Source organism: Ixodes scapularis, unplaced genomic scaffold, assembly GCF_016920785.2.
Source record: "Ixodes scapularis isolate PalLabHiFi unplaced genomic scaffold, ASM1692078v2 PGA_scaffold1__304_contigs__length_218370807, whole genome shotgun sequence".
NCBI lineage: Eukaryota > Metazoa > Arthropoda > Arachnida > Ixodida > Ixodidae > Ixodes > Ixodes scapularis.
Genome location: NW_024609846.1, coordinates 88,704,325 through 88,848,503, shown reverse-complemented (window position 1 = coordinate 88,848,503; position 144,179 = coordinate 88,704,325). Strand labels below are relative to the sequence as shown.

Here is a 144,179-nt window from a genome sequence, read left to right as displayed (position 1 = left end):
GCTACGGGCCCGTGTATCTTCAAAGTTCGGGGTGGTGGCAGTATAAAAAAAAGACGCATCAGCGCCCCACACCAGTGTTCACGAATAACACCGGTCACAAACTCCCAAGCCCCACCGCTCTTCTCGACACCGACACGACATACGAAAACAAACTGCATCAAAACGCCCCAAAAGTGAAGGCGTCTGCTCCCGTACTGCAACTGCTGCAACTAGCGGAAGTGAAGTGTTGGGCGGATGTCCGGATGTCCTTCACAAAAATATATAAAAAATGCTTTGCGCAAGGATCATTTTCATTTAATATTGTATACGTAATGACAAAATCCCAATAATTTGTTTTTCTATCTGCTTCATGCTAGTCGGACTGCTCATAACACTGGTCAAGCAAGAAAATAACAAAAATTTGAACTATTTCATGACCGGTTTAAGATTTATTGTTAACATATCATTATTTATTGCAACGGACTAGCATTATAGATTTTGCCTCCATACTTCTTAAATGCAAACAGTTCTAACACACGGCTGTCCATTGCGCCGTGTTTTGTGTATTCTTCTATAAATCTGTAATGGTCAGTGACCAAGGAGCTCACCCGCACATGTCAAGCTTATATGCGCCAAAGTTGAGGCTTGGGCGAGTTGGTACATACTTCGGAAATTAAAAACAGCGCGGAAAGACGAGGACCAGACAAAGAAGTGACACGGACGTAGCGCTTCTTTGTCTGGTCCTCGTCTTTCCGCGCTGTTTTTAATTTCCGAATTATATGCGCCGCGGGGAGAAATGGATATCGAGTAGGAAGTGTCGGGCGTTGTGTCGGTTGTTGTGTTTGTGTATATGTCGGTGCCGTGTAGCTGTGTGCTGTGTTGCCTGCGTTGTATGTAGGGTTGCTGTGTGGCCGTGGTCGTTCCCAGCGTTAACAGACTCGTCTTTTTTTAAAAAACAGGCTGCTAGAAATCTCGATAGGTGGCGCAAGTTACCGCCCGATTCTAAATAGTTTGCTCAAGTTATTTATCCATGTGAGTTCGGCATTCGTTTTTTTCTTTTTTTGTCTAGCGGCTCGTTGAAGCTATTGACGCCGCCGACAACACAAGTACGTACCTTTGCAAGTAGCTACGTCCGCCGCTTGGAGACTTTACTGTGTATAAAAGACATCGAACGAGAACTAACGCGCCCTGTGTGCTTTCAATTCGGCTGAAAGGCGCGCGGCTCGCTGGGCTCGTCTCTCGCCTGTTCTCGGCCGCTGGCCGCCATGCTTCATAAGGAACACGCTCGAAAAGGTTTTGCGGAAGGCAGACACGGTGTAGCGTGTTAAGTTTACACAGCAACTCATGTGTAGACGAAAAACACAGATGGCCTCGTGTAAAACGAACACGTTTCGACGTCTCCGCTATGGGACAACGGTTTACACGTCTGGGCGTGTTATTTTTGCTAACAGTGTGAGCAGTCATGCCTGTCGGCATCTCACTCGCTGGCGTCACGGGCGATAATATCAGGCACAAAGGGGCACACCAACCGGCAGCATTATCCCCAAATACTCGAGCCTCGCGTAAATACATAGAGTGTAAACGCTGTCGCCATGTTATCGTAGTAAGACCGCCCCCCCATTCCCCCAACGGGGGACTGCAGTACGCGACGGCGTACTAACACAACGGCGACGATATCGACATTGCGGGCTCCGAATTTTCCCATAGTTCTACTCCACGGGCATTTCTCGAAACGCTTGATATTGTGTACGCCCGCCTGGAAGGATTTCAGGCGCGTAGTTAAGATAAGGCGGTTCTCCGCGGCAAAAGAAAGCAATTTCACAAAAGCTTAAAAGCGGCGGCGACGCGTGTGCGGTGAACGCTTGTAGTTTTGGTGTAGACAGGGTGTGTGTGTTCTCGTTGTTGACACCAGCCGGCGATAAGGCACTGCAGGCGGTAGCTCAGTACAGCAAGGGCTAATCTGAGTGACCATCAACGTAACCCCACCGCCAACCCCTCGCGAACCGGTCGCCGACATGGCTCAGGCTGTGTCATGAACCACGTGGTAGAAGCTGGGATGCTTTCATATCAGCGCGTGGAGGGACGACAGTGCGATTCCGGAAAGTCTTTTTCGAAGGCCGCTGACCACAATTTTTTGTCTGGAGACTTTCCCTCTTTCTTCCTTTGACGTGGATCAAGCTTTGCCGACAGCCTCAGTTGCGACCTCTCTTTTCAAATGTACGTTTGCAGTGAGTGAGCTCCTCAGCCTCGGACTTGTCACTTGTGCACCCAGTAGTTCTTTCACTTGGCAATTATATGCCATCAGTTGGGGTTTAATTTCTATTATTTATGTATACATTATGAAGACGTCCTGGAGCTCCGAACGAGTGTTTTGTGCAGATTACTTTTGCAAACACAAAAAGACTATACCAAAGCAGCGGAATTTTCGAAGTGTTGGCGAGTTGGACCTAAACTCGTTGAAGCAAATTCTTCCGCCTGACTGTTCCACCAAAGTGAGTGCGACGGACTACCTGTGCTACCATTGCTTCATGCACATCACTAAGGAGATCTCGATGCGAAGCTCAGAGCAGTGCCCTGACATATTTGTGCCAGCTGAAGAAGCAATTGAAGATCTAAATCGCAGCATACTACCTACAGATGTGTCGCCGCTGAGACAACCAAGCGTCGTAAGAAGTCGGGACAAGCCTGCCTCTGTCAAGAGAAAGCAGACAGAACTGGAGCAGGTTGCTGTCAAGAATATACGCTCAAGGCTGCGTATTGCGTACGACAGGGACGCACCATCGGGGTCGTCCGAACCAACATGCTCCACATGCACTGAGTGGGTGGACAACTTTCGGCAGGCCTTTGAAACCGCCACCTCTCTCCGGGAACGTTGTCAACTGCTTACACTCCTGCCGTCAACACTGACGAAGAATGAGGTTCAAAAGATGATTCCACAGGCCTCAATGTACCTCATCAGTAAATCCCGAAAACTCAAGGAAAAGCATGGCGTGTGGTATGAGCCGGATCCTTACACGAGGTGCAAGGTGAGCCCTGAGAACCTGTCTGCTGCCCTAGAGTACTTCACGAAAGACGAGCTACAATGTTCGCGCCAAAGTCCCAACCAGAAGGACGTCATCTCTGTCATGCTCAACGGAGAAAAAACGTTCGTGCCAAAGCGCTTCATGACACGCTCAATACGAGAGGCCTTCCGTATATACAAAGACAAGCATCCCGATTCCGGCGTTGGGCTAACGAAATTTTATTCGTTGCGCCCTAGATGGGTCCAATGCATTCCACACCAGGAAGTGTGCGTTTGTGTGCGCTGCGCCAATTATTATCTTTGTATTGCCGCTCTAGAGAACGTTACAGGCTCAACATTCAACACTGGTGAAATGAACTCGCATTTCTGTGCGACCCAGCAACAGAACTGTGCCTTCAAGGAGACTGTGATCACTGCCCAAAAGGCCAGTTTCTTACACTCCAGGAACTTAATATCCCGGAGGATGAAGAGATTGTGCTTGCAACATGGGAGTCCGGCGACCTTGTGAAAAAAACTTTGGAACCTGAGACTTTCCTAAAAGTCATCCAAGTGACGGTTGGAAGTTGGTTACTTCACAACCATATCCGGCAAACGCAAGGTAAAGCGATCTACGATGAAAAACAGTGCATGCAACGCGGGAGCATTGTCTTTCGTTTTGACTTTGCTGAAAACTGGACCATCGTGCTTCCTGACGAAGTGCAAGCATATCACTGGAAAAAAAAAACAAGTTTCGATATTTACATGTGTAGTGACGACAAGAAATTCTACAAACAGCTTTGCCATCATCAGTGAGGACCTGTGTCACGACGCCGCTCACGCTTGCTTGGCTCTAGAAAAAGTGAAGGAGTGGGTTGAAGACAACGTTGCGGTATACTCGTACGTGACGTACGTAAGTGACGGCGCCGCCAGTCATTTCAAGAATCGCTACCAGCTTCACCAATTTGCAAAGGACGATTGCCCACAAGCCCAGTGGTTATTTTCTGCATCTGGACATGGGAAAAATGCATGTGACGGAGTTGGCAGACTCGTGAAGCACCAGGCCACGCTGAACAACCTGAGAGAACGTTCAGTAAGCGCAATTCAGACGGCCAGGACAATGGTGAGCGTTCTATCAAAGAAACTGAAAGGCGTGCATCTTGTATATCTGGACGAAAATGAGGTTGTTCGGTATCGTGAACAAAAAAAAGAAGAGTTGCTGACGGTGCGCGCCTTCCCTGGCATTCAGTCTTGGCACGCGTGGCGGCTCAGCAAGTCATCAACAGAAGGGACCTGTGACGTATATGTAGCACGGACAGTCGGATCTGCTTGGAAGCAACTTTATTAAATGGGTACAGCGAGGAAAACCTTAGCGTAAAGTGCCGAATTTGATTTCCCAAGGACTGCTCATTTTGAATGCAGGGACATCTTATTTATCACATTTTTCTTCACGGGGTATTTAACCTACTGTTTTTGTTGGTGGTTACTAATAATTTTTATCTCATCATTATAAAAAAAAAGTCCCAAAATGTTATCCTCGAGCAGGATAAAATATATCGGCTTGCCACGATTCATTCATACACCGAGAGCATCGAGGCTGCTCCAGTTAGGCATTATGGCATCCGTCCCCTGAAATTGTTTGTAATCGTAAATACACAGCCAACCTAAATATCTTACTATTATATCTTTGTTTTTGTGTGTGGAAGTAAAGTTATTTATTTTACTCTAGATGTAAAATATACCGGAAGGTACAACTTCACACTGCATCATCTTTTCTCAAATTATTAGTCTCTAATATGATACCACTTTGTACGCTTATGTAAAATGCTGTATATAGTTTCTCCTCCCTTTTACTGTGTGACCGATCGCTCTTTTTATCAATGACCTCATCTGAATAAATGTATATAAAAGATTTCTGCAAGTTTCATGAAACTGGAACTCAGAGTCACTTCTTGTATAGGACACTGCTAAGTGTAGGCTTTCAAAAAGGACCCTACTTTGGGGAGTTGTTTCTTCTTTCACAGTGCAATGATGCAACATGTTTTTAATAGAAATGAATGCCGAAATAGAGTATAACAGGGTACCCAAATTTTAAAAAAAAAATCGAAGGTGGTGTTTTTTTTTATTCGCATTGGAATTTTTCTTTGTTTGATTTTTTTCCCATGTTTGCCTAAATATATTGTAACTATTGTGTCACTCAGATACCTTATTTATTTTTTCAATAATAGCCATATATTAGTAAAATAATGTCTGCAAGTTATGTAATAATGATTAAATTATTTCATGAGATACAGATTTCCAAAGTTTGCCATTTGTCGTTCGAGCAGGCATGTTTGGCAATTTTTAGAAAACTAAATAAATTTTTAATAAATATTATTACTTTATATTACAAGCAAGTTGTACCCATAGTTTGTTTGTAAAAAGTTTTAAAATTCTTCTAATTTTATTGTTTTAATTATTCACTTTCAAACTTGCCCCCTCCATCAGTGCGCGTTATCGCAACTGTCCACCTCTCCCTGCCTTACGATTTTTCTTGTCTCCAAATTTTTTTTTGGTCAAAACTAAGTGTGGATTCGTTTATACCAGACACTAGACAATGTCATATAAAAACATCAGTTGATTTAAAAATGTCGACCAGCCACCCTTTGGTCGATCTTATCTGAAATCACCCTGATATTAAAAAATTTCAAGATGTTTAGCACTTATATTTTTAAGTGTACTTTAGGACCACGTGTTTCTTTTAATTTACAGCTCCCATTAAACAGTAGATATATCGGTAGGCGATTACTAATTGCTTCGTCAACTACTCGCACTGAATGTTTTACAAAGTATGCCTGTTTTACAAAATTTATCATCTAACACCTCACTAAAGGACAAGCTCTTTCTCAGCCCATTTTTTTATTTCTGCGCGCGTCAATCATCAGTCGGCATACCTCACTGCAAAACCTCAGCCTACATTTACTCCTTCATTCCTCGAACGCCCTCTGATTGGAACCACCTTCCCGCATCTTTAGTAAACATACCATTCATTGATTTTTTTTAGAGCTGCATTAGTTAATTCTTTATGTAGGATGACAGATCTTTTTCGTAAGGCCCCTTCTGGCTGCGCGGTGAAACACAGAGATCCCTTCGTTGAATGTGCGGAGGGAGTAGTATATCAGATTCCCTTATCATGCGGAAACAAGTATATAGGTCAGGCAGGTAGGTGTGTTAATGATAGGCTGAGGGAACACAATCTTAAAGTAGGAAATTATCGGGACGGTCATCTGTCTCATCATTGTCAAAGTTGCAAGTGTGTGCCGTTGTTTTCCGAGAGCAAGATTCTGGCACGGCACAAGAAAAAAACTGTGAGGGAGATAGTCGAGGCAGATGAGATTAAGAAGGGTGGTGCAGCATGTGTCAGCGTGGCCTCAATTGATTGACTGGACAGGGAGCGTGCGTTCCTCAATGACGCGGCCTGGCACCGGGTTGGCTAGTGGTGGAGCAAAATCAGAAACTCGGATGGTATAAAAGTGTCGTTTCATGTAATAAAATCAGTTGTTCGTAGCGCACTGTGCTGTCTGTTTCTCGCCTCTTTGTTCCTGTTTTTTAGTGCTAAAATGTATTCCAAATTCCAAAACCAACTAGCCCAACAATCTACTCTACTTTCTGATGACCTTGGAGGCCCACACCCCTCTCCACTATCCTCTTTGTGAACTACAGAATAAAAAACCAAGCCATTCTCGCAGCTCGCAGGGCCGGGAAGGGGGGGGGGGGGGGGGGGGGGGAGTAGGAGGATTTTATTGTCAAGCCGTTCGCTGATAACCGAAACAAAGAAGACAAGCTTTTTCTTTATTTTTATTTGGAAATATCACTATATCCCGTAAACAAATGAGTAGAAAGGCTCCTCCCCAGTGCCGTTTGGATTTTGGATAAGTTCCTACCGCAGATGAAATTCTACTGCGATATCCTCTTCAACGATCTGCAAATTTCCAAGGCCGATTTGGTCAGCATGCCTGCTTCCCATTTTTCCCCCTCAGTTTCTTTAACCTAACGCCACTCGCCACAGCCAACGGTGCTGTGGCGCCATCCCATGGCGACGTTACGACCTTTATATACGTGCGCCCCAAACCAGTCTAAGGTCAGCGCATGTACCAGGCCACTAATGCGAACGCATTAAAAGAGAAGATGGAAATTTAGGACCACGAAATCAAGGTAATAAACGGTAGGCAGCCCAAACCAAAACCAGAACCAGCCTGGACCCATTCACACAGGTGCAACACGTGTGGCCATTTGCTGAATCCAGACCTCCAACATGCTCCCCCCCCCCCCCCCCCCCTATACCTCCGAGATTGCCAGTGCGTCACCATTACACAGCTTCGTGCTTGAACCATAAGCTGCCGCAACATTTTTTAGCACTGCTTTGAATCAGCGCGGGATTCTCGCCGCCAAACAGATCCACATTTCGACTGCCGCCCGCTCAGTTCGCGACACGGAGAGGCGGAAAAACGTTAGCACAAGGAGAGGAGAAGACGAGAGCGCGTGGGGACGCCAGAACGCCGGGGCTCTTAATGGAATGCTTAGTGAGTAGACCTAAAGCTAGCTGCTTTTATCTCCACTGCACTCTTCAAACGCGTTAGGGCGGTATAACACTTTCGCCCCATATCCCAGGGGAAAACCAAACAGCCGTCGGATAGCCAAAATAACATGATATTTTTGTACGGTTCGTCAAAATATTAGGCGCTGGAGAAAATCGGCCATCTCCATTTAAACCCTATTTGGCGCTCTTTTTTTTTTTTTTTTTTTTTCACTTTCGTCTATTGAGAAACAAGGCGAAAGTGCCTAAGAACGCACCTGATCTTGATGCAGAGCAGTCTCCTTCCGCACAATAAAGTCTGGATGGAAGGATGAATGTCTAATAATGGCTATATATACCCTTTGTAACGATCGGCTGCTTGCGCCACCTAGCTTAACATTTCGTCATTCCTTCTTTTTTGGAATTTTATTAATTTTGTTCTAACACAAACCCCCGCCCTCCCTAGATTCCCATTGCTTATTTTAGCAAAGTAGAAATTTGGGCTAGTTGGTTCATGATCAGTATATACAGCGCCAAAAAACGACAGGACGAAGACGAGAGTAAACAGGACGAGGCGCACTCGCAACTAAAGTTTATTTAGGAAAAAACACATAATATATAGGCCGTTAAAAATGCCTATTCATCCCATCACTCCAGAAGACCTCTTGATAAAATCAAACTCTTTCCCTGAGAGGGCAAGGGAAGGCTCGCTAACGCATTCATCTCCCTTTGCTCTAATCTCAAACGCCTCGTGCACTTCTCGGCATATTTTATCTTTGTATTTCGCCAGAACCTTCACATCATGCAGAACTGGTGAGCACGGGCAGCGACTACAATGAACAGGGAGATGAATGCGTTAGCGAGCCTTCCCTTGCCCTCTCAGGGAAAGAGTTTGATTTTATCAAGAGGTCTTCTGGATTGATGGGATGAATAGGCATTTTTAACGGCCTATATATTATGTGTTTTTTCCTAAACAAGCTTATTTTAGAACGCGGCTCTTAGGCGTCCGTCTCCGGCTTCAACGGCGTCGCCGTCGGCGTAACCGCGCGGTGCATTATGGGTAAATTTCCCGCTAAATTTATCGGAAAAATTTTCCCGTTAAATCTAGCAAAAAATTTTCCCAACAAATTTAGCGGAAAAAATTCCCCCGCTAAATAATTCCCAGCTAAAATTAGCCAAAATATTCAAACGCTAAATTTAGCGGAAAAGTTTTTTACTAAATTTAGCGGAAAAAATTCTTCGCTAAGTTTAGCGGGAAAATTTTCCCGCTAAATTTAGCGGAAGTTTTTCCCCTAAACGGGAGGAAAGGAGATGGGGCATAGCCTCCTCTCCGTACCTTCCCATCCTCCTCCTCAAGAGCTGCGCTCTAATTCGGCGTTACAGGGAGTTGTAGACATCTTTCATTTTTATTTGTATGTTCCCCCTCCCTAGATCTTTGCCACCAATCTTCCAATCTTTTAGTAACGCAATTCTTTCCCTTTCCATTCATCCATTCATGTCTGCAAATCCCAGTGCCCCCTTCAAATCCGTAAAGCCCCTCTATCCTGGGAAAAGTGGCGCCATTCTTTGAACTAGCCGCCGCGCACATTATTGGCCAGTCATCACGTGACATCTGGCTTTCGGTTTTGGACATCGGAACGCCATGAATTTCCCAAGATGTTGCTACGCCGCAGCTGACGGGCTGCTGTGCATGTAGAAAAGTCGGCCGGAAAGCTTTTCAGTGTTCCCTCTGGAACGGAAAATGAACCTTGGAGGAAAATCTTGCTTCACCGAATCGGTCGAAAAGATTTCAACCCGACGGGAACCGCAAAGTTATGCGAAGTGAGTGCTCTGTATAAAGCTCACCAGCATGCAAAAAGACAACATGTTTAGAGCGAGTTATGCACCCCATATTCCAAGGTAAACGCCAGCGATGTAATAGCGAGCACACCATATTGCCAACTTGGCATGCACGAATGCCCGTGCCGTGGAAGTAAAGGCCCCTACGCACTGTTGCGTTTGAGAGCGTTTAACTGCGTTGCGTCGAAAAACGAAAGTGAGTCACCGGCACATCTGTGCTTCGTATGAAGCGTAGAATCCAATTCACAGAATTGCTGGGCATGCGACAAAGGAAGTATGGATGTCCTGCGTTCTCGCAGTCGCAACGCAGTGAAACGTTCTCAAACGCAACTGTGCGTAGGGGCCTTAAGTCGTTCAAAATGGCCTGCTCCTGCTCGTGCTTGTGGCATCGGCGTCGCTCCCAATTATGGGTGCGTGCGGAGTACGCGCTCTCGTCAAGTGTTGCGTGCGTTTTTGCGTGCCATACTTTGTTTCACACGCATAGCTGGCAACGCTGCCGCGGCTCCGGAGCCGTGCATGTGGATGTATCTATACCAGACTTGTGCCTATCTCAAATACTCTACTCAAGATACTGTATATTAAACACTTTTTGAAGCACCTTGGTATCTTGCAAATACCTTTCATAGAGAGTATTTAATACTCTATTTTAATTACAATTCCGAGTATCTTGTACTCATTACCTTAAATACATTTTTGACATTCCGCCATTTTCCGAGTTTGCCGGTACGAAGTGGGGTCGGCGTGGCACGAGCAAACGTGAACATTCTTTCGAGCAACCGAATCCTGTTGCTAGCTCCGATTAGCTACGGTGACTTTAACTGAGCTCGTAAAAATATCGCTTTTTTGCCGACTGTGACTCCTATTTCAGCCAAAAGTTCGTACAATGAAAGTTCTCCCCTCGACCTTCCCAAAGGCGCCTTTTGTTTCTATAGAGTTTCCCCCCCCCCCCCCTAAAAAACAAATCGTCAAACCAAAGGTGTGGTTTTACGTAAGTAAAGATGCCACCCGGAGGCGCAGGCAGACCGGGAAACGACCTACGAGAACAATGGAGACTTAAGTTTCAAGAAATAACAAATAGAAGAAAATGAGAAGTGGACACGCACAAAAAAGTAGACATTTTTGTTTTGCTTTTTGTATATTTGACCCCACTAAAGCAAAATGTCGAGGTTTTTTTTGTGTGTGTTGTTAGTTCGGCACTTATTGCTCTCGCGAACACTGTCTGCAAGAGAACATTGATAAGCAGAGAGCAGTTCAGGAAACGAACTGCGGGCTGGATGACCTCTCAAAATCCCAACAAAGCGCCCCCCAACGCTGAGTGCCTTTCTGAACGCAACCTACTTGAAGAAGGTGCAGCCACTGCCGTGGCTATTATGTGGGTTTTCTTTGTTATCCATTTACTCATATCCGTGTTTCAAATTCGTTTATTGTGAACTCCCCGTATAGGAAATATGGATTGTATAGTAAAACGATGCATCTAAGGTGCGCCGCAGGATGTGATATTCGGCGATGTCACTATCGGCAAAGCGCTCTGACCCGTTCGTCACCCCCACACCTCGGTGCTTACCCAGCGCAAAGCCTATGCACATGCCCACAGGCCTTGTGGGCATGTTCTTTAATAGAGCGCGGGGCATAGTGTAATGAAAAAAAGACCAACAATTAGTGAAGTGACGTTAAGTGCCGGATCTCCCCCGAAAGCAGTCGTCAGAGGATGCGAACTTGACCCACTTGGGTTTTTGTGCTGAGCTGGGCAGGGTGCATGCTGCATTGCTCATGCAGGCCGGAGTGGTAACAAAAGAGCCCCTCCTCCCGCTCACCGGAGTACACGAACTCCAGCCGAACGCTGACGCCGCGTTCGGTTAAGTTAGCCGAGCGCTGAGCCATTGTATTTGTTGTCCCCATTCATTTAGTTCTAAAGTTAACCGCTTGGGGCGCCACGGTCTGATCTTCTCCCCGATAGCTAAAGCGACCTCTTTCTTGTTGTCCCAGAAATGTTTTGTAACATCTATCAGTGATATTGCCGCGTGCGTTGCCCAGCGTAGCCAAATGGTTACCGTGCTTGGTTGTCGCGCGGAGGCTCCGGGTTCAATACCAGAAAGCGGACTTTTCTTTTATTTATTCCTTCAACTTGACATTCTAGTAAGTTCTAGAATTTCGTCGTCTGATTGAGTTACGAATGTTCTATGCGCCGAACTTTCTACGCCGAATGTCCCAGAAACCCACGCGGGTACAGAAGGTGCTCCGAGTGGCGGTCCGGAGTCAGTCTCGTCCCAGCGGTCGATTCTGCTGTTTCTCCGACATCGACGCCTGCGACGCTATAGCCTTTCTCTCTTTTGTTTTGGGAACAAGTTCGCCCCATTAAACGTTTAGTTTCTTCAGTTATTCGCAGTCTCATCATTTATCATTCGTGACAATATTTTGCTCTTTATAGTCGGACTGCATAAAATAGCCCTACGATACTTTTTTCCCGTTTTGTGTTGTTGCGTGCATGCTAATAAACCATTCTGGTAACCCAGATTTGCGTAGCTGCATAAGTGTCGTTGTCAATAACGTCGATACAAATTAAGCAATGCGGAAGTATCTTTAAAAGTAACTGAAATACATTTCTAAGTATTTGTACTCTACTCAAAATACTTTACAGTGAAAATAACTTGAGTAGTATTTTAAATACTTTATGACGCAGGTATTTAGTAACTTAACTTAAATAATTTTATCAAGTATTTTGTCCAAAACTGATCTATACTCCATTTCAATATAAGTGCGAGTGCAGCCAGTGCGACAAGCACGAGTATGTTTTCTCTGACGGCGCTCTTACTGGGCGAGCGTGTGTGCTCAGACCGCTCAAAGTGCGTTCGCTCTCGTAGTGTCAATAGGGTCTCCTTTGCTCGCAGTCTTATTGAAACAAAAACGCAAGCAAATAAAGCATTTGAGATCAACCCCACACTTGTGCGAGCAGCTTTGACAGCGCAAACTTTGCGTGCAGGTCTTTAGCAGGCTAACCTGGGATCTACAGAAACGGGCGTTTCAGGTGGCGTTCATGGTGTGCTCTCGACTAAAATCAGATCTCTTCAATCTATTACAGGACCACTTCAGTATCGACCCATTCAAAACACTAATCATGCTAAACAAAGGAGAGCAAAACATTGAGGAAAGATCCTCTCCCAAGCATTTTTTTTTGTTACCTTCAATTAAGAGAGTAAACCACCACTGCAAGAAAACTGGAAATGTAAGGGTATGTACAACATCTCACAAACCATATAGTTTTTTTTTTCAGTATGACACATTATCTGTTTTACAATACGAATTCGATGCAGAAACTGATGATTTTGGATAGCTCCTTTACAAAATGCAGTTCCATTTATTTGTTTTGGTTGGCTCCCTAAAGTCCCCGAGGCACCCCCAGCAAAACCTGAATAGTACACCACAAGGCAATGGCCACAATACTGAAACACCCCAGAACAGACTGCTGCAGCAACCGCAACTGCTCTTTAGTTTGGCTGTCCGGTACTGTTCCATGGTCGACCGAGGCACCCCTACCCCTTGTGCCATATCTGTCCATTCTAGGAGTGTGTGTCTTCCCGAGGGCCCCCAGCAAGGTCCAAGCGGAACATTTCCCTCGGGGCAATCTGCCGCAGTGACCGCAGCTGTTGGTGAGTTTGCAGTTCGATACTTTTTCCAGGCCAACTGAGGCTCCCTACCACTAGTGCCGTCTTCGTCGATTCTAGGCGAGTGTGTCCTCCTGAGGCCCCCCAGCAAGTTCCAAGCGGTGCTGTACAAAACCTAACTTTTCCAGCTTCCCTAAAGCAGCCTGGTTCGGCAACCCTCCCCCCCCCCCCCCCCCAAAGCTGCTGGTGAGTTTAGCACAATGATACTCTTTCCAAGTCGACCAAGGCACACCTACAACCACTGTCGCCTCTGTTCATTTATTCATTCTAGAAGTGTGTACCGTCCCATGGTTGCCTGAACAAGGTCAGAGCAGCGCCCTACAGGCCCTTACTTCTCCAGCTTGTTCTGGACAGATTGCCGCAGCAACAGCTGATGAGATTTCATTTTCGACTGCTGTTTATTTCCTGGCAGAGTGCAGGAAGTTACACACTGTTACTTACATCCGATCTTATTGTCTCACTGTTAGCCACTTGGCAAGACTAAATAATAATCTTTTTTTTTTTTCAGACACACTGTTTACACTTGGCATCAGGCAGTACCACCAGAATCTCAGTCTTTCTGGTGTACTGATGAATAACAAAGAGCTATAAAGACAACTATATTCAATGCAGATAAAACTGATATTGGCGCAACGACAGGAGTACCTGTTGCAACGTGAAGAAAACAATGTAAAACTTGGACTTAAGCGCTCTCTCGTTCCAGATCATCTTAAGTGTCTCGAAAAGTCCACTATGAAGAAGACTGCATGGAGTAAAGGCATCCTCGAGAAAGTTTTCAGGGTTCATCTTTCTTGTGGTTCTCATGGCTTTAATGTGGTTACTGGGGAATCGGGGTAGCTTTGGCCTGTAGAACGCACACTTCATTGGCATCTCCTGGACTTCAAGTTCACGTCAGACATGACGCACAAGCTGATGGATTCTTTAGCATAAAAGGTGAGCCAAACTTGCAGCATATAACACACGTGCATCCTTATCTTGAGTATGCATCTAAAGTCTGATACCTGCAGACCCGTCTCATCAAGCAGCTCTATGTTTAACCCCATGTGGTTTGTACAATTTATTGTCTTCCGATGTACCGTACCAGTAACAGCAATAGAAGGTGTAAGGGCTTTCAAGGTATTTTATGATATGTAAAAGTAACTGCACCTGTCAGTAAAGCTACCTGCTCATTTGTGAAGTGTTGAGAAAGCATTTTGATGGTGTCATTTATGTTCGTTTTTCATTCTGTGATCTATTTTGTTATGTACTCGGCATGTGTTCTACTTGTAGTGCATACTCCTGCCGTGGCCTTTTACTTGACTGGCAGTTTTGTGAAATAACTAAAATTGTTACTGAATTTGTTCTTTCTAGCGTCACATCTCCTTGTGTATTTTTATGGATATTTTGATCTCGCATTCGCTTGTTTTGCATTGTTGTCTTGATGAGATTTGGATTATTTTTGCCTCACTCCCTTTTTACTAAAATAACTGCAATCCCTTGACTCTTAGCTTTGATGTAGACTCGAGAGGCTTTATATGCATCTACAAGAATTAATATGTATTAATATTGACATGTTGAATAGAGAACTTTCAGGTCTCCATTAAAATTGTATAAAAGCAAAATTCGTAAGCACTCGATTAGGTGCTGAAACCGAGCGCTGGTTCCGAAGTCTGCACCAGGTTTCTAGTCCTAGGACGCTGGCCCAGGGGTTTAAAAGCAGCGTTAATCGTACTGAAACCTGGATTATTATTATTTCTTTTTTAGTATGAACGAATAACAAAAAAGATACAGACACTGATAAAATTACAGAGTAACAAAACTAAACAAAAACAGAGTTTTCATTTCTGAAAACGGTTTCATCAAATAAAATAACGAAAATATTATTTATTACGCTCGGAAGAGTAGCGGCACCGCGTAGCCCCGTAGCTCGTACGGAGGGGTCCGCGGTATCGCAAATTTTAAGAGCATGTACAGAAAAAACACACACAGAAATACGTAGCGATTTTTATCACTACTAGTACTGCAGTCAGCTTTAAAATGCTAGCTTAGCCTCAACCACATCAACGCTTCCCCGATTAAAAAGAAAATAGCATCTTGCTTTCTAGGCCACTAAATTATTTTTAGCGCCCGTAGGTCAAACCCTCCCGAAAGCTCGCCAAGGACACATATTAAAAATTAGTGAATAATTTGGAATCGTGGAGAATATATTTGCAATTTGGCGGTTCGATATGATGATTAAAAGCGACTTGCAATTCACGTGAAGACGAACACTCACGCACTCACGAGACACTGACCTAATGCAACTCGGCAGGGACGATTATCGAAAGCACTTTCGGGATCCACGGTTAGACGAACATATCTAAAGCGACTTCTGTCTGTCTATGCTAGATCGCAAACTCAACGATGAAGTTAACTCAATCGGTCGCTGATTGGCTGCCCTTTCGTTCACGTGATGTGACGTTGCGATTGAGTTTTTCCCTACGGATTCCGATGGAGTTCGAGCTATGCTGTTGAAATAATGAAGTTCGCGGTGACGTCAAAATGTCGTCACGATTGAGTTTGGCGATGGAGATAACTTTGTAGTAGTCGGGCAGCAAAAGTTGCCAAAGTCAATGAAGATGGCGACGTTCAAGCTCGCGGACGGGGCGGACCAAAGCGGACTATCGCTACGTTTTTATGTGTTCGCCGTTCAAGGTTCGTCAGGGACGTAATCGGGGAATACTGCCCGACACTCGTTGGTGCTGACATTTGCCGTGGAAGCTTTGGCGGCGTCGCGAAGGGCCCCATAAGGTGACCGCCGAGCAGCAAGTGCTCTCTTTGGGCGTTGCTGGCGGCACATTTTGCTGCGACGAAGACGTCACCGTGCGTCGGTGTGCTGCGAGTCGCATTCTTTGGATGCTACAGAGGCGATAATTGATAACCCGGGGCTGAAGGTGGGTGGGCTTCGCGCGCCAAGTGAAGACGGAAGGACGACGACCAAGAAGTTCAGCGATGCGAATTCAGCGGTGTTGTCGGTAATAGCTCAATACACATTTTCTCAATGCGTTTGCACGAGAGCTCTCGGTAGAAAACGGGTGCCTCGTTCACCGTGATGAGTGTGGTGTGAGATAGTCGCACGGGTTCAAGCTTACTCGTGATTGCATGTGTATCATCCAAATGTCTCGGGCCTCAACATCTGGAAATTGTTCTGCTGCAGCACGTTGTGTACGTTTTCATTTTACGATTGCAGGTTCAAACTGGTCCAGTATCTTCTTCTTTGCTTGTGTTGTCTAAAACGTTTCTGCTGCTTTTCTGCCACACCGGGTAGGGCGCCTCGTCAAGCTGCAAGCCATGCAGCTTGACGTTTGACATTATATGCCCCATCTCCCACCTTTGTATATAAAGGAAAATGAAGAGATTATAAACTCAATTGACACCTCTTTGCTCTGAAGGCATAATTTTGGGTATTGTGCAAGACGAGTGGAATATCTCCACTTTTTTTTCAACTTTTTTATTATTACATTTTCAGCCTTTTTGGGATGTTATGCAACTACTATCTCCAAGTAGAGGCTGCATTAGCAAATAGAATTTCTATCTAGTCTTGATGTGCTTTTGGACAACTGAAAAGGATATGAAAAATTCATGTCAGATACCGCCTCACTGTTGTGTGCAGGTGACAGCGACAAAACCCTGAAGCCATGCTTGCACACCAATTCCTCGCAACCCCAATGGATGCTCTGCTGTTCTGAGGCCAAGCTTAACAAAAAGCATTGCTTAGGATTCTGTCGTAGAGCAGTGAATGGGATGCTGAAAAGCAGGTCCCGGTGGTTGCAAAGGTGCTAGGCACACCAACATCATTTGACTTTCTGCACAATGCGGGCTTGTATAGCTCTATTTTGGGGCCTCTCCCTTGAGCCCCAAGAGTCCGACCCCGAGGACGGTGTAAGCTTTGACAGCAGAGGACACCCTGTGCAGTGCTGAAAATCTGAAAGGTGGCCACCTCTGAAAGTATGTGCTGCCTACCAGGGTCTCCCTGCTCAAACTTGAAGCCTGGCAGCTGTTGAGGCTACTACGAGCTTTGTCTCTCGTCACATCTGCGAAATATACTTGTGTGTATCCGCTTGCAATGCTTTGTCATACTTTGTGACTTGCCAAACCAAGTAGACACGGCAAGTCTCTTTGGCTGCAGAGTGGTCTACCTAAAAGACAGTTCAAGCGGAGTTTTGGTATGGCACCTAAAAATGGAAGTTTGTAATAAGGTGATGTTTCTGAAAAAGCTTTTTAACAGAATGTTTTTGGCAGGTTAACCTTGCAAAAATGCAAACCGCATAAGTGAAACGTCGAGGCATTAGAATAAATAAAAGAGGGCCTCCTCATTGTGGCATCTTGTTTCCCATTGACTGCATAAGCATTCTGGCTCTAACGGTATATTGTTCCAAGCATAGAGGAAGAAAAGGTGAAGAATTAACTTTAGTTGCTGGTATCTGGACGATTGAACTTGCACCGCCGTGTCACCGTTAATTGTGAAATTTCTGGTTCCCTGTATATGAAATATACATCGACATCTGAAGTCGAGATATGAGTCCCGGCAGATAAACAATTGCACCGAGATTTCCTGACCCAAAATTCGTATCCGATGTATGACAATGTTGTCGGGTATGACCAAGGTAGTGCTGCAAACCTTTTTTCCATGCTATACTGAAATCATGACAGACGCAAAATGGTGCCTAGGGAGCATGTTTTATTATGCAAGGAAATTCTGCACCCCCATGAGGGGCAGCACGAGTGTGGTCAGTGAAGATGACTGCTGGCTATCTGCAGCTGCTTGTCCCTCCCCAGCCTGCAAACAAAGTACACGAAAAGGGTGAATGTTTATAAAAACAAGCATTTTTAAAGACTATGTTACAGAAATTGCATAGAACAAGAGAATCCCGGGGTGTGGTGAGTAGTAGTGTATGGCATACCACTGCTTTTATCTTCTTTTAGAACTCTTATGCAGTGCTGGAAATATCAAGAATGCGAGACTCCTGAAAGACATTTTGTTTATGCGGGCACCTTCCTAACCAAGAAACTGCTCAGACCAGCAAGCTCATGCTGTGGGTCTTCCAGTACAACACGCAACCTATGAAGCAAGCAGCCTTGAGCAATGTGCACCTAGCATGATCCAATTACTTTGCAGCAGACAGGCCTGCTCTCCATCACATGAAAAATGGAAAGCGAAAAGTTGGAAATCCCTCACTTCGAAACACAACACAAGGTCCGAAAATGAAAAGGAGCGAAAACAGAAGCCCTGCATTCACTTTCCTTTATGCTATAACTGTCTGTCATAATTGATTCCCAATGACAAGTTAACTGTTGTTCCCGTCAATGTTTTTGGTGCTGTGGAAGTCCAGCTCTTCCGCACTACATTGAGCAAACAACAAAGACTGTGAGCCCAAGCTCCTCTGGGTGCAACTCGATAAAGCAAGGACGAAGAAACTTCGCCTGGAATAATTCATTAGTGTCATATGACACAGGTTTTCTTTCGACGGTTCTCCAAACAATGCTTGCCAGCCAATTTTAGACCTTGACTGCACTTCTCTACATCTAGGGCACTCATGCTGTAATGTTGGGTGCTCAGCAGCATGTGCAATGCAACCAGCTGCTCTTGCTGAGTGGGCGAGAGGTCCTAAACAGTGCAGCTGGAGGCAGTTCAGGCCCTCACCATCCAGTGTGGCAGTGTAAAGCTGCAGCTGAAAAAGATTAGCACAAGTGACCGATGACCGGAGTAGCAAAATTGCGACAGGCAGCGCTATTGTTCCCGAGCGTGCCGATAGCAAGTGCCAGTCATGTTCTATGTCTCAACGTTGGTGGCTGCCAGAAAATTGAGGGATAAGATAGCTTTAGGATGGGCTGTTTTGTGCCGCCCACCACCGTGTGTCGCGAGTTTGCTGCTCCGGTCGTTGGTCGCTTGTGCTTACCTTTTTCCGCTGCAGCTCTACCTGATGACTGGTGCACAGCTGACATGACACAGTTTCAGTAGCATGCATACATGGTTTGCAGGTAATGTCATGTCAGTATAAAAGACAAGACCTTTGAGTACTTCCAAGGGCACCGTGTTGGTGACCACCACTTGGTACATGTCAGATGTGGTTAATGGCAGAGGCTGCTCATATTGCCATGCACGTCTCCAAGCAAGCTTGCCCGTGGCCGAATGGTTATTGTGCTTAGCTTGCACACAAAGGGCTGAGGTATGATGCCTGGCCGCACATGCACCTTTTTGTTATTTCTGTAAATGTTGCATTCTGGTTTAATTCAAGAATCCCATTGCTTATCCAAAGTCAGAATGTTCTACGCACCAAACTTTCTATGCCGATTGTTCCAGAAGTCCACGCATATACATGAGGGGCTCTGCGTGGCGATACAGAGAGAGTCTCGCTCTTGCGCTCGATCGTGCTACTCGCCGACCTTCGATGCCTGTGATGCTACCTCGTTGTATTTTTGTTTTCGGCACAAGTTTGCCAAATTAAACGTTTAGTTTCTGTTCATTCGTCACCTGACCATCTGTCATTCGCAAAATTTTGGTGTATGTGCGGGACATTAACAAAAAGGCGCATGCGCGGCCAGAAATCGAACCTTGGCCCTTTGTGTGGGAACCAAGTACGAGAACCATTCGGCCACGGGCGCGCTTGCTCGGAGACGTGCGGGGAAATATGTGCTAGTGCAGGCACTTGGGCTAAGCCTAGGCAGAAGTTTAAACCGTCAAGTGATGATGACAAAGTTTGTCCGTGTTTGTCCAGTTCAGTACGCAGAAAATATTGCTCTGTGTGGTGGCGAGAACCATCTGCTAGTTACTCTCAACTGTGACAGATTGTGATATCTAGCCAAAGGTGGAGGACGTGAATACCTCAGTGCGAAAAAATGAAGAGAAGTATACAAAACTGCACGCCGATGATTTCGCCGAGTTCGACAGGCAATGACCAGCCAGGTGCGTCCTGCTTCCACAGCCCTTTGCAGCAAATAATTTTATAAGTGGACCTTTTATATAAATAGCGGACACCGGTTTTGGAATTGGTGAGCCAGTTTTGTCTTAGTGTCATTCCCTTGTCAATTTCAGGGCAGTGGGTAGATGTGGTGCTGCCGGGAATGTTCGGTGGAAGCAGGTGTCTGTTGGGAAACAGGACCGGAGGCACCGTCTTTTTCCTGACACAGTCTCATTAATTGGATCTGTGTCTTGTCTGACACAAAACTCAAGTAACCATGTGTGGATTGTATCTGCACCATGTGTACACTTAAGTTTTTGGAAGTTTTGCTGAGGTGTCACCTTGCTAGAAACATCAACACGGTTGGACCTACAGTCACCTTGGGAGCTACCGACCAGGCACAATATGTTAATGACAGCATCTTCTACATAGTTATGCACAGTGCAGGTCATGTTCACATTTTTGTGCAATTGCTGAGATGGGTACAAAAGCTGTCACTTTGGGCCACTGGAGCCAGCGCAGTTCACCATGATCACAGTCTAGCGAAGCTGCAACCCCACAGCATCAATGGCGACCAGCATGAGGCTACCGACGGAATTCATGCATAATACATGTCCTGACACAGGCGCAAACCACGTATTATGGAGATGAATCCAGACTGTTTTTTATACCTACCATTTGGTGGTGGTGGAGCTGCCATCTGTGCTGGGTTCGTACTAGCACCTTTGGCCACAGCAGATGAGTCCTGCATCATCCAATCAAGCACAAGATAGCGCACAACAAATGGGCAGCCTTTCTGGTTCCGCGATTGCCTACACTTTAGAATTCAGGTATCGGAGTGCCTCATGCACAGCTCCAGAGAAATTAACTCGTCAGCTTGAGCGTTACGATCCGAGCTTTCAAAGAAACATCACGAGGCAGCACACTCGTGCAAAGTCAATAAGACCAAAAACAACACAGAGTCTGTTTACTACAAGTAGCAAGTTTTAGGAGACCGTTACCGTGTTCTGCGGTGGCCACGGTACGGCTGGTAAGGCTTTAAGCGTGCTGAAAAGCATGCTTTAAAGTTACAACGCGAGCTCCCAGTAGCAATTTCGCTGCGCACGGCAACGGTACGCTAGAACCGCCCATTGAGATGCCATGCACTTACTTTCCGACACTGCAGCCGAGATGCCGTGTGGCGACGGACGAGGCGCGTCCGCCCACGAAATCATGCGCCTTCTTCCGTGAATTAGCGAGGAACCTTTCTCATATGGGCCAAGATTCTGTCCTACTCCTCGAGTTCAGCGAGGACACTTGGTTCACGCCCCCCACCAGACTGCCGAGTGGTAATCGCGACGTGAAAAAGCCCGACTTGACAGCAAAAATTCCAAAAGTGAGGCAAATCTTCGTACAGACACACGAGCGCTTTACGTGCGACATCCACCGTCGGCCATGACGATTCATCACGATCGCGATGCAGCTCACGCATTGCGATCATCTAAATTGTTTCACTTACGTAAAAAGACATGATTCATGCGACCTAGACTTGACACCGGTAATTATATTTAGACTGTACCGCATTATACATTTTCAGAAGTTAAAAATGTTGCTTTTACAAGACCCTTCGATGCGGCGTTGCGCATTTCCCTCTAGGAACATATTTTGGGGACAAATCCCGATGAAGTTTCAACTCAATCGCCACTCTCCGTCGACGTCATCAACGCGCCGCGATGAAGTTCCCTGCCAGTTGAGTTCGCTGCCGATTGAGATTAGGCTCCTCCCAGCGTCGACGTCACGATGAAGTTTCTTCATCGCTTTTTCCAGCATAGACAGACTGGACGGTGTTGGGACCGAGGGGGTTCTCCGGGTAGCGTCACGCAGGGCCAGGCCAGGAAAGGAGCAGCGGGCAGACTCCCGTCCAGGAACATGACGAGACGGGAGGGTCTCTCGCAACGAAACTTTGTTTAATACATATGTACAAAGTATTTACAACGTCCGAGAGCACAGATGCGACATTCTGTTTGCCCCTTTTATAGGGTCGCTCTTCGGTACTCTCGCGGCTGGCAGCCAATGGTGGCCGAGCTGCCAACAAATCATATTCAGGCCCCGCCTCCACTCATCCCCTGAGCACGCACACACCCACATGCACACACTGCAGCTGTGGCCGGACTTCACACTCCGGCGCCGAGGCACCCTTGCCCTCGAAAGCTGCGCCGAGGAGGCGACAGCAAGGGGTCCAGTGTTTGCCCGGGTGACGACGTTGGCCGTGGTAGTGCTGACCCCTCCATCAGACGGCGTTGAGGCACGGGAAAGGGCTTGGCCGGATCATCCGCAGGTGGCGTCCGGGGATAATCCCACCCTCACGGAGGTCCCGCAGCTGGCGCGTCGTTACCCGGAATCCTGGCCCGGTAATCCTCCCGGTTCTTGAGTCGGCTGACCCCGTTTCGGACCAGCGTTAACGCAGCCAGAAAGAAGGGTCCGGCTTAGCTCCGCGCCTAGGTGGGCGACGCCAACACGGTGGTCCCACGGCACCCCCTTGTCGCCTCTCGCCTCGTTTCCGGGCAAGCCGACCGGAGCTATGTGGCGATGCTACTCAATGAGTTCACCGTTGCCGGACGGATTAGATAGGGAGGGTCTGGTCCGGGGCTTTTCCGTTTTCACAACAGCTCCTCCGCCGCTGGGAAGAGTGTCTTGAAGGGGAGCAGTCCACACTGGTCCCTTGAAAGACGCGGTCTCACGGCAAGGCGGGCGACTGAGGTCCAGGCTGGAGTCAACTCTGGGAAGTGACAGTAACGCAACCCACAACACCGAACCAGACTCCGCGCAGCCGAGCGCCCAGCCCTCCATACCTTCAATCCGCCAGACCACTCTCAAACAACAATAAAAAATGCCACTTGAAAGTTCCGTGGTATTCTATGAACGAAAGACACTCAGAAACTTATTTCCTACGACAGGTTGCTTTAGCGAAAGAAACTTTTGTAGACCAATAAAAGCCCTCTAACGCTCAACCCAAAATAAAACGGACTCCCGTGAAAACAAAACCACATTACCAACCGGAACGTAACTCACATAGGGTATATCCCTATTAAATTTTAGCACGCCCTTCAGAACCCAAACTTTACTGAGGAGAAAACCGCTTTAAAGGAACAACGCTAACAAAACAAGCTAATCATAATAACCCTGAGACGAAGGAAAAATAAAAAAACGGACAGTACAACGAAGTCTCTATATTTTTTTATTTTTCCTTCGTCTCAGGGTTATTATGGATACCATTCACCAGCTCGCCTGTGTTTTTTACCTTTCTTCACAAAACAAGCTAAAGTCGAAAGAAACGCAAAACTCGGACTCCCGAAAAAAGAAAAGCTAATAACCTTGCCGAATAACCTAATCGACTCAATTACACTAAACAAAACACGTTTAGCCCTCCCTTTTCCCCTCAAAAGTCCCTCTCTGCATCTAACCTACGCCCAGTTTGTCCTTGGCTTCACTCGAACTGTTCAAGCTTTTCTCCTTGGACTTGCGTACAGACTTGAAGTTGCAGTCTCGGAGATCTCCCTTAGTCTCCGCGTCCGACGTGACGCCAGGCTGAACCACAGGCGATGGGCTGTGACTCCGTCTGGAACCTCGCCGAGTCGTTCCAGGCTCGTTGTTGCCTTCTCCAGGATTCTTGCTCGTACTTGAGCTGTGGGTCCGTGGCTCGTTGGGGTGGGGGTCCTGGAGTTTGCCCCCTCCCAGCCTCGAGAACCGCTTCCTCCTCTTGAAGTGGCGCTCGTCGCGCTTGCCTCGACGTTCTCTGCAGGAAGCGTTGCTGCCAGAACGTACAACGCTAATTCGGCGCCGCCTCTTCTTCTTCGGCCTCGGTCGCTTGCTCCTGACGGCATCCAGGTTCTCGGTCTCGGATCTCCCATGCCGCGAGCACGACGACGTCCTTAGATGCACCTGCGACGGGTCTGCTCTGTCCCGCCCGGGCTCCATCGTGTCCCCGGTGGATCCCTTGCTCGCGCAGCCGCTTCCGGTTGCAGGTACCCTGGGATGGCCGGTTTGGGGTCTCCCGTCCTCCAACCACGACGACTCGCTGCGGGACGCGTACTCGTCGACGTCCTCCTTGCACCTCGACTCCGTGAATGGTCTGGAGTCCGGGCTCCGCAGCCGTACCAGGCAGGTGTGGTTGACCTTGTCGAAGGAAATCCCAATCACCTCCCTCCTGGTCAGCCGCGTGGACTCCTGCGACGGCGCCGTGGGCTTGTCCTCAAAGCCGCACGGGTGCCGATCAGAGCGGTCAGGATCCTGGCTTGTTTGCTGAACCGCTGTTTGTTGCATCTCGGCGCCGCTCTCCATGAGCTGGCTGGACTCCCCCGGCGTCGCTTCTGTCTTGGCATCGCCTTCGTCCTCCGGGAAGTCGCAGCTGGACGCCCGAAGAGCCTTCTCTTCCTTTTCTTGCCGCTCGGGCGTTCGGCAGGTCTTGCGCGGAACGGCGTCGGTCTCGCGTGGAACAGCGTCGGTCGCGTCGGAAGAAACCCGCTGGTTTCCGGTCACCTCGGTGTCCCCAGCTCCAGTTTTCTTCTTTTCCTGACACACCAATTCTGTCGCTGCCTCCACGTCACTTTCGCCGTCCCGCCGCTCGGGGTATGGGTCGGTCTTGCGAAGATCGGTGACGGTCGTGTCGGGAGAAAGACGCTGGTTTTCGGTCATCTCTGTGCCCCCAGCTCCCACTTTCTCCTTTCCCTGACACGCCTTTCGTGTCACCCCTTCAACGCCTGTTGCAGCCCGAGAAAGAGCCTCCAACTCCCGCGCTTTCTTCGCGAGCTCGAGCTGCTCGAACTCGTAGTCGAGCCTCTCGATTTCGCGCTTGTACTCGCGTTTCTCGAGTTCCCATCTCTTACACTCGAGAGCCCACTCGAGTTCTTTTCTAGCCCTCTCGCGAGCCTCCTCGTCGGCCCGCTTTCTGCGTTCCTCCCGCTCCCTTTCGCGAACTTCCTCCAGAGCCTCCGTGAACTCTTCAATGCTGACGTCTTCGGCCTGAAGGAGTTTTATAATATGCGGTTTGCGTTTGGTCTGCCCTAAATCGATTCCCAATTCGGTACAAACCTGCACTAACTCGTGCCAACGGAATGCCTCGAGACTCATGACCTAGCTTGTGATGGCTCTCTCTGTCACAAAATTCTCGCGTCAGAACGGTCACACAGTCCTTCTAACAACGACTATCTCCAACCCCCACAGGCAAAACTTAGAGCCAATGGGTCTGGCAGATTGAGAAAGAGAGGGCCGGGCACTCACCCACACAAGAAGTCATGGTCCGGCGAAGTCGATCCCACCGCTGCCACCAGTTGTTGGGACCGAGGGGGTTCTCCGGGTAGCGTCACGCAGGGCCAGGCCAGGAAAGGAGCAGCGGGCAGACTCCCGTCCAGGAACATGACGAGACGGGAGGGTCTCTCGCAACGAAACTTTGTTTAATACATATGTACAAAGTATCTACAACGTCCGAGAGCACAGATGCGACATTCTGTTTGCCCCTTTTATAGGGTCGCTCTTCGGTACTCTCGCGGCTGGCAGCCAATGGTGGCCGAGCTGCCAACAAATCATATTCAGGCCCCGCCTCCACTCATCCCCTGAGCACGCACACACCCGCATGCACACACTGCAGCTGTGGCCGGACTTCACACTCCGGCGCCGAGGCACCCTTGCCCTCGAAAGCTGCGCCGAGGAGGCGACAGCAAGGGGTCCAGTGTTTGCCCGGGTGACGACGTTGGCCGTGGTAGTGCTGACCCCTCCATCAGACGGCGTTGAGGCGCGGGAAAGGGCTTGGCCGGATCATCCGCAGGTGGCGTCCGGGGATAATCCCACCCTCACGGAGGTCCCGCAGCTGGCGCGTCGTTACCCGGAATCCTGGCCCGGTAATCCTCCCGGTTCTTGAGTCGGCTGACCCCGTTTCGGACCAGCGTTAACGCAGCCAGAAAGAAGGGTCCGGCTTAGCTCCGCGCCTAGGTGGGCGACGCCAACACGGTGGTCCCACGGCACCCCCTTGTCGCCTCTCGCCTCGTTTCCGGGCAAGCCGACCGGAGCTATGTGGCGATGCTACTCAATGAGTTCACCGTTGCCGGACGGATTAGATAGGGAGGGTCTGGTCCGGGGCTTTTCCGTTTTCACAACAACGGTCGGATGCGAATGCGGCCTCTAAATGAGGTCGTTGCCAAACTTATATGACGAGAAAAGTCCACACGATCGGCAACTCGCCCGCTCCAGCTGACCGAAACGTCGAGACGCTTGGGAAATTCCAGAGGGCGCCTCCGTCGCAAACCGGAAGTTACAGGTGGAGTAAGGAGGGCTTTTTGGAGGAGGAGGGAAGAGAATGCGCCACTATTCCCAGATACGGGGACTTTACAAATCCGTAGTCATCCGCGCTCGCTGCGAGAGCGAGTGAACAGCTGAGAACATGGCGGCGGGCAACCTGCGGCGCGGAGAGCGGCCAAGTGTATACGTCGGCCGCAGTTTTCTCCCGAGAAGAAACGCGAGCTTTTATTGCCATCATAAGTGAGCGGAATATAGCTGGGAGCCGCTCGGTGAGGGCGGCCCCCGTCCAAGCCCTGCGAAGTACGACTTGTGCGTCCGAGGGGGTCCCTAAATGCTTCAGCGCAATCCTTTAGGGACCCGCCAAGAGCTCCGAGCACAGCATGGTAGCGCAAAACGAGCAGCTCCTACCTCGGTGACGTTCCTGGCTGCGCCGGAGCCTTTCGGCTTCGGGGTCCGGTCGCGGTCGGCGAGGTTTGGCGAGTCGAAGCGCGGTGGCGTCCTCAGAGCGTTTGGAAACGATCTCGCTCGCCAGGGCGTGCACACACACGCCGCCTCTTGTCCACAGTGGCCCCGCGGCCCGGCCTAGAGCCCTAAACGCTTGGGTTTTCATGTTTCTCCCGTCTCGTAATTTCTTCCACAGCAACGAAGACAGCGGGTACTATCTTTACGCTCGCCGAAAGCGTAAAAAGGGTCATACGTGCGATGCACCGGAAAACGTCGTCAGGTGGTGCGGCTGGTGCCGGAAACGCAGCTTTAAATTTGAGCTTTGACACGGCGTGACGCCACCTTCGCGTAGGGCTTGGTTGGCATTCATGTAAACATTGCCACGCCGGCTTCATTCGAAGAACGATTGAACAGTCGATGCACTAAAGTTGGATTCATGTAAACGCGGCTTAGGTGGTGTTGATCTGCTGCCGGCGGTTCAGCTTGCCAGACTCACTGCAGGCGTTTCAGCTCGCCAAACCGTTCGATGGCTACAACAGGCATCGGTGTGTCCGTAGTGGCGTGACTCACTGTCGCAGCTGAAGCCTTTTTTTTCCTCCGCCATTAGACTTTGTGTGTCAATGGGCACGGAAGGCCAGTCTCTTGAGAATTGTGCCAGCCACATCGGTCCCCTCCACCACCGGTCACAAGTCTCTAGCGAGTCCGGAGAGATACCTCGGGTTAGCAGAGCTGCCGGGTTGTCAACTCCCGGAGGGTGCCTCCAGTTACTGGGTTCCGTCTTCTGTTGGATCTCTATAACACGGTTTGCCACGAAAGGCTTCCACTCAGCAGCAGATAATTTTACAAAGTGAAGACCGATCATGGAGTTTGTGCAGAGCGTCACTGAAGAGAGATTCGTCTCCAGGGCTCCTTTCAAATAGTCGCACATTTGAGAGCCTAATAATGCTCCCATCATTTCCAGTCATGAAATAAACAGGGTCTTAATGTTCAAAACGCGCGTCTTGGCATAACGAACGTCACTGTCGTCTTCGTAGGTATGCAACTGCCCCACAGACCTGGAGATTCGCGTATGTGAAGGTATGCAGCTCCATTCCCATTTTTCCAAATCATAACGACGAGGAATCCAGAAGTTCTTGAGGTGGAGAAGAGAGTCGATCCAGTTATCCTACCTTAGACTCACGCTTTTAGGCAGCGGTGTCCACAGTACTTGAAACAGCATCTTGGTGCTTATCGTCACAGGGCTGAGAAGGCCCAGGGGGTCGAAAATCCTTGCTGAAGCCTGCAGGACGAAGAGGTTTATGTTGCGGTTGATTGTAAGAAGCTCTATAGTGTGGCTCCCAAAGAATACTTGAGCTCGTCCTCCTCTCTGTCTCACTCGAGTCCCCAAAGCCTGTGTCATACCTGCACTTGGTTCAGTGGTCTCCCAGGAAGAACTTTGAAGTCTATCTTCGTCAAATTGCTGTTTCAGCACGTCACTGTTTAAGATCAACTTCTTCAACTTTATGCCCCCTGAGCTCAAAACTTCGTTGGGCTTCTTCGTAAAAGGTCATCGCTCTTTCCACTGTGTCAGCACCGGCAGTCAAGTCATCAACGTAAAGACAGTTCTCCGGTGCACTGGGGGTGTCGAACAAGTCTTCAGAGACGTTTCCGAGGTGGTGCTTGACAGTCAGTGCCAGCATGGAGGGCAGCTCGTAACGCTAAATGGAACGCCGGTCATGCGTCACACTTCAGCCTCGATACATGTCAAGTCCTTTGTTGGCGGACGTGCATACCATAAAAAACGGAGGGCATCCCGATCCTCCTGCTTGACCACACTATGCAAAAAGGCTTTCTTAATATCAGCAGTAAAGGCAATGGAAGTGTGACAGAATTCGAGAATTAGCTGGAGGAGGTCTGGATTGAGACTTGGACCTGTCGACAATGCGTCGTAGACGGTCAGGCAGCCCGGCGCCTTCACAGATGCATCAAACTCGACGCATGTCTTGGTTGTCAATCTATCAGGTCAAAAGGCCGCACGATGGAGCATATGTGGGACCTGGTTCGAAGTGTCGTTGTCTCCAGCTTCTGAAACCCTTTCAGCAGAGCCCACTTTCAGGGTTTTGCTGAAAGTCATAGTTTAAAGGATGTGGGTAAAAAACACGGGGTTCCAGTGCGGTCTCAGCTCCTCAAAAGTCGAGTAGATTATGTGGAAGGGTGTAACGAGGTGATGTATGGGTAGGAGTATGTCGGAAGAAACATGCGACAATAAATGTGAGGTGCAGCGATATCAATGAACCCAAGAGGTTACAGTGTGCACCCGGACGTTCATTGCGGGTCCTGCAATAAGTGCTACACACCAAAAATATTTTGTTTTGTGTTTTATGTAAAATGGGTCATTACCGCTTCCAGTCTATTGTAGCTTTAGACCGTTATGGCCTACAACCGGGAACAAAGAAGAGTGAACCCTAAAGCAGCTAGGTCACCTCACTGTGGACCTCGTCACTGTTTAAGGAACGGGCAAAAAAGTCTAGACCCGCAAAGCTATCTTTTTATATGCTCCGTTTCACCGGAACTTCACAAAGAGCGAAGGCTGCGGCGGAAGACATCGGGGACACTCAAAACATGGTCCGGAAAGATGTTCCTCTATCCACTCGCCTCCAACTGCTTGGGGTGGAGAAGAGGGGAAGGAAAAATACCCCTTCAGATCCTTATTCCTCATTATGAACGACTCATACTATGGACAATTTTTTTCTGGGAACGGAGACGTCCATATTAACGAGACATGACTGTGCATAAGATTGCGTTATCCTGTGGTAGGGTGTACATAGGCCAATCGGGTCACTTTATGAACTATAGACTCAGGGAGCATGCTTTTTCAGTAAGGTCGTCGCCATCGGGTAACCTGGCGGTACACTGCAACCGGTGTAACTGTCTCTCAAAATTCGACGAGACAATCATCCTGGCCTGAAACAAGAACAAGATGACGAGGAGAATATTGGAGGAATCTTTTTATAAGGCAGTGCGATGAGGGCACACGTGTCTGCGTCCCCTCGATAACCTCGCTTGGCTCTAAGGTGGCATGTTTGAAATAGTTTGAGCGATAAGCTTTAATGTGATAAGATGTGGATTGACGTCGCACTTTGCCTAGGTCACGTGTATTTTTGATATCACGGAATATGGTTATTTCTATGAAAAATCTTCAGCGGCAAGTAGCGCTTTGTAGTGTTCGTCGTTCTTTAAATGCTTCGTCATAGTTTTAGCTCTTTTATCTTATACAGTGAATATGAAAACCTCTAGGAATGAGATTTCATCTCACTGATGTCAGCTTAGTTTTTTTTTCTTTTTGCCTCGGGTTTCGTAGTAGCTGTGAACCGTTAACACGAGGATGGATCGGGGGTGATAGGGAGTTTTAGTATATCGTTACGGCCAACTCTAAAAACAGTACTCTGAACTCTGCCGGTGCATTTTACACGTTCATCGTACTGTTACTGGGTATCGTTATGGTAGCTATCGGGACCATCTACTAAAAGTTCGTAACTCGATCTCCCGGAGAGGTGTGTTGAACGGTGACGTCATTCCGTAATCACTGAAAATGATATATTTTACCGTAAAAAAAAGTGTGGATGAACCATTTTTCGAAATTTAAGAAAGTAAACATCGAACACTTTGCACTCTACGGGTTGTATAAACATTCGCGTACACGCATCTCACATGCCGCCGCGGGATGCACCAGCATAATCGACCAAGTCTAGTCATCTGTGCTATACGTATTCACTGCTTGAGAAACGCAGTGCGTGAAGAAAAGCTTTTGGCTTCTGGAAAGGCAAGTCAAAAGTCTTCCCGAGCTGACCCGAGTTCGCGCCGAACACTAACGCAGCTATCGTGTCCAATAGGGACTCAAAGGACGCGCCCAATGGGACATCGCCACCTGCTGCGATTGGTCAGTGCCGCAGTGCTGATCAAGTGCCGCAGGCTGCGTGTCCCGGTCGCCCGATAGCGCTTGGTCCCGCCCTGCGTGCAGCTCACAGCCCCATAGCATCAAATGATCGCTCTTCCGCCAAGAAGGCTGTTTTGTATGAGCCGATAAGAATGCAGAAGAACGAAGAGAGATGCGTGTCATACAATCTAAAAAAAAAGCCATGCGTCTAGTTTCCCGCACAACACTCGAAGAGTCAATCATCGCAACTTACGGAGACATCTCAGCGAATGACGATGCCGAAATGTATGTTTAGACCAAAAAACGCAGTCTGTGTTGGTACATCAAGCAATGCAAAACGTCACGCTTGCATTGCTTAATGTCACAACTAAGGCTGCCTTTTTTGGTCTAAACATACGTTTCGGCATCGTCATTCGCTAAGATGTCTCCGTAAGTTGCGGTGATTGGCTCTCCGAGTGTTGTGCGGAAACGTAGGCGCACGGGCTTTTGTACAGTGTACACTCTAAAACAAGCCCGTGCGTCTCCTTACCCTCACAACACTCGGAGAGCCAATCACCGCAACTTACGGAGACAGCTCAGCGAATGACGATTCCGAAACATATGTTTAGACCAAAAATGCAGCCTTAGTTGTGACATTAAGCAAGTCAAGCGTGACGTTTTGCATTGCTTAATGTCACAACTCAGACTGCGTGTTTTTGGTCTAAACATACGTTTCGGCATCGTCATTCGCTGAGATGTCTCCGTAAGTTGCGGTGATTGGCTCTCCGAGTGTTGTGCGTGAAAGTAGACTTACAGACAATTTTTTGAGTGCAGACCAGTGTCTGCTCTATTCCATGAGCGCCGCCGTGTTTGTTTATGCGGCCATAACACAGTAGGGGGACTGCGCTTTTTGCAAAAGTCTGTTGTTGTTGTTGTTGTTGTTGTTTTTATATATATTTAAACCTTTGTACATATCGTAGTACAAAAACATCGAAAATGCATTGTCAGAAAGCTCCAAGAGCAACACCGATGCCAATTGAGTGCTTTAAAACACGAAAATTTTATTTTATGCTCAGCGCGGCGCGCAGCACTTTTCATCGAGGGACCTCGAGAACGACCATTGGACGCTGCACGCACGTGGACCACTACGTCATCGCTCGGCACCTACTACAAAAAGGGTCTTCAACCAAGGACGAGCTTCACACGCACTCAGCAGCAGTGGCACCACGGTACCGTCACAGGCGTCTAAAAGTATCTTCTGATATTCGCCGGTTGGTTTCTTTATAACATTTTAAGTTCTTCTTTGGAAGCCGCTGCTGCTGAGTGAATGTTTCATTTGTAGTATATAAACACGCGTTACATTGCAGCAATGGAAAACAAATGTATTGCCTGTCATGAACTGCTACCCGAAGATGAAGACGTTATATGCTGTTCAGAGTGTGAATTTAACTATCACATCGGTACTTGTTCCGGAGTAAATGGCAGCACATATAAGAAAAAGACAGAGGCCACAAAAACGTCTTGGAAGTGCGCAACATGCAGGGCGTTGAGGACTCGAAGCAGCCAGAGCGCATCGAAGCCAGGTGACGAAACTGGAGCAGATCTTGCTCGTGAGATCGCTCAGATTCACAGCAAACTTTCAGAAGTGCTTGAAATGAAACTAAAAGTAGATACCTTTGTGGGTATTAAGGAAACTGTTGACAGCATTGAATGCTCAGTGCAGGAATTCTCACTGAAGTATGATGAAGTAATTGCCGAGATGAAGCTACAAAACCAGGAGATATCCGGTCTGAAGAAGCGTGTGGAAAAACTCGAGGTGGAAGTAAGGGGCCAAGAAATTGAGAAACTAAGACAAGAGGTAAACGAACTAGAGCAATACAGCAGGCGGCAAAACTTAGAAATCCACGGGTTGCCCCAGCACGTAAACGAAAATTTGCTTAAAAAACTAAACCTACTGGCGAATGATCTCGACCTTCCACAGCTTTGTGAAACGGATGTCGATGCCATCCATCGACTCCTCTCACGGACCTAACGATCTAACAAGACTGCGCCCATCCTTGTACGTTTCACATCCCGCCTAACAAGAGACACGTGGCTCGAAAAAAAAGGGAGAACTGAGGAAACCTAAGTCAAACATTTTTCTAAATGAAAATCTCACAGCACAAAACAAAAAGCTATTCTGGCAAATGAGGACAAAAGCAGCGGAAATGGAGTATAAATTTGCTTGGCAAAGGAATGGGAAAATGTTCATTCGCCGAGGCGCCGGCGACCGAGTCATCAAGATCAGTGCGGAGAAAGATCTGGAAATGATACGCTAAATAGTTTTTTTTTTTCTGTTACGTAGTTATTCTATCTGTCATCCACCGACATGACAAGCTATGTTGAAAAGGGCAGTTATTACAATTCCATTTTTTTCAAGCACTGTAATGCTTTGCATGACAAGCAGTTTTCTCTTCTGCATCTGAGTGCTCGAATTTTAAAAAATAAACAAGAAGCTGTTGAAACATTTCTAAGTGACCTAGATCACACCTTCGAAATTTTAGCTTTTACTGACACCTGGTTTTCCGATAACTCCGATATTGCTAATTTTTCGGGATACAGATGTACATCGCTATCTCGAGAGATTAGGAGAGGAGGAGGCGTGGCGGTATATGTAAAAGAATGTCTAGATTATGATGTGTCAGCCGAATACACTGTGATAACGCCAGACTTTGACTCCCTAATGATCAAATGTGGCAATACTGTTCTCGTTGTCCTGTACAGGCCTCCTCAAGGCAAAATACCCGTGTTTCTCAAATACCTTGAAGATATGCTATTTGTGCAGACTGGTATACATGTTGTTCTTTGCGGTGACTTCAATATAGATGTGCTATCCCCAGACCCAACTACGCAAAAACTTCTTGATACTTTGCATTCTTTTGGCCTGGAAAATGTAGTGAAAGTAGCTACCAGGGTGACGGACGTGTCTGAAACAATGCTTGACCTGTGTTGCACTTGTACAGTAGCGCCACTAACCTAGAGGGCGCTACGTGTTTGTTAAGTTGGTTATAAATAAAGCCGCCGGGAGCGAGCTGCTTCTTCTTCGTCACCGGCTCTCGGACTCTGCGTGTCGTGTTCCACTACATGGTGTCAGAAGTGGCGGCCCGCTCCATCTTGCGCCTTCCAGCCGACTGCGGCAGTCTCGGTCCTTTCGACGCCGACGGTTCCACTACGGAATGGCCAGTGAGGAGCAGAAACCTACAATGACCGCAGCCAGCAGCTTCGTCGTTCAGCCGCCGCAGCCGTTCGATTTCAAGAATGCAGGTCAATGGCCGCAGTGGATCCTGCGGTTCGAAGACTATTCTTTTGCTTCGGGGCTCTACACGGCAAAGGATGAAGTGCGCACTCGGACGTTGCTGTACTGCATGGGTTCTCAAGCCCGCATCGTCTTGACGTCACTCGGGCTTGGCGAGGACGAGCTCGGAGACTACGCCAAGGTCAAGGAAAAGTTCGAGACCTACTTCGTGCACCCTGTGAACGAACGGTATGAAAGCGCGCGTTTCCACAGACGTACTCAGCAGTCCGGTGAGTCAGCGGATGCTTTTTACACGGCACTTTGCAACATGGCGAAGCGTTGTAACTACCGCCCACCAGAAGTCGAGGACCGTCTGATACGGGACCGCTTTGTTGTCGGGCTGCTCAATACTAAGTTTTCAGACCGACTCTGCCGGAACTCGAAGTTCACGCTCGAGGAAGCTCTAGTTCTAGTGCGTCAGCATGAAGATTCCGAAACAGAACGAAAACTCCGAGAGTCAGCGGTATCATCGGGGACCACTGCGCTGAACATCGATGCGGCTAAGGTGAAAAGACACCACCCGCCGAGAAAAGCGCGCGCACAGGCAGCAAGCGGGTCAAGTCCCTCTCTCTGCGTCTACTGTGGACGGTCTCCTCATCCGCGCACGGAATGTCCCGCGAGCAAGGCTTCGTGCAACCTGTGCCACAAGAAGGGGCATTTTGCAACCGTTTGCCGCTCAAAGAAAGGCAAGTTGGCATCAATTGAACTTGGTGCTGTCAGCACGGCGACCCGCCGCAGAAGCAAGTTCGTCGAGGTCAAGGTCAACGGACTTCCCCTGAGCTTCAAGGTGGACAGTGGTGCTGAGGTGTCCGTCATTCCAAGTACGTTTTCGGGCATCCCAGCACATCTTCAGCGTCCGGAAGGCGAGCTGACAGGCCCTGGTGGGCACGCGCTGGAAGTTCTAGGAACGTTCATGGCCAGCTTGTCATGGAAGGACAAATGCGTGACACAAAGGCTTTACGTCGTCCGTTCTCAGACTGTGCCTCTTTTGGGGTTTCCTGCGATTCAAGCCCTTGGAGTCGTGAAGTTTGTGGATCATATCCCGGAAGTTCCTCTGTGCCAAAACGGGGTAAACGTCCCAGCCGAGCTGTTTCAAAACCTCGGGGAGCTTCACGGTGAATATACCATCAGGCTACAACTTGACGCGGTTCCATTCTCGTTGGTGGTCTCGAGGAGAATTCCGATTCCGCTGCGAGACACCGTCAAAGCAGAACTGGACAAAATGGAGAAGGACGGGGTCATCCGGCGGGTCCTCAACCCAACGCCGTGGTGCGCTGGACTTGTTGTGGTCCCAAAGTCGTCGGGGGGCTACCGGCTATGTGTGGACCTTACCAAGCTAAACAAAGTGGTCCTCCGGGAGCGCCACATTCTCCCTACGGTTGACCAAGTCTTGGGCCTTCTCGGCGACGCAAAGATCTTCTCGAAGCTTCATGCTTCGTCGAGCTTTCATCAAGTCAAGCTGACAGAAAGTTGCCAGAAATTGACAACTTTTATAACACCCTTTGGGCGTTACTGCTTCCGCCGTCTGCCTTTTGGCATCACATCGGCACCGGAGTATTTCCAGCGTGTGATGACTCACATTTTGGAAGGGCAGGCAGGCGTGGTCAATATGATTGATGACATCTTGGTGTTTGGTCGAAACCGTCCTGAGCATGACCAACGCCTATAGAAGGTGCTGCAGCGTCTGAGCAAGGCCGGACTGACGTTGAACAAGTCGAAGTGCAAGTTCGGCGTAACAAGCCTCGACTTCCTTGGTGTCGTCGTGAATGAGCATGGGATTTCACCAGACCCCAAGAAGTGTGAGCGGTTCTACAGATGGAACCACCCGTCGACGTTGGAGGCGTCCGGAGACTTCTGGGAATGGTGAATCACGTGGGCGGGTTCTTGCCACACTTGTCGGACACGACTGCACCTCTTCGAGCTTTGCTGGGCAAGAATAGCGCCTGGACCTGGGGACTCGATCAGCAGTCTGCCTTCCTGAAGCTGAAGAAGATGTTGTCTTCAGAGGTCTGCATGGCAAGGTACCATCCGGCGCTGGCTACTATTGTGTCCGCTGACGCCAGCTCGTTCGGACTTGGTGCTGTGCTCCTGCAGGACCAGTGCTCAGGAGAGCGAAGAGCAGTGGCTTTCGCGTCTCGGTCCTTGACCCCCACAGGGCAACGGTATAGCCAGACCGAAAAGGAGGCCTCGGCGGTCACCTGGGCGGTTCAACGTTTTTATGAGTACGTCCGAGGCTTGCAATTCTTGGTAGAGACGGATCACCTTCCCCTGACGTCTTTGCTTGGCAGCATGGATGTGGATGTCCTCCCGCCAAGGATTCAACGTCTCCGCCTCAAGTTAATGAGGTACCAGTTCAAGATACTCCACGTTCCTGGCAAGCTGCTGGCGACAGCCGATACCCTATCCAGTTCACCGTTGGGACAAGCGTCAGCGGTGGTCGGCACTATGGAACTCTTCGTAGAGAATGTGGTTCGTGGGATCCAAGACACGTCGCCCGTTGGACTCGACAGGCTCTGTCAGGAGCAGGCTAGAGACGGCGAGTGCGTGGCGCTCATGAAGCACTGCAACCATGGTTGGCCCGCAAAACCCAAGGTTGGGAGTCAACCTTCTAAACTACTGGAAGCACCGTGGCGAGTTTACAATGTGCGATGGGCTGCTCCTCAAAGGGAATCGCCTAGTCATCCCGTCGTTGCTTCAAGACGAGGTCCTCCTGATCATCCACGAGGGTCACCAAGGTGTTAACCGCTGCCGCGCTCGAGCGCGTGACTCTGTATGGTGGCCAGGAATCAGCAAGCAGATCAAGTCTATGGTGGAGAACTGCGAGCAGTGTGCGACTACACGAATCCAACGTGCAGAGCCTCTCTTACCATCGCCTTCGCCCGAGCTCCCCTGGCAACAGCTGGGAATTGACTTGTTTCAATTTAACGGCCAGGACTTCCTACTGGTCAATGACTACTTTTCACGATACCCTGAAGTGATCACACTAAGAAGCACAACGTGCTCATCAGTGGTCAAGGCGGTGAAAAGTGTAGTGGCACGCTTTGGCATTCCAGAGCTCATCCGAAGCGACAATGGCCCGCAGTTAGCGGCTCAGGAGTTTGCGGACTTCGCACGTGACTATGGCTTCAAGCACGTGACGAGTGGCCCGCGCTATCCTCAATCCAACGGGGAAGTTGAGCGCGCGGTCCGGACGATCAAGGGCGTCTTCTCCAAGAACGACGACCCTTTTCTGGCGTTACTGGTCTTCAGAGACACCCCCGGGCCGTCTGGGTTCAGCCCCGCGCAGCTGTTGATGGGACGACGGCTGCGGACCAACTTACCGAAGCCGTCGGAGAAGCTGAGGCCCGAGTGGCCATCGACGGAGGTCTTCCTCAAGAAGGACAAGGCAGATAAGCGTCGGCAGGCCACCGACTTCAATCGTCGACATGCGGCGAAAGAACTGCGTCCGCTCGCTACAGGCGAGGATGTCTGGGTCACGGACGTCCAGTGCGGTGCCAAGGTTCTGAGCGAAGCACAGCGACCACGTTCTTACGTGGTGGAGACACCCCGAGGAGTTCTGCAGCGGAACCGGAAGCATCTGGTGCCGTACAAGCCTCTAGTGGCGCCTGTTCCAGAACCTCCTGATCTACGGGAGTCGGACGAGTCACTTGCTTATGGACCTCTTGGTCTGCAGCAGCGGGCTCTCAGCCGTCCAGCAACCCCTGACGTCGTCAGACAGAGATCCTTGGATCCCGAGTCTGAAGTAGTTGAGAGGTCTCGATATGGTCGGGCGACAGTCCGCCCCAAAAGACTTGACCTATAACTACGGTCTGTGTACTGTTTCCAACGTTGTAGTGTTGTTGTGGTGTTGTTGTGGTGTTGGGAAAAGTTGATGGTTTTAGGGTTTTAGGTTTTAGACGTAATTGGTATCTTCGGTCTTTGTTAGACGGAGAGATGTACAGTAGCGCTACTAACCTAGAGGGCGCCACGTGTTTGTTAAGTTGGTTATAAATAAAGCCGCCGGGAGCGAGCTGCTTCTTCTTCGTCACCGGCTCTCGGACTCTGCGTGTCGTGTTCCACTACAGCACTAACTACCAAATGAATGAACTAGAGGCAGGTGTACTAATAACAGGCCTTAGTGACCCTTTACCGATTTTTATGTTTTTCACACCTTACTCGACACAACGCAAAAAATTACCACCATGCACACTGATTACTTTCAGGTTGATAAACGAGAATAAAATTAATTTTTTTCAGATGTTAGTCTTGGAGACAAACTGGAACAACATTTTAGAATTGGTTGACCCCAATATAGCATACGACGTATTTATAACGACTGTGAAGGAACTTTACGAGCGAGCGTTTCCTATAACGGAGTTCAAAAGAAACAAGAAATCAAAGAAACCCTGGATTGACGCCGCACTTCGCAAAAGAATGCAACATCGTGATAAGCTTTACGGCTTATTCATAAAAACGAGGTATCCAAAATTTTATCTGAAGTTAAAAAGGAGAGGAACAAGTTATCTCGCGACGTTAAGCGAGCACGAAGCCATTATTATGAGAACAAATTTGCAGACATCTATAATAATTCTAGGAAAGTCTGGGATACTGTTAACACCCTTATGTCAAAAAACGAAAAATACGGTATTACCGAGCTTACTGTCGACGGCATGTCATTCACTGGGACTATGCTTGCTGACGAAATTAACAAACACTTTTTGGAGTCTGGTGCATCGAGTAGAAATACTTCAAACATTACTGACTACGAACGTTATATCCCTTCTTGCACAGAAAGTTCAATTTTTATGTTTCCAACTACGGAATTAGAAATAAACAACTTATTACAAAAACTAAAGAATAGTAGCGCTTGTGATGAAAACGGCATAAAAGCTAGACCTATAAAATCAGTTGCCAACTTGATTAGCCAACCACTATCACATATATGTAACCTAGTCTTGGGCACAGGTGTATTCCCAAGTAAATTAAAAATTGCTAGGGTATCAGTAATACATAAAGGAGGGGATAAAAAGGATTTAAACAATTATAGACCAATTTCTGTTCTGCCAGTGTTTTCGAAAATTATAGAACAAGTTATCAATGAACGATTTCTAAACTGCTTTAAAAAGACAAATCTTATATCAGAACAACAGTACGGCTTCCACAAGAAAAAGTCGGCGGAAATGGCACTGTTAAGCATAAAAGATAAAATAATTGCTAATTTTGAACACCAACTGTATACAGTAGGCGTATTCATTGACTTAAAAAAAGCGTTCGATTCAATCAAGCGCAATATTTTATTGAGAAAACTTTATAGAAGTGGGATTAGAGGGAATTCGCTTAACCTAATAAACAGTTATCTATTTAATCGGTTGCAATATACAGACGTTAATAACGCAAAGTCAAATATGGGTAAAATAAAGTACGGTGTCCCGCAGGGCTCTATCCTTGGCCCGCTGTTATTTTTAGTGTATATCAATGACATAACTAACGTACCGTTTTCTGGAGATATCATTCTTTACGCTGATGACACTAATATATTTTTTTTGGGAAAACCTACAACAGATTGAGCACCATACTAATACGTGGCTCAGAAATGTATCATTATGGCTCATAGCAAAAAAGCTAGAATTGAATACTAAAAAACTAATTATATTATTTTTAGACCACGCAATAAATGTGTCGAGCAAGAAATCCTCATACAATATCACGGAGAAATAATTGAACGGGTTGTTTCGCACAAATTCTTTGGCGTTTTGTTTCACGAAAACTTAAGCTGGTCTTTTCATGTAGACAAACTAAGAAACGAGATCTCTCGCTCCATTGGTCTTATCTGTAGAGTTAGACATTTATTGACGCGTCGAATAAAGAAACAGTTATACTACGCGTTGGTTCATTCTCGTTTTAACTGCTGCCTACTTGTATGGGGAACAACAACAAAAACAAATATAAACAGCCTATAGACACTGCAAAAGCAAGTCTTGCGTTTAATAGAAAATGCACCGTGCAGGAGTCATACTGCTCCGCTTTTCAGAAAGCACCAGTTATTAACATTGCAAAATGTTATAAAAAAGAAATTATCTTTAATCATCTATAATCAAATAAAGTCCGAGCCAACAGCCTTCTTTCAACAGTACCTTTGGAGAGAACATACTTATAATCTTAGATCCACAAACTACACGAGAGAAAAAGTACGTACAAACTACGGCAACCAAAAACTATCTGACCAAATACCCATCCTTCTAAATGACCATCCTGATCTGATGGCTATAATCGAAGACAGTGTATCAGTTCAGGCCTTAAAAAGAAACATGAATATGTACTTTCTGTCATATCAAGAGTGACTGTGTTTTCTTTTCTTTTTTTTTTTCTTTTTTTAGAGTGTTATGGTAGGTGCTGTGTCATGTTTTATGCTTCTTTTATCAAAGCAAGTTATTTGTTATTTTCTTGACCTTTATGCAGTGCTATCCCATAAGCACTGTTGTGCTTATGGTTTTCAAATGGTTGTTTACGTTTCGCAAGTTTTCATTCAAATAAAGCATTATTATTATTATTATTCTGCCTTCAAGTGTGCCACGCTGAGTGATGTGCGGGGGAGAGGGGGGGGAGGGGAGGGGGTCGACGCCTCGTCAGGCATTTAGTTGCCTTTTGCGACGGCCCCCTAGACAACTCTCTCATGTGTGTTGTCTGAACAAAACATTGAATTGAATTGAATTAAATTTACAAGAGCCTGCGTTTGAGAATATTATTACCAATTTTTTTATAGCGGAGGACTAGCGTTTCGGACACTGGTCTATATACACTCTAAGAAGTCTGAAGCATCTACTTTCTCGCGAAGCACGTGGCAAAGTCAATCGCCGCATTCTGCAGAGTGATAACGAACATATGCTTCGACCTAGAAAAAACGGTGCGCGCTGTGGCACTGAGCATGTCGCTTCACTGAGACGAGGAAGCGAAATCGTCGATCTTCTGAAAGCGTCTCCGAGCAATACTCAGCCCTTTTACCCGCTATTCTGCTCGCCGTGCGTCAACGCACGCGTGGCGAGGAGGATACCTATTCTGCGCAGAGCCAATTTGCTCAGAAGGTATCCGCCATTCAATTGCAAAAAGCTCTCCCTGGTTTTCATTTTCTACGCAGCTCTAGTACGCCTAGATTTTAGAGTGTTTTCAACTGCCCGATGGGGGTCACGTGATTTATGGGCCGCGTATGTGATATGAGTTGCGAGGAGTTGACAAAAGCGTTGATGGACTGCGAGCGTTTCCGTCTCTCCGCCCGCTCTGCGCCTTGCGACCAATCTGGCCGGGAGGCGTCCGCCATTAAATTTCAAACGCGTTCCGAGGTTTGAGTCGCAATTCCTCTCTTAATTCTACGCTCTCTACCGAGCTCCAACGAAGGAAGGTGACGCCATCCAGCTAAAAAGACGCGAAGGAGAGAAGCAAGGAGATACCGCCAGTTCAAGAGTGCATTTAAGACTGGCGTGGCCTGGTGGCCGAAATGTGAAACGAAGGAACGGGTAATAAATGACCGAGGTCGGAGCAGCGTATGTTTTCTCTCGGGAGCTCTCTGCAGCTTTACGTAAGGAATGGGCGCGAGCACGTTCCTTCCTTGTGCGTGCGCTTCTGGTTTATTAGTTAAGCCAGTCGAGGGAAACCGGACGGACCTGAAGTTAAAATAAATCGGCAACCTCTTTGATATGAGTTGCGAGGTTTGCGCAGGTTATGCGAATTAAGTTATGTCGGCTTCTGGAAAATAAAAGCGGCGTCCGAAGCACCTGGCGCGTCAGCGTAGCCCAGGATGTTAAAAGGGTCATGAAAGGATTTTTCGACTTCGTCCTTCTTAGCTTTCCTCCTCAACTCAACTCGCGCATTGTACCAAACAGTTCAGGAAGACGGAAAGGAGGGACTCCCCTCCTGCTCGGGAGCATCTCGCTAAGGCCGATAGTCGCGTCACGGCCGACGGTGCATTAAGGCCGAGAGGAACGAAAGGGCCGGGGGTGACTTTGAGGCCGAATAGGGCATAACGGCCGAGGACTGCATTAAGGCCAATAGTCTCTGAATGAGCTGGTGTGGCCGCCTTCTCGGGGCTCACGTTGTGGTTGACGACTTTAGTTGCCACCAAATAAGATAGATGGCGCCACATTGAGAATGACGGATGAAATTAACATATTTTCAGTCGCGTCAATCACCGTGGTATCTTCTCAGATTACAATGATTGGCGTTCCAAATACTGTATACTACATAATTTTCGAGAGGACCTAACTTTCGCCAATCGCCTACAATTCGCGAAAGATAGGTCCATTGAGATCTTACTGCGTCGCGAAAATTAAAACCCGCAAACTATTCCAAAACTCCAGCATTGACCTAATCGCGAAAAATAAGTCGTTCACAGTATTCTGCGGGAAAGTAAACTTATGACATTTTTAAGAGTGTATCTGTCGGTGACTGCAAATGCTGCGGTTTTGGTTTTGTTTTCACCCTTCACGGCCGGCACCAGTCGGTACGTCTGCCTTGCCTATCCGAATTTTTCATTTATTTATTTGCTTTTCTGCGCTTTATCATTTCTTATTCCTTTGATCAGTAGTTCCTTCATCTGCATATTTGGATTATGTACACACACGCGCACGTATTTCCAAATAAGGTCTATAAATTTAGGGCGCCTTTTTGGAATAACAGTTCCTATATTTTAACCATCGGCTTTTTAAGAGTTCAGAGAAACATTTATTGTGTATTTTCAATTTTTAGCACTTTTAAATTAGTTATGTCTCTGATTCTACCGGGCGGCTACGAAAACGATGAGTGAGGTTGATTTTAAATTTTCATTTACAATTTTTTTACAGCAAAACGTTGATTTAAAATTTTTATTTTCAATCTTTTTTACAGCGAAACGTTGAAGAAAGGACATACTAGGAAATATGAAAAACACATGGGCAATCAGAATGGCAGAACATTACAATTAGCTCACCGTCGGAGTGCACTCTTGCATTGAAGAAGTGTCACGTGCTTCGTTCCGCCTCTCTAATTGGCTCACGAGGGCAAAGCCTTCGCCCTTCGCTAAAAAAATGTTGACACTGAGTGTAGCAAAAAAGAAAGGCTACTCGAAACTGTCAAAGCGCTACAGGCTTAATTAATTGTAAAGGATGAAGCAGTAATACCAAAAACGCAGTATTTGCCGTCGCCGAGAGATACAATGTGCACTGACAAATAAAATAAATATGTGGCGATATCTATTTTATTTTGTGGCAGCTGAAGTTATCAACCACAACGCGAACGCCGAGAAGGCTGCCACACTAGCCCATTCAGAGACTATCGGCCTTAATGCAGCTCTCGGCCGTTATGCCCTATTCGGGCTCAAAGCCACGCCCGGCCTTTTCGCTCTTCTCAGCCGTAATGCACTCTCGGCCGTAATGCGACTATCGGCCGAAATGACAGTGACCCAAATTAGGACGGAGTTGAAACTTTTGCTTATCAACTGATTTCCCATTAAAGAAGCGCGTTTGCGCATGTGACATTTAGGCATTTCGCATGAACCTCCTCATTTTTTTCTCTTGAAGAGAGAAGCATTTTCGCATGCTTTGAAGCGTAGCTTCACATGACGTTACAAACTTGAGCTCATTCGTTCATTAATTCATTTTTTATTCATTTTATATCATTTCATTTTATCACATAATAGATAGATCTATCTATTGTAGATCTTCTAATAACGACAGGTTAAAACTGGCACCTAATATTTGACCTTTTTTTGTTTTGTTTAGAATGTTTGGCGCGTTTCCAGATGAGCTGCCCGGAAGGTTCAATAGACCCTCCCGGAAACTCGTAACGCCCCCTATCGCCTTTTCGATGCACTATGGCAGTCCGATGTACGGTGCGTCAAGGAGTCGCCATGAATAGGAGTGGTTCATGTTGGTTTAATATGTTGCAATTGCAGAACGCAAAAAAAAAAACGAAAAAGCATTCACTACCTGTTGCTCTCTAATTAAGCTATTAGCTGCAGACATAATTGAAAGAGCCAAGGCCGGTCACGTGTCAATTTTCCCGCTAAATATAGCGGGTAAACAGAATTTGTGTGTTGGTCTCATGACATCATTTCCCCGCTAAATTTAGCGGGAAAACTGAATTGGTGTAGGGTCATGGAACATCATCAAGTGACATCATTTGTCCCGCTAAATTTAGCGGGGAAACTGGATTAGTAGGCAGTTTTCGTATACCGTTTTTGCCACCCCGCGACGCTCTCCACAACCCGCTACGATACCCGGAACTCTACAGTCAAGGCCGTCGGCGCGCAGGCGCAGTTGCGCCTTTTTCATTGCGGAGGTCGCTGCGGAGTGGGAGATGCGGTCTACAAATCATGTGACGTAAATTTTCCGGCTAAATCTAGCGGAGATACTTAATTTGTGTATAGTGAACGAGACATCAGGTGACGTCATTTTCTCGTTAAATCAAACGAGGAAACTGAATTTTTGTGTAGGTCACGTGACGTCAATTTTTTTTGCTAAATTTAGCGGGAAAACTAAATTGGTGTATAAGTCACGTGACAAAATTATGTCACATCATATTTCGCTACATTTAGCAGAGAAATTGAATTTGTAGTGAGGTCACGTGACATAGTCTTTTCCCGCTAAATCTGGCGGGAAACTGAATTTGTGAACAGCACGCGTGACATCAAGTCGTGACGTCATTTTCCTCGCTAAATTTAGCGAGGAAAATAAACGGCCAGAAACATACCTCAAAGTGGCTTGAAGATTCTTAGAAAGCTAATCGGCTTCAAAAGTAGGAAAATAAGGACTTTTAGCAAACCGTAACCATGTCCCGCGTACTGTACTACCGAAGCCATGTTTTTTGACGCGCGCCCGGGTGATACCGTAACCGATAGGCGCGCGCTTAAAAGCATGTTTTAAAATGCTGGGGTAGTGCGGTACGCGGGGCATTGTAACGGTTCGCTAAAAGTCCTTAATGGGGACTTTTGGCAAACCGTTATCGTGTCCTGCGTATCGCACTACCGGAGCCTTTGAAGCATGCTTTTTAGCGCGCGCCCCACAGTTACGGCATCTCCAGGGCGCGTGCTTAAAAACATGCTTCAAAGGCTCCGGTGGTTGGGTGCGCAGAACACGGTAACGTTTTGCAAAAAGTCCCCAACAACAAGACAGGGTACGTATCGGCTCCGCGATTTGCTTGCTCCGTTTTATTTGTGTTTTTGTCACGCAGTGGTAAGAGAGAAGCCAATGCGCCGCTTCCAGGAAGTACGGATCTCAAGAGTTGGCCCGAGCGTACATCAAAACGACCCCACAATTTCCCGCGCAGCGTGGTGCAAGTGGGATCAACGAGATGCATTGTAAGATTTTCCGGAAAGGACTATTCGCTCACGTAGGTTTCTGACTTGCGAGAAAGTCGCAACAACGACACCGCGATGTAGATTAGAAGGTAATCTGCAACAAGGAAAAAGGAAGGCGCCAAATTCAAGAGTGGAAGTGACGAAAAAAAGGGGGGCAGCCAACGTCTCGAACTCACATCTAAACTCGGCACACAACTCTTAAGCTGTGCTTAAAATTTGCAAATCTTTCGCGTCCTTGATACTTTTTACTTCGGTCTTGGTTATTTTACGTGGCTGTAAACTCCCGCCACCTCGCTCGCACGAACTGCTGCCTTTTAGCCAAAGCGCCCTGCAAATGTCGCTTTGTTACGGAGATACTTTGACTGAGGGGAAGCTCATTCAACGGAGTTAATAGACTTTTTCCAGGGTGCCCAGATAAGCTCCGAGCGCTTCGCGCTCGCCGGAGGGCAACCTAGCGTGCCCGGATCTCGGAGCGTTTCCAACTTCTCGATCGAGGTCACGTGGTTTAAGAGCCGCGTTTGCGAGGCCAGCTGCGAGGAGGAAGCGAAATCGTCGATCGCCTGCAAACGTCTGCGAACTTGGCTCAGCCTCTCTGTTCGCTTTCCTCCTAGTCCCGAGACAACGCCCGCAAGTGCACATGTAACCTTTTTGCGAAGGAGCCGTCCGCCATTATATTGCAAATGCTCTCCGTTGTTTAGGTTCCTCCCTCTCTCAAATCTTGGCTCTTTATAGCGATGCTGGCAATTGCGCGCCTCCTACCCGCCGCTGTCGCAGTTCGACTTGCTTCCTTCTCCGCTCGTTTTGTTAATACCAGCGTTGTATATTCTTATTTTGTGCGAGGCTTTCACACTTGCCCCCTTCCTAGTGTTCGTGCGGCGTTGTAGTAGTGTCGTGTTCTTAGGGGCAAAGCCGTTATTGCCGAAGTTGCGCAGTGTTGAATGTCACGGGAAGCGCTTCTCGATTAGCCCGGGATCACGGCGTCACGTGGCACTGTCACGTCACGCGAAGCGCTTCCTCGACGAAGTTAGCGGAGAAATTTGTGACGTCGCATAACGTCACGTGACGTAGCGTCACGTGGGAAGTTTACCCCGCTGAATTTAGCGGAGAAATCGGGCCTCCACGTAACGTCACGTGACATTGTGGCGTCAGTCATGTAACGTCACCGTGTCACGTGACACACCACGTCACGTGATGTCACAATGTCCCCGCTATACTTGGCGGGAACCATTTCCCCGCTAAATTTAGCGAAAAAATTGTGACGGCACGTGTCAATGTATTTTTTGCACTTTTTACCATATTTTGAATGGTGGGGAATTTCAAAAGAAGTAGAGTACACGTTCACAGCTTTGATGGGCACTTAAAGGGAAACTCCGCTTCATTTTTGATATTTAGAAAACTATGTAGCCCTCTTCATTATCATATAGGAAGACCCTATGTCAAATATTACGATCTAATTCCGTTTATATATTTAGTAAACTGGCCAGCAAACCTTCAAGCGAGCCAAGTCGCCGAAATCTGCCAACTCTAGCGTGCGGCGCGAGGGGCAATCATCAGCGCAGTCAATGCCACGGAGTTGGAGCAGCCGACATTGAGCCACTACGTCAGAGGCATGACCACGTCATTCTCACGTTTTGTTTGTTTTTACTTTTCAGAGCGAAATTGAACGACGACGTCATGAGTTTCTCCTCCCGGTGTTGGCTGACCGGGCGTTCACGTGATCACCGTAACGCGGATGCGCTAGTTTGCGCTGCCCTGTGCGCTTATCGGTCTGTTTCCTCCGCTCCCCTTCTCCTCTTTCGTCTTCTCCCCTTTCCCCTCTCTCCCGGGCCATCACCGTCCGCGCCATGCGAAGCGATCTGTCCGCGTCGCGTGTCTTGTTTATCGCTCCCTCCCGACCGTTACAAGACCACGTGGTTCGACGTGACGTGGCCATGACTCTGACGACCCGAGACCAATGTTGCCTGACGCAACCGAAGTTTCGGGTTCGGTGTCAGCTGATGTTTAAATTAGGATGACACAAATAATATTCCACATTTCGCGAATCCGAAGACGTAGAGTTGTTTAGTAGTGCTTTGTGAATTTGAATCACATGTAAGCCTAAATTTTTCGGAATTGAGCGGAGTGGCCCTTTAAGGTACACAAGCGCACGTGCGCGCGTGTGCCCATATTTTTGACGGTAACCGGACAAACGCTCACCGGACAAACGCTCACCTTTCTCATTCGGATATCCGGACGAAAGCTCACCGGCTAAAACCCTTGCTATAGGATGTTTTCAGATACGTTCGGCCGACCATGTCCAATGAACATTCTTAATTTTGACAAAAAACAGTTTTGGGGCTTAGTGCCCAGCAAATCAAACCCAACTTTTGATTGGCGATCTTTTATTTATTTTATTTATTTCTTGTGGAAAAGATTTAGATTGCACTTTTAGTCCAGAGCGTTTTCTGCGGATTGCGCAAAGTTGGCATTTCGGGCACCTGCCCAAAACAACTGCCGTGGCTACGGGTCTAGAAATATTTAGTGACAAATTACGTGTAGAGAGGATTGATTAAAACTATTTACCACTGTATATCAACGTCATTGGTCTACAACAACAACAACAACAAAATAATAGCAAACACAAAATATTGAACTGCTCAACCTTGATTTTGTTTTCCCTTTGCATCTATGAATACTAGGATTTTAAAACTGCCAGCGTGTTTCCCTGTATTTTGTTCATGTTTCCGCTAAATGTTGTTGTCCTTGTTAGCGGGACAAATTTACGAGAAACGCTCAATTTACGAGAAACGCCCTTTTACTAAATACGAAATATTTTGAAATATATTTTTAAAAAAACCTTCTTTGATTTTTTTTTTCTTCTAATTTACGCTTATGTACTAAGAGAATCTGCAAAAAAACGTATTGCACTATATGTCTCTGTTTTATGTTTTAAAGCAGTCTTGTGGAGCTGCCAGTCCGGACTTGGAATGATTCCGGAATCATTCGGCACTTTACCGACACCGCAATGGAAAACGAATGGAATGGCGGCATCGCTGGGGGAATGGAATGGGAATGGAATTAAATAAATTTTGCCTGGAATGGAGTGGGAATGAAATGGGCTCGGTTTTTATGCGAGTTGTGTCAATTTTTATTTACGGTATACGGGGTGATGGTGCGATTCGGTAGCGCATGGTACGTGGCTCTTGAAACGGCATCATATCACTAGAGATGGCTGACGGCTTGATTGTCTCATTGCTTATGCCCCCTCGGAAAACTGAATAGTTGTAGAGGGGCAAGGTATCGGTCCTGGCACCGCGAGGGAGACACCGACAAAGCGGCTCTTGCAATCATGCGCGACTAGCATGCTGCTTTTAAGCAGGGTGTCGAACCGAACCCGAACCGAAAACCGGAGCAAAATTGTTATTTTTAGCTGAACCGGAACAAAACTATAAGTGAAATCAATCATTCGATACTGTACTTGAACAGGAAAAGAAATGCAACTTCATGTAGCGGTTACCAGCTCATTAACAACGGTTCAGCGCAAAAAAAAAAAAAAAAAAAGTGATTTGCGTTTTTTTGCTGGTGGCAGCGCGAAGTCAATTAAATATTCGCGACAGTGGCGTCAGTGGCTCCGTTTTTACTAAACAAATATCAGCGACGGCTTGCAGACAGCTCAGTAATAATGAAACAAAACACGTCTATGTGCAGCACGAATTGGTGTCGACGAGTCGGGGTGGGGGCGTACACTTGTATACTTTGTTTCAACCTACGATGGGCCGCAAAGGATGCTACCAGCCCCCGGAGCCAATGGGCCTTTTTTGAGTAACGAGCGCCGTGTGGTGGTTTGTCCGTGACCAACAAATGAAGGGCATCCCAGCAGGACTCCGCTCGTCAAAACACGTTGACATCGTACCGTTCTGTCGGTTTTCATTGCTCTTTTATGTTCCATGCTACCGCTACCCAGAAAAAGAATCGTCAAAAAAAGACGAAATACGCTGAAAGGTAGTCGCTGACAATGTTGGTCGAGCGGGATGGTGCGATCCGAAAATGGAGACAGCGGGAAGAGAGGCCAGGGGAGAGGGTGCGCACATGCGCAGAAGCTTACTGAAAAAAAGGTCCATTCATAGCTCAGAGGGTGTCACGTGGCCTTCCGGCTGGGCGGAGCGACGCGGGGAGCGCGAAGTCACGTGACAAGCTACGAACTATGGATTGGCTCGTGCAGCTCGCCGTCCATCGCGGTACATCGTCAGATGAAACAGAGTATCTGACAATGGAGGAGAGACGAAAGAGCCATTCTTTGTGTTAAACATGATGAAAAAACGGCCTCAGATAAACAGTCACGAAGAACGGGTAAAGAATACGACAGGACAACGGTTGACTCTCAGTCGTTGAATCGGCCCTTGTCCTGTGGTATTTTTTACCCGTTCTTCGTCCCTATTTATCTAAGGCTATTGTTTCATCATGTTTAACTGTTACCAACTGGCCCAAATCACCACCCTACTTCATTCTTTGTGTGTTGTGTGTGTGTGTGTGTGAGTGTGAATTTTTTTTTCTCTTGCTGGCCAAGCAATCTTCCTTAAAGGCACACTTACAAGGTATTGATGCTCGCCAAGGTTTTTATTTGTACATGACATATGAAAGCCCAACTACCCCGAACACAATTTGCGGCTCGAAATTCGTTTTCTTTCCGCCCTAAAACCGCCGATCGAGAATTGGCCGGTTTCAGTCGCGCTCACTTTCTTCTCCGTGGTGACGTGCCGTTTTTTATGGTTTAGACACAACCACCAAAATAATCAAAGTCGTGGGTCATCAAAGGCTCACACTCAATATTAAAAATTAAAAAAAAAAATATATGATACCCACTTTTGATGCCTTCCAAAAAACTCCAAATGCGTCGATTGATAAAAGAAATGGCACAGTCACGTTATTTTCGGCAGTGCTCTCCTCCTCTTTATTTCTTCTTCCTCCCCAGTGCAGTTTCGGTTTTGGTTTCCAGCAGTTGCGTTTTTATACTATACTAAAAATTTATGTTACGCTGCAGTAAAATATTGATTGGGTAGTCGTCCGACACCATGTTAATTCGCGCGGCAATATTTTTTTCCTTTTTTTAAGTTGGGGGGGTCAGTGTCTGCAGTAAGAGAAAAAATATGCACACTCCAACACACACAACACACAAAGAATAGCTTTTTAGCCTCTCCTTCATAGTCAGATATTCTGTTTCACCCAGTGTTGGACAAAATACTCCATAAAAGTGTTTAAGTTGAGTTACTAAATACCCGCTTCGTAAAGTATTTAAAATACTACTCTAGTTACTTTCACTGTAAAGTATCTTGAGTAGAGTACAAACACTTAGAGATGTAATTCAATTACTTTTGAAGATACTTCCGCATTGCGTAATTTCTATCGACGTCATTGACAAACACAATTATACAGTTGCGCAAACCTGGTTTACGAGAATGGTTTATTAGCACGCAACAGCACAAAACAGCGAGAAAGGGGGAAAACATCATAAGGTTATTTTATGCAGTCCAACTATAAGGAGCAGGATATCACTGATACATGTTACAAAATATTTCTGGGACAAAAAAAATTAAATAAAAAGAGGTTATTTCACCTATAGTGACCTCGCTAAATATCACGTCCTGTGGCGCACGTTAGACTATCGTTTAACTACAATCTATATTCTCTATATGAGCAGTTCACTATAAACGAACTTATGATATGAAAATAGGCGAATGAATAAAAAAGAGAGCCCACATAACAGTCAAGGCACTGGTCGCACCCTCTTCAAGTAAGTTGCGTTCAGAAAGGCAATCAACGTTGGGGGACGCTTTGTTGGCATTTTGAGAGGGCATCCTGCTCGAAGATCGTTTTCTGTCCTGTTCTCTGCTTATCAATGTTCGCTTACAAACAGTGTTCGCGAAACCAATAAGCGCCGAACTGAAGACAAAAAAGAACACAATGTTTTGCTGTAGCGGGTTTAAATATACAAGCAAAAAAAAGTCTCTTCTTTCGTTGTGTGTACTTTTCATTTTTTCCTATTTGTTATTTTTTTTACACTAAAGTCTGCATTGTTGTCGTGGGTCGTTTCCAGTTCTGCGTTGCGCCTCAGCGTGGCAATCCTTACTGCCGTAAGACCACCTCTTTGTTTTAGGATTTTTTTGGGGGGGAAACTCTAGGAAACTAAAAGGTGGCTTTGGAAAGGCGAAGGGAAAGCCTTCATTGTACGAACTTTGGGGTGAAACATGAGTTACAATTGGCGCAAAAGCGATGTTTTCACTTTTGCGCCGATTGTGCCACGCCCACGCCACTTCATATAGAAAGCCTCGAAAAATGGAGGAATATCACAAATGTATTTGAGATAATAAGTACAAGATACTCAGAAATGCTATCGAAATACAGTATAAAATACTCTCGATCAAAAAGTTTTTGCAAGATAGGCAAAAACTTTTTGAGATGAAAGTCTGGACTTTCATCTCACAATTGCACCGCGATGGACGACGAGCTACACGAGCCAATCCATATAGTTCGTAGCTTGTCACGTGACCCCGCGTCGCTCCGCCCAACCGGAAGGCTTCGTGACACCCACCGAGCTATGTATGGATAGACTTTTTTTTTTTTTTTATTAAGCTTGTGTGCAAGTGCGCACCCTCTCTGTTGGCCTCACTTCCCGTTGTCTCCATTTTCAGAATGCACCATCCCGCACGACCAACCATTGTCAGCGCCTACCTTTCTGCGTATTTCGTCGTTTTGACGATTATTTTACAGCGAGCTGTTAAGGGCTAGTTTCCCTAGTTTTGCGTCCGTGGACAAATAAATCTAGACACAAACCTCTGGACACCTACCGCCATCTATGAGCGATGGTGGCACACAGTACCACTCCGCTGCTCTTCCTTCTTCACCAGAGTGGAAAGGCTGAAAGATTTTTTTTTTTTTTTTGGGGGTAGCGGTAGCATGGGGCATAAAAAGCAATAAAACCCGACACAACAACACAGTGCCAATGTGTTTTGACGAGCGGAGTCCTTCTGGGGTGCCCTTCATTTGTTGGTCACGGACAGATCGCCACACGGCGCTCGATCGTTACTCGAAAAAGGCCCATTGTCTCCGGTGGCTCGTAGCGTCATTTGCGGTAAATCGTAAATTGAAACAATGTATAGAAGCCTCCACGCTGACTCGCTGAGGTCGATTCCTGCTGCACAACGTGAAATACACTTATTTGTATAATTGTTATTGAGCTGTCTTCGTGTGCTCTCTGTCTTTTGTTTAGTGAAAACTGGGCCGCTCACACCACCGTCGCGAATATTTAATTGACTTCGTGCCGCCACCGGCAAGCAGGCCCGGCTCACATTTTATTACGTTGAACCGTTTTCAATAAACCGGTAAACACGTCCGCATGAAATTACGATTCCGTTCCGGTTCAAGTTCAATATCAAACGATTTATTTCGGTTACATTTCTCCTTGTGGATCGGTTAAAAATAACGCCTTTCGGTTCGTGTTCAGTTCGACACTCTGGCTAAAAGCTACATGCTAATCGTGTATGATTACAACAGACGCGTTGTCGCGTCTCGCAACGCCAGGAACGACACCTTGCCCGTCTACAATTATTCAGCTTTGGTTGCTTCGCTGAGGGCGCGCCATTTTTATGCTCGAAGGAGCATTATCCAGAGAGACATTCAAGGCGCGTCAGTCACCTACAGTGCAATGATGTTGTTTCAAGAGAAACTTTCCTTGCGCTAACGAATTGGGCCATCAGCCCGTAGGCCCCAGATGAAAATTGACACAACTCGCATAAGGACCGAACCCCTTCCATCCCCACTTCATTCCGGGTAAAAGGCACCTAATTCCCTTCCCATTCCATTCCGGGGTCGCGAAAGTGCGAAATGATTCCGGAATCATTCCAACTCCAGAGTAGCAGCTCCGCAACACTGGTCAATATATCGCGGTATCCGTATTAACGGGATGCATATTAACGATGCATGACTCTATAAAGAAATTATGCCACAAAAAACAAAGAGATGAAATTTAAACAAAATGTTCACTTTTCCATTACAAATGTATTCAACATCTCGGTATGTTAGTGACCACAGCACTCCTCGAAAGCTGTTCACGCGAAGCGCGAACTCGAGCTTCGCCCAAACGCAATGCGTGTGCATATGTAAAATCGTACTGCCGAGTCGAAGTTTATAATTCTTGAACTGCATATAACAAGCAATGATAGTTAAGAAGAAAGTTTAGAACGCATAAGCCACACAAAACACATATGTTCCATAGCATCTAAAAACCACTAGCGACATGTGGGTACGGAGCACGTGGAGCGAAATCTCGTGCTGCAGCGAAAGCTCCTGCCCGTTTCGATCTGGATGAGCATCGTACCGGCGTGCGGTCGTGCATCATTACTGCATGATGCACGTTTTGAAGACCTGAAGGTGGCGGTTGTAGTGCAATGGCCAAATTTCTCGTCGACAGTTGAGACACCAGATGTCTATTTAGGCTAACTTCCGGCTGTATAAGCATACACACAACATTATTATTATTACTTTTAACAAGGTTTGTACATGCCCCATTCACGGCACTGCTGTATGTTTTTGCATACCGCGGTACATTATTTATTAAAACATGCCGCACGTTTTTGAAGATTTTGTTAGTACACGTAATTGACTTAGATTGAAAGGTTTTAAAATAGATTGAAGGTGGCTTTTTTAAATTGATTTTTAAAATTAATGCGTATTTAGAAATATGGCCCAATTTGGAGCGTTTCTCGTAAATTTGCTCCGCTAACCATGAACAACAATATTTAGCGCGAACATTAACAAAATACAGGGCAATACGGTGGCCAAGTTTGAAAATCCTAGCATCTATGGATGCGAAAAAAAGAAATCAAAGTTAAGCAGTATTGTGCAATGTACGTGCCTCGGTAAATACTATTCAAGTTGTTAGTATACGGCAGTAGCGTATCCAGGGGGGAGGCTTAAAGGGGCTTCAGCCTTCTCCCCTTTCCCCCCGAAATCCAGCCGACCCTATATTATTCACATGCACTTTGACCCCCCCCCCCCCCTCCCCCTCCGCACCCCCATTCGTGGGCATCCCACCCACCTCAACCTTCCAACCCCCCCAGAAAGAAATCCCTGGCTGCGCCACTTGTATACGTTGTATACTAAGGAAGTCGATGCGCTGTGCTAAATACCTCGGGTCAATCCTCCGTATTCGTAATTTGTCAGTAAATATTTCTAGACCCGAATCCACAGCAGTTGCTTTGAGGGAGGTGCCCGAAACGCCAACTTTGCGCAATCCACAGAAAGCGCTTCGGATTGAGTGTGCTTCTAAATTATTTTCGCAGACTTTTTTTTTCGCAAAACAAAAGTGTGTTAAGTTTTGCTGGGCATTGAGTCAACGAGATATATTTCTTTTTGTCAAAATTAAAAAAAAAAAAAAAATTGGTCACTGGACATGGTCGGCCGAGCTTCTCTGAAAACAGCCTATAAAGAAGATATAATACATATTGCCACGCGCGTCGACGAGCAAGCGCGTGCGTGGCCGAGTGGTTACCGCGCTTGACTGTCGCCGCCAGAGCACTGTCCTTTTATTGATTCTGTCAACTTGGCCTTCTCGTAAGCTCGAGAACATTCTCGTTTGATCGAGTTCTACGCACCGAAAGTTCTACGCCGAATGATCCAGAAGCAGAAACCCACGAGGGCACATATACCCAGCAAGGCGAGCGGAGTCAGTTTCGCCCCAGCGTTCGATCCTGCTCTTACGCCGACTTCGACGCCCGCGATGCTCTGCTGTTATCTTCTGTTTCCTATTTATTTTGGGCACAAGTTCTCCCCATTAAACGTTCAGTTTACTCAGTTATTCGCCGCTTCAGCACTTGTCATTGGTGACAATATAGGTATATACTATATTTTATATTTCGCAGGTTTTGGTACTGCGTGGGTCTCATGAACCAGTCTAACGACCATTTCAGAAAGCTGTGCGAGATGTTGGATGGTCTGGCGTCTCTCTCTCCCCAAATTTTACTCGAAAGACTGACCTACGTCGGGGCTACCAGCAACACTGGGGGCCTGATGGACAGGGGCGGCTCTACAGGGGGGCAAGGGTGGGCAGCCGCCCCCCTTAAATTCCTGCCTGCCCCCCCAAAAATGCTGTCGGGGGGGGGGGGGGGGGGTTCAGTCCGCAAAGCAAAGGTTGTGGTTTCCTAAAAGGAAAGTTAACGTCGCACATTACGGGCACTAGCAATGGACGCGGAGCATCCGTCCTTTCAAGCCAGCCATTCGTCATTGGAAGCCACAGCAGGCAAATAAAATATAAGAATAGAGAAGCGCGACACTATTTTTAGAAGAAACAGCTTTACAAGAGACATACCACTCCCGTCTAGCGTACTTTTCTTGCTTTGATTGACTTCTTTCGGTGGAAGCGGGCCCTGCAGGACCACTTCGTCGAGAATGGGTCTTCAATGACCTACAGTATTGATAAATAAATAAATAAATAAGCTTTCTGGTTTTTGTGAACAATTCCCGAAATCCGGATGCGTCTCCCTCTTTTGGGTGCGTGCCATAGCCGCTTGACCTTCAGCAGCGGCACGGCGCTGATGTTGCTCGCGGATTACACCGCCCCGCGGCGGCCCCATGTGCAGGACTGAGCCGAAAGCAAGGTGGAAAGAGGTAAGAGAGACCTCGCTTGGTAGACGATGCCGGTTCGGCTGTTCGTCTGGAAGGATTTTACTAATGCCTTGGCTTCCACACTCAATAACGCGGCTGCGAGATCCACCAGTTCAACCTTGTAGGTATCATCCTACCGCCCAGCGTAATTTCCTTCCTTCAATTGGATTATCTTGGTGTAAGTGGGCCCTCGATTGTTCCGCTCACTTCCTGGGGAATGTAATCTGTTCTAGGAAACGTGAAGGTTCTTCCTCTTTTGGGTGTGTGCCATTGCCGCGCGACCTATCGGAGGCGACACGGCGGCCATAGTGCTCGCGGAACGCACCGCTTGGCCTGCGGCGGCATCGAGTGCACTGCTGCTCAAAATACGAAAGGACAAAAGCAAGGGGGAAAGAGGTGAGCGGGACTCTAAGCGAGGGCGTAGGAAACAACGCCGGTTTGTCTATTTGTCTGTTGGGATTCCCCAGTAGAATCTTTGGAGAGTATTCAGAAGGATACGAAGACAGTCCCAGGGGCGGGGCCATGAACTATCACCTGGACCAAACTGGCCCTGCCGGTCTCAACATAACAAGCCATTCTCAAGGGCCATTCTTGCTGCTACGCTTTCAGCCTCGGTGCCAAATGTTACCAGGATGACGGACACGAAAAAAGGGCCCCAACAATTATGCTGCTGAACCGAACATGTGCAGCTGAGCCCGATTTCAAGACTCGGAAAGAGACACAAAATTGCAAAAGAGATCAACCGCAGATTTTTTTTTCGTCTCCCAACAAGCGCGTCAAGAAGCAGGACGGCGACCCTTCCGAACCGCCCTCTTCAGGTTCAGAAAACCTGGGGATCGAGCAGCAGAAGAAGGATCATCCCCAGCCGTAGTCTTCCTGATGGCCTTCCCAGCGCTTTTAGCGACGTTCATCATCCTTCGTCGGAACAAGAAACAGTGAAAGCGATAAGTTTTCTTCTTCGTGCGTGAGACGAGACGAAGTTGCACCGTATCGGAGGGAAACGACGATCTTTCAGGTTAGTTGGACATTTCCAAGTATAAGACAAAGTCGCCGCGGCAGCCTGTAGTGAACTCTTTCCCACCGAAAAAAGTAAAGAAAAAAAGACTAAGCTTTCAGTCTGACTGGTATACACTCGGTGCGACGCGACTGGCGCGCCGCCGCGCGGCCGGTAGCGAAGGTAGGCAGTGAGAACCCCGGAGAAAACGAAACCGAAACCACGCCGCGTACGTTGGTACGCGTTGAAGTCGGAGTGGTGCGGTTGCGCTGGGTTCACAGCATGAACTGCTACCTGTGCTGCGTCATTAAGTGCTTCAATAGTTATGCGCCGTATCTCGTGGAGACAAAGTTTCACAGTTTTTCACCTTGCCGATGTTTTCTGGGACAGCGACAATGATAGAGCCGTGCCGTACGACGCGAGAAATTTGGTCTCCCGATCATGTCTGCCACTGTGTCATCACGGCTGGAATAAATATTCTACACTGCCGCTTTGCGCTCTGCGTTTGTTTTCGTACCAGTAACGCCTACATGTGTAAGCGCCGATGGGACGAACTGAAATGCCATCCCACACTCGCGGGTATGAAGTGCCAATTTCGTTGGAGGAATGCCCTCCAAAGAAGTTTCGTCCCCATCGTACGTGTCATTGATATTTCCGGACAAGTATGGCGCGTAATCTGTACTTCATGAAGAAAGATTCGAACGGTAAAAAAAGTGACAAATATAAATCTAAAGAAAACAACAATGAAACTCGGAATCACTGGAGAATCGACGTTTGAGTATGGAAGTTTATGTGGTGTGCTTTCTTTCTGGATCAGCCTCCTTTTGGATGTGAAAACGCTGACACCCTGAGTTCTGTAGACAACAATTTTTTTTTCTCGGCTTTAGAGCCATCTATCGCAAAGTGGTTCGAACTGGAAGTACCGTCCGCTGGTCCCTTTTTACCTGTAAAGTGTGCACCTCCCACGATGAGTGGTATTATCTTGACAGCCTTTGACGGTCAAAACTGGTTCCCATTTAGTTACGCCGCCCAAACTAAATTTGCACCTGGCTTCGCTATGCCAACTCTTTTTGTTATAATAAGTGTTGTGCCAAGTGACGGTCATGTCAAAGTACCTGTGAGCCGAAAATCAGCACCTCGCACAACAGGTTATTACACAACAGCTGACCGCAAAAGCCCTTGGCGGTCAAACCGTGTGTTGGCCGACAGCTTTGTTTTCTCGGCTTTGGAACCACCTTCCGTAAAGTTGCTTCAATTGGAAGTACAGTCCACCAGTCCCTTCCTACCTGTAAAGTCTCCACCTCCCACAATCAGTGGTATTCTCTTGACAGCCTTTTCATGGTAAAAACCGGTTCCCATTGAGTTACGCCGCCCAATCCAAATTTTCACCTGGTTTCCCTGTGCCACCTTTTTCTTTTTGTATAATAAGTGCTGTGTCATACTGTCAAGTCCAAGCACCTGTCTGCCCAAATCTGCACTTTGCACAGCCCGCTATAACACAATATTTTGGGTCCAATATTGGATATCCCGTACAGCTTTATTTCTTTATTCGTTAGAAACATAACTTTCACACGTGCTGTCTTAAAGATGGCACTCTTCGTGCACAAACTTAGTGAACATCTCACTCGCCTCCAAATATCATCGTTCCAGCAGTCCTAGGTTTACAGCGACGAGCGAAATAAATTTCCCACTCAGAGCAATTATGGTGGCGGCCGTCTTGTTTTTCGGAAAATTGTTCTAACTCCTTTTTCGGCTGCAACTAGAGAAATCACCCCTAATAACGACTCAAACTCAATATATAAGAAGTGGAGAACAGCTAAATGCCCTTCTGCCCCAGCACTCATGCAACGTCACCCTCAACTTATCGGCTCAAAAAGCAAAAGTTTCGTCCGTGCGCGCTTCCGCCTCCACAGCGTGGCATGCGAAAAGGCGCCGCAGGCTGCTGAACGCGCCTCACAGTCGAACGCCAGCTCCTCCGCTAGCGGCGCTGCGCGCGTTTTTCAAAGCGCCCCCTATAGTTCCCGCACGGAGTGTATAGGTTATTTCCTTGGCTAGAATACAGCACCCAAGTTGATTCCGTTTTTTGATATCCCAGTAGAATGTTCTCTACCAAAGCGAATAAGAAATCCAAGTTTGGCAGCTGTGGCTACAGTTACCGGAAAAAAGCTCTGGACAAAGAATCTGGTTTTAGAAAGCACGAAACCTCAGTCACGCAGAAGTCATGTCAAGAATCGTGGGTTTCCTACATAGAAATGAAGTCGAGAGGACCAGGCGAGTGAAGCGAACAAGTTTGAGTTTTGAAAACGCAGTGTGATCCTCCTCGTGGTTTTTCCGCTGACGAACTTGCGCACGTCCGAGATAACATTTTTTTTTAATGACACATTCGTTTAGAGTTTGCAATGTTTTTAAAATAATCTGGATATTCACTGCGACAAACTAAACGTCATAAAAATAATGAGGTTCCTATTATACTCAATGGGATTAATTATAGAAGAAACAAAAAAGGGGCATTTTAAGTACGCAAGAGAGAGAATATAGATTAAATGATATCCAATGAAAACGTTTGATCTAAGTTCTATTGGATGATGCCTATATTCAGCGCTAAGCCCTCCACGATTGCGTAAGTATACATTAGGTGATATTTCTGCTCGTCAGCAGAAAGATTATTTATGAAGGTAAACATAAACAACGAAAACAAGACCCCCCCCCCCCCCCCCCCCCCCCCCACCCCCGGAATTCAGTATATTCATGGAGCGCCCCCCCAGAAAAAAATTCTGGAGCCGCCCCTGCTGATGGACTGCTTCGAGTTTACTTGTGTAAACGTCCCGTTGTGGCACCTGCAAGAAACGCACGAGTGACCGCGACGATGCTCGGACGACGACCTGAGTTTTTCCCCAAAACTACGGAATGTACGCGAGGCCACGCTGCTAGACGACGGGCGAACAGCGCCTGCGAAGGCTGGAACGACTGGTTGCAGGAGCTCGTTGGACACACTCATCCAAGCGTCTGGAGGCTGATCGAGTGCTTTCAACAGGACCAGACACTCGTCGCCGCAGCGTGAATCTAGTCACAGAGAGGTGAGACTGCAGTGAAGCGCCTTCGACACACAACCAAAGCGCTTTCAGATTCACAAACGGTTGGAGAAGATTTGTGAGCACCTCCAGCTGCACTAAGATCTTCCAAGACTGCTGGGATTGTATTTGCTTCTATGAAACAGATAAACTTGTGTTCAATCGTATTAACAAACTTCGTGCATGTCATATCCATGCTTTCACTACTTTTGGGGGTCGCACACGTGTGCACCCAAGCTCTATGAGCTCGAGTTAAGTCCCACGTAAAGATTCCACCTGGTGAGCTGTTGTCCGAGTTTGTGAAGAAAGTAGTAAATAATTTTCCAAATCCGAAAAAAAAAAAATAACTGGCCAGTTTTTGTTAGGGCGACCATCCGTCCCGCGACTCGCGGAACTGTCCCGCATTGAGGGCTCGTGTCCCGCGTCCCGCAAGAAATACCAAATCTTTAAAATGTCCCGCATTTCACATTGTCGTAGCATTCACTACGCAAATTATGGCGCTTCTGAAGAGCGGGCCACGGGGTAGCGCGAAGGTCATTAATAAACGTGTGAATCTCGATGGTGTGCCATTTCCTATACGCCTCGCAAGTGGGCTCATTTTCGTCTTCTGCGCATGAGAAAGGAAGTAGCGGTGACGTCAGAACGCCGGGCCCTGATTGGCTGATCGCGACCCCCTATCTGAGCGTCGTCTGCTCCTTCGCAACGTCGTCTGCTCGCAGCATCGTCTGCGTCTGTCTTACCTTTCCTGCGACTTTCAGAAGTGCAGGTTTTTACGAGCGAGCTCGACTTCGCCTTTCAGAGAAGGAAGACGAAATAACTCGAGCGGTACGTTGTTTTTGTCTAACAACTAGCAGACGCGCATCAAGGAGGGAAGTCAAAGGACTCACTGGCGAGGTGTCCCGAGGCGCCGAGGTTTGTTTGCTAAGAACCGAGAGGTGAGCGTGTTAGTGTCCGCAAGTTCCCTTCTAAATACATTTTCCTTCCTTTCGTGTGCGGCGAGACCCCTCATTCTTTAACGGCGTCGGCAGGTTGGCGCAGTTAACGCCGTCTGCTTTACGTCTGCTAGTCAAAGCGATGGCTGCTTTACGTACCTTTCCTGCGTCTGTCGGAGATTCACCGCTTTTTCACCGGCGAGAGTCACCGTTGCCTCGGGAAACAAGGAGATAACAAGAGGAAGAAATTGACCTCTTAATCTAAAATTGAGATAAGCGATCAAAGTATAATACGGGAAGGGTTCACAAGGGTCGCGCGGGCATATTCCATTCAGCACGCCAGCCGGTCGTGGGCAGACGGTCGCCGAGTCGCGGAGTGCCTGCTAGGCCTAACTGCCGTGCTCGCTTGGTCGCGTTCGGTGGAATCGTGGCCGTTGGAGCTTTTACCGGGTGTTTGTGGATCCATCGTTCTTGTTCGTCGTGGTCTGTTTCAAGTACTTTTTACATTTTTCTTGCTGCTTGAAGTGGGACGCGTGAGAAGCGCACGTAGAAAGATAAACGTCCGTGGGTCGCGACGGCGACGCTGTCGGCCATGCTGATTTGATCGTAAGAAGTGCGTAAGACAGCTTCGGAGCAGTCGTAGGATTTCGTCGGAACCTGTGCAAAACTTACGAAAATTTCGTTTCGTGAATACGAATTTGTTCTTAAGTTTTGTCTTACGCATATTTTTGGCGTAAGATCGTTTTGTGATCCTGGCCTCTGGCCTCTGCGCTTCCGAAAGTCGCAGGAAAGGTAAGACAGACGCAAACGACGTTGCGAGCAGACGACGTTCCAAAGGAGCAGACGACGCTCGGATAGGGGGTCGCGATCAGCCAATCAGGGCTCGGCGTTCTGACGTCACCGCTACCCCCCTGCGCAAGAAGCAGACGAACTTGCCCTCCGCATACAAGCACTGCGGAAAGCGATAATCATTCTTGCCGGGGACGGACGCGCATGTGCCGTTGCGCTTCTCCCCTTGATGGCAAAATATTGGGAGCGAAAATTGCTCTCCTAAAGTTGAAAAATAACTATTGTAATTATTTGCAAATCATACTGTGCAATGCAAAAAAGTTGTTCTCGAAAGCTTTTTTTTTTTTTGGTGAACACGGCCACACAAGGCAAAGACCCTGCAATTCACAAAGGTTGAAAAAATAACATAAGGTTCTAATTTTATGCAAGCGCATGTTAGTATAAGAGTAAGTATCGTCAGGAAACAATAAGCCGGAAAATATTTACTGTTTCTTATTTCCCTTTCATGCATTGGGATCTGCTGCAGTCGATTTTTATATTTTCGACTTAGACACTAATGTCTAAGTTGTATGTCTTAGACAGTACGTCTAAGACATACAACTTGGTCTTACAACTTAGACATACAACCGCAATAAAATATTTGCCATTACAATTACACAAAATATATCACTGTGACTGAAAATTTTAGCTTAATTGCCGCCACACAAGTTTAGGTAGTAATATGCTTTCGGACATCACAGGATATCGGGGTGTGCGTGATGGTGAATTTTTTTTATTACGTTTATCTTGAGTCGTGAAAATACCGTCCTCCTCTTATTCCCTCCCTCTCCTTCCCTCCCCTCCCCCCCCCCCCCCCCCCCCCCCCCCCCCCCCCCCGCCCCGCGGTCAGGGTGTCCCGCATTTCGCCTGCATAGAGTTCCTGTGTAGCTCCCCCGAAGGGATCTGTTTTCCCCGCGCCGCCACGCCGCTATTCGCCGAGATCCATCACGTGAGGAGCAAAGCATCCGGCACCGTGCAAGAAAGCCACCTTTACGGTCGCTCCGCCGACGTTTCTCGCGCCCCGGCGTATATTCCCCTGCTTTCGCCCTCCTTCTCCTCCTCTCCTGTTTTCCACGCGCGGCGGCGCGCGCGGCGCCGCTATTCGCCAAGTTTTGTCACGTGAGGAGCAAAGCATCCATGGCGTGCGGGAAAGCCGGCGCTACGGCCACCCGCCGAGGCTGAATGCGCAACTCTGCTACCGTAGGTAGCATATACAGGAACTCTACGCATGCAGGAAGGTGGTTACCCTAGTTTTTGTGCGGTGAGCATTTGCATGGTAAGCTTCTGTCCGGGATTCGCTTTGACTGTGTCCGCGAAATAGTCTCCGCGTGGTAGACAGTGCAGCGACACGACTCTCACCAACGTTGCTTGACGTCAGCTCACTTGCAAAACACACGCACACTCTAAAAAACGGCCTTTCTTGAGTGAGCTCATGCTTGTTTAGAACGAGGGCTACAACGCTTTTGCCAACAGTGTGCACCTAACAGCTGTGCATATATATATATATATATATATACAGCTGTTAGGCGCACACTGTTGGCAAAAGCGATAATAACTGCTGTTCCCCCCTGCTATTAGCGACGCGTTTGACCGAAAAGCGTTGCTATACAAAACGTTCCTGATATAAAGACGCACCACGTGCACGGCACGTCGACGTGGTGTTAATTGAAGCACGAACATAACAGTTGAAATACGGTACACATTTTTCGACTGAAATGTACTACATACGCATCCCGGGATGGGAGGTACTCGATCGAATGACGTTTTAGCGAACACCCAAGTTTCACCGAATGGGGGGTGTTTCATTGTTAGCAGGGTTTGAGTGCCTGTTTCTTGGATTGGAAAGGGGTCAGTTTTTGGTTGGTATGAAAGGAAGGGAGGTAGCATGTGTCATTGGTTCAGTTTGAGATGTCGTTGATGGAGTGGAGAGGAGGTGTGTCGACCTTTGGAGAGGAGGGTTGTTGTGTATATATAAGAGCGGAGGTGTTCAAATAAACTAGAAGCCGTGTTTGAGACTTGTTGTTGTTTTGTCCGTTTTTTTATTTTTCCGTGTCTCCGGTTTACGATGGAAGTTCTTCACCAGCTCGCCTGTGCTTTTACCCTTTCTTCATTAAATTTAGCTTTTTTTTTATTATTGAAACCGATTCACATTGCGCAACACTTACGTAGTAAACCGTTACGATATAAAGGGGCCCTGCAGCAAGTTTACTTTTTTTTTATTTGCACCGAACCTGATGCATTAACGTAGTAAACTGTTTCTTTTCTCCAAATTCGCTTTATTTTAAAAGTTATAGTAGGCATATTAAAATTACAAAAACCAGCAAAAAGTAACCTCCTTCATGACGTCCTCGGCCCTCCGACCTCCTTCTCGCAGGCCGCGGTGACTGACTGAGGAATGTGGAGAGGGAGGGGAAGATGGAGAAAGGAGTTGAGGCCGAGGAGAGACAGCTGACCGGGAACAGGGCAGCCCTCTCCTTGGCTGACCAGGACCAAGAACGTCACGATTTCGTCACGTGCCGCATGCGTTCGACACCACGGGGCGCCCCCGTAGGAGGTTTCCTTGTCGGCCAGTTAAGACATGATGCACCGATATTCAGTTACTCCGTGCCCTAACCACAAGAGACGTGAAAACCGCAAAAAAGGTAGACGCTTAAATAGGATTGCATGGCCACTTTAAGAATCCAATTTACACGGTCCCATCAAAGGGCCAATCCGAAATCGGGTTCACTCGGTAATATGTGCAAATTTGCAATGAGCATCCAAATTTGGGGTACCATAATTTTAAATAAGATCCGATCGACTATATTTCTTTATTTACTCTTTCAAAGTTTTCGAACTCTATCTCAAAAAAAGGTTTTTAAAAATAATTTAATTGAAACAAACCATAACCAAGTACACGTCCACAACATGATCATCTTTTAGTGCCACATCAAACTTGCCATCGAGCTTAGAAAGCTCGCTTCTTTAGGTAGATTTGTTGCTTCCCCACAACTCATACTAAAAGGTGGCAAGAAATTCCCACAGACCACTTTCTTTCAATTAGCAACTACGAATATTTATTTCCGAGAATGAAAAATTCATGCGTCGACCAGGACTAGCCTTACAAGACGTGAAATGGATTTTATCAGGCCAGAACTAGAAAAATCAAACATGTACAGGCAAAGTACGGCGACTGTACCCATCCGCCCTCCCGATTATAGGGCGTTTTCACCGACGTAATTTTGTTGTTTCGAGCTGTCTGGCGTATGCCGAAGGAGGATATTTCAAGGATTTACATGACCCCTCAAATGCGTAGAGCACAGAAGCTTACAAGCATTACCACGCTGACGTCTCCCTAACATATTGCGAGTTAATCCTTCAAATTAGTAAGTTTGTTTGAGAAAACAAACAAAATGGCAGATCGACGCCTTCCTTTTGCACACCCCCATTTTTTATCTGGATCCTGGTTGAGCTTTTCGAGCTCGAAAATAAAGATATGTTGTTAATAACGGTATGGTTGTCTGTGAACGTCCTCCATGTTTTTATTGCTTTTAAATATCCCAATACTTAGCCCCCAAAATTTATTATTTGATATATACATCCTTAACACTTGATTTTCAGACTCTAAGCCATTAATTAAAAACATCAAAGACCACTGTTTGTCCACAAACAGCGACTAGAGGCCAAAGCAAGTCATGTCCAAAGTAGACTACTCAATAATACATAGCATAGGACGATTTGTAGCCCCAGCTGCCAAATCACTTAACACCAAGTCAGACATAAGCCAGGAGTGCCATTCTTCCCATCTCGCTTTCAAAGTTGCAGTGCAAACCTCAAACACGTCATTGAGACACCTTCAAAAGGACTTTGATGCCTCCAATCCTGAAAATCCCAATTCTTCATACGTTCCATTCCAGAAACTATCTAAAAAAAGTTGCAGTTAATCCAAAAATATCAGGGCAGGCTTGCTTGAAATGAAATCAGTCAGTTTTACCCAAGACAGCCTATGGAAAAGAAACACTGCCAAGGCTGGTGCAAGCGAGCAGCCCTGCCTAGTCTCAACGCCTTTTCTCAAGATTGCCCAGTATAAAACTAACAATACTGTCGAAAAAAAAAAATGTTGTAAGGTGCAACGAGGGTCACTGTAGTGAGCAAACCAGCATGCTAAGTGGACCGTAACTGGTGTCATAGGGTTGTACTCTATTTCACCTTCCGATGGACCAACACAAGACGCTACGAGCCATCAAAGACTATCCAACGTATCACTGGACTGGTTGGGACAGCTTGTAGTACCTGCTGCGGTTCATCGTAAGGGAAAAGAAAGCCTGCCCGGAGGGAGGCAGGGTGGAAGGGAGAGAGACTGCACACGCAGAGAGGAGAGAGCCAGCGGAAAGTCCGTTTTATTGCCCTCGAAGTGGCGCCGTCCAGCCCAGCGGCCCTGTGTGTGGGGCCGCCTTCCTTTGGCCGGTGTGGCCGATGTCCCAGCCGTGCTGCCCCCCCCGGGGCGGTTCCAGCGGATGGTCCCCTGTGGGCGTTAGGGGGCTTCCCACGGCACCCCTAGGGCGGGGATGCCCTCCCCGCCGCCTGCTGCCGCCTGCCTGGCACCCTCTGGCATCCCAGCCACCAGGGCAACGCCTCAGTCCGCCTGCACACACGCACCCCAACCAACCTTAAGACAACAGATATCTTACTCGTGGTACAACCCTTTCCACGTTTCCCAATACCCATCCTCTTTCCATTGATGACTCCATGTCAAGTGGCAGATTGTGACATAGTCATCCAGAAACATCAATTTTCCGCAGAAAAAAAAAAAAAAAGGAAACTTAGAAATTTTCTACTAATACGAGGATTCAGATTGAAGCAAATTTTGAATAAAACATTAATTGATTAAATATTCAAAAATATTGAATATTCGCACAAGCCTATGAAAGGTTTACAAGCCAGAAGAGATGCATTCTTTGCCCGTGCCAATGATCAGTGCACAATACTATTCATACCATCATAACATAAAAGATGAATACAAAACGAGAAAACCAATGTGTAACCTGTTAAAGGGGTATTCACACGAGGGAGAAATCCCGGGGATTTCTCCCCGGCACGCGCATCCCACGACGAAAACGTCAGGCTTTGCGATGTGCAAAAGCCTCGCGTTTTCATCTCGTGATACGCGCGTGCCGGGGAGAAATCCCCGGGATTTCTCCCTCGTGTGAATACCCCTTAATGTGTGGCCGCTATACGTCGGCCGTTGTGCCAATAGAAAGCCTTTCATTAGCAGACCGATCCCCCAGGTAGAGATTTCAAGTCCTCGATTTCAAACTTTTTTTTATTCGGGCAAGTTTGTTAAATGAAATTTTGATGCACAACGTGTACCAACTTCAGGCAGCTCCACAATCAATCCAAGCGAGTTACGTCAGGGAACCAATGTAGGCAGTCCCTTCAAACAGCAAACGCCCCTTTCAACTCATCCAGCACTTCTCTGCCTTTTTGCACGTAATGCACCTGCGCACACGCACGTGCGGTTCGTATGTTGGCTCATATCTGTATCTGTGCAGACAGACGTTCCCATCTCTGCGCTACCGAGCTAGCGAGCGTGCCCGCACGCATGTGCACACACACCTGCTGGGGCCTGCTGGGCTCAGTACGGCTGCGAGAAGTGGGGGTTGGCCATGGGGGCCAGGCCCCCTGCCCCGGGGCCCCCGAAGCAGTGCCGGTCTCCCTGGTAGGTCGAGTCCTGCGACAGCATGCCCTCCGCCTGGGACCGCAGCTCCTCGCCGAGGAAGCAGCTTTCCTGCGACAGCTGCGACAGCGCCACTCCCCCCTGGGACAGCACGCCCCCTCCGGGCCCCGGCTGTGTCAGGGGACCCTGCGACGGGGAAGGAGACTGAGAATGATGGAGGTGTAGAAAATCCTAGTTCCTCATCCATAGCACCACCGAAAAGACGAGGCCTGCGCAACACGCCGTCGTTAGCGAATCCCCAACCCGCCCCAAGCAGCAAACGCGCTTGAGATATAGACAGGCTTGGGCAAGCCCCAAATCCCAAACTTGATCCAACTGTTGGGTCAAGCACCCCCGTTCGGGATAGGGCCGTGTGCAGGCCCATTTATTTTTTTGAGCCATGTCGGGTTCGGGTCAGGCGGAATCGGGGTGTCGGGACCCGACCTTGCCAAATCCAGGACAAGGAGAAACCGTGTTCTAGATTGTATTGGCGGAATTATCGAACAATGCCGACTAAAATTTTCTACGAGCTTCTCGTTTACAAATTTTGATGTGAAACATTTTTTGGCTGGGTGTTTGGCATTTCGTGAAGCACAGATAAAAACTTGGCTGCCAGGCTCGACGCTGGTCAAGTGGGAGATGAGTGAGGTGCTCGACGCCGACTGGTTCACGGGGAGGTCATGTGACCGGAAAGGTGGGCGAGGAGGAGCTCGACCACCTGTGCGCACTGAGGAAGAGGAGCTCGAGAGCATGAAAGGCTTTGGAAGATCGCCAGGTTTATCAGCATGATTAGTGGTAGTACAGTCTAACCTCGTTATAACAGACCTTGATTTTGACAAAGGTTTCGGTCTGTTGTAAGAGGAGTATGTTCTATGCAGATATCAAGTTGAGTCATGGTATGTTGAGGAAAACCAACCAAACTTCACATATTGGTATCTTATACCCAAATGTCTGTTGTAACCAGGTATGTTGTAATGAGCTTAGACTGTATCGCTCCATTCCAGGAACAACTTTCAAGTGTACACATGGTAAAGGCCCGTTCACACTCTTGCAACCGAGTACGACTGAGAGAGACAAGACCGGTTTTTAATCCTCTTGCGACTTCTTAGGACCAGCTCCGCAGCAGCGCGCCTGGTCCTAAGAAGTCGCGAGAGGATTAAAAACCGGTCTGGTCTATCTCGGTCGAAGTCAGTCGCAAGAGTGTGAACGGGCCTCAAGCGTTAAACTATCTGATGTACAGCGCCGTGAACCTAGGCATCTGAAAACTCACGAGTATTGCTAACATTTGTGATGCTAGAACGTTGCACGTATAAAAAAAAAAGAATGCCCAGCAATTTGCCATAAATTTTTCCTTCCCTAAAAATTCCCTTACACACAAAATAAATCACTCTGGCTGATTGCATCCCCATTGTTTTATTTGCCAGAATAAGAGGATAAATTATCTGAATCAAGCCAGTTTTCTGATACGTAGACATGGCAATTCCTCAGTGCAAATAAAATATGGCTTTGTTGGCATTTTCATTAAAACAGGTACGAATACAAGCGGAAAAAAAATTCATTTGCCGTGAACCGTGAGAGTGAATCGATGAAAAGGGACTTATGCATCAAAAAGATTCTTGCATAATGTCGAGAATTCTTCATGCAATATCAGTGTGTCATGCGTTGCTCATAAAATCATCCAAGCACCGAATCACGGGTTTGCTCTTGCTCGCACCATAGCCAAACTTTTTTAGAGCACAATCAACTTGCTATTTATTTTCAATATTGTTTATTTCTCATTCAGCATCAAATTCCCAACAAAAAGCTACTTGGTCCAATGCCCAACATTGCAAGCATTTCTTTTTGTTTTCCTTCCTTTATGCAAGTCCATCCCTAACAACAACTCACTTCCATTTCAGAAAATTCTAGGAGCCAGCCAGCCAGTGCAGAAGCATCAGGGTTTGCTAAACCAAAAATGCACAAGGTGGGATCGCAAAGCCGAGTCATTCTTAAGTACTACCATCAAAGGGGGGAGGGGGTCGCCAAACAGCGTTACAAGCGTTTTAGGGGTCACGGGCCAAATAAGTTTGCATACCCTCGCTTCAAAGTACAGTATAGACCGCATATAACGTATGTCGCGGGAGTCGCGAAAATCCGCACTATAAGCGGTACCGCGCTATAACCAAAACATCAATTTTTCAGGCCAAAATACATGTCATGAGACAACTTACCTTTGTAAAAGAATTTATTTTATGCTAGATGAAAAATAAAGCTTACTTAGAGGAGAGTCTTTATTTCACCAGACTAGTACAGTTCTGTCTCAAGTGTGTCACACATTTTGGGAGAAATGTGCGGTTTTTGCCTGGCACAGCCTTCGGCGTCGCGGGTTGCGGACGGACGTAGCCAGCGTTCAGGATTGCTAACCCTAATCACTTTTCTCCGGAGACGAAAACGCGTGAAAATTCGCATCCTTCATACGGTACGCGCCAGTAATACCTTTAACTTGAGCACACGCGCCAAATAAGAAATCCGGGCGATGTTCGAAAACACAAATGCTTAGAAATCACCACTGTAGTCGAAGTAAACAAACACGACGGCCCGGGCGTTCAGGGGTGGAACTCATGAAATGTACTTGGGAGCAGCCACGGGAGCAGCTGAAACAGCTGTTTTGGAGCAGGTTGGGAGCAGCTAAAACTATATTCTGGAGCAGGCTAGGAGCAGCTCAGATCAGTTTGCATTGCACTTCAGCTTGTGTCTTAGACAAGCACTGGAGCAATTTCAATTGTGCTTAGCAGCACAGATAAACATGAGTGGTCAGGGACCTAGGCAGATGGGATAACAGTGTAATAGATGCGAAAACTTGAAACTTTGCGAGCCTTAATGAGAATCAAAAAGCTAGTACCTGATGTTTCTGAAGATAGCGTCCTTAATATTTTCTTAGTGGCTTTCGGCTGCTCAAAATGCAAACCAGCACTACTTATCGCACAACCCGCACGTGATTGACATAGTAATTATATGTGCGAAATACGTGACGAGCGTAAACAACGGACGTGAAGTTGCACGGAGGAGCAGGGCAACAAATTTCGAGTTTATCCTATTGTGCAACTCGATATCGAAGCAGCAGGCTACGATTAACGAAGTTATCGTATTTGAAGCGATAAGCAGGAGCAAGGTTAAAGTACGCCGAGCAGATAAGTAGAGCTGCTGGCCGGCAAGGTTTCGGATCGGACCGCGTTTAAGTTCTATCGAATCACGATTTATCTTGCGAGAATGCGGTTCCAACTCCTAAGGATGAAGTACTAAAAGGAATCTTTTGCTCATTTGCTTTCGACTGGATGACGTCCGGATTCCGGGCCGCAGAGCCTCATGCAATCTGATGCTTAACGACTCGACCTCACCTCGGCCGACTTGCCCTACCGCTTATGGTTGAAGAATAACAATCCAGTCGCAGGTGGTGTAGCGCTTAGAATCCGAGTTTTTTTTCGCGCGCTTCCGACTCGGGATAGACAGGGGGAATAAACAAAACAAAGGATTACAAGGCCGACCAGGCTAAACGCCCTCATTGTTGCCAATCGAGTCGATAGAAACCAAAACTAAGACGAAATAAAAAGTTTTTTGGCGCACGTTTTGCGATTTGGCGCATAATGGCGCGAGGTATTGGCTGTGGCGCAGTTTCTGCAACATGGCGCAGGACGGCGCAGACACATGCGTCTGGCGCAAAATGGCGCAAATGGCGCAGCCGTTCCACCCCTGGGCGTTTCTGCCGTCTTGAGAGCGCCGCCACGACATCGCCGCACGAGTAGGTGGATCTTCCCTTCTAGTAGGTGCTGGGTTATCATAGCGACACACAACGAAAATTCACAGTCAAGGATAGCGCTTTTACGCGAGAGATGAACGCCGTCTACATCGACGATCACAACCGACGCCATGTTCGCGGATAGAATCAGCTGCGCGACCGGCATGCAACGCGCGCGAACACTTCTCCCAACTTCTCCTCGACCTCTGCCTCGACCAACGCAGCGGACGGACGCACGCACGTGAACGATGCGTGCGTGCGTCCCTCCGTCGCTATGGCAACTGAAGTTTCTCTCTTCGCTTCCCCCGCTTCTTCCAGCAACCTCCTTGCCCCGCGTGTGCCGCTTGCGGGCTTGCGGCTCGTCTCGCGCCGTCAGCGCCGTTATCTGGTGTCGCACAGTGAAGCGTGCTCGCTGCTCCGGTCGTCGGCGCGGTCGGCGGGCTGTGCCAGAAACCGCACTATAACCGGTATTTCCCATCGCGCGCCTGCATTTTAAGCGGTATGCAATTACATAGAGTTCTATGGGAGGCGAACCGGTGGTTTAAAAAAACCGCGTTATACCCGGTCCTGCACTATAAGCGGTTACGTTGTAAGTGGTCTATACTGTATATGTCCCATAAAAGGGAGCGATTGGCTCACAGTTATGCATCAGAGGGTGGCTCAGATCTTCTAAAATAGTGCATCAACAAAAAAAAAAAAAAATGTACACAAGGGTGGAGAAGATTAAGAAAATTTGGGAGCTTTAGGAACCCTTGGGTGTACACTGGAGAACCCCTGTGTTCCTAGGAACCCAGTCCGAGAACCTCTGAACAAGAGAAACCTGTCTGGGGGTCTATGCCTGGGGACACAACAGTCGCATCCAGCAGAAAACAGGAGTGCCCATCCACCTTTGGAACTGTTGCGAGACGCCGTGCAGTACAGAGTTTGGAGAGCCTACCTGACTGGCCTGACTGTTGAGGCCCGGTTGGGAGAGCTGCTGGCCGGGCCTGCGGCCACCCACGGGCTGACGGCTTGGCACTCCACGGCGACCCGCACTCTTGCTGCCGCCCCGCTGTCGGGCTGCAAACAGAAAGACGCCTCGTTCTTCAGTCGGTCGCTGCTTTGTCTTCCATTACTTGTGACAAGAGTTCCGCGTTTTTGGTAAATATCACCGAAAATGAACCCGCGGGAAGGTTTCATCAAAATCCGGGAAAGCCGTAATTTCTGAATTCGAGCTGTCCTTGAACGAGAAATACCTAAGCATCACAGGAAGAAAATTTGCATCTAAAACTTCATTTTCTGTTGACCCAGAATACAGCCTCCACTGAACTGTCTGCAAAGCTGCTTCTTTTTTTTCCCAACCAAACGCCTTAGCTTGCTTCCTTTTCTCTTTGTTTTTATTGGTACTGGGATGTTTTACGAGTATGTGGATGATGTGCATGTTGTCTGGAGATTGGGACAATGCGCACGCTAACTGCCTGCATCCCATTTTCTATAACCTAAGCCTGGACGCACTCCAAATTTTTGTTTAGCACCAATCATTGACAAAAAAAAAAAAAAAGCAAAGAATGTGCAGGGGAAAAATAAATTCCGAAAGTCTCAAATGTGTTTTTGAAGTCTGTTCAATCTTTCTATTCGGTGACCAGACAATAAAATCGAGCGGCTTATAGGTGTCAAAGAGCACCCCGGCACGCGCTGCGATACGAACGACTTTCCAAGAAGTCGAATGAATTCGTGAGACGATGTCGGGTGACTCTGTGACACCACTCCGAGTCTATATCTAGTGGCTGTTACACGAGGTTTACGAGGCAACATTGAGCGACTTTGTGACGTGGCTCCGACATTAGGCGAGCCCACGGGAGGACCAAACGCTGCCCCCGTCGGCTCACCCTGGAGTGCCTGCTGGTGCTGGTTGTAGAAGCGTGGCGGCACGTGGGCCATGTTCATGAAGAGACCCACGGGCACGGGGAGCCCCGGGTTGGTGGCCCGATCGGGGGGCCCGATGAAGGCCAGGGGGTCGTGGCTGCGCCCCGTGAAGCCCTCGGGGAAGTTCTCCTTGACGGGGGCCCATGCGGCTCCCAGGCCGGCGCCCCGGGGGGTCACGGGGCCCCGCCAGGTCAGGCCGGAGGGGTCCACGCCGTTGAGCTGCGACGACCGGTCGTACACGCTGCCCGGGATCATTGCCTCCCGGGCGTCAAACACTGTCGTGCTCATGAAGTGACCGCCCTGCGAGAGAAGGAGGGCGGACATTGCAATCGGGAACCGTAGGATGCGTGCAAAGAGCACGGTGTGTCGCAACGAGACTGTGCGTCGACACGGGTCGTGCGCTACGCGACGTCGTCAATGCAGACGAGCCATTGCTGTTTTTCTTTTCTTTTTTTTTCCTTAGCGTCGAAGGTCTTTCGTCAAAGCTACTACCATATAGTGGAGAATAACTCTGTTGGGGAACTAACAACAGTGGTGAACTTTCATGCTCGCCAGTATTCTTTTGAAGTAAAATGCGGTAGCGCGTCGAAGTCGTGTTTGCACTAAGTGTGTCGCGCAATGTAAAATGGGGCTCAACAACCATTATTTGCAAATGTTTACCAGACCATGATCCCGTGCGCTTCGTCACTGATTTAAGGCTGGTTCACATATTTGTGTACGAGTGTGATTGACGGCGCCGTGACAGAAGGTTGTGCAGTTTCTGTGAGATCGAATCTGTGCAGCACCTATGAGGGGTGGTCAGTTACAACATTGGTAGGATTATTTCAAGCACAGAACAGAAAAAGATGCCTAAAATACACACGGGCAAATAGTGTTCCAGCAATACTCAATATGTACATGGCACCAGTCTGTTTGCTAGTCATATATGGTTCCAAGCAGTTGCAATGCAGTTGGTAACACTGAAACTGGAATGTGTGAATGTGCTTTTACGGCTAAATTTGCATTGTACACTAGGAGATCAGCTGATGAATGGAAAGAATGCCAATAACAGTTTAGTCCGATCCAGCTGCACCACCTGCAACAGTTCATGGTCAGTGTATGCTGCCTCGTTTGATTTATATCTTAGAACAATGCACACTGACGTACACTTTCCTCCTGCATTGGCGCAGATAAGTTTGGATAAATGCAATGTAACAACATTACCGTTAAACCCCCTATGAATGCACCCCCCCAAAAGATCGCCAATTCCATTTTTCTCGCTAAATGTCCACTACGTAAAACAATGCGCGACAATCACACGACATGATGTGTTTAGACAGCGACAGCTGTGGTGCTTGTTCGACGATATGACAATGACGATTGAGTGACATTGCGCCAATTGTGCGTCAAACAGTGATCTGATACTGAAATGACGTTCCGCTGATTTAGCGTTGATGCATTGCTGATGAATAAATGCTTCCAAGGACGTGATGTGTTTTCCTGCCAAATTTAGCAGGGAACCTGGATTGGTGCATACGTCACTCCACATAAATCTTTCCGGTAAACTTAGCGGGGAATCAGAATTTGTCTGAAGGTCCTGTGACATCACGTCACGTGACATCAATTTTCCCACCAAATTTAGCGGGGCAACTATTTTGTTTATACTCACGCGCAACACCAAGCGCAACACAAAGTTTTGTGCTTGGTATTTTGGGATCTAGAACGTGGATCTGAATTATTCCTTTTAGGTTTGATAGCTGAGAAATCAGAAAGTGCAAAAACTTCAGAGGAACCTGTATCAAAAGTTTTCAAAATTTGCAATACATATAGACCCTTTCAGGCAACATTTCATGGGCGCCGCCATCTTGGCGTCACGTGACCCTGCCGCCATAGCCGCCCTTCAGTTTCTCGCCGTTCCTCCGCGTTGTGTGCTGCGCCGGCCACTACCGGAGCTTTGTTTTCGCGTTTTTTTTACGTCCCGCGTAGAAATCGTGTGTTTTCTTTAGGTCTTTTCGATATTTCGGGCTTTCATTTAATCATTTGGTATCTATATGTCAACATAGCTCTTGTATTTTCTTATTTATGAAATGGAATCGGACAGTGAATGGATCGGCGATACAAGATTATGGCTTTAGAGGCGATGTAAGTTCATCCCATTCTAACGTTTTTGTTCTAAGGGCAGTCAACACCATTGCGACATATTCAAAGTTCAACTAACGCAGTGAGGCTATCGCAGTCATGCTTCTCGCTGCATGCGAGAAGCATGCAGCGAGAAGTCTGTAAAGCCGACCCGCATGTAGGCGATTTAGCGTGCGACGAGACGAGCGACGGCGACAACGACGAGAGTCGGCGACGAAGATTTCTCACTGTCGCCTGTTGCATCGCTCGGTTTTTTGGGTTTTTAGAAAACATCACTCACCGTCTTGGTCGCTTGCTCCCGTCGCATCCATGCGGTTTGCCTCGTCGCGCGACTGCCCGAGCGGAAGCGGGTCACCGTCGCGTGTCTCGTTGCTCTCCGAATCGCTTGCATGCGGTTTATACTTAATATCGAGGCGCCAATGCTTCAGTGCTGTGTGCATGGAAATTAATTGAGTATAAACCGCATGTAAGCGATTTGGCGAGTGACCAGATAGGCGATAGCTACCCGCTTCGCTGTCGCTCAGTCAGTCGCGCGACGAGGTAAACCGCATGGAAGCGACGGAGCAAGCGACCAAGACGGTGAGCGACGTTTTCTAGAAATCCCAAAACCGAGCAGTGTGACGGGCGACTGTGAGAAATCTCCGTTGCTCGTCTCGTCGCACGCTAAATCGCTTACATGCGGGTCGGTTTTACGGAAACGAGTGCGCACATGCAGCGAGAAGCAAGACTGTGATAGCCTTACTGCGTCAGTTGCAATTTACATATGTCGCAATAGTGTTGACTGCCCTTTATTAGCGACCAAAACGTAAGAATGAGATGAACTTACATGGTCATTGAAGCCTCATTATCTTGTGTCGTCGACCCATTCGCTGTCCGATTCCATTCCACAAATAAGAAAATACAAGAGCTATGTCGAAATATAAATATCAAATGATTAATGAAAGTCCTTAGTAAAAAGAGACCTAAAGAAAATACAAGATTTCAACGCGGAACGTACAAAAAACACGAGAACGAGGCTCCGGTAGTGGCCTGGGCAGCACACAACGCGGAGCAACGGCGAGGAACTGAAGGTCGGCTATGGCGGCCCGGAAAGCGCGCGATGGGCGCGCCGACTGGTGGCAGCTTGGGTAACTGACTCGCTGAAAGCGTCTATAATGATTTATTTCTAATTGTCAGTGAAAAAATTTATTGTTTCATGATTTTTTGTCAGATATTACTAAAATTAATTTTAAAAAATGGTTCTGTTGCACTTTTTCATGTTTATATGACGTATAGACATTTTCTGCAATACAGTGTAGACCGCATATAACGTATGTCTCGGGAGTCGCAAAAATCCGCACTATAACCAAAACATTAATTTTTCAGGCCAAAATACATGCCATGAGACAACTTACCTTTGTAAAAGAATTTATTTTACGTTAGATGAGAAATAAAGCTTAGTTTGAGGAAAGTCTTTATTTCACCAGACTAGTACAGTTCTGTCTCAAGTGTGTCACACATTTTGAAAGAAATGAGCGGCTTTTGCCTGGCGTAGCCTTTTATTGGCGTCGCGGGTTGCGGACGGACGTTGCGAGCGTTCAGGATTGCTAACCCTAATCACTTCTCTCCGGAGATGAAAACGCGTGAAAATTCGCATCCTTCATACGGTACGCGCCAGTAATACCTTGAACTTGATCACACGCATGAAATGCGTCAAATAAGAAATCCGGGCGATGTTCGAGGACACAAATGCTTAGAAATTACCTCTGTAGTCGAAGTAAACAAACACGACGACACGGGCGTTTCTGCCGTCTTGAGAGCGCCGCCACGACATCGCCGCACGAGTATGTGGATCTTCCCTTCTAGTACGTGTTGGGTTATCATAGCGACACACAACGAAAATTCACAGTCAAGGATAGCGCTTTTACGCAGAACGATGAGATGCACGCCGTCTACGACGACGGTCACAACCGACGCCATGTATGCGGAATAGAAGCAGCCAACCCGCGACCGACATGCAACGCGCGCGAACACTTCTCCTCGACCTGCGATTGGTCTGTCGTTGCGGTTGTTTGTTTCTTTGTCTCCAACGCCGCGGAGGGACGGACGCACGTGAACGGACTCGTGCGTGCGCGCACGTGAACGACTTGTGCGTGCGTCCCTCCGTCACTATGGCAACTGAAGCCTCTCTCTTCGCTTCTCCCCGCGTTTTCGAGCAACCTCCTTGCCCCGCGAGCGCAGCTTGTGGCTCGCGCCGTCAGCGCCGTTATCTAGTGTCGCACAAGGAAGCGAGCTCGCTGCCCCGGTCGTCGGCGCGGTCGGCGGGCTGTGCCAAAAACCGCACTATAACCAGTATTTCCCTTCGCGCGCCTGCATTTTAAGCGGTATGTAATTACATGGAGTTCTATGGGAGGTGAACCGGTGGTTTAAAAAAACCGCGTTATACCCGGTCCTGCACTATAAGCGGTTACGTTGTAAGTGGTCTATACTGTATTTGGTTTTATAAAACTATTATAAAAAAAGTTGCACAGAAACATCTGCTATAAATCAGATTTCCTCTCAAAGTATATGAGATAGGCAAATAAAACCCTTAGATTTGTGTTCAGCAGTCAAAGTTACACCAGGGATGGACATTTCATTCTAATTGGATCAGAATCGACTGAGAATCTTCAAAGGGAAGTGAAACCCAAAAACACATGTATCCACTGAATAAGCCTACATACATGCTTCTCAAAATAGCCTTTACGTATATTTTAGACCCTCAGAAATTAGTGCCTAAAGGCACATTCTCAAGTTACAAGCGGCATTAAAAAAAAAAACACTTCACTTTCGTAAGCGAATGCGCTGCAACGGGCAAAAAGATGAATCCCAAATGTCCTCTACGAAGCACACCGAGTACGCTGCCAGGCGGCGGGGCCACTCACGGGGTTGACAGTGTTGATGAGCTTGCGGGGCTTGCTGAACTGGATGAGGCTTTCCTTGAGATTGTTGAGGGGCCCCTCGACCAGCACCCGGTTCTCCTTGTAGAAGCTGAGGAGGTGGTTCCACAAGGGCTGCTTGGACAGCACCTTGGGGTTGCCCACAATGATAATTCCGTAGCGGGCACGGGTCAGGGCCACATTCAGACGCCGGGGGTCGTTCAGGAAGCCGATGCCCTGGTGCTCGTTGGAGCGCACGCACGACATCACAATCAGGTCCTTCTCCCGGCCCTGGAAGGAACGGGCAGCGAGACAATGTCTATCTTATAATATTTGCAGACAGACAACAAAAACTTCATTGCTGAAGCAGCTGACCTTACAGTATAGTGCGGAACCGAATAAAAACAAACAAATAAAAAAAAAAAGACCAAGCGGATGAATGAACCGGACTGGTCGAACAAAACGATCGTCGAGTTGCCGAAAAGCAAAAATCTTTGGCAAAGCCAAGATTCATATTCTGGGTCTCTCAATAACCGGTCGGGTATGCTAACTGCGCTACACCGACCCTCGTAGATGACGATACCCATTTCTAAAGCTGGTAAACGAAAATGTAGGCACGTACATGTGCGTGGCAAGACAAACAGTGAGGGGACCTCTAAAGCACAAGTACGTAGCTCATGCCAGAAAGTGCCATACTGCTTTCCGCGCGGCGGCATGCGCTTCCAGAACCCCTCCGATCAGATACATTCTGTTTGGCGCATTAATAAGGCGGGTAGGAATTGCCAAAAGTATAGGTGGCCTGGTGCAGTGGTTAGCATACCTGACTGACCATTCGAAGACCCGGAGTTTAAATCTCGGGACCGCAAATGATTTGTGTTTTTCGGCGGCTGTGTAACAGTTATTCCATTTAATCGCTAGAGTTCATTAACCTGCATTTTTTTTAAGCTTATTTATTCTTTGAAGACCGCATAGGATAATGAGAATGCCCCGTCATATAAGGCAGAATCTCTTATAGAACTGGTACAACATACCGTTATTACTCGAGTAACGGACGCATTGTTTATGAACAAAGCCTGTGGTCCCCTTTCCTGCAATGCTTGCAGATAGCAAATCCTCGCAACTGACAGAAAGATGTTGGTAATCTGCGGGACTAAGATGACGTCTTCTCGCAAAAATGCTACCTGCACAGATTACATTTTTATGAAAAACCTCATTCTCGACCTGTTATCTGCCATGTTTTTTAAGCAAAAAGTGACAATTGGCTGTATGTGTGTTCTGCAGGAGAGTGGAGTCGGGGGGCCTTGTTGCTAGGTGGTGCAACTATCACTCGAGCAAATACGGTAATGTCCAGACAAGTAGCCCACCCTCAGATTCCTGCTAAAATTTAGTACTTTAGAAGGTTCCACGAAGGCCCATATCTTTTTATGCCAATGCATGTCAGAGAACCCTAGATTTTGACAGAGCCAAGAGCTACCCGCCTCCCCCCCCCCCCTCCTGGCATCAGATGTGGTGCCAGGAGCGTGTCTCCAGCTGGTGTGTTTAGTGTCCTGTCCCGGCCAGTAATCCAAAGTGGTCCCAGAGTGCCAACAAATGACACTACAGATGTTGAAACATCGCAACATTGGATGTCGCGATCCCGGCAAAAATTATGGGCGATCCCTGTCGTTGCAGTTCAAACTCCTGGCTACCAATGCTTCCGTGGATTGTCAAGCTCGAGAGAGACTTGCAGCAGGACGGGCGTCTGCCACATTCGCCGCTGCTGCTGCGACACAGCCAGGGTCGCGGTCGGTAACGACCAGACACTTCTCCGACGTCTTTGGTCAGAAATCGAGGGTCTATGTTTTAGAACAGGTAGTCACACCAGTCGGAAACGACTTCCAGGCACCGTACTTGGGGGCAGGAGAGATCGGGGAACCCGGTCTGAAAGCGCACCTGGAAAGCGTCGACACTGGCCACCTCGATCTCTTGGTACAGCTTGGCGTGCAGGGCCCCCTGGAACTGCATGTGCTGGACCAGGTACGCCCGCTGGCCCTCGTACGGGGTGATGATGCCGATCTGCTGGGGCTTCACTGCGCTGCGCAGGAACCGGGTGGCAATCTTCTCCACCAGGGCCGCCTCCGTCCTGTTAAGGTAAGAAGTGCCGCTGCCCGCCATCTCTTCTTGCCCTTGGCAGGCGTAGAACAGCATCGGCTTGTCCGGCTGCGGCCAGGGGAAGTCCACCCCCTTCATCCGCCGCTCGTCTGCAAGCGCGCCGCACACCCAGAGAGAAATTCAAGCGCATCTCGAGTTGCGTCCGATACACCCGGAGATGTGTGCAATGTGTTGCGAATGAGCTGGGCACATGCTTTGCAAGTGTGTGCACCTGACGTCGCGGTGTCGCACAGTGCCAGGATGCGATGGGACCTTGTGCTGCGATGTGTCGCTTTTCAAACCCAGTCAGCATTAAAGCGGGGACTCCAGATGTGCACAGTTCATTCACAATTTCCAACGCACATATTAGAAGATGCAAAATTGCAAAAATTCTAAAACAATGCTGGAAACAAAAAAAAAGAAAATGTACGAAGGCGGAAAAGAAGGGGGGGGACGAAAGAAACGTGAGGTGCAAGTATGTGTTACTACTGTGAAGCTCGGAGCCCCATGAAGATCCCGCGTTGCAGGACCAAGGGAAGATTCCAGAGTTTGGTTTCTACCATTTCGAATGTCACGGCAGTGCGTGGCCGTGTAATTACTACCCCAAATCAAGCAACACAGGAGAGCAGTTGTACTATACGAGCCAAATCGCCCATCTAGTGAGGAGACATCAGATGTCATCAGACTAACTCTCAGCCACCTGAACCTCCATATGAAAAATGTAACTTTCTACTGTAGAATACGCTTCTGATGAGGGTAACCCAGTGAAAACTAAGGCACAAAAGTGAGACGTTAAAACATTACGACTTCCAAATCCACCAAAAATCTTTGGGACATAAATTCACATGGGCTAAAATGAGCCCGAAACAGCCAACATGGATTTTTAAGCCTCACTGGCCTTAGTGACCATGGGGACAACCAATGCTGGTCTCGTCAAATCATGACAAGGGTCCCGGTACATAAAAGATTGCAAGTTATCACTAATCCAGATAATAATAATAAAAAAAAAAAAAGATTTATATGGCTTAAATTAGATTAATTTGATTTAAATCACAGTGGCTAGAAAAGAGTAATCCTTTACCACTAGATATATATTTCTACGCGGCAGATTGATTGATCAATTCATCTATCCCTGATAAAAATGCAAAAGAATTACCGTAAATGTAAAGTACAGTTTAATTCACAACTTTTGCATGTAATCTCCATTATACTAAAACAAACACAGCTTGACCTTTTTGTTAGATAGAAAGCTACATTTTTCTTTCACATTTTCACTTGATTGTGAAAGGATATTATTTTTCTTCTAGATTTTGTGCGACTCGCCTTCCGATTTTGTTGTAATAGGACGTTACATAGCTGATGAAAAAGGCGGAAGGTAGAAATCAAGCTGAACGCTCAGATTTGCTCTGAAGAGCATTTCTTAATGCTTGTGTTCATCCTTACATAAATATTTCTCGCTTAATAATTCCTTTATTTAAATTTAAAAAAAAAGAAATGCCTAGAAAGTGTCAAATGATAGACAAACGGGGAATACAACTATTTTTGGAATTATTTTTTCGTGGAAAAAGTTTGACTAAAATCATTATAGAAAAATTGATGATTTAAATCAAGATCTAAATCATTGATTTTTATTCTCCACTATGCATATTCTATGTATGAAGATTACGTCAGGTATGATTTAAGTATATTGCTAAACTTTTTTTACAAAGCCGTAGTATGGGAGTATTCTGCAACTTGTAAAACTGCTTAATTCAAACTCAAAACCAAAAAAAAAAGTGTTTACTGAACGATTTTGTGGATTTGTATTTTGCAAAAAAAGATCTGGTGTCAATCAGTGTCGCCTAAAAAAAAAGTGGGAATAATTTCAGTTTCATGAATGCAAGTCTAAAAACCCCAGGATTTCATAACAGCTTGGCAAAAGTTTGTAGTCATTTTTAACCTTTGTATCAAGTGCGGGTGACGCACACACAAGCTTTTCCACAGAACGACTGCTGGTGGCCATAAAATAGCAATCATCCACTCACACCCATTTCTTAATGCCATTAGGAGTTGTTTAAGTGGAACGCGATATGCAGCCTTTCGAAAAGGAGTAGGACCGCTTGAGAAAGGAAAGGTACCGGCAAAGACTCCGTTCTGCAGGGACCCCTCGTAGAAGAAGTTTGAGGGGAACTTGGACAGCTGCGGGTGCATGCGGTATTGCACCTCCAGCCTCAGGGGCCGGATGCCGAGCACCACCAGGCGCTCGAAGAGGGACTGCGACAGGCCCGCCCGGGCTGCCTTCTTGCACATCACCACGGGGCCCAGCTGGCAGTGGTCCCCGACCAGGATCAGCTGCAGGGAGGGGTCGGCCGGCACAGACGTCACATGAGGCCTAGCAGTTTCTCCGACAAGCGGCACTCTTCGTCGGAACCCAACGTCACACGTGGCAAAGGAATTGCGAAAGTACAAAGCTTTTTTTCGTCCATGCACCTCTTCCTTGGGAGCAGTGCATCGTTTTCCCCGAAATTCCGCTGTGCCTACAATCTGACTACCGAATGCCTCCGCGCTTCTTTTACTGCAAGTGCAGGTTGATTTCTCAGACTTCGCAGATCAGCCAGCACCCGATCGCTAAAAGTAAGTCGGATTACAGCTCTTGCTCGGTTGAATTTTCGTTGACAGGGAGAATCGGCAGTCACCCCTCCAGATGTGGCAGAGAGATTATGGGAGGCCTCCACCATGCACGATTCCAAAGAGAACTATGGTTCTCCCCTCGATAAGCCTACTAAGAAAGAGATGAAGTTTCTGTCGCCGGAGCTCCTGTCCCCTTCCCCCAAACAGTGGCATCATTTAAGGGGTGACGCTGTTTAATGTAGGTCAAATCCGGGGGTTTCTAAACGTCTAGTCTGAGTCGCTACACTGTCTCGGAGTTCCTAAATGTCTTTTTAAAAAAAATAGTTTAACAGTATTATACTATATCTGTAATGAGTGCACCCATTCAAAGCCTAAAATTTGGCACATCACAGAACAGAAAGATGAGATTGCTGAGCTATATATGGCTAAGCATCGCTTAAAACTGTGGCAAAGCTGTAGAAGGACCTAATTAGGAATGGTTGGACCGAGAAAATTAGCACGATTGAGAAGATAATCAACCTTCAGCATACGTGTCACGCAGGGATGAGTCATTTGCCATTGGCGACTGCTCAGACAGTCCAACATCCCCGTATAGCTCTGAACTGAGGCCGAACAAACAACTCGACCATGATTTAGCGTACCCGTGCAACGAGGTTGTTACATATCCCGCGACAATAGGCCTATTGCATTGAGCTTCCTGCGTCCCTGCAGCAACGCCCTCTCATTAAGCAGGAATTTAAGTTGGGCTCAAACTTGCATGGGTCCTCCCCCACATGTTCAGGTACAGGGTGCTTGATAATATCGAAAAAGCCGCAAACACCTCAGACTGCGACTCTGTCGCCGACAAAACACTGCCCAACACGTAAGAGATGCCACGGCGGTGCTCCATCCACAGATGGCAGTTTCCAGGCACAAGGGACAAGCCTCACCTGCTTGGCTCCCAGCACGACGGGCACCATGCACTCTGGCTCCGTGGCCTGCATGCTCTCGTCGATCAGGATCGAGTGGAACTTGAAGCGGGCCAGCCGGGGGTCTCCCGCCCCCACGCACGTGCAACAGATCACGTCCGCCGCCTGCGAGGGGAACGCAATGGAACATGCTCGAGCCCGCACGTACCTAGAGCACTAAGTATGAACGCTTGGCCCCGTCTGCATCTGTAAAAAAACCTGTCGTTGGATGTATTTCCTGTCCTGCTGCATTCTCCTTTCCTCGTGTGATGAAGGAAGGGGAACGACTCAGTGCGGCGTCCACATTATGTGGAAAGCGAGGGAATGGTGCGGGTATCTTCTCCATAAAGGAGCCGGCGAAAAATGGTCTCCCATGCTCGTGTCAAGGAATGCTTGAGAGCATGGTTCCTCGAATGCATCTTTGACTGGTGTGTTTAACAACCTATTCTGCCCCTACATTAAAAGTGATCCTGTAGTAGCAACAAGTGATGTCACAGGAGCCAGGATGTAGTGCAGTCGAATATTGCGATCCCGATGGTCGGAGATAGAGGTCTTGGTAAAGCGTATAAGTGAATGCGAGTGTCACTACCATATTTACTTGCGTAATGAACCCACTCGCATAAAGAACCCACCCCCCCACTTTTGCACTTGAGGAAATACTTTTTTTTTTGTGTGTGTGTGTGTGGGGGGAGCACCCCAATTCAAAAGTTGGTGCGTAATATCTGTTCACTTTATTTTGGTGTGATCGCCGGTGTCGTAGACGATCACAGTAACGTAACTTCACACTGTTATACATCAAGCAACGATGCCAGAAAGTCCAAGAACCATGCCAAACACTCTCCGGCGACGTCACAGTTAAAAAATCGTGCCTTTTTGTGGCGGAGCGCCATCTGTCAATTGCAACGGAAAGCTCCTTGCTTATAGCGCCATGACAGCACGGCGGTATGCAAAGAAAGTAAAAAAACAATGTAAAATCGCCGCCATTTCATCGCTGCTTCTGTTTTTGTGTGGACTGTGTTTTGCGGAGAACTTGGGCACCTGCTGCGAAAGCTACGATGGGCCGGTACGCTAGCTATACGGCTGGTTTTAAGCTCAAAGTCGTTGAGCATGAGTTGGGAGCATGGGAACCATGCGGCTGGACGGCATTTCAGCGTCGATACGGTGCGTGTACACAACTGGCAAAAACAAGAGGAAGAGCTTCGCGCTACAGAAAAGGATCGCCACGCATTTCGAGGGCCAAAACAAGGCAAGTTTCCTTTCATGGAAAACGAAGTTCTGGATTATGTGAAGAGGCTCCGCAGTGAAAGCTGTGCAGTGTCCCATGTGCTGATTCAAAACCACGCGGCAAGCGACGTCAGTGAAGAGAGTGACACTAGTTGTGAGTAGGAACACCAACAAATGGCTGGCTAGTGACATGAATAAAAGAAAGGGTTACATATATGTTGTGTATGCGCTTTTACTTTTTTTAAAACGTAAGGTTTTATTTCATAGCGAGTTTCCTAAATTTCAATTCTTATAAATCTGTCGCAACTTTTTTTTTTTTTTTCCCCTCTCATCCTGCGTAATGAACCCTCCCCCCATATTGACATTAACTTTTCTGAAAAAAGAGGTGGGTTCATTACGCGAGAAATACGGTATCTTTGCCACGTTCCACGGCTGCTGGAGCTTCCATGTACCACCAAGCTGGAGAGCGATCTGTGGCAAAGTGGGCGCCTGCCTCATCTACTATTGCTGCCGTGACACTGCTGGGATTGCGGCCGATGGCGAGACACTTTTCCGACGTCGTCGGGCAGAGATTGAGGGACCACTTTCTGTGACGCATACCCGCCAACCTAGCAACATGAAAATTTGGGAGACTGCCACGTAGGGGGGGAGAAAGGGGTCACAATGCTTTCTTTTTAGAGCGCAGCTTTTAGGCACCCGTTCCCGGCTTGAGTGGCGTCGGCGTAACCGCGAGGAACACTCGTAACCCTCGTGAGGGTTACTCTCATGAGGGTTACCCTCACGAGGATCACGAGGGCTACGAGGGTTACTAACCCTTGTAGCCCTCTTGAGGGTTAGTTACCCTCACGAGGGTTATGAGAGCTACCCTCATGAGGGTGACGAGAGTTACCCTCACGAGGGTCACGAGAGTTACCCTCACAAGGGTTACCCTCACGAGGATCACGATGGTTACCCGGGTCACGTGACCCCCGTTGACGCCATCGCCACTGATGACGTGGTCAGTGACGTCACTGATGACATCACCGGCATCCGCATCGTCACTGATGACGTCATCAGTGATGTTGCTGATTACGTCACCGGCATCGTCATCATCACTGATGACGTCATCAGTGACGTCACTGATGACGTCACCGGCATAAGCATCGTCATCGTCACTGATGTCGTCATTGGCATCGTCACGTGACCCCCAGGTCACGTGGCACCCCACGATCATGTGACCCCCCCCCCCCCCCCCACCCGAGGTCACTTGACCCCCCGCCCCCCCAGTGCCCTTCCCTACTCCTCCTCCTCAAAAGCTGCACTCTAATTCGGCGTTACAGGGAGTTGTAAACGGCTTTCTTTTTTTTAGTTTGACAAGAAACTTTGTGAAGAGGCACTCTGCACAGATCACACTGTCTTCGCAGCTGATTTGGAGTAAACTGCCGATGGTGCCCTGCCCTTCTACAGCACAAACATGGTTCTGATGCTTTCGTGAAGCAATGTGTATTTTGATGTCAGGCTTGCCGCCGTGCGAAACGCTCGCATCACAGGTGCCCATGGTACAAAATCCATACTTGTCAGCTTTCTGCGAAGCGACAAAGCACGAAAACTCAGTCATGTATGATCTCAGAAATACTTACAAGTACTTCTTGGCTATTAAAAGCACCATTGACTGTTCCAACTAAACTCGGGGAAACTCAGAGTAGTTCGGCGTTCCGCACTTCACTCGACGACCTGACAAAGCCAACTGAAGCCTAGCGTACCCATGATCATATATATAAGCCGTGTTACGAAATGAGCTTGAACTTACTCAGGAGCAGAGGTTTTGTCCCTTGGCGTTCGAAAATCTGCCCTTGTTTTACGCTGTGGCTCATGTGGCAACCCGCCGGAGTAACCTAAACCTACTTTCGAGTAACTCTCACTGACACAAGCGTGGGGGCGCAAGCCCCCGCGGTTGTTGCCGCGTGGGAAGTCAACCTCCACCTGCTCGTGGTGCGCCCTGCCAGCTTTATTGCTGCAACGGAGGCTCTGGCGAAAACCCCCCCACCTGGGATGGGGAACCCTAGCACTGGGGTTCCGCATGTGGACGGGGGGGACAAAAAGGGCCTGGGAACCCTAGCTTACCCCATGGAAGCGGAGCCACTGAGGCGGGGTCCATACCAGGGGAAGCTATCATAAAGGTGGTGCCCCTCGTAACTTCCCACGTAGGGAGGTGCCCCCGCATGGTGGCGGGGGTGATCTCCAGGGGAGCCGAGGGATATAAAAGTGATCACTGATCGGCGGGGCTGGATGGTTCATGGTTGCCATTCAGTGACCGTCGGACCCGCTGTGAGACGCACTCATGTCTTAGTAGCGGAGCCGGACAGTGAGTCGAGCAAGTGGGTACTTTTAGTACCACTGGTTTTCCCGGGCCGTTCCACTGGCTGTACAATACAATAGTTGGTTTCATTTATAACCCCTTAATTCCAATTGGCTTTTTCCTGAAATTTTCACTTGATCACATGATCCTATTCATTTTTATTGGGATTGGGTTAAGCCTGCGGTGCGAAAGCGGGAGCGGGCAGGGGACAAGTTTTTCTTAAATTTTTTACAAGAGCCCCGACTCAAAATCTGACACAAGCGTGATGGTCATAACAATAAAATGCCATAAAAAGTTTTAAAAAATACGGCGGTCATTTTTTGGGGATTCGAGGTCACGTCCGTTCGATCAGGAGATGTGGTCGAAATTCGGGAGGCTCCCGGACAATTCGGGAGAGTTGGCAGGTATGGGGGACGTGTTCCAGACACAGTACTCGAGAGACAATTTAAGACATTTAAAGCACCATTCTAAAATTAGCCCTTTCATTAGGAACATCCGGACAAGGAACCCTCCGAGGCAACGAACGAATACCTCGAGCAGCTCTCTCTCGCAGGCCTTCTTGAGCATCCGGTAGCGCTTCTCATCTGCTGACGACAGCTCCCCCGTCTCGTCCTTGAGCTGCTGCAGCTTGTGAAGTTCGGAGTGGCTGCGAGGAAACAGGGGCGATGGGCAGAACAGTTGGGTCACGTAAACTTTCTCTAGGCCAAAAGAATGAGGGGGATCGGTGGCTGTGTGTTAACGCACCATAGTACGGAGCACACGGGGCGAAAATTTGTGCGGTGGCACCTAGAGGCCCTGGGTCATATCACGACACCCACCCCTTTCCATCTGGACGAGCATCGAACCGGCGTGCAGTCGTGTCACTACCGTGCTATGCACGCTAAAGACGCCGGGCTAGCAGTGGTACGGCACCGGCAAACTTTCTCTTCTATGGCTAGGGCACTAGATGCCCATTAATTAAGACTGACCAACTTGCAGCTGTTTAAACACACATGCAATGCAATTACTTTTTCTGACAGGATGAGAAAGTACACGCAACACAATTACTTTTACCGACAGGATGAGAACATACACGCTACACGATTACTTTAATTGACAGGATTAGAATGTACACACAACAAAATTACTTTTACCGACAGAATGAGAACACACATAACTCAATTTGTTTACTGACAGGATGAGGACGGCAAGACGTCTTATTTGGATGCCCGGCCTCCAGCAGACACTCACTGCCTTCTGCCATGCTTGGGCTACGCATGCATGCACGAGGCTCGAGAGACACCCTTGTTTTGTCGAAGCTAGGAAGCCTACGCTGGAGTCAGGACAACTGAGAGACCTCCCGGACGTTCACATTTTGTTGGTGGCTCTAAATAAACTCTGTTGGCAAACTTCCAACAGGACGCATTGCCCCCCACCTTTCCCTCCCACGTTTGTCACTAGTTGACCAAAGTGCCACCTTCTTAGCACGGCGCGGCATGCCTCGCAAATGGTAGTTTAAAGAGCAGCCCCAGCATGCACTAAGTATGGCACCTCTTGACTCGTGACAAACTTTGAGGGGAGAGGGGGTTCAGCTTCTGCAAGTGCCTACGCAAGTTTGCCAACTGAGAGTATCTAGTGACATGGACGACTACCAAGGATGCCGGGCAAAGACGGAACGTATCAGAACCTGGATGCTAAGCGTAGAGACCACCGTCAGTATGTCAGATCATGCTGCTACAGTTGTCTATACAGCAACTCCAATTTCCCTTTTCCTGCGTTAGTCGCGTCTGAAGTATGGCTTCATGGAAACTATCGCTCCTTCCAAGCATACCGTAGAATACCGCGCAATCGCCCATTCCATATTAAGTGCCCATTACCGAATTTGTGAGATCTGAGAAAATATGCACAGTACATTTAAATGTAAAATTGATGACCGGACAAGCGCCCATCCCCCATTTTTTTGCGATTATCTCCAAAGTTTGAGTGGGTGCTTGCCCGGTATTTTACGGTAGTTTGCACAAACTTGGCACCGTACACAAGTCGTGCAAGCGCCCTAAAAACATGGTGATGTTGCTGCCGTGCAACCGGCAGTGATACCATCAATTTTTCATTTTCAACAGGACAAAATGTGACGGCAGATTACCCAACAGAGCTTCCCGAGAAGAACGCGGAACGGGACTTCTCGGTGTCAAAGAAGCTCGCAAAGAACACCGTTAAACCTTTGGTAGTTTAAAGGAAAAGTCTATCCTCACCCTTCCATGTTGCGGATTTGGTTATGCAGGGCCAGGAAAGAAACAGGCGAGTTGATGGCCTCCCGACTCTTGGCACAAAGACGCACCACCTGCGAGGAGGAAGCGAACGCCGTCAGGAATAAAACGGGGATAGTGTGCGAGAATGCAACCCGGCAAAGCGAAAACTAGGGCCTGGTGACCTACAGCGGGTGTTCTGAACCTGGTCATCTTGAGGAAAGCTTAGACCTAGACTTTATTTCCATAATTTGACTCATAATTGCTCGGTGCAACCGAGCAATTTGTGCAGCTCGTCTGCGAGAAAGTGTTTAATGCTAGCTGTTCCGTGTGCGATCGGTTGTGGCTTATACGAGACGCCGTGAGACGCAACCTCGCTGGAACTTCCAGTCAATCACGATGGAATGTCATAGAAATGTTGCACCATTCGACGCTGTTCATTCGCATGACGTCGCGTGATCATCCGAGCAATTTTCATTATCTATTTTAATTTATATTATTGATTTCTTTTAAATAATCTTGCAATTTATTTATTTTTAGCTCTTTTCTTTGTATTATTTTGTTATGTATTATTCTTTAACTTAATTTTGCAATTTATTTAGTTGCTCTTTATTGTTTTGTTTTCATTAACTTATTTTGTGCCAACTCTCCCTAGTGAATGTGTTACCTACGAAGTATGCAGGCGTCTGAACCGCTTTGCCACATCCATGCCGAGACAGATGAGAGGGGTTCCTTATCTTTCAATCAAGAGATAAAGTGTTCCTCGCGACTGAAAAGAACCACCGGTAGTGGATCAAAGTTGGCTAGTCTGATTAAAGCCCCTTGTTTTAAAAGTAGCACAAGGTGTGTCGGTGCAAGAGGCACGTGCAGCCCTCGGGAAGACCATGGTGGCACAAAGCAGCACCGAGCTAGATTTCGGATGCCATGTTCTTCCCAGAAGTGGCGCGCGGCACGTGTCTCAAGCATTTCCAAAACAATGAATGGCGCTACTTTTCCCAGGATAGAGGGGCTTTAAGTCCGACTCCCGCTAAGGGACAAAGTGATTTTTGCAAAGACGCCACACTACGTCATCATGTTTTCGTTGAGACTCGTAGCAGCACTCTAGACCTGGGAGCCGGCCCCAAGATGCATTCTGCGCACTAGAAGGAGAAATCCCGAGGGGGAGGGCGACACCTGCCTTGAGGCTGGTCTGGTGGATCTTCTCCGTGAGCTGGTCCACGGCAATGTTGCTCGGGGCACACACCAGCACCGGACCGTTGCTCTGCTTCACCAGGTGGTACACTATCGTGCCCGAGGTCACCGTTTTGCCTGTTCCTGGGGGACCCTGAAAGGAGGACGCAACGAGCCGAGGAGCTCAGAAGGCCCTTGCGGCGTGCAACAATGCTACCGAAATGTATGCCTGCTACAGAATTGCCTGCACTGCTTCACAGCGAAACTGCGAAGAAGTTTCCTCGGCCTTAAAAAGAAGACGTCGCCAGGACCTTTTAATGATATGACGAGGCCGTGCGAAGACCCAGAAGCAACATAACCCGTCGCTCGAACGACGCATAATTAATTATGAGACAGCAACAAAACAGACAAAATTCGAGCAGCATGCAGTTTGGATGCGTTTGTAAGGAATTTGGAGGTGAGGGAGTGAAGGGAATAGTTTGAAAATCTTTGGTCAGAGAGGGGCAAACCTAACAAAAATAAGAAGGACGAGAAGGATGTCTTAGACATAAGTTTCTGGCAATAAACCGTGACATTAGGCTAGCATAACTACTATTGATATTCAAATTTCTAGACACTGCCGAGAGCCTGTCTTGCAAGAGCCTAATCCTTTCAGAGCAGCCATGCTATGGCAGCTCTGAAAGGATTGAGCAATATCTGACTGCCACTACACCGACCCAGGTTCAACGCCACTGGGGCTCAAACTTTCTACATAAAAATTATACGGTGCATTTAGTTTTAATTCAAACATCTATTGATTTTCAATAATCTGCAAAAGGTATACAAATGCGGTTTGTGCAGGCAAGTTATATGGCCAGGGGGACACAATATACAGGCCTATTTCTTATGTTACGTCGAAAAATCATCTAAAATTTGTTAATTAAATTTTAATTAATAAAAATAAACATATGGTTCTAATTAGTAACTTGCTTAGTGTCATCGAAAACCATTAAATTGTTTAACTTCAGATGGATTTGATGCACATGGGAAGCACTGGGGAGTGCGAAAGTTACTGCTCATGCAAAAGGCACTAGGCTAGCGTGCGATGGGGACGAAAATCTTGCGCATGTTTATGCACTGCTAGCCTCGTGCCTGATGTGCAAGTGGCAACTTTGGCACTCCCCAGCACTTTCAACCATTCTAAAATTGACTTCTTTAGTAGTTTTTGATCATGCTCAGCAAGCTTCCAATGGGAACCATATGTTAATTTTCACTAATTAAAAACTTACAAAAGATTTTAGTTAATCATTTGACCTAACTTGAGAAATAACCCCCCACATTAGGCCGCCTGCCCGTATAACCCACCCGCACAAACCATATTAGTGTACCTCTTGCGAACTTTTAAAAATAAATCTGTTTGAATTAAAATTGAACACCCGGTATATAAACCCCATATGTAACCTTAGCGCTATGTAATGCTCGTTCATGACGCATTTCTCATAAAAACCGGCTCAGGAAACACCCAGAAAATGGGGCAGTGTCCCCTCCTGACCTGTATGAGGGATAGAGGCCTCTGCAGGGCGTGCTTGACGGCGTACACCTGGGAGCGGTTCAGCTCGGGAAGATTGGGGGCTGAGAAGTGCTTGGGCAGCTGGCAGCGCATCACCACATCCTCCACCTCGTGGCCCAGCAGCTTGTGGTAGATGTAGGCCGACACCGAGCACTCGTCCACAGCAAACTTGCGCAGGGCCGCCTGCATCCTACAACAAACAAGGAAGTCGTGACTCGAGTCGACCCATGGGCGGGTACGCTTAGTGGCAGGACGCTAGGGAGCTCCAACGGGCGTCCGGCGTCTGTGCCGTGGAAGAGAAATTTAGCCAGCGCAGCACGACTGCCGGCCTCGGGTCTTTTAATGGGCGTCGCGCGGAACTGACACACGACTGCGCGAGGCCCGTGCAGCCGTCTGTCACTACTGCAAAAGGAAAAGCCCGAGGCTTTTCCGTCGCGTGCCTCGAGCTGCGGCGCATTGAGACGCTTGGCCACCGACTCTCCCTGCCTCCCCTCCACTTCGGGCTGGCTGGAAGTGCTGCCAAATTCCACATCCAAAGGCACTATACTCCGTTTGTACCCATGCCTCAGCTATGCCGAAGGTGCACTCGAACTAGAAATAATTAAATAGGTGTAAGAATGATCGAAAGAATCCAAGTTTGCCGGGGAACCCCCGAGTTCCTAGGGACACAGTCCGAGGACTAGGTTCTTAGCGATGCCCAAGAGGAAACGGCTTGAGCAACAAGGATAAACTAGCAAACCGGAAAACAATGGTTACAGTAAGTTGCAGCTCAAGGAGGTAGGGTGAGGGAAAGGAAGGCAGGGGGGAGGAAGCAGACAGAACGCTGGAATGAGGGGGAAACCAACTCTCAAGCGTTCAGTCTGCTTCCTCCTCCCCGGCCTTTTTTTTCCTCACCCTACCTTCTTGAGTTGAAACAAACTATAGCAGGAAATTACAGTAAACTTCATTATTACTCCAAGTAGTGGAAGATTAGCATATGCATTCATCCAGCCAAGGTTAGCATTTTGCATGAGAAAGAAGCAAGTTGACTGGAAGGTCAACGAGAGCAGCAAAGCACTGTCCCTCTTTCCGCCATTTCTGCTACCCCGACATGCGCCGTACGTTGTCGCCCAGGCGGCTTTTCGTTACCTGTCGAAGGATGTTGACTTCCAGACAAAGTCGACCACGAAGTTGGATGTGCACTCTGATGGAACCCCGAGGTTGGTCTTCATCTCAATGCCCACCTCTTCGCTGTAGTCTGTGAGCCACAGGTCAAGAGGCAAAAAGCGGGACGCAAACCCCGCCCCCCGGACAACCGACCGACCTCCGTGGAGGGCACGCATTTTCGTCCGACTACAGAAGAATAAACGGCGTTTCGTTCTTCATTTCATCTACGAAATCTCAAATGTGCATAACGATTTCAGCGAAATTCTAAATATGGTACAAGAAAAAAAAAGTTATGATTTGTGACATGAATGGCTGCATATACATTGCAGATATTTGATGATTTCCTCTATATAGGCGTACTGATCATAAGCAGCTATACCACACATAAAACATTCGTGAAATGTATGACATAAGTTTATTTCTCGAAAGTGTTGTTTATTCTGGACTGTTTCGACATCACATGACAACTCAAAACAAAATTAAGTTTGTCCTTCATGCCAATAAGTTGTCTAATGTGAACTATTAAGCAGGGGAAAAATTAGCCATGCAAACGGGCACCATGCATCAGTTTTCATAGCAACTTGCGCGGATGCTGTGATGTAGACCTATGCCATGCCCCCACCTCACGGCGTTGAAGTAGAAATTTCCGCGTGGTGACGATTTCCTTAGCTCATGTGCACCCTGCTTGAGCCCCGTTGGGTGCACTTCTCACCAAGCACCGGCGTACTGCAGAGTAGCAAGCTCTGCAGGTGTTGCCTTCCTGCAGTGCACCAGTGCCTGGAAAGAAGTGCACTTGACTAACCGCGAGAACAAAAACTATTGATTATACGAACATGCCATTAAAATTAAGCGGCTTATGAGTACGTCAAAAACATTGCGGGACACCCAAAATTTTCCAATTTGTTTGGGTTACCCAGAAGTATGACATATCCGAGTTAGAATTATTGTGAGCCTACTGTACAAGCGTACTTCATTTATCTTTTTCCACCGAAAAGGATACTGTCTGGGATCTTGATGACGTGGCCAACCCCAGACCAGGGCTTGTGGAGTTCTCCAAGGTAACGCAGTCTCAGCTCGTCCCCATGCATCAGCCTCATATCTGCGAAGGATGGTCGTACGGCACGTAAGACGGAAAGGAAACAAAACAGAAGCAGTTAAAGAACTAAATGCCAACTCGCGTCACTCCTGGCATATCACCTTTTTATCGTGGCAGGAACCTACTTATTGCGCAATACTTCCACAATTAGCTCGGAAGAATTAGCCATTACCGGGTCCTTCATAGAGTCATCAGGCAAAACAAAATCTACGCAAGTCGTGTCAAACTGCGTACACAGACACGACCCTCCTGACTAGTAGGTGAAAGCTTCTGGCAAAAAAAACCCCAAATTTCGCATCGAAAATACCGAGGCGGTCGATCGAGTTTCATTTGGGCTTCGTACGTGCCGAACTAACGAAGAGCATCTGGCATACCCCAGCGAGGATCAATTTTTACCACCAGGGGGATCTTTCGATGCGCGAATGAAATCCTGGTTACGCAGCTGTTTCTTCACAACGAGCCCCCGTCAGAATGCGAGCACCTCGGCCCGGGGACCCATAGTCCGGCGCTTCGGCCTCAAAGCCGTCGGGGTGGCCGAACCGAGGTGGTCTACTGGAAGGAAACCTCGTCCCCCACTCACCAGTGTCTGATTTGGCCACCGTGAAGTAGGCGATCATCTTCTTGTTGAGGCCAATGTCCCAGCGCACCTCAATGTTGTCCTGGGTTTGCGACTCCTTGAGCTTCTTGTCGTAGTCTGCCTCCATCTTCACCAGAGGCCCAAAGATGTTCTGGTACTGGTAGCCGTCCTCGTACCTGCACACAGAAGCAAAAGGGGAACCTCCCTTAACCCCTTCGCTACCAAAGCCGGTGAACCGCCGGGCGTGCCGTTAGGGGCCATATTGCCAAAGCCAGTGATTCGCCAGCCTGCATGAATTTGTTTTAAAGAGCCATTCATAAATAGCCCGCTATGTAGACTTGGGGTAGTCTAGTTAGATACCTTGCCAACAGAAGGCGAGGGTCGTTCTGTTCGCTGCGTTTGTTTGAGCTTGTTTTTTTGCCTGTCGTCTTTCCTGCTCGATCGCTCCCTGCTTGGAGAAGATGGCAGCGTCCAGTGTACAGTGTGACCTCTCTCAGGATGAAATTATAAATATCCTCTTCGACAGCGATGATGACGGGATGTCTGGTGAGGATAGTGAGTTTTTGAAGCATACTGTCGACGACGGGAACGATTCCGACAGGAATTTTAAGTCTGAATCACGACAAGACTGCACTGGTTGTGAAACGCCTAAGTGACTGAGGATAGAGTGCTTCGAGATCTTTCATACGGGGAAGAATCTGTGAGAGCGTATTGATTTAAAGCAGATGTTCTCAAACTTTTTGGTCTCACGAAACCCCAGGAAGCCTCAAAAGCTGCCGCAAAACCCTCCCCCCCCCCCCCCCCCCCCCCCCCCTCCATATTTGCCGACCGAGAAGCAACAGATGTACAATTGTAGGCAATTTTGCTTTGTGTTGCTTCCCATATATCCCCACCACATCAATTGCGATGTCAGTACTAAGTGAGATGAAGGCTCTTTGCATGGTCCTGCTGCGCAGCCTGCGGCATGGGAGGGTTGCAATTTGGGTGTTTGCGGAACCCATGAGACCAGTTCGTGGAACCCGTGTTCCCCGGAACCCAGTTTGAGAACCCGATTTAAAGACTTGAACGAACCACTAAAGCATGTAAATAAACACGTTTTCTTGTTTTCTGCACAGAGCAGAGTTTTACAGTAAAAGCTTATTATACAAGCAAAACAGCCACACCTAGTGTGGTCCTGTTTTAGGGAAAAAAACATGCGGGACAGATGGCCCGGCAGCGCGTGACGTGCGTGGTAGCGAATGGGTTAAGGCCAGTTTGCAAATTTGTGTTCGAGTGAGATCGACCGTGTTTAAGCCTCCTATGACAAGAAAACACACATGCACTTAGTAGACGTTTCACCTCCAGCTCGCGCTCGTTGCCTTCTGCCGAGTTTTGGCTGCGTGTATGACGAAGTGTTGTCAAAAGCCCAAAGCTTGCACTCCGGGAAAAGCATCTACTGGGTTCTTAACTTGCCACCAATTATAGTTATATGCAGGTCGGAAAGTTTCCAGGGCCACACGGTAGATTGCTTCTGTGTGTTCTTGTCCTGAGCGGTTACAATGGACTCGAGCGGGCTTCGACGGAAACATGTAAGCCACTCTAGGACACGGCCGACTCTGGTGTCGGGCATTCCGCCACTTTGCGGCTACCGCCTTCTCCGAGAGGTCCCACCTGAGCAACACCTGCTGAGGTTCCTCGTCCACTCCGGGTTTCTCCAGGTCCTGGAAGCTTGCATCTACGTTGTCCTGCAATGCGGGACGAAAGGTCTTCAGTGTTTCTTTGGCATTCTTTTCGAGAGAAAAACCGGTTCGAGTCCCTCTCCGGAACGACTCCGGCTCAAATGTCACCCCACATTCCTCGAACTTGGAAGGTCACCAATTCACGCCGGACGCGCGACGCAAAAAAATATGTTTTTCTCTTTCCATTTCTATACGAAGAACTATTTTGGGCTGTTCGTTGAAACATCCTTCCTTTTTGTCTCCAACGAATCCAATATCCCTTCATTGTGGCAGGTCCCCCCTCCAGTCATCCTTCCTCAGACAAGCAACAAACAGGAAGAACACTAGTACTGTCCACTTGCTCAGCCTCTGAAAGGAACACTTAAAGGGACACTGACAGGGTATTTATGCTCGCCGAGGTTTTTAGTTGTACGTGACATATGAGAGCTCAACTACCCAGAACAGAATTTGCGGCTCGAAATTCGGTTTCTTTCCGCCCGAAAACCGCCGATCAAGAACTGGCCGGTTCGAGTCTCGCTCACTCTCTTTTTCGCGGTCACGGGCCATTTTCTAAGGTATCGATGCGACCACCAAATTTAATCAAAGTCGTGGGTCACTGAAGGCATACACCGAATATTAAAAATAGAAAAAAATATGAAACCCATTTTTTGTGGCTTCTAAAAAGCTGTAAATACGTTGTTTGAAAAAAAAACTTCCACAGACAACCGGAAGCATTCTGTGCGTTCGTCGTTTCGCGTATCGTGGGACTCGCGGGGACGGCGATGGTAGCGAACGACGGGCGTGGGACCTCTATTTCAGAACTGTCGTTCGCGGTACCGGCGAATTCTGTCTACCGTTAAAAGAGAAATTTGGGACTGATCAAAAGAATTGGTACTCATCCCGTACGACACGCCCGGCCACCAAGCCGATTTGCACGAAGACGTCGCCGAGCCGTCGCTCCCTTCTAGTGGCTGAAGACATCGCTCGCGCAAACGTCAAGCACGACGTGTCTACTTCGAGTTGAATATGCACGTGTACGATTTCTTTACTAGGTGCGAATGTCCCGAAAGCGTGGTGCTTTCCGACTTCGACCCGGGAGTGCTTTTGCTAGAGAAAAATCGACAGCAAACTTTCCAACTTACAGTTTACCAGCTGAATTATTACTAAGGAATGAGATTCACCAGAATAGAGATGCCCCAGTAGCTCAGTGGGAAAGACGTCCGGTTCACACGCGGTAGGACCGGGTTCGATCCCCCGTAAACCTTTTTTTTCTTTTTTTTCAAACGTTTTCCGATGTTTACATATCTTTTTCTTTTTTGCAATCATCACTGAAGAAACAAACAAAAAAATAACAAACAAATGTTGTGGACGATACTTCGCTGAATTAAATGATATGGGATTTCCGTTTTGACACCTGCGAACTCAATGTAATCCCTTTCCACAAAATGCAAGGAGCATATAAATCAGGTAGCGTCCGCTTTCCGAGGTGCCCGTATATGTTCTACAGGAGTTGCAGCCAGCCATTGGTCCCGATCCCGTTGATCCTTCGGAAACTCTGTCGCACAATGCCACTTTTTTTCGGACGCAGGACATGTGAGCCAGCTCTTCACGCAACATTTTGGGTGTATTCTTTTCGAAGCCGATCATGGAAATTCACCACGGGCACTCACTACTCATCTCCAACTCCTCAATGTACAAAATAACTCATCTTGGAGTACAGAACAACGAACGGAACAAACATAACTGCAAAAGAATAGCAAGGCGAGCAGTTCCCGCACGTCGCATCGCACGCCGCATGTCGTGTCGTCTGCTACGGAGAGGAGGAAAAAAAAAAAAAAAACATCGCACGGTCGGGTGTAGCCACGTGACTTCCGCCACTCACTCTCTTCTCTCCATTTCTCCGATCTCCGTCGGGTTTCGGTTTCGGTTTCGAGCAGTTGCGTCTTTTGGCTTTATTAAAAAAATACGCTACTCTGTTGCAAAATATTAATTGGGTAGTCCACCGACACCATAATAAAGCGCCTGGCAAAAAATAAAAAAAATTTTTGGGGGGTGTCAGTGTCCCTTTAATGGAGGAGAAAATTTTGCCAGGATAAATCTAGGCACAAGGTCATCCAATTTTTGGTGACATCAAGATCCAAGTTTCGAAAAATCCTTCCAAGACGTGGAAACAGTTAGGAGACATTTCTCATTACTACTTTTGACATTGTTTACTGCACTAAGTAGCAAGAAGCTAAGGGCACATATTTTCACTTACTTACACTTGTCCTTTTCAGCAGAGACATTAACCTTCAGGGATGCTATGTGTTCTCAAGAGAGCAAAACTCTTTGTCAACTTTCTTAATTGTTAATTACTCTATTAATTGTGAACAAGTGTGTTTTCATAAAATACAAAGATGTTAATTTTTTCCTTCCTTTCCTGTACATTATGATTGAAACGCTGATTGAAACGGAAGAGCGACGACGCCTGCCCGATCGGCGCTTTCATTTCTTCCGTCCCCTTCTCGCAGTTCGTAATTGAAACGCGGCTATCGAACGGTTGGAAACCCTCTTTTTGTTGAAGATTGCTAAAATTAAAAGTATGGTTTGGCTGCACTTGCTACTGCTTTTACAATGTATAGACATTTTCTGCCATGTTTATTTCTAAGGCTATTTAGAAAAACTGGGCAAAAGAATATGCCATAAACCTAAGAGTTTCTTTCAAAGTATAGGTAGGCAAATAAAACCCTTAGATTTGTGTTCAGCAGTCAAAGTGACACTAGCCATAGGAATTTCATCCAAATCGGATCAGAATTGACCGAGTATCTTCAAACTACAGGGTGTCCCTTTAAAGGGACAATGAAGGCAATTTTGGACATCTTTTTCTTTTTGGCAAATGAACTGGGTTCCAGGTACATCTCGGGCAACGTTGCCCAAATCTCAGCCAAAACCGGTGCTTGTGTGCCGCGCAAATCAATTAAACAGTTGCGGTAATAATCGTACCGGGATCGACTGGGGCGATGTCCCGAGTTGCGGGAGAAGCTAGGAGAAGCGGAGCTCACGTGACCGATGTGGGGCCAAGAAGCGCGACGTCACAAGAGACGCGTCAGCAATTGGTCGAAACGAGAGACGTGCCCTCGGTCACATTTTGGTTCGCGATTTTTAGAAATACTGTTCTAATTTCCGCTTGAATACCCATGAAAAGTATAAATCGGACCGGAAATGATTACTAAACCATAAATAAAGCAGCATAATTGTTTTTTTCTTTGCTACACTGGAACTCCGCGAAACGGCCAACGAGTAACTATGGGCACTTCGGCATGCGTGCCGCTCGTTATCGGCAGGGCGGTCTCCGTCGGGTGATGGCGGAGGCTGCCACACACACACTCCTGTTCCGTTTCTGTTGGGTCACTGAACAAAAGCTCGAACTCGCTCGCGAGAGCGGCACTGCCGTCCATGTTGACAGATTCTATGAAACGACCTCGCCACTGCGCTGCTATAACCCACCGCGGTAACCAGAGTCTCGATCTCCTAAATACTACCGATACCGACTATTCACACTTGACGTCACTCCCTACATCCCCTCCGTTTTCGGAGGCCCAGAAACGAGAATGGAGATTGTTCAGTTTCAGTTTCTTTACTTCTTTCGTAGGCACAAAAATATGTGTCACAAATATCTACAAAAATCGGGCAGCATGCTATGTTCCCCAGAGGCATAAAAACACCATTTAAAAAAATTAAATAAAATTATCTTCATTGTCCCTTTAAATCACCGATGCCGACAGTCACAAAATCGCAACACGCACTACTCCAATGCACCAGAAACACCTCACGCCATCTGTAGGTGGCGCAGTATACTTCATGCCATAAACAACTCTCTCCCGAAGGCAGCATTATTCGGCACATGGCCTGGTGGTTTTCAACCGTGATGTCGGTCAAACATAAGGTGAGATGTTATTTTAAAATTATTTCTAATATGCATGTCATCCTAACTATTTATCAGCTCTATTTCACATAAATTTGCAAGTTTCATCAGTTATAGTCTGCATAAAATTTGAGCTTTATACAGCTACATTTTACGTAAATTTGTCACTGAACGACATTTGGCATTCAGTGACATGTATGTCGCATTTTGGGTGACTGAAGAAAAAAAGCTACTGTTAGCCCGAGAGTTATTTTTATGGCAGATGATTTATAGACGCTTTACAGCAGCTGTGCATGGACGCCGCCATAACTGACCTTCAGTTTTTGTTTCCTCTTATTCCGTTTATTTCACTTCATCATTACCATAACAGGCCAGGTTATTGCCATATTAGCCTCAACTGTGTCCTTTTCTAAAGCATCGGCCTTTGTAGAGGATCGTCAACTACCGTTTCAGTTGCTCGGCATCTCGGTAAGACAAGAGAAGGTCAGCAATGGCTGCTGTAATTTGGCGCGTGTGTAAAGCGTCTATATGGGGCTGATCATCAAGCTCTCTTCAAACTAAGATCGACACAAAGAAACGATGGGGGCCCATAAAGCACATGCCTGACCGATACGACTGCACAGAGAGCATGGAACACTACCCAGTTGTGAAGGACGCAAGACCACAGTGCAAGGAACAGGATTCTACAGGACACACAGTGATAATGTGCAGCAAATAGAATGCTTTTCTTTGCTTGAACAAAAAGATTTCTAAATATTTCTACAAATTTCACGAGCCATGGAGCTTGAGCCTACATGCTTTCAAGGCTCTACTAATTTGTATTTAAAGGATAATAAGTGAACCCTTGTATCAGAGCTTCGAGACATTTTTTTGTACATTTATTTTTGAGAGAAAATTTAACTCTATGCAGGTTGCACTAAAGAAATAACTTATTTACCTTTTTGCCCGTTGCTGCGAACTCGCAACATAACCACATTTTATGATATGGTGCTTTTGCCATAATCGTCGAGGTGCCTATCCTTTTGAAATGCCCTAATCAGCAATTTCCAGGAAAAAAAAAAAAAAAAAAAAGAATTCCGAATGGAGTGATGAATAATTTTGGCATTAAATGTTATAATAATAGATGAAGGAATTAAGCTAATTTAAGATGAAGAATCAAACAAGTGAAACTTCCTTATTCCGAGTACTAGCAAAAAAAAAAAAAAAAAAACACCAAGCAATCTTTCTCTCTGCAATGGTCAGACGAAAACGCCAAAGAAAACAGCTCACCTTCCAGAGCTCCTCGAGCCGAGAGATCTGCTGTGCGGTGACCTGACGTGCCCTTAGCTGGTCCCGCTCGTGGGGGGCCCTGACTAGCCAGGGCAAGAAGCAGCGGTCGTGGATGAGTGGCTTCCACTGGTCGGGGTCCCAGTTCATGTCCTTGAGGGAGGACTGGGCTGCACACGGGTGCCGGCAGAGCAGCACCACCACCGAGTCCGCCTTGGCCGGGATGAAGCCCAGCACGAACACGTTCCGGCAGGCGCACGAATAACACTCCAGCACTGTCTCCCCCAGGGGGCCGTCCCGGTGCAAGGTCACCTCCTTGTGCTTGGCTCGCACCAGGTGGTTCACCATGTGGCTGCAAGCAAGCGCATGTGAGGGGAAGGGTCAAACCCCAAAAAAGAGGCTCCGTTGCCTTGTTAATCCGTTGCCGGTTAGCAGACGATATTCAGGAGATGGTGCCGGGCATTACTGGCTTTTGGAGCTGCTTTCGCGTGTGCATCTATTCAGGAGACACTTTGTTCCCATGGTGACGGTCACTATAGCGGATGAACTTCATTGTGCAAAAGGTGATGGCGGTGTAGCGATATCACGAGGCGTACCCTGGCTCTTCTGCTGTGTGTTTCGATGGGCAGGACACAAATAAAAAAAGGTTGAAATGGGGACATTGAGTAGATGGCCGATTTTCTCCAGGGCCTAACATGTTTCCTATTATTTCACGAAAAGGGCATTCTCTTGACCACCCGGCAGTCGTTGCTTTTCCTGGAACTTAGGTCTAAAATATCATATCAAACTGTTGGGTCATAAAACTGAATTGATGAAATGCAGCGTGTTGCAAACGAATCACATTGATTTGAATCGCTCAGTTTCAAAAAGTAGCAAATGATTGGTCCCGTGTGAAGCAAGAGCAGTCACAGCAACAACTGCTACACTTTGTCGAACCCTACTGCGCCTTGGGCCATGTTCGGTACCTTCCATGGTGCAGCTATCACCAAATGTCTGCTCGGAGAGTGACAGAATAATTTATTTCAAGCACACACAATTCCTCTAACGGTTGCAATGTGAAACTCTGGTGGCGTGTTGCCACTTTACCGCAACCGTGCCATCTAGCGGGTGCTGCACGACTCGAGTGCATGGCTGGCTGTCCTCAACACTTGCGGTTTACAGGCACCGGCCGTTTTCTGGCGTTTTGACCGAACCGTTACTCACTTCCATAGAGTTAAGGGGGGACATAGGTCTTCGGAGCCAAATACTTCCTGAAACTGCATTGTTCTGAAAATGGCGATGTTGACCTCTACAGTTGTTGTTCTACTGAATCTACCAGGTGTCTAATTTCGTGGATGAATATTTGAGCTATATATCAATTTATAATGCCTACGTGCATTGAAGTCGACTCTGAAACATTGTTTTCACAAAACACAATTTTTCGACTTGTTGAAAATTTGCAGGAGGGAATTGTCGGAACAGATGATCAACTTCTCCAGTTTTACGTAACCAGTCTGAGACAGCAGTCACTTTGTTACTTTGTTTCACAAGGAAAAATCAGGGCTGTACGGTTGATGTCGGCGCACCTACCATAAGAATTGTTTCGACAAATCTCTGTGAAAATTGGAGTCTCACCACGTTGACCCAGACAGAAGCTTCGCAAGAAGGTTCTCACCTGCCGGAAGTGTTGCCTCGGCCATTACAGAACCACCGCTTGCACACATTGCACTGCACCACGCATCCGGGGTCGTGGATGCCGCAGTACCTGCAAACAAAGTTGACAAGGAGCCGTCAAACCCATCTGTCGACTTTGATCGGATCGCTTATGCAGCCAGTACCATTTTGCTTTAATGAATTGTGACTACAGTAATTCCTCGTTATAACCAAGTCACTGGTATGGCAAAAAAATTAGGTATAAGTGGCAACTCGATAAAAGCAATAGCGCCAAAAAACAGCGCCAGCAGCCTTGAAGTTGGACAAGAACACTGCGGAACACTCTGACCGTATATTTAATCAAACAAACCTTGGTTATGAACTTCTCGTGCCAGCTTTACCGAATAAAAAAATAATGAAGTGGAGTTTGCCACTAATTTCATACAGGCATCAGTTCTCCTAGAACTGTTCCAGGCATCGCAAGAACACTGTCACTGTCGCTGCACTCCATTTTGCTTTGAAGGAGCCGTAGGATGCTTCGCGTCTCCGCAGTCGTCGGCGTTTCCCAAGGTGCCTCTCTGACGTTGCTTCGTGTTTACCCTGGTCGCATGCAAGGTCTACGATTGCAGCATTTGTGGCAGGAGCAGCAACAGAAACGTCCGCATCAACAAGCACGAAGAAATTAAAGTTATTCTCGGTGGCTTCACCAACATATTTTCACACACTCCCGTAGAGATTGTTGAAACTCTGGAAATCGTGCGCCGGCTTGGCAAGCATGCTCGCAAGAGAAAATCCGACAAGTGTGAAGCAGTTGGCAATCTTTTATCTTTGGGTCACGGGCGCTTTCTCCTGCATGAGAAACTTCTCGAACCCGTCCAATATGCCTTGCTTGTTCTGTGAAATGGCGGACAGTGTCGAACAGCCAATGCTGTAATGTCGAATTCTTTGGACATTTCGGACTTGGGCCAGCCACTTTTAACAACCTTGCTGATCTAAGCGACTTTCGTTAAACACTCCAAATCTCCCATACAATAAACGTGTGCTTGTAGTACGCCGCAGGCATGCGCGTCGGGGGCTGCCAAAGGGATGAACTTCTCTGCGCTCCATCGCTCCCTTGACTAGATTCCGACAGGAGTCTGGCACTGTCGGCTGTGGGCGCCGTGACTTGTGTTGCAACGTTCACGCTGCTCTCTGCCCGCATCCCTGCGTCGCAGCATCCGCATCAGAAGCGGCGCTCTGCCAGCTCTGCGCGCTCTGCCCTTCGTCACCCGTTTACTTCGTTGTGCCGTTTGCTTTGGTGGAGAAAGGGGAGGTAACACAAGGATTTCTGTGCACCTCCGTGTAGGTTTGCGTGCTTTCGGCACAGCAGTCTTCGTCATAAGCGTGGTCGTCCACCGATACACCTCTAATAATCCAGTCTAAAATGCGTGCATTTCGGTCAAGACCACGTTGAGCTTCGATAAAAGCGATTTCGTTATAACGAGGGATTACTTTATATGGAGGCTTTAAGACTCGACAAGTTGCTCATGCCACAAATATGCGTCGTTCCAACTCTACGAGCAAGTTTGCATAACTTCAATCGTGTCACCAAAATTCTAAATAAAAAATGGTTAACAGTTCATCTTAAAATTCATGCCGGAGAAATTCTGCTAATAATATTTCTGTTTTGTCTCAGACTGATCAGCTTGTAAAGTGATGCAGCAAGTCGTCGGATTACATCATCACACCTAGATATACTCAAAGTCGACACATTGCATTGTGTTTATCACACCCAGCTTTGGACTTCGGCCAATTAGCTGCGGGAATTAGTCAACCAAAAAGAAAAAGCGAAAAACATTTTTTCTCGCATAGATTTTATTTGAAGAAGTAAAACAAATAGAAGGTGGGGGCACCCCCTCAAGTCTCCCACCATCTATCGAGTGACGTCACTGGGAGTATCTAATGTCACTGTATCCTGGCAATGTAGTGCCATGCCAAGCTCCACTACGGTCGCCATTTTGGTTCATTGAATGAGCAGTTTCTCCTTGGTGAGCTGATCTGAATTCGCTGGTGACGTGTAGCTCTAGAGGGAGGTTTCTTAAATCCCAAGATTTTGTTAGCACACATCGGCGAAACAAGCACATATCTTCTCACTGCCACCAGACACGGCAATGATGCTTGGCAGCATTAAAAAATAATTTTCTATCGTTGACTATGCAGTAACAACACCACCATTGTAAAAGATATGCGGAGATAAGCATGATTGACAAATGGATTGCATGCACAGCGCCAAAGCTGATTATACTGGTGAGGAACGCTTTCAGTTCGATGATGCTCAATAGCGACCTTGATGCAACTGGTTCAGAACGACCCTCATGAAGCTTCCAATAGACCAAAATGGCGACTGCCATGGCAACGGGGACTGATCAGCCAAGCACTTTGCGAGGTTTGGTCATCTGCATGTTGTTAACTGTTTGTGTCCGGTTAATCAGCAGGGAAGGCAATGGCACTACTTTCAAAGGATCCAGTGACTTTAGGAGTACCACCTAATCTCCCTTTCGGTTGTCTTCAAAGCTGCCCAGCAGCTCCTTCCACAACTATCAACATCTCAAGGATTAGCATCACCAAAGGTTGCAGCGAGCAATTAAGACAAAGGACGGATCGCCACGAGGCTGACGGTGAGTGTAGCAGCAACAGAAATAGAATGGTTTTGTCAACTTCCGCGTACTCCCAATGATGGAAAATTGCCGTTTCTGTAACTGCCACACGCAGCTGCAGATTCGCAAATGATGTGTCTTTTCTTTTGTGATTATGCAGCGGAATCGCAGCGTTTCAAGGGAAGGTGGCACATTTCCTCGCACTTGTTCCGAGATCAACAATATAAACTATACGAGATGCAAATCCTTTCAACATTAGATCATTGTACTGCCCGTTTAAAAGGGTCATTGGCAATTAGAGGCACCATTTAAATACTTTAAATATATTTTTGAGCGTTTAAGTTAGCAGGTTCTATTATAAACAGCTCGTTCCAACCAGTTTACCAGATACTACTCACGATAGGCACCTCACCCCCTCTATCAAGAAACCGTTCTATATTTTAACACATGCATTACCGGTTCAAACCCAGTCTCCAGCACGCGCTCATTAATTTCCGCCTTGCTTTGACTGGATGTGCTCAAAAAACCTCAAAGCGTTACAGAAGGTAGAAAATTTGCACTTGAGGCAGAGTTAGCAGCAAATTTTTTACTCATACCTACACAGTTGTGGAGGTGCCAGTACAATATTCATTTAAAACTCTCAGTGGTACATAGTGTACACACTTACATTTGTTACACGCACACAAAAGATGAAGGGATGTCCACTTGCCTTTGCTCTGGTTTCAAAATTTTACTTAAGACTGCTTTGCTATTTAAAAGACTTGCGAGACCGCAGCATCGTCGCCGGGCAATGTCACTATCACGTCCGAAAGAAATCGTTCAACCGTCAAGCAAACAAGCACACACTTGTTGGACGAGACATTTCCAGTGTCAAGTAGTACCGAAGCTTCTTAGGCATGCGGCATGGCGACACATGATTCCGTCGATACAACAACACCGACAACATGACAACACCATCCACAACCAAATACAAACGACGCAGCTACCACTAAGATTCAAGGAAGACGTCAAAGTAATAGAAAGCATTATTTTGATGCGGGGCGTCAAAATATCTTCAGAACTATTTACATGTTTTACGGAAGTGACGTCATTAATGTAAAAATTATTTTTAAGTTACTTTGACTATAGATAGTGAAATAGTCACTGCTTTTCTCACGACCTGGATGACTTTTACCCAAATAATCCAACAACTCATTGAATGCTCCCTTCCCTTTCCCCCCTCTCCCCTGGATGAAATGCAGAGGCGGTGCTCACTTGCACGCGTGGTCGGGGAGGTCCTTGCTGTAGTACTGGTCTTCCTCGTCCTCTTCAAAGGTGAGCTCGCCCAAGACTTGGCCCGTTGCGGCCACTGCGTCCAGTCCGTTGCCCAGAGAGACCTCGGAGTTGGGGCCTGGCAGCTGGACCGGCAAACAAAGGCATTTGTATCTCTCGTGGGAAAGACGCGCAAACATCGCCTGGCCTAGACATTTCAACAAATGCAACGAAGATACGACAGCAGTAATATGCAGTTCCCTACCCACCTCTCCGCTCCGCCAACTTCTTTAGATCTATCGGTCGGCAGGCTGTTGTCCGTGCGAGAGCCGGTATGGGCAGATAGCGATCCTAGCACAACCAGCAGCACCGCTCCCACGGGCAACAGTGAACGACCGTTTTTGAACTACACTCTTTTTGCGCAAACTTTATGTCCACCACAAATACAACAAAATCATTGTCCACCACAGGCCATGTGCCTCCAACATTCCAACATTTCTACCGCTTCTGTCCATATGGGCTGGGCTGATAGCGTAACGAGTGCCACTGAGCTGACGCACCACGAAAAGGCACCAGGTGTTCTAGGAAGCTTGACAAAAAACTTTATCTAATAATGTGGCTCCGCATGTTATTCCGTCAAATCAACAGCTGCACTCCGTTGCGGACTCTCTCCCATGGACTAGCTATGGGCGCGACCGACACCAACACGAACAAGCAAGATTTGTGAAGGGTTCCCCACATAAAGCCATCGCTTTAAAAACGCACAATGGAAGCAACCAGCCAACTGGACGGCCATTTCTCCTTTCTTCGTGAGATGGAGTTACACCCTGTTCGCCCAAATGCTAATGTTCCCTCTCTCCCCACACTGTCCTAGTAACAAGTTATTTGGTGAATAAATTATCGACACACTCCAAAGGTGCTGCTTCAATAATTCTTAATTGTCCGTCGGACTATCTTTTATTTGTGCACGAGTCCTATACATCTATGATAAATGCATTTACTCTGCATTTTGGGGGACCTTTCTAATGTACTTAAAGGGCCCATGAAACGATTTTTGGGTTGGGATAAATCATTTTAGATTGGGATTTTACTAATAGAACATCGTTCAGTGGGCCAAAAGCAAAAAGGTAGAAAGTCAAAAGCCTGACATTCAGTGCGAAAATTTGAAAACACAGCGGACTATTTCGTTCCTCCTCCCCTTCGTAACCGCTCTGCCTTTTCACTGGGATACATCCGCGGTCCCAAAAGCGTGTCATCGGGTCCAAACTGACGTCACACAAGACCGGACCTCATTTAGTCCCTTCACCCCTAAGCTGACATTGTGGTGGAAGCTACGCGCTTGCCGGACCAATCAGCCACCTTCGTTTCATCACCTGACTTCATTCTCTGCAGCCACATTTGCCACGCTTACGTGGCAAAAGTGTGGCTAGCCCAAGGAGCACGTAGCTTCCACAGCACTGTCAGCTTAGGGGTAAACGGGCTGGGGAAAGAAACTTTTGTCTGAGTTTTGAGCGACGGGCTAATCTTCTAGGGGGACAATGGCTCTGTCCGGGTACATAAACCAGATCCTGAGCAAGAGGGGCCTCCCTTCTTTTCGTCTTCTTGAACTGTTTGCTGGAATGCGCGATTTATGAGTTGAGGAGGAAAGCGAAACAGGAAAGAGTTGGAAAAGCGTTTCATGACCCCTTTAAGATTCCATAAAAAAGAAAGGGGGGGGGGGGGGGGGGGCTCCCTTTTTTCAAAAATAATTAGAACACAATCAACAAAATCTGCTAATTACAATTGATTGTATTTTGAAACGATGGTTGTATTTTTCATTCCAAACGGTCAATTCTAGCGTGAGCATTCTAAGAGCAGCCATCGGAAAGCGCGATGCATCTCGGGAAATCTGGCACCTCCAAAGCGTTTGTGACATCATGTTTACCTTCAGGGGCAAAGCTAGAAAAAGGCTGGCATGGTTGTGAGCTTCGCCACTTGCAGTGAAGTGATTGGTCCGAGTCATTTTGAAGCAGCTTTGAAGCAGCCGAAGTCTATTTTGGACCAGCAAAAATGACTTTTGGAACATTAGTGTACACATATTTTGCATTCATACTTCTGCAAAGATTATGCGAAGATTCATGTGTCAGCCTGCTCAACTAAAAGGCAGCGACTACTTTGCCTTCTCATAGAACCTTTCGCTAGCATCAATTGCAAGGAGAAGCGAGTCCCCCTCAAACACAGAACTAGCTGTTTGGTTGCATATATTTTCGGTTGCCTATCACAGTCTATCATATTATACACAAGCCGAAGTTTTATTCAGAAATTGTGTTCAGAAATTGACGGCATGGCTGGTACCCGGCACAGTAGCGTCGGAGCGTCCAGACACGCCCGCGTCTATCGTTGAAAATGTTTTTAAAAAAGATGCGAGACGCGAACCACGAGACGACGAAAGCGCGAAACGTAAAACGGCAAAAAAAAACAAAAAACATGCAAGAACATAACACACACATGCTCAATTACGGTACTCAGTTTAGTTTCGGTTTTGAAAGGCAACCGAAATTGGTGTTTTGGCGCAAGCTTGGCGCAGATCACCCATATTTTGGCAAAATGTAGCAGGATGTAGCAGGGTTAGCCACTCGGCGCAGTTTGGCGCAATTGGCGCAGCAATCACATCACTGTCATTGTGGTAGCAAACGTCGATTTCTCTCTTGGACAACAGCGCAATGTTGTAGTTTCGCAACACTGTAAAGCGGCAAACTGTTTCGTTCCATCCTCGCTGGCGTCTGCTCGTCATCTCCCTTGTGTGGATGCACTTGGGAGACGGACAAACCGGGGACACGTCATCACGTGATCAACCCACCTGCGGATCAGCCCGTCGTGTAAATCGGCCATTAGAAGTGCCAAGCAAGTAAAACTAACCCTGCTCTGCCACACTAAACAGCTTCGGAGAGTAGCTTTTAGCTGCCGTACCTTTCACCGATGCAGCTACGTCAACATTGGTTACATTTCTTAGGGAAGTCACTTACTAGCCACGCACAGTTATTTTGCACCATCTTTACTATCCTTTAATATATCCTGCGACACAGGTGTTATGTAAATGTCCACAAGATATGGAACTTGCCAGGAGTTCTATTGCCGCAACACTGCACAAGGGGCCATTTGTCACAGGTGAATAATGCTTTAATAAACGAAAAGAGTCGAGTAGCATGGTTACCGCAACAATGTCACCAAATGAAAATGACGTTTACAATAATTTTAAAAATGAGGAATCACTTCCTGCATTAGCAAAATTTGTGGTGTTAAAAACAGAAACATTGTGCTACATAAATTTCACAACCTGCATGATGAAGTTGGAAGCATTAGAAGTATACAAAGTAATTGGATTTACGCAAACTATTTAGATGACACGTAGTACTTTGCTTGATTGATTGATTTTGGGTTTTAATGGCGCAGCGGCTGCTAAGGCCATAGTGCGCCAGAACAATGGTAGAAGAAAACACTGCGGTGCTATTTAGTTAAAGGTGAGGCATGATATGAGAGTTTAAAATCTTTCATGAAATGCAGACAATACAAAGAAAATTCACTAACTTAAATGTGCTGTAATAGGCCAATACTGTTTAGGAAGTTAAAAACTTGGTTATGAGGAACAAGAGGCTCCTCTCCCAGCAAAAGGGCTGGGTGGAATGGGATCTGTTCTTTAAAAAACCGTGAAAAGTTGGTGCGACGCTCCTCATGATATTTCGGACATTGAATGAGAATGTGCAAGACGGAGAGTGTTTCATCACATTCTTCACACATTGGAGCATTCTCTGCTCGCAGAAGGAAGCCATGTGTGAGTTGAGTGTGACCAATTCTCAGGCGACAGAGAACAACTTCATAAAAGTGCTCGTTATGTCGGCAACTGGCCCACTCAGAAAGAAGAGGTTTCACAGAATGGAGCTTATTGTGGACTTCAGTGTCCCATTCCTCCTGCCACTTCTTTTTAATCGACTTTTTCAATGATGCCCTGTAATCTAGGTATGGGATGCAGGTAACCTCTGTGTCTATGTCCCGACATGTTCTAGCGGCTTTATCGGCCTCCTCATTTCCAACTATACCGACGTGGCTAGGGACCCAACAGAAAGTAATGGTGATGTTGGAGTTTGTGGCAGCTACAATCTTGTTACGTATTTGCAGAATAAAAGCATCTTTTGATCTATCTAGGGATGCAAGTGCACGGAGTGCACTGAGGGAATCTGAGACAATTATGGCAGCCTTGATATTTCTTTTGATGATAGTGTCCACAGCTACCAGTAGGGCATATGACTCTGCAGAAAAGATGGTGGCTTGGTTGCTGAGCCGCGTTACAATAGTGCATGACGGCCCGACTACAGCACATCCTACACTGTTGCTCCCCTTCGTTCCATCCGTGTAAAACTGTACAAAGTTTTTGTAGTTTTCAGAGATTTGGAAGAACTCTTGCCTAAGATCTTCTGCTGGTACATTCTTCTTGTCATACTTGGAAAGAGAAAAATTAATTGGAATAGGTGTGATGTTCCAGGGTGCAACTGGGCTGGGCAACACTGCTACCGGGCTCGATAAGTCTATTGCAAAATTCTTGGCCTCGGATTTAAGGCGCAGAGGAAAAGGAGGTATAACAGAAGGTTTGTTCTGGTACGTCCTTTCATACCGCGTGTCCAGAAACACTTCGAGTGCAGGATGCTGAGGCATAGAGCGAACTCTTAAATGATATTGAAAGCCCAAGAACAGACGTCTTTTTCCGAGAGAGTATTCATTAGATTCAGCGTAGAGACTGGGAACTGGAGAGGTCCGGAAAGCCCCCGTTGCAAGTCGTAGTCCCAGGTGGTGGACAGGATCCAAGATCCGAAGAAGAGACGGCCGTGCCGAGCCGTACACCATGCAACCGTAATCTAATTTCGATCGAACAAGGCACTGATACAAACGCAGCAGGCACCTTCTGTCACTACCCCAGGACTTGTGCGAAAGAACTTTTAAAATATTCAATGCTAGCAGGCATTTCTTTTTTAGTTGCAAGATGCGACTACGGAAGCTAAGTTTCTTATCAAAAATAACCCCTAAAAATTTATGCTCAGGATGTACGTTTAGGGTCTGACCTCCCAAAGTTAGAGTGGGTTCTGTAATGATACCCCTTCGAAGAGAAAACAGAAAACAGACTGTCTTTTCTGCTGAAAAACGGAAACCATTCTCATCTGCCCAACGTGTCATTCCATTAATACCTAGTTGAACTTGGCGTTCACAGATAGCTGAATTACACGAAGAGCAGGATATTTGCACATTATCAACATAAAGTGCATAGGAGAGAGATCGGGGAAGAACCTGTCTAAGAGAGTTCATTTTGATCAGAAACAAAATAACACTCAGCACCGACCCTTGGGGAACACCATTCTCCTGGACAAACGTTTCAGAAAGTGTCGTGCCCAACCTCACCTGGAACGAGCGCTCATCGAGGAAGCTCTTGATAAGAGCTAGCATTTTCCCACGAATTCCAGCTGAAACTAAATCACTTAAAATTCCGTACCGCCATGTGGTATCATATGCCTTCTCAATATCGAAAAACACAGATAGACAATGTTGTCTGTTAACAAAGGCATCCCTGACCGTTTTTTCTAGGCGAACAAGGTGATCAACAGTTGATCGCCCTGTCCTATACCCACATTGAAATTTGTCGAAGAAGTTTTCCTGCTCTAAAAAATACACCAATCTAGAGGTCACCATTCGTTCAAACGTTTTTCCCAGGGAACTGGTGCGTGCGATTGGTCTGTAGCTGGAGGGTAATGATGGATCCTTTCCAGGCTTTAGCAAAGGAATCACAATTGCCCTTTTCCAGAAAATGGGATAAGTTCCACTGCTCCATACAAAGTTAAAAAACAATAGGATGGTATCTAATGTTGCAGGATGTAAATGCTGAAGCATACTGTAATGAATAAGGTCTGGTCCCGGGGACGAGTTCTTTCCCTTGTCAAGGGCAATCATCAGTTCCACAAGGGTAAATGGTTGATTATAAGCCTCGTTAGAACCACCGGTACATTTTATTGGTACTTTCTCTTTGGCAGCCTTGTATTTTAGAAAGGTGTCTGAATAATGCTCAGATCCCGAGACAGACTTGAAGTGTTCACCTAGAATATTTGCCTGCTGTTTTAGTGTGGGAACACTGCTGCCATCCAATGTGAAGAGAGGGATAGTAAATGCACGGTAATCCCCTCTAATTCTATGAACCCTGTCCCATACGACTTTTATGCCTGTGGAACTGTTGACTGAAGAAGCATACGACATCCACGTGGTTTTTTTAGATTGGCGTCTTACATTGCGGGCCTTAGCACGTAGCTTTTTAAACTTAATGACATTTTCAACTGTTGGGTAACGGCGCACTATTGTCCATGCACAGTTTTGCCGCTTACGAGCTAGGCTACACTCCTCATTCCACCAAGGCTTTGGTTTTGATGGTAAGCGTCCTGACGTTTTGGGAATAGAGCACTGTGCTGCTTGGACAATTACATTAGTCACAACTTCACAGGTTTCATTAACATCTAAGCTAGCTAATGTATCTGGATGCAACTCCGACTCCTTTTTAAAAGTGGCCCAGTCAGCCTTTTCCAACTTCCAACGCGGAGTTCGAGTTTGTAATGACTTAAAAGAGACTGTGCTTTTTAAAACAATGGGAAAGTGATCGCTACCATAGGGATTCTGATCTACACTCCATGAGAAGTCAGGCAGCAACGAGGCACTACCAATGGAGAGGTCGATGGAAGTCGATGATAAGGATGAGGCGCTAAAATAAGTTGAAGTACCAGTATTAAAAAGGCAAAGGCTTCGAGAAGTTAAAACCGATTCGATTATTTTCCCGCGAACATCAGATAGATTCCCACCCCAAAGGGTAGTGTGGGCATTAAAATCCCCCATCAAAAGAAAGGGCTTTGGAAGTTGATCTAAAAGAGAGTGAAGTTCTGCACTTGTTACAGCTTGTGAGGGTGATAAATATATTGAACAAACAGAAATGGCTTTATGTACTAGAACACGCACTGCCACTGCTTCTAAAGGAGTGTGCAAGGGTATGGCCATACAAGCAGCCAGCCTTGGAACTACTATCGCTACTCCTCCAGATGAAATGGTAGCATTCAGACGGTCCTTCCGAAAGACAGTAAAATTTCGGAGGAAGTTGGTATGTGTGGCATTTAAATGTGTTTCTTGTAAACACAGGGCTGCAGGTTTGTGTTCCTGCAGAAGATATTCAACATCGTCGAGGTTAGTAAGTAGTCCCCTGCAATTCCATTGGAGAAATGTTGCACCCATGTGTTGGAGATTCTTACTTCGGGGGTGTTACTTGTTTTTTACTTTTATGGCGGGCCTTGGGAGTCTGCCACTCCATGTCGTCTGTGTCAGACGCATGAGAGGAGGCTTGGGTGCTTTCATCCATAGGTTCTGGGTCCTGTGGCGAGACCTTCCCAGATGGTATGGAAAGGCTCTGGCCACGAGGAGCCAGCCGTCGACCACGTCCACCTCCAGCCAAAGAGGCGGTGGAGGTGCCAGGCAGGGAGGCGCCAGAAACCTCCTGTTCCTGCCCTTTGGGTGTTGGAGTGGCACAGGAACTATGCCGCTCCTTGGATGAGGATGTCTTCTCGTGAGAGCGTGGGCCCCTCTCCCTTGAAGGGGATCGTGGGCTACGGACAGGCTTGGCCGTTGCCGACCCAACCTGTGAAGGGGATGCCGTCTGTGCTCCCTCCCCACTAACTGGGACAGACTGCTGTCCCGTGAGAGCGAGAGGAGTGGTCGTCTGGCTGGAGGAGGCAGTAAACCCCCCAGCCGATACTGCACGCCCGGGCAGCTCGATTTTAAGCTTGGGCGTGGGGGACTGCAGTGGCTTCCGGTAGTCCAGAAAGGACGTCTGGGTAGCCACTGCAACCTTCAGTGGTGCATGTCCCCGCTGCACCACCTGCACGTAGCCGCCCTTTCGCAAGAAAGCAAAACGACGGCGTGCCTCCAGGTACGACAAGTTTTCTTTTACTTTTAGAGTCAGTATTTCTTTCTCATCTTTCCATACTCTACATGATCTGGAGTATGCCGGGTGGGCCTCGTTGCAGTTTGCGCAGTGTGCGCTGTTTGTGCAAGAGTCTGTCTTATGATCAGTTTTACTGCATTTCGCACATGTGGCTTTCCCGCGACAGTTCTGGGAGCCATGTCCGTACCTCTGACACTGAAAGCATCTTCGGGGGTTAGGGATATACGGCCGAACCCTGCAGTGGAGGTATCCGGCCTTGACAGCTTCAGGAAGTGTGGCGGCTTCAAATGTTAGAACGATGTGTTTTGTTCTTAGTTCCTGCCCGTCACGTCGCATGCAAATACGTCTTGCGGCCACGACTCCTTGGTCAGAAAGACCTTCAGCAATTTCAGTGTCTGTTGTCTCTAGAAGGTCCTCCTCGGAGATTACTCCTTGGATCGTATTTAGTGTGCGATGTGGCGTGACTGACACCTTATGGTCGGACATTGTACTCAGTGCAAGGAGGGCCGCACTCTGCATGCTGGTTTCAATTTCTACCAGAAGGTCACCAGAAGACATTTTTTTGGCTTTGAAGCTCTTTCCCACAACACTTTCCAGTACTTTTGCAACAAGGAAGGGTGATAATTTTGAGAGCTGTTTGTCACTTTCGGAGTGAATAACCAAAAACTTTGGGTAATTGGAACGAAAACATGGAGTCTTGTCTGAGATGATAACTTCAGTGCGGCCTCTTTTCAGAGGCCGATCAGGTTGGTTTGACTTGCAACCCATAAAAGTGGGGAGGTTTTCAGAAACTGTGGCGCACCGCCCACCACCGAGCCCAACAAGGGGGTAGGTAGCACCCCATAGCAAGTATGGCTTGGCTGGGTATGCTACACTACCAGTGCTACCCAGTAACTATAACCAGGTGTGGTTCAAGAAAGGTATCTGTCGCCACCCAAGGTTAGCCCTTGCCGCCAAAGAAGGGAGAAAAAGGAGCAAGAGAAATGAGAAAGAAATGAAGGAAACAGGATAGGTAAAAGTGAAAGATCGGAGGGGATAGTAGAAGAAAAGGCGACTAGACTGAATCATCCTGGCCGGGCCTTACCAGGACTCCCGTCTACGAGAAGCGGGGGCCGAAGTGGTGTATTGCCTCACCCGGGGGGCCCCGAAGGGTCCAAACCTACCCCGGGCTCGGCTCAACCACCAGGATGCCCTTTTCCTCGGACACGGGCTCGCCACGCACAGCCAGACGTGGGTGGGTCTTAGCCACTTTTTACTCAGGGTCTGTGGTGTCGCCTATGTGGCTGGGGTCCGTGGTGACGCTACTCACCAAGCACCTACAGTGATGTGATTGGCCTAACCCATTTTGGAGCACCTTTCGGAACAGCCAAAACAGTGTTTTGGAGCAGCAAATCTGGCATTTGGAGCAACTAAAACAGTGTTTGTGAGCAGCAAAAATGGCTTTTGGAGCAGCCAAGACAGTGTTTCCTACTAGCAAAAGTGGCTTTCGGAGCATTCTTTGAAACATAAAAATATTCGTTTTAAGTGCTGTACAAAGAAAGGAAACTTTGTGTTCTGTTGTGGTCTGATCTGACGTGCTGTGACGGAACTCGCTGCCTGTGTTTTTACTGCTGTGACACCCCACAAGTGTAGTGTGCTGCAGGGGTTGCCGAGCAATTCTGAAACACCGCTTGCCACCGTTTTACTGGTTCCCGAAGTACCAGATTTTCGTCAAAAGTAAGCAAACGTAAAAAACAATCGACTGCAAGCGTCCCGGCTGGTGCCTCTGTCGTGCGATCATGTTCGCATGCACGTGAGGGCAACTTCGGAAAGCTTGCAGTTGCGCATGCTTCGTCGCGCGAGCGGAGACAACGACGGTTCGATCGAAACTGAAACCATGCCACTCCGCTCCGTCACCAACTGATTCCCAAAATTCTGTGCAAAATGTAACTGTCGAGCAGACTACAAAAGACAGACCAGCGGCACGTGCTTACCAGGCCGGCAAACAGGGTACAAGCTAAACGCACACACACACGAACAAAGAAAAAAGAAACCTGAGCGCATCGATGTAACACATCGCGAGCCAGGGTCAAAAGTTCTTGGAGCGCTTTGTGCAATGACTGAACTCAAAACAAACAAGCGTGCTGTGCGTGTCCAGCGTGCAGACATTGCCTTCTTTGCTTTCGCTCACTTCTCTTCACCAACTTTCTTTCGCGGAAGATCTTTCACGTTCCGGGCTTTCGAAAGAAAGCCCACCGAGAGAAACCTATGTAATCAATACTTCGACACATCAGTCTTTGAGTTAAAGATAGATTTTTGAAGTAACGCGTGATTTAAACAAGAACAGGAATGTTGATGAACTTGTGGCGGTACTTAGTTTCATCTTAGAAAGCGCCATATCTGCAGCGATGTAGAAACAGCAACACCAGACGTCGTGCGACCACGGTGACTGGAAAGCAGGGACCAAATATAGTTCTTCCACGGCCGTTGCTTTCAGGAGAGAGTGTTTCAGCTCACAAAGTAATTCCCGCCACGCAAAAACATGGTTTCGTTTCACAGCATGACCGCATGAATGGTACCAACACGCTAGCGTCGGAGCGTCCGCACACACCCCACACACCCGCGTCTATCGTTGAAAATATATAAAAGAATAATAAAAAGAAAGACGCGAGACGAGAATCACGAGACGCCAAGAGCGCCAAACGCGAGAGGGCGGGAAAACCATTTAAGACCGGATGGACAATTGCTGCAGGATACTTTGTGTCGGGCGGCCGCTTGTGCCACATAACACACGCATGCTCAATTACGGTACTCAGTTTAGTTTCGGCTTTGAAAGGCAACCGAAATTATTTGTTTGGCGCAGGCTTGGCGCAGATTACCCATATCTTGGCAAATTGTAGCAGGATGTAGCATGGTTAGCCCCTTGGCGCAGTTTGGCGCAATTGGCGCAGCAATCACATCACTGACCTAGCACCTAAGGTGCAGGTGCCCCCTGCGGGGCTCGGGGTCCGTGGAGACGCCACTCTCCAAACACCTGCTTTCACAGGTGCCCCCTGCGGGGGTAGTACTTTGCGCTCTTTTTGATTCATAAGTTTTAGTCAAACAAGCTATTTCAGTTTTGCGAAGTAGAAACAATGACATTTTCTATTAACATTTTCAGTATTAAAAACAAATTGAATGGGTGCTGAAGAGATATTCTAGAGTCGATTTTATTGTCTACTGTAATATTCCGAGAGACGCCCCACCCCCGAAAGATAACCCACACCTATTTTCGGCACGATTAACTAGTTTTTGAAAACACCGAAAGATGCCCACTTTTAGTAATTGCAGGGCCCTGGCCAATTGTTACCTCGGCACAAATGGAGTTACTTAGCCATGGAGGGAGGTAAGCGAACATGGCTGACTGGGAAGGGCAGTCATTTTTGGTTCATCACCCCTCCCTGCGATTACAAGTTTAGCAGGTCACAAAATCTTAAACTAGCATTTTTCCAGCTTTTTTCGATTGCACACCAAAGTGAGCTTACTTCTTATTTTCACCCGATTTGCTTTCGATTTTAGTTTGGCTATCTACGTTCTGGTAAACACCAGACACCAATATTTTGTTTGAAAAGACGGCAAGACTCTGTAACGAATAAACCGATTACCAAATTGCACCTGGTGGACGTTCCCGAAGCTACTTCAAACATCATTTCGCCAATTGTCCCGTAAATGAAGCACCGCCCAGCAGAAGTACAGCGACCATCTGCGTACGCATGCTCCCTGTCAAACTTGGCCGAACTGGAGTTGTTGTTTTTTTTCCCCCGCGCCTGTTCATCTGCTGCATTGGGAGGGGATGAGACAGAGAAGGGGAAAAGATCAGCAAAGTTTGAAGCTCAGGTAAGTCACTTTTTTGCTTCTGCTAGCATCGCCCAACCAGACCTAGGGCATCTCCAGCTTGTGACACGTTGACGCCACCAAGTGGCGAAGCTCGTAACCGCACAAGCCTCTCTGTAGCCTTGACCATGCTGGGAAAAGTGATGTCACAGTCTCCCGTGATGCATCGCGCTCTCCAATGGCTGCCCTTCGAGCGCTCACTACAATCGGCCGTTTGGAATGAAAAATATAGAGGTTTGTTCAAAATACAAACGTGTGACTGCCATTAGCAGCTATGGTTGATCATGTTCAACTTATTTCTGAACACGAGAAGTATGCTTACATTTTCATTTCTGTGTCCCCTTAATGCGGCATTCAAGGGCATATTTTTTCGTAACAATGTCCACTGTGAAATTTTTTGATACCAGCTTGCATGCTGCCTTTTTTGTGTTGGTGCTCATGTTAATCTCATCGCTTAAGGTTTTGAAATGACAGGAACTGGAATTCACTACTCTTATCCAAACTCACATACATAGATGCAATCCCTGAATGTGTTCAGCTAGATAAATATTATAAAAATGAAGTACTTAACAATTCAAATTTAAAATTTACTATTTGATCTGGAAATTATTTGTATTATATAACCAAGATAAAAGTAGGACAACAAGAGAACTGTTTTTGTCCCCAATTCGATCAAAAAAGATAATGACAATTCTTATGCTCTATTGTGGCATAGCCCAAATACGAGCACTGGAGGGCAGCATAGAATCTTTGTACCAACCAATGAAACGAGATTGCACAAATGGAAGTAACACTTCCTACAATCACAGCAGACAGCAGCAATTGTTGAAAAGCTGCGCTTCTGTAGGGCAATTATTGTAATGAGTAAGTTGAAAAATTTAGCGTGTTGTGGAAAAATAGCTTCATACCAAGATGTACAACAACTGAATTCCACCAACCTTCAGTAAACAAGGACTAAAAACCCCAGAATCATGGGTGTGATCACTCATATGAAATTATTATAATTTTTGTTGCTGCTGAACTTTTTATTTATGCAAGAGTAGATGTTACCCAGGAGATTGGTGGCTGAACATGTTGACATACAGCGGAACCTAGGAATCCTGAGTTTCATCCCTAGCGCTGCCTGCCTAGCTTCGATCAAAATGGCCATTTTCCGCCATGCTTTTGTGTATCACTACTGCATGATGCACCTTAGAGCGGCCACTCTAGCAGTCGTACTCCACTGGCAAAAAGTCTCATCTGCAGCGGAGACACCAGACAACATACAAGGTGCGATCCAAAAGTTTCGGTACTAGTTTTGTGGCGTAACAATAGAAAACACCACGGTGATGCGTGTGCAACTGTCGAAGCAGGGACCTTGGTGCCTTGTTATGTCAAAAGGCGTCATTCTGTAAACCAGCTGTGCGCACAGAACCATGCTGCCTTCTCTTTTTATGCTGCAAAACTATAGTCCGTTGCAACCTAAGAACGAAGGGCAAGGGCAAGACAGGCCGGGGAGGAGGAAGCAGACGGAACGCTAAAGAGAGGAGGAGGTTTCCCCCTCTCTTCTCCAGCGTTCCGTCTGCTTCCTCCTCCCCGGACAGTCTTACCCTCGCCCTTCGTTCTTAGGTTGCAACGGACAATAGTCCCGGAATCGTATGATCACACCCAGTACAAACACAATTTTGACCATGGAAACACCATAAACACATGAGGGCGCAGAACAAACACATGGGTTGAGAGCTGCTGTGCGTTTCTGATGTAATGTCGCACCATCTGCAGGACTTGCCTCATATTGTGGAACCTGTCAATTACCAACATTAAAGAGTGACTTTTCTGTTTTTTTGTAAGGCACCTGTATAAACAGACTGTTTGGGAAGGTGGATTTCTGTTCCTTTAGATTGCTGTTTCTTGCCTCCTCAATTTGTTGCAAACATTGTTGATACCTAAACCAGAATTATAGTTTCATGTGAAGGACTTCCGTCTTCCTCGGGACACGATTTAGCAAAGCAGCAAATTTTTCAAAGAAGTCTAAATGACAAACAGGTGGGCACTTGTATTAGACACAGCTTGCAAGTGCATACCTGAGAGCAAGAATTGATTATACTTTTGCCATCATCAGCTAGCCGCTCTAATTGGGTGTGCCACAATAAAGCTCTGCAAGATCTGACCCTTCCCTCGACTTTTAGTCAGTCAGGTTTAAGATGCTGTGGGTGTGTGCAAAGCTTAAAATTTACCCTTTAATGGTACATAACCAGCTAGCACAAAACTGTCCGGGACCATACAAGCACTGGACAAAACAAACTGTTACTGCCGTGAAACGGAGTGAAGGGGAAAGAAGGAAACAACAACACTGCCCGAAGGCCATCACATGCGCACGCTGAACACCAGCCGGAGGAAATACTCGTAGGAAATCTTGAACCAGCCACCTTGGTCTGTGTCATGATGGCGGAATGTAACGCAGCACTGGATGAAGTCGTCGAAGTTGGTGGATCCTTGCCGTCCCTACCAAACTTCACTAGCAACATAGTCATCGTTGGCTCGCTCAGCCGGTAGCCAAACCTAGTGACGGCCTCGCTAAGTTCTCACTTGTCGATAGTGCCCGAGCGGTTCAGATCAAAGCTCTAGAAGCAGCTCAGCCAGCTGGTGATGTTACCAATAACTGGTACAAAGCTTAAAATCCCACAAATTTGTTTTATGTAATTAGGTGTGCAATAGTCCTCTCAAGCTTGGATCATGTTGCTGGAATACGCGAATATACCGATATAACGCTGGCAAGCGCAGTTTTAGATCACACAAAGCGCTAATAACAACGCACCCCTGCTTGCTCCACCTTATTTTTCAAGACGAGGTTTTAAAGTCTTCAAGATGCCCTAAAAGTAAAAAACGTGGCTTAAAAAAAGAAACCTGTTTATGCTAGTTATTTTTTACCTACCAGAGATACGGCTCTGCCTCTTACCAACGTTTAGATGCACGCATTGAGATCATTGTGGAAACAGCTGTAGCATGTAATAGACACCGCGTAAGAAGCTACGCACAAAAGAACAAAACAAAAAAACCTGCGAAGAAGTTCATCGTGAACCGAAACTGCGCGAAACCAAATACGCAGAAGTTCGCGCGTGTCGTCGCCGGCAAACGAAGTAAAACAGCAAAATATATATCGTTTGCTGTTTTTCTTCGCGATGATCTGTAGAAAGAAACAGAACACTCAAGTGCCACAGTTCCATCATTCGACGCTTGACAGCCGGTGCAAAACCACCACGGCAAACATAACCGAAGTGCAAACGGCCACGAGCTCTCAGGTGTCCCGTCGCCAATGGCGCCAAAGCCGCGTGCATCGTCAGCGGTATCCACAGGTCTACCAGAATAAATGCCAGGGCAACGCCAGACGAGGTTCGGTAGCTGTTTCTGATCAACTACGACCGGGGGTCATCGGCAGACGCCGACCAGACCGCCGGCATCGTTAAAACGTTTGCAGGGCCGGGTTCGCGTGGTTGATTCACCGGACCGCCTGCCACGATGGCAAGCCGTTAACCAGCTACAACTGCCCTATGTCTTTCATCGAAGGGCCCATACGTGCGTTAAGGCCAACACGTGTGGTCCGGATATTGCTCACTAACGACGATAATAATATTAATAAAAAAAAAAGGGCCTATCGTATTGAGATCTTTTCGTTTCTTTTATCTGCGAAGTAGGCTTAACCGACCCAGCAGTTTCTCGCGGAGGGCTATGAGACTTCGGTTGGCGAACGCGTTTTTGTTGCCGTTGTTTTTCTAGAACTTTGGTTGAATTGCTTACCTGTCCACCTCTGGAGCCTCCCTGCGTCTGTGCGCCGTCCACCTGAGACGCCTGCGTCTGTGACGGCAGCGTGAAGTCGGTGAAATCGAATTCCGAACCCTGCGTGTCGGCGCCCAGCAAGTCCGTGGCTTCCTCGGTGTCGAGGAACGTCAGGGTTTGCGAGCTCGGGCCGTACGCGTCCACACTCATGCTCATGGCTTGGAAGAGCGGTCAAATCACACAAACGATGGTCGAGGTCAGTCACAGTTCGACGCGGTAACGGGGTAGTCTTCTCAAAGCTCGAAGCAATCGAACAGCACACCACCAGCTCAAGGAGCTTTACGCCATCTTCTATCGCGCACACACACCGTGACACACACACACACACACACCACACGCACACAAAACGCAAACACACATACAAAAAACGCGCATGGTACCATGGTTTACAGATTGTTTTCTTCAGATCAACTAAATATATTTTTTGCACTAAATAACTATTTATATAACCATTTAGTTCGATAATGAAAATAGTCTTACATTCTATAGACAATTACGTCTGTGAAATGCAATAAAAGGTTAAAAAATATATATATAATGGAAGACTCTCACGAATCAACAACATACCTACAAGTTACAACAACAGCCGAAACTAGAGCAAGCTTTAGCCAACGCTTCAGCTGCTTTGGTTGCTTTCACAGTTTTTCACTGTAGCTGCTTTAGCTTTAGCAGTGAAGTTTGTGAAGTCGGTGAGGTCAAGAAGGGGTGAAGTAGTGTCGTTAGTGTGGCTTGTGCGCTTCAGGGCTTCAGCTAGTTTGAAGGGTTTGAGGCCTTCAAGCTGACGAAGTACATGATGACTCAACTCAACATTTTACTCGTTTACGTTGTATAACAGCAGAAGAATCTTGAGAATATGCGCATTTTTATGAACAAGCGATTTTCGCGAAAGCGTCGTCCGAAGAGGTGTGTTCACACTTCGTCGCGGTGGTGGGTGTGTGACACAGCTTTTGGGTTCCTGTTTTCTGAACTTCTCGTTGTTTCCACCGAGAAAAGTGTGCCAAATTAGCGAATTCCAGTCGGTCTTCGAGCGTCTCCAGATGATTAGCGACAGCTGTTTGATAATGTGAGCGACACAGCTCCCGAAATCAAGCAAAAATGGACAAGTTGACCGTGATATCCGGTACTCTGTTTTTTGCTGCAAACGTCTTTGCCATTCTGAGCCTGGTTCTTCCCGACTGGATCGTGTCCGACGTAGGAGGTGTGTACTGTGCGCGTACCTCGTCGTTTAAGAACTGTGTGTGTGCCGTGCGTGCCGACTCCACCAGCGATGGCTTGTAACGCGAGTGCTCTTCCAACCCTATTGTGAGCCGCGTCGCAGGAGTTTGGCTTCTCTTGCGCTTTTCGTCGCATGCTCCCATCCAATGTTCATTTAATGGTTGATGCAAAACTGCAAGAAAATTGAACGAACCTAGTACCTGCGGGCTTAAAACTAAGACGAGTGTTAAAATATTCTAAAATATCTTAAAAAATACTAAAATTGTCGGCGCGATTAGGAGGGCGCCATGTGCACACTAGAGTCGCCAAGGAAGCTATGCTAAGGGGATAGCTATACTTCAGCCATATTGGTGCATAGAATCCATGTTGCCATTTGTCGCCGGCTTTTGCAAATGTGCCTATGGGGGATGCAGAAGTGCTTTCCGTCATCCTGCTTGCTAAACCAGGTCATGACAGAGCAAAGCAATACCACAAAGATCTAACAGAATATGTACCAATCAAAGATGCATACACCCTTTTAGTGACTCTAGTCCACACAAAAAGTCCGATGAAATTGGCCTGTCGCAAGATACAGCTTTTCTGGTACCGACCATCAAAAAGGTCAATCCTGGATGACGGTACATAGTTTGTGTGTATGTCACCAAAATTGCATTCTGGGACGGACGTCTCCACATTTCTGTGCCAAATCTCTAATGCAGCAAAGGAGGGTCATGCACCAAACAGTGTTGACCGATTGTCATTCCTCCTGGCTGAGTGAATATTTGTTTGGGCAGTTCAATGTTTGGTTGCACGTTAAAACATAACTAAGAGCAACAACTGCCCCGATCAATCAGCGCATGCTTCTTCAGGTTATCGAGAGTTACTGCAGTCCACTTTGAATGCACGCACAAACTGTCGACAAAGTGGATTGACTCCAGCGTGACTGCATATGGCATCGCAGGCAAGCATAAAAATCAACTGGTGTATATCTTGAAGCAAAATATATTTTTTAGGATTTTTGTTTTTTTTCAAAAGCCGGGGGGGATGCATTGGAAGCTGCATCAATAGCCTTGTGGCCGAGTTAACCAGCATGCATCGACCAGTGCCATTTCTTTTTCAGGCACTTTCAAGTAATTTAATTACACAAATTATGGTTCATGGGGCGTCTATTTTAAAGTTGCAAATGTGAGTGAAGGGGTTTGCTCGGCTTCGTGTCGCATCTCTTGATTTGAAAGAGCACCGTCCGTGATATATGAAAAAGAAAGGCGGCCGTAGTAGTCGCATGTACACCGCGGCACTGCTCGTAGGAGCCGTCGCCATGGCAGAATTCATTCTTCCTCTCATCTGGCTTCCGAGCTCGCCGAAATAAATGGTGTAAAGCGGCAGCGTCCGCTCTTCCAACGGCGGCATCCTTTCGCACAAAAGTGTTCACCAGATAAATTTACGAGACTTACCTTTGAACTGTAGAAATTTAAACGCTACATGAAGCAAAAGAAATAACAATCTAAGGATGTGCAGCTATCAAACCTTACTATGGGACTGGACAGCCAAACAAAACTGGCAGTAGAGGATGCTCAGCAGGCTCTCCTGTCAATATGGCAGAGGGCGGATTGCCGTGGTGCGACCTCACGTGCACGCCTTGTATGCTCCACCTCTTAAGTTTAAGTGCAGCGCTATGAAATTCTCTGTTATGTGCATGCATCTGTGCATATGGAGTATTCACAAAGAAAAAGCTGTGTGCCGGGCTTGTGTTTGTACACCGAGGCCTGTGCCTGTCATAGTACTTACTGCACAGAAATGCCGAGAAAATACAAAATTGAACAAAAATAATTGAGGTGCAAGTGAGCTGGCGTTTGATTGTATCCGTACATAAACTGGAGACGGCCGCTGATGCAAGACATGAAGAAAACAAGGACCAGGTTTTGGTCCCTCTCCCCTGTCTGTTTCCTTCTGGGTGACCATTGTGCCGGCACGCGGCCGTGTAACTACCACTGCACGACACACATTAAAGACCCAAATTGGCAGTTATACTGCACTGTCAAAATTTTTTTTCTTTCCAGCAGAGATGCTAGATGCTCATTGGGTCCGGCTAACTTCCCGCTGTCTACACAAATTCACAACACAGTCATCATATTTTCCAGTGTAAAATTTATAGTTATTTAATAGGTTTCTGTCGGTGTGTCTCGTACATTTGAGCAACTTATAAATTTTTTTTGTTTGAGTGTGAACCTTAACTGTGCAAATCTGCAGCAGGGGCTATATTTCCTGTTTGATTAGTCGGCTAGAACGTTGAAAGTGGCTCCCGCTTGCGCATATATCGCGATTTAAACAGGTATGCAGGCTTATCAATGCAGTTTCGCCGTGCTGACCGTACAAATATAAGTGCAACTCGTAAACGCCCATTTGTAGGAGGTGCAACTTGTAGAGTGGAAAATATGGTACTTCTAGACTAACATACTCCCCTGTACTGTGCCTTAGTGTGATGATGATGCTCCAGTCCGTAGGATTGCTGGTGCCTCACCGTGTCTCCTGGAACCCCCCATCGCAGGCGACACACGGCTCGGCCTGCTGCAGACATGCACGACCCTGCAGGGGCGGCCCCAGACCTGCTTCCCGCCCACCCTTCAGCCCGAGTGGATGCTGGCCCTGGTGTGCATCGTGCTGGGCTGCGTCTGCATCACAGCCACCACTGTACTGCTGGCCTTGTCACGCTGGAACGTCCGCGTCGTGCCGTACGCCCGCTGGATGGGGTTCTCAGCCAGTGAGTTGACACTGCTTCGTGACGTTTATGCGGAGCGCAAGTTTGTCTGCTTTTTTCAGAGGGGTTGCGAGGATTTCAGAACGCTGAGCGTTTATTGGCCAATTGAAAAAAAAATAGTGGGCAGACCTCAAGGCATCGAGCATTGAGGTCTACCCACTATCCTTTCAATCAAAGCCAATCAGAGCTCGACGTCGTTTTGACATCACCGCAACCCCTGCACAAGAAGCAGACGACTTGCTCTCTGCCTAGTCACCGAAAAGGTGAAAACGGCTTCGACAGTGCTTCGGTGTCTCGTGTACCTTGAGCGCACGCATGCAGCTGCAGCACGGTGGAAGACACGGAGCGCGTGCTGGAGGCTTGACATTCGAAAGACACGCCCTGCCATTCTCTTGCTGTCGGTGACTTTAGACGTGTGCAAGCACAGCCTCTAGGCACCACCATCTTGCTGCTGGTGACAATAGATCGTTTGAGGGTAGATCGTGTGATAGCCAAGGAGGCCATACTTGCAAACGTCTATAGTTATACTCCTTTTCACCTTTCCACGGACCGTAGAGGGGCTACGAGCCATCGAAGCCATTCCAGTGCCGCGCTAGTGTCACATGGTCTTCGAGAGGGGCGCAGCGACGTGCAGGGCGCGTAGTCACATGATATGTTCACGTCACTGGATTGGCTGGCACGACTTGTAGCATCTGCTGCGGTTTATCGTAGGTAAAATGGAGTATTGGGGCAGTTTTGAGAAGGGCAAAGAATAATCAATACTAACAGGTGGAGCCAGTGAGAGCAAGTGAATAGCCATGGTTGTTCGGAGCTGGGAGTAAAATAAGGCCATTTTTTTGTACATGGGGTCATAGGCATAGACTAAGGGGGGGCATTGGGGCTCGTGCCCCCTTTGGTGAGATCCGGGGGGGGGGCACGATCCTTACCGAGACGCTGTTCACGTGCCACGTAACGAGCTTCTAGTAGTGGCATGGAAACAAAAAAATGCACACAGCGATGGACACATAGCGGTATACATACGCTGTAAAATGTACCCCCTAAAATAAGCTACTGATAAATGCCGGTGTAAAAAAAAATTGTGCGGAAAAGCATTCCCCCCCACCCCCCGGAAAACTTTTCAGCCTGCCCCTCCCCCCCCGTCGGGAAAATGGAAAGTCTACGCCGCTACTTGGGGTATCACTGAATGTAAGATGTCTTGAAATGGCTGGAATGAGCTACAGGCGTCTTGGGCCAAGTGTCCTTGAAACCGTCTAGGTCCGAATTTTTCGCGCGCTGCGTTTTACGAGGGCCACTGAAAGAAATCCCGAGACACTTGTCACTAATCGAAGGTAGTTTTCCTCCAACTATTATATCTTTTAATCTTCCTGACATTGCACAGGATGACCCATCCTTCTCAACCTGTTCCGGAAGCACAACTGCATATCATGCACTGTATTCAAGTGCTCTTGGCAAGCCGTGGTAACACCTTCAGGTGTTGGAAATTGCTGTCCTATGCAGTTTTGCCCTTCAGCAAATAGAACAGGAAGAAGTCGCATAATGCGAGGTCTCGATGGTAGAGCGGACAGGCGATCAATTCCATTGAAGTGCCTTCAAGGAAGTTCAATGCCATGTTGGCAGCGTGGGCTGAACTTTGAGGAAGTTGAATGTCGTGTTGGCAGAATGGGCAGCTATACCGCATTGTTGCGGTGTAGCTGGATTTTCCATAAGTGAGATCTTGGTCGCCTCTCCTTATTTTCTCCAGGACTGCTTGCAGGCAGACCGTGGTGTACTGTTGTGCAGTAAGTATGCTTGGATTTTTGAGAGAAACCCTGGTGTTCAGTTGAGGTGCTATTTAGAGGAGACCAATTTCAAGTGCTTAGCTTATGCGGTGGAGGGTAGCTTCACTTGCCATGTCTGTGAGAATCTTGAGGTCGGTTTTACGAGCTTAGAAGGAGAGTGGGTAGCTAGGTTTGAGGAGCTTAAGGCGGAATTCAATGTAGGAGAGGGAGAGGCGGGCTGTGCTTGAGATGCAGGTCAAGGAGCTGAACGATGTGCTCAGGCAGGAATGAAAGAAGCGGGCCAAACTCGAAAATCTTGGGATAGGTTTTGAAAGGACAGAAAGAGCCTGGGTTGTTAAGCTAGAGGAATTAAAGGATATGTGTACGAAATTGAATGAAGAGAAAAAGAAGCAAGAGGTGCTAGAGGAGGCCTGGCAAGGTCAGCTGGAGGAGGTGAATGCGACGCAAAGGCCTAACAAAGATAAACATGAATCAATAGAGTGGCAACTGGAGGTGAGAGTAATGAAGGAGAAGGAAGGGCGAGAAGCAGTGGAAAAGGAGTTAAAAAGGGAAAAGGAGCTGCAGAAGATGAAGAGACAGGGGACGGAGAGAGGAGTAGTTGACACAGTGCCGGTTGTAGAGAGCGTGAGGGCAGAGGGCATAGACACTAGTGGGCGTCAGAGGCAGCGAGGCTGCTGTACAGTATGGTGGTGCAACGGCAGCTCCCTATTCCGACAGCAACCAAGCCTGCAATGCAGGAAAAACAAAAATGAAGTGGGCAGAGTGTTGATAGTAGAGAGCTCTAATCTGTCTAGGTGTACAGCGGAGATCGCAAGCAGAGTTGGGGGGATGGGGGAGTAAAGGTTGCAGCCCTCCCAGGCAGGGGGATGAAGGAGGTGATGGACATGGCAGTATAAATGTTGACTGTAAACAAGGGGGAGGAAAACCTTGTGGTGGTACATGCAGGTTTGAATGACGTCCTAGGTAGAAGGGGAACAAACCTGGCTACGCACGTCGAGGAGGGTGTGAAGCAGTTGAGGCTCATAGCCTCTGGCATGATGCATTGTAATGTGCATTGTCCCGGAGGTAACAGGCTGAGGAGTAGGTACAGAGAGGGCAGTCCAGGAGGCTTACAGGACCATTAAGAGACTTCTGAGCTCTAAGAACAAATTTGAGGTCATGAATGTGAACAGTGAGGTATACCTGCAGAGTTTGACACTCCCGTTCAGCCGAGACAGCACCCACTATGGGGAATAGACGGGGATGCCGGTGGGGCGAAAGATGGGCGGTATAGCAGAGGCTTTTTTAGGAGCCTGCAGAGCCCTCCAGTATCTGGCTCCAATGCTCCAATGCAAATAAGAAGGTCAGGGGGAAACCTCACAGTACAAGGAAAAAGAAGCACCTCAATATAGGATTTATAAACATGGGGGGGGGGGGGGGGGGGCAGGGCAGGGGCAGGGGCAGGCAGGGGGAAGTGGGGCAGAAATAGAATGAAGTGGGAAGAGATAGTGGAACAATTAAATGATAAAGTGGTCCCACTCCAAGTGGTCCCATTCCAAGTGGTCCCACTCCAAATGGTCCCACTAGCCTCCTATTTGCCAAGTGGTCCCTGTTCGATGAGCCACTTCAAGTGGTTCCACTTAAAAACTTTCACCTGGGTCGTCTTCCTCTTTGTCAGAGTCCAGCAGCACATCTCCCCCTTAAAAACTGAACTCTGTTTACAGGTCTAACAAGTCTTTCATTGCGTGCCACGTATGCAGTCACCCTAATGTTGAACTCGGACCTTTCTTAGCCGATTTCAGTCCTAGGCATCAGTGTGACATGTAATCCTTTCCGGCTCATATGCATATCCAGGGACTTTCTTTCTCTCCAGACAGACGTCCTCTTTACCCCGCTGCATTGGCTTGAAACTCTATGGCATACGCATCAACTTGTCTGCCAACTTCTCATCCAGCTAGATCTAGTGAAGACCCTTTTGTATACATTGCAAATCGGCAGTCAATGCCGAATTTTCGTTCTCAAGCACTTCACAGTGATTCTTGTGCTGCTTTATTAACTCCAATCAATATTTTTTTATTTTTTATTTTTTTTTTAATTTTGGATCGGGATTTTTTTTAGATATTGTGTATAATTTTAAAACGTTACGGCTCCAAGTTTGATTTCGGGTATCTATGGCAAAACTGAAACTATCTGCTAGAGGGATGGAAACACCGATCATCAGCCGTTCTGTCGCGATGTTACATCATCGTGGTGCTGTGGTACGCGGTACAACCATTCAACCACAGCTCCACTGCGACGTGACGTCACAAGGGTGCTGCGCCAGTGTCTCTTGACTAAAAGCTAACCCGCTTGCCATCCGTTAAAGAGCAGCTGGTTGCATCTTTAAAATTGGTTTTAGTGGAGTGTGCGTCCTCACTTAGACGTAATATTGCCACGCGTGTCGCTGAGCAAATGCTGGCATGGCCGAATGGTTACCGTGCTTGGCTTTCGCTCGGAGGACCCAGGTTCGATTCCTCGAATTGGAAGCTTCTTTTATTTATTCTTTCAACTTAGCGTTCTCAGTAAGTTTGAGAACCTTGTTCTCTGATCGAGGTTCGAGCATTCTACGCCGAATGTTCAAGAAACCTATGTGGCTACAAAAGGTGCTTTGCGTGGCGATCCGGAGTCAGTTTCACTCTTGTGCTCGATCGTGCTTCTCCGCCGACCTTCGACGCCTGCGACGCTACCTGTGACAGCTGCTTCTCTTCCTCGGTGCTTTGCTGCAACTTGGCATCTACCAACTCCATCCTCTCTGCTGACCTTCGATAGATATCCAAATATGGGCATGTTTACTTCAATGGCACTAACAATCAAGTTAGCAACTTATGCAGGGCAGTTTTAACCCAGCACCTCTTCTCTTGATGTCCGGCGTCTCCTGTCAGAATTCAGACTTCTCTTACGGAGTTTGTTTCTTTACAAGTCTTTGAGCTACCTCTCGATGCATTTATTGTCCTAAACAGCCATTGATGTCCCATGTATGAGGATCTGACTGTGCAGCCTAAGCTCATCCTCATGGCTTTGAAGTTTTTGCCGGAGAGCCTCACTGTCGCCTTCTTGGCCTTGTTACTTTGACTCAGGGTCACATCTGTTTGAGTGAGCTGCTTCTTGTGCTCATGCAGTCTATGTCTTAGTGATAGCACTTCTTCTCTTCATTGTTTCTCCAAGGTGTGCAATGTAATGCCTCCAGAAGAGCAGTCAGGGGCAGATTTAGAGGAGGGGGGGAGTCCGGATGTCCTGACCTCCCTCTTGATATCTGCTTGTGTAAAAATATAGGGCGTCGAAAAGGGAGACAGGGGGGGGGGGGGTTCCTAAACATGTTACACTAACCCCCCCCCCCCCCTCCCCCCCCCCTCTGGAAATCCCTGCAGCTGCCCCTGAGAGCACTGTCTGTATTCACTCCTGCAAACCCGTGGATAGTGTCCAATTTCTTTGCATTTGTTGCATGGTGTTTTCTTTGCAGGGCACTTGTCTTCCTGATGTAGCCCATATTCACATTTTGAGCAGGTGTTCTTAGGAGCAAGTAGACGAGAATCAGACAGCGTCATGTTTCTTTTTTCTTGTTTTTGCTTCGACCTAACTTTTTTAGGGACATTGCCACCTGTTGACGTTTCCTTCTGGCAATGTGCTTGCTGTTTGTTGACAGCTTCTAACCGATAAGTCAGATTTATAGACCTCTTGAGCATCAATCTTGAACCAAGCTGCATCTTCTTCAGCAGCTAATGGGGGCAAACTTCGATAATGATGCGGCCTCGAGTCATTTCCTCACCTAGATCTCCAAAGTTGCAGGTCTTGGCAAGGCTATGAAGTTCTTTGATAAATTCGTCTTGCTGGCTCCTTTGTAGATGTACTATGGGCTGCTTAGTACTGTTTGAATGTTGAAATTACTTCATTCGACATCGCTATCTTGGTTAAATAGACCTCCTTCAAAGTGCAATGCCCTTCGTGGCACTGAAACAAATGCTGGAAACTGACGAATACGAATGATAGTGCAGCGCTCGTGTCCTCACTTTCTGGATATGGGTCCCAGCCTAACACTATTGTAAAACTTCCACTATTCTATTTGTGACCCGCGCTAGCCTTCATGATGCACCCTGCACAAAATCCAGCACTACGCTTCACGATGCACCTGCACAAAATCCAGGACTGTTTGTCTACGTGCATTGGCTGGTAGAGCATGGGAATATCCGTCGAACCGGTTGTTATTTTAAACCGGAGGGAAGCGAATTCCACTTCGAATGTCGGTTATTCCGATTTTGGAATTTTAATAACCTGAGTGGCAAACCGGTTATTTGTATATTTTGTGTTATCTTATGTATAACAAAAATAAGGCTTTTATTTTATTTTTTATTTCATAGCCCTATAGCCACAAAGAATGCAATATGTTCCTCTGTGAATAAGAAAGACGTAAATTTACCAAGTTCTCTACATATGGCGGGGAGAGCAAACTATAGGAGGGGCTTTGTCCAACTTTTTTTCAGTCTTGGGTAGTAACGCGTTACTGTAACTTCGTTACTTTTTTGTAACTTGTAACTGTAACGAGTTACTTTTTAAAAATGTAACTTGTAACGGTAGTTCTATTACTTTTTTCTGAAGTAACTATGAAAGTAACGACGTTACTTTTGTAGTTACTTTCCAGTGTTTTATGAATAATGCATCACTGAACGAGTGCAATTTAGCCATTCCTTGCACTTTCCAAATCGTCTATTCCGACATTTCGATTGTCAAGTTGGCCTTGCACAAAGTTGTGAATATGTTCTTTCTCACGAGTCACGACCCGAATATAGCCAAGTGTAGATTTTATGAAAAAAATATTTAGTCATCTTTACGCTAGGGAGCCTTCATGTGCGCTTTGCTAGGGTGGTGCCACCCTTTGTAATACCACTCGCCGACAAACCAGCAGCCAATTGGTCTCGGCGATAATCCGTGGGGCTTATAACCCTCCCGCAAACAAGCACCTTATCTCACAAGTTCGGAGCAGCGTTGTGGAACCCACGGAGGGGGTTTAGCCTTTCCCCCCTCGGATGGGGGGACCGATGGACACAAAGGCCACTTTCCGGCGCACGGGAAGCGCACGGGGAAACAATGAGGAACAAAATGGCGGCGGGGGAAAGGGAAACGGGCAGTTGGCATCACTCTATGCGAAGCGCACATGAAGGCACCCTACTTTACGCACGTGCTTGTACTTGTGACTGAACACTTACATCTTAGTGTCTTGAAGCACTACCTATGTTGTGGTTTTTCTTTTTTTCTGTGCAAACGCTTTTTAATCGGGTGAATCAACCGTGAAACAACAATGCACGTGAAGGGCGCTGCGCATGTCTCGTATTTTGATTTGCGCCACTACTCTGGCGTGGAAACTTTCAAACACTAACTTCGAGAAGCAACTGCTGCTAAGTTACAATATGAAGTAAAAAGCGTACTTTTTTTTTTAATTTTATGCAATAAAACGTGAGGGGCGTTTTCTAGTTTTTTCTAAATTTTTTGTGTTATGGAAAAGTAACTGAAAAGTAACGTCGTTACTTTTTAAGAGTAACTGTAACTGTAACGAGTTACTCTTTTGTTGCGGTAACTGTAACGGTAACTTCGCTACTTTTTTCTGAAAGTAACTGTAACTGTAATGAATTACTTTTTTAAAAGTAACTTACCCATGACTGGTTTTTTTACAGGGCTCTTTTGGCCTATTCGTCTGGGGCACACTGCACCCGTCCAGTGCAGTAAACTCTTTCCACTTTAGTACACGAAAGGCTGGCGGGGAGAGAAAAAAGCTTCCCTCTCCCCTCTAGCCTTCCGTGTACCCCGAACCACACTGCACCGGTGCGATGTGGGCCCAGACGAATTGGCCGTTTTCTCAACATAATGCCTCTAGACTGGAAAAGTTCGGTCGTCTGCGTCGATAGATCCCGGGGTATAGATTTGACACGTGTTCGGCATCAGTGCTTTGCTGGGACTCATGTACAATGGACTTCTTCCAAAACCGACGCGCCCCATCGCGGCGAAATACCACGCAATGCACTCTGGGAACTAGTTGGCCACGCAGTTTCGGTTTCGACTGAGCAGCTGCATCTCATGCTATCACGCCGCGACCGAGCGCGCTGCTTCCGTTTTCGATTATCTGACTTTTCACGAACGTACAATACACTCATTCTCGAGCGATACAAAACAAAGACCGGGGCACTTTCCTTGGTTCCCGAAACACCGCATATTGTGCGTGCGTATGCAAACGTAGTAAGTCGTGGCTTAGTCACCTCACCCCACGAGTGCATGTTTGAGCTCAATTTCAATAATCCCGTCTAGTACCAGTGAACTAGAACTGAAATTTGTTCATCTGGAGCCTTACACGTATTTTGTTTGCCAAACGACCGCTTATTGTTACTTCATTGGGCGAAAAGCAAGCCGCATCCTCACGGTATCAAAGTTGAGCCCAGCGTTTACGCATGAACTTTTAAACGCAATAAGTTCGACCTCACCACTGCACAAAAGTTACTATGATGTCTTCCTCGTGTCATCATATATCTCCCACTGAAATTTTATGCTGATAGAAGATTAACTTTTCGCAAACGCTGAGATCGGCTAGCTGCGACGGAGGCCCTAACAAGCGTCCCCTACTCCTCGCTAAGCCTTTTTGGACGAGCTTTTACTTATGCCCAAAATCTGTGCCTGAACGGTGTGTCTGAAATTATCTTGGCATACTCAAGCAGGAAGAAAGCAAACACATTACAAATATTATAGCCATTAGCAACCGTCAAACGCGCTTTGAATTCGTTCGTTTGGCGCACCGCATAGGGGTTTATGCCCGTCCGGAGCACTTGCGGCGCACGGTGCGACATTCTTCACACAAGTGCTCGACTTTTGCTTTCTTAAAGCGGTCTGTACGTGCGAATTTGCCGATATGATTGCAGGATCACTTTATGCGCATACGCGATGTTCAATATTAGTGGAATGCGGGGACTTCACTTCGTGCAGTGCTGCGGGTCAGTACAGATAAGCGATAAGAAGTGTGTTAAAATTGAGCTTTTCAATGGCGTACTCAGGCATACTCAGGCATATTAAGAAAAACAGTAATTGCAAGAAGTAATATTTCGTCTATGGACGCACGAAACAAACAAACTTCCTGATCAACAACACTAATGTAAAGGCGCGAGCTCGATGTATGCATACTTATTGGTTGCTACAGCTTGTTGATTCGTAAACAAGCAAGATCCCCGAGCTTCGCAGCGTCGAGATTCCCAGCACTGGCTCGTCCACATACCTCGATTGGAACGCTAACAGGAAAGTTTGTGCTAAAGCTTCGAGGTCTGGCCATTTAGGTTAGTTTAGAGACCACAAATGACGCTCTCGGGACCAGAAAACATGAGATAACGGCCGTAATAGTCCACGCCGTTTCACCCTCCGCCGCATGGGCGCTGCCATCTTGGAATCACGTGATGCGGCCGCCATTAGGTTGCTTCAACTTGTTGCTCCGCTCTCCCGTCCGCGCCCGGGCGGATGCGTTGAATTCGTGTTTTTCGTCACGTTGCACCACGTCTCTTGCCTTACTCCGTAAAGTGTCTCCGATACTTATACTTACTATGCAATTGCATTACATCAATATGGGCGCAACTTTTGTAGTTGATTTTGTAACACGTTTTGAATATTTTTTACCGTCGGCGCGCGGGATACGTGTGAAAGGTTTTATAGGAACAGGAATCAGCGTTAGCACTTGCGCACATTGAATACATATATGACTTGAAGAGAGCCTCGAGGGTTCAGATACCAATAACTTGTGAGAACTGAGGTTTGGTTGCTAATAAGGGCGGAACATTTACTATAGGAAGCCCAATGTTTTTATATATATGAGTGCGCATTGGTGTCAAGGAAGAAAACAAAAACACTCAGCGTAATTAGCCACGTGTTTTTCCTGAAAACATGGTAGTTCCAACATATCGAAAACAGTTTCTTTTGATTACACTAGGGAACTAGTGGACAAGGCGCGGGAACAAACATTTAGTTTGAATTATTTTTTATGCTAGAAATAATGGTACCTTAACATTAGGCAACTTGTTTGTTCGCAATATCACACCTATATTTGTTTTACGTTCTTAATCGCATGTGTGATTCGCTTTGTCGGTTTATTTATGAATTCCACGGAATTGCGTATCGTGCTTGGTCCCATGTCCATAGTTTTTCAGTTGCTTAAGTCATTTTTAATATAATCATGCAGTTTCAATTAATTTATTTGAACAGAAATATTTGAACTCCCCGCGTAAGGAACAGCCACAGACAGCTTGATAGTGCCTATGATTCACAAAATGTGACGCCGAAAAGAATCCTTCAGCATGAAAATCACCCGAGTGCAGCCGGTTGTCGACGGCGAATAGGGAGTTACTTTCAGGAGATGGCGACGTCAAAATGTGCAAAGCGCATCGTTTCAAATCAGTGAACAGCTTTCTACACAGAGTGGCGCCTGGCGTTCGACATCAGCCACACTTATCGGAGAGAATTTCTTTTGCACTCTTCAATTTCATTCGGCAAATTTTGCGGAAGATGAATATCAGACTTTATTTGAAGTCTAGCATTCACTTATCTTACCATTCTGATACGTTGAGAACGTCGTAAGCAAATGTCCATATAACAAAAAGTTTATTTCATAAGGCCAATATTTTGAAATGCTGTAAATGAGCACTTTAGTTAAAGAAATTTTCTAGTCAGCCTAGGCTGGTCTATCAAAATATCTTTCGAGCACTTAATTTCTTCAAATAAAACAGGCCAAGACATTATCACTTTTTTATATTATCTACGTGATTATATTAAACTTTTCTAGTCATTATAGAAGACGTTTCCAGTCTCGAAGTTAGAAAAGGTTGGTGTACGGAAACCAAACATCGAACAGTAAACTCGTCAGTTCATCTGTTCTTGGTGATTCAGCAGATTGTTAATCATGTTGTCGACCTGATTTTTCACTAAGCACTCATGCAATATAGTCTGTTGCAATATAAGATGATCACTTCAATATATGACTTGAGCGCGAGCTATCTACTTCCGTACCGCTCGGTGCACGCACAGCCAAAGCACGGCGGCAGGCAGCGGACGCACGCTGCAGGCGGAGCTTGTCCTGCTCTTTATTTTTTTTTCTTGAAATTAGCGTCCGCGGGTACGGCCGTGGACAATGATACTTTTCCCTGCGCATCAGCGCAGTTGTTTCACCGCCGAACCTGGCCGAAATTAATGATGGACGGAATCAGACGCATATAGTTTAGTAAAAAGATGATCGCAATTTAGGCTCGAAACCACTTCGTGTTTGGCCAAGTGGCTCAATACTATTGTTTCATTCGCTGTGGGCTACTAAAAAAAAAACCATATCGCAAAATAAATCGAAAGTGGCATGAAACAGCATCACAATCGCGTGTACGTTGAAACCGAAACCGACCAAATTGAAGCAACCTAATGGCGCCGAATGCGCCAGCGCCCTCTACCCGCCGGTCAGGCAACTACTGAAATGAAAAGGTCTATAGTTTCTTGTTGACGTGTCGATCGAAACCGAAACCATGCCGCCCTCCTCCCTGGCCAACTAGTTCCCAGAGTGCAACGCGCGCCGTGTTGCATGCAGGGCTTTATGGAAGTAGTCTCCGCTGATTGAACTCGAGCCCCAGCCGAACGCCGACGCGGAGTTTGGCTACGTTGGACGAGCTCTGCGTTAGAAAATCAAACAAATAATTTATGTTGTTGTCCACATGGGTGTAGTTCTCAACTTAGCTGCCAGGTGCGCGATGTTTGGGTGGATAATGACCTCTAAAGGTCTCCCTTAATTTTTTTTCTTTATTTGTTTAGCGGGTTTGCCGCGTAAAGGGCAGAGATAAAGGCGTGGTGCCTGACAAAGTCTCTGCCCCATAAAGTTCAGCAGCTCAAAATAGTCACTTAATAACAGATTCCACAAAGCATCATACAATTAAGGTAAAACAAGAAAAACAAGTCAAAGGAACAAGGAAAAATAAACACTACATTCATTTGGTAAAAAAAAAAAAAAAAAACTATAAAGGTAAGTGTTGGCCGTGAAAAACCCAAGACAGAAACAACAAACAAAAAACTAGAATGCAATCTTATGTACCTCCGACATGTAAGCATCAACAGCAAGTTCAGATGGAGGTATGCAATAAAAACATGTATATTTGAAATTAACTATACCTATAGTGATTATGTTCTTGGTGCAATACATTATCCGAATGAGAATGTGATTTCACTGCCAACCAAGAAACTTCTGCAACGCGTTTCTGCAGGGTACGGAGGCTATGATTACGAGTTTGTAGCCAGATTCAATCACGGAGCCACTGTCAGTCGTCCCATGGAAACGGCACATTTTATCAATGCTACCGCGGGAAGAAATCCGTGACCTACTGATGTCCATTGCACAGCGACAACTCGGCGATTTCTTAAAGTCGTTCGTCCGTCGGCGATGAACTGCGCGAAGAGACTTAAATCGCAGCATTCACGCACATTGCGAGCGGTGAACATTTTCAATGTGCACTTCTTCGGCTGCACAGCGATCTGATTCGACCGCGGTAGGCCCTGGAACGAATTTCCGAGCTGAACACCATGCAATTTCACGTAACACTGAACTTCGCGAACACCACGTCGCCCTTGCTGCGCCAATCGAGGTAACCGCCATCTGGTAACTGGTGCTCTCTCTGGGCCCGAGATTTCTCAGGAGCTTCCCGCAAAGCCCGCTAGCCCGCAACGCAAAATCCCCTGCATTGCGTGCGTACGCAATACGCTAGCCCTTCTATTGCTTTCTGTGTATGCGCACTCTCGACCCGCAATGTCTTTGCGTACGCAAAGCATTAGGGTACGCAAAACTTTAGCGTACGGTCCACTAAAACTGTCAGCGCTCCGCTGCATAAAAAACGGCCTTTCTTTTTCGTTTACACGCGCAATGCAGCGCTGAGTCAGCGCTGACGACATTTCTGCACTGCGCTGCATATGTGAACCGGCGTAAACTCTGGTGTCTGTGCTTCAGTGTGCGAGCGGCTCTGTACTGTGGTCGCAGTGCTCCTGTTCTGCCTGGCGGCAGTCATCTTCCCGGTGGGCTTCACCATGGACGAAATTGGTGGCGAGCCGTACCAGTTGCCCAGCAGCCACCAGGTGGGGCTGTCCTACATCTTCTTCGTGCTCGCCCTCTGGATCACCGTGATCTCGGAGCTGTTCGCCGGCAAGGTCTGCATGCCACACTTCTGAGGACGTTGGCCCTTACTGCGTGAATCGCCGTGCAGTGGCGACAAATTCTCCAGGGGCATTACTGACATTTCTAATAAACAAAAAAAAAAAAGCATCTCCATTCCGTTTTTACCCTCCCCCACCCACAATCTGAATTTCTCGAGTGCACTTTCGACACCACCGGAGCCACATTTCCAGAAGGTCTGTCGGCGGTCCACCATCAAGGTCTGCAATAAAGCATTCGGCAGTTTAATACCTCAAACCCATATTACGAACTTAAAAAAAAACAAAAAAAACACTCTTTTCGTGGGCGCTGGAGAAAACCAGCCTTCTGCGTTCCGCCCATTGAACAGCATGCGGGAAGCGCCTCAGCACACACCTCGTATCGCTGCGCCGCAGTGTTGTTCTGCAGGAAAAAGGCAGTGCCCCTGACAGGGGATGCGCGAAGCCCAAGGAAAATTTCGGCCTCCTTTCTGGCCTTGTTCAGATACCTTTCTGGTGTCAGGGCTGGTGGCTAGCGCACACCAGCTAGGAGCACGTGGAGCAAAAGCTCGCGCTGCAGAACCCAGGGATTCTTTGTTCAATCCCCACCCCTGCCCGTTTCGATCTGAATGAGCATCGTACAGGCTAGCGGTTGTACCGCACTGACTAAATTGCTCATCTACAGCTGAGACGCCAGGCGCCCCACTTAGCCTGACTAACTTCCGGCTGTATAAACGTGCACGCAACATTATTATTCCACCGTGCCACCGTGGCCTGCATCGAAAATAGTACATCTGCTATTCCTTTCGATAGACAAGGGCGTTTCATCCAATGCAATTGAAACTGACGTATTAAAAAAAAATAATAAACCAGCAGAAAGGCGGATGTTTCGGTGCATTGTGGCACTGGTACATTGTGGCATTGGGGTACATGTGGAACTACCGCCTACGCGGCGGCCTATGCTAGCGCGTTGGTACCATGCTACGATTTACTACAGAGGCGCATGTTCGTGGTACATTTGTCATTTGAATGGATGAGCATTTCGTGCTCACTCGAGTGAAAAGGAATAAGTAAGAAAACTGTTGCACAGAAAATAATTAAAAATTAAAACAACGCAAGGACATGGACAAGAACAAGAAGGTAGACGGACAAGGCGCTGACTTACAACTAAAGTTTATTCGTGCTAACATCTACCTTCTTGTTCTTGTCCGTGTCCTTGCGCTGTTTTAATTTTTAATCATGAATTACCAACTAGCCCCAAATTTCTACGTTAGACAGAAAATAGCTTATATTTTCTCGCAGTTTATCCCCTTCATTTTGCCAAAATAAACGCAACGCTGATCTATCGTGTCATTGGATGGTTTCACAAATCAGCAAAACATAGCCGATAATTTTTTTTTTTAAGTTCTAACTTGTGTGAACTTACCCTTTTATACAATTCTTTTTTTTTTTTTTTACTTTTGGTGAATTGCGTCTATCTCAAATACTCTACTCAAGGTACTGTATTTCAAATACTCCAGGTAGCAATTTGATATCTTGCAAGTACGTTTGATCGAAAGTATTTGTAACCCTGTCTTGATTACATTGTTCGGCATCTCGTACTCATTATCTAAAATGCATTTTGAAATCTTTAAAAGAAATTGTCGCACCCCAGTGCAAAGCTGAGCGATTGCAGACTTGACGCGGTTGCGATCGAACAGCTCACAAGAAAAAAAAGCCAAGGCCACAGATGCAGGCTCAATACGCTAACAAAAGAGCAAATACAGAGAGATGAGGAAAAAGCACCAAGAAAATAACACAAACGTTTATATATAAATCGAACGTCGCCTAAATGCAATGCTGGCATAAGATAACTAAATATGCGGGACAACGCATTTGCAAAAAGGCATTCAGGCTTCCCGAAAATTTTTAGTTGCTCTGGGTGTTCATTATCGGCGAGATGACCCGTGGGTTGCAGCAAACACTGAACACAGTCACAGCACCTGACAAAAGTCAAGGTTGAGAAGAATGCAACCAGACTAAATTAGGGGACCACCGGACCTAATACAGCTGATCAGGTCACGATCGGCTGTTACCGGGCTAAGCTTATTGCCGCTGCCTGGAACTTTTCTTCGATGAATGGAGATATTGGCCGCTTGAAAATGCAGCCGCTTACTAACGATAATGGAGTAAGCGCCGATTCAGCGTTCGCTGTAGCGCATCGGCGTCGCTCTCCGCTCGCGCTTTTCCTTGACGCGAGGAAGTCGAGGGCCTTTCGTTCAAAACCAACGAATGCCATGAAGGACGCTCCCATCGAAGCGCCTCGGTTGAATTTCAAGACTGCAAATAAGGGATCTGTTGCCCTACAGATTACCTCGGGGCAACTTACGGCGTTGTGCGCGGGGGAGGCTCTGTGCGGAAGTCGAAAGGTGTGAGGTACGAGGCCGCGAGGCCACCCCAAAGCGATCATTCAGTGCTTTATAAGCGCGTCGTTGGTGGCACGATCAACTAACGGTAAGACTCTATTTCAACTCCACATTTTGACATCTTGTTTTATGTATATTTGATGCCTGGAACCTATGGGAGGTGAACTGGGTTCGAACTTTGTCGAACTTTTGTTCAGGAGGTCGAAGTTCGTCGATCTTTTGAACTCAGCAAATTCGAAAATTGTCGATTTTCTTAACGTAATAAGTTCGAAAATGTCGAATTTTATAGCGTGAAAAATCGGAAGTTCGCCAACGATCGAGTGTCTCAGCGACAAAAGAAAATCCAAAGTTCGAAAATAGTCGAATTCTTGTGTAGTAGGCTTGACGTTTCGAAACTTTACGAACCTTTAGAAATGCCTTGTTTCGGTCTTCGAACCTCAGGTTTGTAAAAAGTTGGCGACATCTCTAACTAGAACTGAGAGGTGTGCCCACGGTGGCGTGGGTGTGCCAAGCTCCGCTCGTTCTCGGGCGCCTCCGCCGGGCACAGCCGCGCCGTTGCGCTGCTACTAATGGATCCGTGACGTCAGGCATTCCAACGAAGCTCGTGCCCTCAACTACCTGGTGGTATTGAAAAATCGTAAAATTCGGTTTAAAACTGCTTTTCTTGCGTTTACGAACGAAATGCTGTTTTTTCTGAGCTGCTGTCATAGAAGAGACCACGTCTAGACAAAGAAATAGGGCTAAAAGTTCGCTTCCTTACACCTTATAAAGGCCGCTGTACACTTCGGTCTTTCCACTTTTGCCCGCCTCCTCCTTTCCTATATCCTCTCCACTTTTTACAAAGCCCCAACTCGGCGACTTGGCCAACACCGCCTACAAGACAAGGCTATAGTGCTGACATCTTTGCGTCACCAGTGAAGGCCCAACGCTAACCACAGATTGGAAACGTGCTGCGTCGGCGCTGGACTTCGAGTCAAGTTTGAGCCGAACGTTGACGCAATCGTCGTGTCCAATCTATGACCAGCGTTGGCCTTCGCTGATGACGACATCTCTTCCAGTAGGACTGCTTTATTATCTGTAGGGGTGTTGACTTAGTTCCCTTCGAGGAGAGGGCAGCTTTAAGAGGATTATCTTCCATGCAGAAACCCGATGTTGTACGCCGGCCTTTAACGCTACTGTTTTATTTTTGATCCAGAGGATCAAATGAGAAAAAGCGTCGCTCCTGACGCAGCTTTTAAGGGCAATCCCACTTATATATATATACAGGGTGATTCATGGAGACGCCATGGGCTCTTTAAATCGACCGGAAAATTCGGTTTCTTAACTTATCGCGCTACGACTTTGTGCAGCGTTGCCCACAGATGGTGCATTTTTTTTTGTAAAATTTGCAAAGAGCGAACTTACCTGAGGAAAAAGTAAAGAAAGAAAAAGGCTTAGCTCCTATGGAAACGCAGCGACGCCACCGGTCTGCAAACAACACGGCGCCGTTTCGCACGGGAGACAGGAGATGGCACAACGAACGCCGCCAACGAACGAGCATACGGGCGCCGAGAGCCGGCCTCTTTAGCAGACGATTTTTTCGACTCAAAAGCGGCGCACGTTCCGCAGGCGGTGACAGTCGCAGAAACAAAAACAGGCGCGGTGACAATAAGGAACTGCAGTTCCTTGTCTGCTAAAGACGCCGGCTCTCGGCGTCGTCTGCTCGTTCGTTGGCGGCAGTTGGCGTCGCGACCGCTTG

General features: G+C 47.3%; 3 protein-coding genes across 3 annotated transcripts; 1 reads left to right on the top strand and 2 right to left on the bottom strand.

Moving 5' to 3' along the window:
* Window positions 1-23,391: 23,391 nt before the first annotated feature.
* On the bottom strand, window positions 23,392-25,062 carry LOC120844567 (uncharacterized protein DDB_G0286299-like). The gene has a single exon (XM_040216406.1). The coding sequence runs from the start codon at window positions 25,060-25,062 to the stop codon at window positions 23,392-23,394; it is 1,671 nt and encodes a 556-aa protein (XP_040072340.1).
* A 40,957-nt stretch (window positions 25,063-66,019) lies between these two features.
* On the bottom strand, window positions 66,020-123,462 carry LOC8033544 (regulator of nonsense transcripts 1). Its single transcript, XM_029972737.3, has 20 exons — window positions 123,081-123,462; window positions 107,459-107,601; window positions 103,591-103,680; window positions 101,940-102,288; window positions 96,720-96,793; window positions 95,073-95,245; window positions 94,397-94,495; window positions 93,379-93,487; window positions 92,233-92,440; window positions 90,709-90,855; window positions 89,538-89,626; window positions 87,838-87,952; window positions 83,727-83,870; window positions 82,305-82,518; window positions 79,990-80,297; window positions 78,064-78,348; window positions 73,006-73,342; window positions 72,075-72,196; window positions 67,263-67,509; window positions 66,020-66,291 (listed from the first exon to the last, which is right to left on the bottom strand). The coding sequence occupies exons 1-19, from the start codon at window positions 123,273-123,275 to the stop codon at window positions 67,282-67,284; spliced, it is 3,429 nt and encodes a 1,142-aa protein (XP_029828597.2). The 5' UTR covers window positions 123,276-123,462; the 3' UTR covers window positions 66,020-66,291; window positions 67,263-67,281.
* Window positions 123,463-123,700: 238 nt separating this feature from the next.
* Window positions 123,701-140,171, top strand: LOC8033543 (uncharacterized protein C16orf52 homolog B). Its single transcript, XM_002404889.5, has 3 exons — window positions 123,701-124,317; window positions 126,862-127,074; window positions 139,888-140,171. The coding sequence occupies exons 1-3, from the start codon at window positions 124,215-124,217 to the stop codon at window positions 140,073-140,075; spliced, it is 504 nt and encodes a 167-aa protein (XP_002404933.1). The 5' UTR covers window positions 123,701-124,214; the 3' UTR covers window positions 140,076-140,171.
* Window positions 140,172-144,179: the final 4,008 nt, after the last annotated feature.

Excerpts from the sequence above, each read along its gene's own strand:
- LOC120844567 (XM_040216406.1), bottom strand. The coding sequence starts at position 25,062 with ATGAGTCTCGAGGCATTCCGTTGGCACGAGTTAGTGCAGGTTTGTACC.
- LOC8033543 (XM_002404889.5), top strand. The coding sequence starts at position 124,215 with ATGGACAAGTTGACCGTGATATCCGGTACTCTGTTTTTTGCTGCAAAC. Across the intron at positions 124,318-126,861 it reads GATCGTGTCCGACGTAGGAG|GCGACACACGGCTCGGCCTG; the intron begins GTGTGTACTGTG and ends CCCCCATCGCAG. Across the intron at positions 127,075-139,887 it reads CTGGATGGGGTTCTCAGCCA|TGCTCCTGTTCTGCCTGGCG; the intron begins GTGAGTTGACAC and ends CTGTGGTCGCAG.
- LOC8033544 (XM_029972737.3), bottom strand. The coding sequence starts at position 123,275 with ATGAGCATGAGTGTGGACGCGTACGGCCCGAGCTCGCAAACCCTGACG. Across the intron at positions 89,627-90,708 it reads TCCACCAGACCAGCCTCAAG|GTGGTGCGTCTTTGTGCCAA; the intron begins GCAGGTGTCGCC and ends TCCTCCTCGCAG. Across the intron at positions 73,343-78,063 it reads TCATCAACACTGTCAACCCC|GGCGGTCACTTCATGAGCAC; the intron begins GTGAGTGGCCCC and ends CTTCTCTCGCAG.